The sequence below is a fragment of the Myodes glareolus genome, chromosome 10 (assembly GCF_982192425.1).
Source record: "Myodes glareolus chromosome 10, mMyoGla1.1, whole genome shotgun sequence".
NCBI lineage: Eukaryota > Metazoa > Chordata > Mammalia > Rodentia > Cricetidae > Myodes > Myodes glareolus.
In genome coordinates this window covers 78,012,815-78,156,993 of record NC_142035.1, presented here as the reverse complement: position 1 = coordinate 78,156,993, position 144,179 = coordinate 78,012,815, and the positions used below count along the sequence as shown (strand labels likewise).

At 37.1% G+C, this 144,179-nt stretch overlaps 1 long non-coding RNA gene across 1 annotated transcript; it reads right to left on the bottom strand.

Moving 5' to 3' along the window:
* Window positions 1-81,716: 81,716 nt before the first annotated feature.
* LOC125406524 (uncharacterized) lies at window positions 81,717-109,597 on the bottom strand. Its single transcript, XR_007233937.3, has 3 exons — window positions 109,446-109,597; window positions 83,546-83,654; window positions 81,717-81,878 (listed from the first exon to the last, which is right to left on the bottom strand). It is a non-coding gene; the product is annotated as an uncharacterized LOC125406524 (long non-coding RNA).
* Window positions 109,598-144,179: the final 34,582 nt, after the last annotated feature.

Here is a 144,179-nt window from a genome sequence, read left to right as displayed (position 1 = left end):
ATTTACTTTCATGATGAATTGTGAGACATCATCTAAAAATAAAATATAAAATGTTAATACTTTGATATAGAAATTGATGTTTTTCTCTACCTAAGATGCTCCCAGAGTGTAATTCCAAGTGACTTGTCTAAACTTTCTTCATTGTTTTCTGTTCTTTATAATCCACATCATATGTTCTTTCAAGGATTTACTGAGTTCATTTGGATAACCAATAAATGATCTCATCCCTGTGAGAGGTTAATTCTATTTCTTCTAGAAGCCATTAGTTACAAGCAATCCATTGTCTAGTAGAGATCTCCCCAATTCCATGTTAGCATGTTTATTGAAATTTATGTTGTTCTGATACTGTTAATTTCTGAGAGAGACAAGCTTTTGCAGTTTTACCAGAATTCTGGCCAGTAAGACTTTTCTAGTCTCCTTTCCGCAGTATTCTCTGCTTTATAACTGTGATGTAGATTTACTATCTATGGCTGGGTTCCTCATAATCTATAGACCTGCATTTGTCCAGTTGTAATTTTCTATGATAATCTCCATTTTATGTAAAAAAAAAAAGCTTCTTTCTTTGATGATGGGCAGTAGCTAAATTTATCTGAGGGTATAAGATTTATAGCACAGCAAGAAACTATGTTGGTCTAGCATGTTTGTATTTATATATACTTACACATACATGTATATTTAGGTGGATAGATACATAGATAGATGGTAGATAAAATAATAATAAAACTTGAGAGAGGAAAGGGTCTTGGGAGGGATTTGAGGGAGGGTAACTTGGAGGAACTAGAAGGAGGAAATGGAGGAGGAAAATAGATGTGATTTTATTTCAATTAAAACATTAAAATGATAAAAAATTAAAATACATATGACTTTACAAAAAAGACATTTACTTTAAATACTTTTGTCCTGATAACATCTTGTTCTAGGTAACATTGGTTTTGATGTTTTTGTTCACACTTGTATTCGTAAAGCCTCTAACCTAGGCATCTTCTTTCTCCTCCAATGGCACAGGTGGTGCTATCTTTCAATGACATTAACATTTTATTGATCATCATCACAAATTAGCAATTATTTATGCACATATTCTTGGTTACCTTATTAATTAGTATATAATTAGCATGCCACTGCAACATACAGTAGGTACCAAATTACAATATTAGCTAAATGCATATATATATATATATATATATATATATATATATATATATATATATTTGTGACAAGAATTTTAGATTTTCTTAAGCCACTTTTATAAACTCATTACATGTGAATATACATAGTGCTTTGGTGGTAGGAGACATCCTTTTTTCTTTTTCAAAATTTTTCTTCCCTCATACAACATATCCCAACCACAGTTTCTCCTCATTTCATTCTTCCCTGTTTGCCCTACCTCCCCTCTCTCCCAAAGCCATTCTTCCTCCATTTCCCTTCAGGAATGGGCATACATTTCTTAATTAATAAATAAACAATTATGTAAAAACAGTAATGTATGATCAATTTCTCTAAAATGTCACACATTATCACCTAATCACTAATTGGAGAGCATTGTGATTGAGGGCTTTGGGCAGTGAATAAATCATTAGGATAATAAAAAATAGGATCAATGTCGTCATAAAAGAGGCACCTGTGAGCTTTCTCTTCTCTTCCACTAAATGAAATTTCAGCGTTAGGAATGATATTTATGAAGTAGGAAACAGATCCTCCTCAGTGTCTAAACCTGGTTATATGTTATTTTAGATTTTCTAATCTTTAGAATTATGAGAAATAATTTCTGTTATACATAAGATCTTCAGAATATTATAACTTGTTACAGCATCCTAAGAATAATAGCATAAAGCACAGTAAGAACTAAGAATTTTGCTGTAAAATTATAGAAAATATAAAAAAGATGTCAAAACTTTAGTCATAGCAGAGAGGGCAATGAGTAGACTGAGGTTTTCCTATAAGAAAAGAGAAAGATTAGTTAATACTAAACTGTAGGTTATTCAGCTGGTTGAACTCAAAGTTTGACCTTCATTCCAATTGTTATTGGCAAATATTAAAAGTTTGTGATTAGGATAGATAACATTGTCAGAACTGTTCTTTGGTTAACCTGAGCTGTGGCTCAGAGAGGATACTGAATTAAAGATAACAGGTCATTATCGAGAGAATTGTATATACATGAATTATAAAACACATTAATGTTTGAACAAACATTACATAATTTTAGAAACACGCTGGGTGATGAAAAATGTTAATACACAGTCAGCTCCCGCCCCAAAATATCCATAATCTTAACTGAGTGGGGAGACTGAAATGAAATATATAGATGGAGAAGGACAAACAATTCAAAATGTAATACAAATAATGGACTAAATAGATGTTGTTGTGAGTGAAGCATTTCAGAAAAGGAGAGATCTTCATAAAAGAAATGGTGCTTAAATTTGCCACTTAAGTAGACAAGTATACCATAGGCAAAAACATAAAATTATGAATGAATATAGCATATTCTTAGGACAGTAATCACAAAGAATAACTGATAAATCCCTGAAAGGATTAAAGAAAGGTAGATAAACAAGTGATGTACTAAAGACCAAATGGGATGGTCATAAATTCATTCAGTTATCTACTTAAAGACAGACACTGAAGGGCAAGGAACTGGATTGCTTGTTAAAGTTCTTAAAATCCAAACCTAAAGACCTGAGTTTGGCTCCTTAGAAATCACATCAAAGTCAAGCAGTACAGCTATGCAGTTGTAATCTTGGTGTACTGCCTGAAGTTGAGAGGCAGAAATCAAGGGAATCACCAAATTTTGGGCAACTAGTGTAGCATATGCAGCAGTGGACATCAAGAGAGATTCTCTCAAACAAGGTAGAAGGTACAGACCAATACCTGAAGTTAGCCTCTGACCTTGAGACAGACATGCTTTGTGGTATAGGAATGTACTTGCACTCACATACACAAACACAAAAACAGACATGTAGACAGGAATAGACATAAAATAATTGTCAATAAGATTGGCATTGCTCTAATATTTCCAGATATGGATTTGCTTTGTAAAAAATGGTGTTCTTGTAAAATAGATCTTATCCCCATTCTGAGGTGCTTCAGTTGAGACTTATAAACCTTAGATCAGGAAACAGGAATTTTGCCAGCAAATTTACTCCACAAGGGGCTGAAAGGGACCTGAGTTATAATAGCCACTATGTAAGTCTAAACCCCTTGACCCAAAGGTATTCACTCTCACTCTCCATGCCACATCTGAAATCCATCATTGCCTTGAATTAGTGAGTAGCCAAAGAACCACCATTGTCTTTACAGGTCATACCAACTATCCTATTTCTAAGTTGCCGTCATCCTATGTTCCAGGTCTTTCTTGATGTTACTCCTTTTATTGCATCCTGTAAACAAAGTCTTACTTTGTAAAAGAAAAAAAAAAGTTGTTTCTAATGCTGGGTCTATAAATGAAGCCATGAGCCAGTGCTTTGCAATTCAGATGAACTCATCAGAAGGCAATACTGACATTTTATCTTCACCTCTCCTGTGGAGGGTAACTCAGACTCCACAGGGTCGAAATCTAAGCTGAGTCACACTAGAAACATCCAGTTAGCTGACTGCATTGTGGTGGCTTCAGAGGAAATAGTGTTCTCTTACAGTTATCTGCAGAAAGCCATTAAGAGGCGTAAATGAGATTTAAATTAACTAGACACATCTTAGCGCTTATATTCATAAAGACCTTCAAGCTCCAAGGGTCCAGAATTATAATAGCCAGTATTAAGCTATGAAGACAGATAGTAAGTTATATATAAAATATTCTCCTTAAAAATCTTCTCTCTTCCCTCTCTTTCTCATTCTCTTCCCTGTGATGCCCATTTACACAGTAACACATTCACACACAGAACTCAAATTTAAGCGCTGCTGGTTTGACTTCAAAACATATGCCCTGGAGAAAGGTATTGTTTTAATTAATAGAATTGACTTCAGCCAGGTCAGAAATAACAACTATATAATCTTAAGTAAAAGACAACTAGGACTCTAATAGCCACAGTAATGGGATGTTGAATATTATCAAAAGAACACACACAAATGAAATAGAAATTGTTGTCTTACTCAATTAATACATGCCAATATAAAGAAAATTCTTCTCACTAAAGTATTTACTCAATTAATTGAATCTTCATGAGATATTTGCTTGACGAGGTGCTAAAGTTACACAACTGAATGAGCTCAGAAAAAGTACAGAGATTGAAATGTAAGTGAGGGTACAATAGTCACAAATGTTAACTTTGCAAATCACTCTATATCCCTGTTTTATAACCTGTACAATTTAGTAATAACTATAGCATTACATGCATTTTGAGTGATAATTAATATAAAGCCCAGTAGTCCAGTATTTTATACAGAATTCATTCAATAAATGCTAACTCTGTTACCCCTGCTGGTAGCTGATTTGATTGAAAACATTGAGAAAAAGTCTCTGAGACTCAAATTCAAATAAAAGTGGTAGGTTGAAAGTAACCATAGGAAAAGAGAGAAAAGAGCCTCAAGTGAACCGAATAAGGAAGGCGTTTTCTAAGCATTAGTCTCCAGGTAACTGCTATTCACTCTCACTGGGGAAATACAAAAGACAAATTAAGTTGTACCTGAGACTCATTCTGGATAAAGTCAAGGATATTAAGTCTGACACTTCAGACTTGTCACAAAAAAAAAGCATTCTAGATTTCTCTTGTGTCAAAAAGAAATCATCTCAAGTCAGAGTCACAGGTATTCACAATAAATTACCTTCAATGGTTAAGGTGGCACAAGACAAAGGGATATACAAGGGTCAAAAATGTACTAAAAAATATAGACTCAATCAAAAAAGAGAATTACAGACGAGTCTCACTTAGGAACACAGATGCAAAGTATTCAATATAAAATACTGGCAAACCAAAATCAAGAACACATAAAAAAATCTTATTAATCTAGTTGGCTTCATCAACAAGATACAGGGACGGTCCAACATACAAAAATCTATCAATGTAAACCACATATATATATAAATAAACGGAAAGAAAAAGCATATGGCTATCTCATCAATGCTGAAAGAGCAATCAAAAAGTCCAACATCCATTTATGATAAAGGTCTTGGGGAGATCAGGGATACATGGAACATATTTAAACATAATAAAAGCAATATACAGTAAGCCAACAGGCAACATCAAATTAAATAGCGAGAAACTCAAAGCGATTCCACTAAAATGAGGAACAAAACAAGACTTCCACTCTCTTCATATTATTTCAACATAGTTGTTGAAACTTTGGCTTGAGCAAAAAGGCAGCAAAAGGAGATCAAGAAGATTCAAATTGGAAAGGAAGAAGTCAAACTTTTGCTATTTGCAGATAATATGATACTATACATAAGTGACCCAAAAACTCTGCCAGGGAGCTCCTACAGCTGATAAATACCTTCAGTAATGTGGCAGGACACACGACTAATTGAAAAAAACAAAATCAGTAGCCCTCCTATATACAAATGATTAAGAAGCTGAAAAGAAATCATAGAGACATAACCCTTTACAATAGCCACAAATATCTTAAGGTAACACTAACCGAAGAAGTGAAAGACCTATTCTACAAAAACTTTAAGTCTTTGAAGAAATAAATTGAAGAAGATAAGAGAAAATGGAAAGTTCTCCCATGCTCTTGGATAGGTAGGATCAACATGATAAAAATTTCAATCCTACCAAAACAATGTATAGATTCAATGCAATCCCCATCAAAATCCCAAAACAATTCTTCATAGACCTTGAACGAACAATAATCAGCTCGGAGAAACAAAAAAACCCAGGATAGCTAAAACAATCCTGTACAATAAAGGAACGTTCAGAGACATCAAGCTCTATTGTAGAGCTACAGTAATGAAACCAGCTTGGTATAGATATAAAAAGAGACAGGAGTACCGTGGAATCAAATAGAAGACCCAGGTATTAATCCACACACTTATGAAAACCTGATTTTTGACAAACAATATAAAATTATACAATGAGAAAAAAGAAAGTATCTTCAACAAATGGTGCTGGCATAACTGGATGTCCACATGTAAAAGAATGAGCATAGATCCGTATCTATCACTATACACAATATTCAAGTCCAAATGGATCAAAAACTTCAACATGAAACTAACCACATTGAACCTGATAGAAGAGAAAATGGGAGGTGGCCTTCAATACATGGGCACAGGAGATTATTTCCTAAATATAAAACTAGTATCATGGATATTGAGAACAATAATAAATAAATGGGACTTCCTGAAACTGAGAAGCTTCTGTAAAGCAATGGACACAGTCAATAAGACAAAAAGGCAACCTACTGACTGGGAGAAGATCTTCACCAACCCTGCAACAGACAAAGGTCTGATCTCCAAAATATATAAAGAACTTAAGAAATTAGACATCAAAATTCCAAATAATCCAATTTAAAAGAGGAGTACAGAACTAAACAGAAAATTCTTAACAGAAGACTCTAAATGGCCAAAAGACACTTAAGGAAATGTTCAACATCCTTAGCCATGAAGGAAACACAAATCAAAATGACTTTGAGGTATCACCTTACACTGGTCAGAATGGCTAAGGTAATAAACAACAGTGATAGCTTATGCTGGAGAGGATGAGGAGTAAGGGGAACACTCCTCCATTGCTGGTGGGAATGCAAACTTCTACAAACACTCTGGAAATCAGTAAGGTAGTTTCTCAGAAAATTGGCAATCCACTTACCTCAGAACCCAGCAATATCATTCTTGGGCATATACCCAAAGGATGTTCAATCATACTACAAGAACATTTGTTCAACTATGTTTATAACAGCATTACTTGTAACAACCAGAACCTAGAAACAACCTAGATGCCCCTCAATGGAAGAACAGATAAAGAAAGTGTGGCACATTTACACATTGGAGTACTACTCAACGGTAAAAACAATGACATCTTGAAATTTGCATGGAAATTGATGGAACTAGAAAAAAAAAACATCCTGACTAAGGTAACCCAGACCCATACATGGTATGTATGTACTCATTAGTCGATACTAGCTGTAAAGCAAAAGATATTGATCCTATAGTTCATAAACTTGGATAAGCTAAGTAATAAGGTGAACCCTAAGAAAAACATGCATATATTCACCTAAAAGGGGGAAATAGACAAGATCATCTGACAAAATTGGGAGCATGAAGATGGGGGAATAAAGGAAAGAGAAGTGGAGAAGGGGAAGGGCAAGGAGAACTTGAGGGAAAGGGATAGTTGAAATGGAGGAAGAACAGAGATGAGAGCAAGGAAAGAGAGATTTTTTTATTAAAGGAGCCATTATGGGGCTAGCAAGAAACCTGGCACTAGAGAAATTCCCAGGAATCCACAAGGGTGACCCCAGCTAAGACCCTAAGCAATAGAGGAGAGGGTGCCTGAACTGGCCTTGCCCTGTAGTCAGATTGATGAATATCTTAAATATCACCATAGAACCTTCATCCAGCAACTGATGGACACAGAAGCAGATACCGGCAGTGCAGCACTCACTGGGCTGAGCTCTTAAAGTCTAGTTGAGGAGTCGGAGGAGTGAGAATATGAGCAAAGATGTCAAGACCATGATTGTGCCACCCACTGAAACAGTTTACCTGACCTAATGGGAGCTCACCAGCTCCAGCCAAAGAATGAACCAGCATAGGACCAAACTAGGCCCTCTGAATGCGGGTGACAGTCGCGTGGCTGGGGTAGACTGCAAGGCCACTGGCAGTGAGACCAGGATTTATGCCTACTGTTTATACTGGCTTTTTGGGGACCTATCCTCTTTGGATGAACACCTTGCTCAGCCTAGATGGAGTAGAGAGGGCCAAATCTTCCCCCAAAGCAATGTGCCTTATCCTTTCTGAGGAGTGGATATGCGGGGCGGTGACAGGAGGTGGAAGGAAAGGGAGGAGGGAAGAGATTGGAAACTGGGATTGGTGTGTAAAATGAAAAAAGATAGTTTGTTTTCTTTTTTAAAAAATAAAATAATATAACTTAAAAACAAATAGATAGAAAATATACTTTTAAATGGCAAATTTGTCAAGAATATACAAAAATTCAACCTACATTCTTTGGATATGACTTGTCATTTCCTTGTGAAGAGAAAACAAGGAAACCCTGCTCTCTGACTTCTTCAAACCTCCAGGAACAAGTTGCACATGTACTAAGGGTTTTGATACATTTTAGGACACAGTATTTGTTTTCTGCTTACTGTGACATCAGCACTGTGATGAGTGCTGCAGTTATATTGTTGATATATTTTATTTGATCTTCATTATTTTCTTATTTTTTATATTTTAATGGAGGAAGAATATGGATAAAAGAAATTAAAAATCTCACATACTGTAGATGCAGTTCAAAATACACATACCGGTTACTCCTGTGCCACCTCCTCCATAACTCACATACTGCTGCAGAACTTCCATCTCTATTTTGATGTGTAATCCCAAATTCACAAAGTCTTTGTCTTCATTTCTGGATAGCACATGTCTTCAAATTAAACCCATCTTAGCAGAATTCTTATTTCCAACCACAGTTTTTTTTTTAAATCAGGCTCAAGTTCTACACACTGCTCTGCTCAATTCATCCAGTCCAAAACTCTGATGGATTTTGTATAGATCTTTTAGCTGATCCTTGTCTCATGCTAACAAAAACATGCATTGGTTTTAATGAAGAGTCTTATGACTGTTTTTAGAAGTGCACATACTACTGTAGATATATGAACTATGAGAAAACAAGAGCCGAGAATAATAGATAGCATGCTAAAGTAGTGCTGTGTACAGAAGGGAGATGACAAGGTTGAAAACCCTCAAAGGTCCTTCTGCAATCCCAGCATGTAGGGCCATTTCAGAGTCTCCATAAGTCTATTCTATTTGCATATCAAATTTAAAGATCCCCATAGAAATACAGCTGAAGCAAACTCTTTTCTGCAAGGAGTAGCAGGAAGTTAGGTAATTCGTTCCTGGGTTTAGGCATGTCTAAAATTGCTCCACTTCTTAACAGAGTTCTAAAATTACCCACATTTTCCAGTTTCAGGCCCTGGTGCTGGAAAAAAGACATTGTTGAAAATTTTGTGATATTTCAATAACTAACAATATAATATATGATTAATAAAAATCCATTTAAGCCTTAAATATACTGGAATACACGAGCAATGACTTAGCTCTTAAATAGGAACAATGCAGTCACAATTGGTTAATGACAAAGTACTAACCTGGTGAAGAAAGTGTGTGAGTGTGTGTGTTTGTGGGTGATTGTCCATTCATGATGCTAATTTTTTGTTGCTTTGTTCTTAGTTAAGAATTCTTCCTACATAAAATCATTCAGCATTTGTGTTAGCCATTTACTGTACCATGACCAGGCACAGTAAAGAATGAAACATTAAGAGTTACGTCATAGGAAAAGGGTTTCCTGGAGAAGTTCAAAGAATACATGGGAATTGTCCAAGACAGCATGTTTTCACATCAATTTGGAAGTTGTGAAATTTGAGATATCACTTGAACTCACATGCATCTGCTTGACCACAGTGAAGATCTGAAGTTGTACATTTATTCTCATATCCTGTAACCATGATTGTATGGCTTCCGTGAGTAGTAATAATATGACCCAATAGGTAGATCCATTCAACACCTGAAGTGTTGACAGAGGTAGAAGGCAGTTCTTACTTTTCTCAATATTAGGAATCAAATACATTCACTGAAATAATTCAAATTCCAGACCAGCCTCTTGCCCCTTGTTGCTTTATATTATCTCTATTCTTTCCACACAGATGCATGAGGTGCTCATGGCTGTAGCCACTAAGCCCTGCTGCAAAGATTCAACAGTGAAGACAGTTGCATTCATATTCCCTGCCTGGGGAGCATGCCACATGTTATTTCCTTTTCAAACTGTAGAAATTATAACATACAAAGTAAAAACCTAAGAGTCAACATAGCACATATATTCTACCTAATAACAAAATTAATGGAGAAACATTCTAGTGTATTGACTTCAAATACTTTTAGGAAACTAAAAGGCTTGCACATTGCTCTGCTCCATACACTTTTATCTTTGGTTCTAAAAGAGATCATTATCCTGAAGTAGTATTCCTATGCTCCTGTCTTTGTAAATATATTTATACCCACAATAAAGACAGTAGTTTTGTCTAATTTTGATCCACTTTTACTCTGCTTTAAAAGGGATGAATTAAATTATCACTGGACAGTATTCTTTTTTATCACTTAACCTTTTATTTTTGTGTCTATGCTAATTTGGATGTTATTTGCATTTTACTTTTTACACATTCACATTGTATACTAGCCTATATGTTTAATAGAACAATGAAACTTATTCACATAAGGATATATATATATATATATTACTTGTTATTTGTAATTTTATATTCCACATGTTGCATTTGTTGCATATTTTCTTTTTTTTGAGGTAGGAGTTTTCTCAATAGGTAGAGGGTGATAGATAATAGAATAGGTAGATAGATAGAAGATAGATAGACCAACCGATAGGATAGATAGGTAGGTAGGTAGATGGATGGATGGATGGATTTGATTGGTAGAAATTATCTAGCATCAATAACACAATTTTCTCAAATATTTGCAATAAGTGCCTACTATCAACTTAAGGGCTAGAATTAGAATTTAAGTCTTGAATATACCTATAAAATCTCCAGCTAACCTGTGTTAACTGTGTTATCACACCTATCTATAGATCTGTGCTTTACAAAGTTAATTGTTATATTCAAAATAATACATCATTCATAGCTGTCACATCACAGTGCTAGTTTTGTAGGTATTAAGGTTTTATAGTCAATAAAGCAGAAGTATATAAAAATGAGCAGCATTTTTACTTTTTTATTTATTTTTATTTATTCTTTGTGTCTTTCACATCATACACCTCAATCCCATTTATTTCCCTTTCCCTTCATATCTGCCCTTTGCCCTTGCAACCACCCTCCAAAAATAAATAAAATATACTTTAAAAAACCAAGGAAGAAGAGAAAAAATCAATCTCATCATGGAAACTATAGTGTAACACAATAAGTCATGCAGCAAATCCTTTCATTCACATATTTTTATTTGCACATGGTCTGGTTCAAAGTCTCTGGTTTCTGCCACACTGCATATGCTTCGCCCTCACTGGGACTTTTGTTGGATATCCTGTTGTTGCCTTGGGTTGTGTAGATCCTGCAGCTTTGGGTCTGCAAGTGCAGACCCTTCACGTGCACCCGCAGATCACAAATGAGGTGGATGTCAGAGTGGATCAACTCATAAACCTGGTTCTGGTCCCTGGTAGTGGCAGGGGTTGTCAGCCCGCCAGCTTTTTCTTGTCTTCACCGCCAGGGTGTGCTCTCCACCATTTGCACTGGCTACTTCACCCCTTGCAGCCATGAGCAAAGGACGGGGGGGGGGGGGCCAGTCCTGCCTTCACACCTACACCATCAGGGCCCTACTCTACTGTGTTGCCCAGCCAAGGTGTATGGGCCACTCTCCTTAGTGCTGCAGCTGATGAGGGGCCGGGACAGCTCTCCTACTCAAAACTCAGGGTCAGCTCTCCTACCCGCCAGTGGTGGTGGGGGCATCTCCCCTCCCCCAATACCATATGACAGATAAGGGGCAGGCCAGATCTCCCACTCTCACCCTGTCGGGATGATTGACACACTTCTGTCAGTAGGGCCAGCTCTACTGTGCTGCTCAGGTGAGGTGCAGGGCCCACTTTCCTGAGTGCTGCAGCTGATAAGAGGGATAGTCAGCTCCCTTGTCCACTACAAGTGATAGGGGGAAAAGGGGCATCTTTCCCTCGCCCTCACCACCACATGGCAGACGAGCAGGGTGTGGCCAGTTCTCCCACTCTTACACCCTCGTGGCCAGCTCACTTACACCTCTGCTGATGTGGTCAGTTCTACTGTGCTGCCAGATGCATAGCATCATTAATAGAATGCCTTAACCCCATTCAAATCCAGAGGAGGAAGACTTCCAAGGGCTGCTGTTATTTACATTTAGATATTAATATGGAGACTGTGACTTTATCAATCCTATGTGGAATGACACTTAGATTGACAGCTGGCCGAAATAATTCTGTCAGTGCCTACCCTAAGCAGGCACAGTTTAGTATCAGCATCTGCCCTCCTGTCGGTTCACTGGAGATGTGAATTCATTTCTTCCTAAAGCACTGCTCAGATGAGCTGCATTAGCAAACTGAAGTAATGAGACAGGGACAGACCTAGAAGAAACAGTTCTGCTTTTCTCACACTCTACTTCCTCGTTGTATGATCCGCCTCCTCTCTTCTTCAGCCTCATATGTACTGTCAATCATTTTATATTATTTCAGTATTTGCTTGCTCAGCTCACTAATCATTTTTCCAGGACCATTATTTTGCTTGTGGTATTCTCTCAATCCATAACTTTCCTTTGCCTTTTATTAGGCTAAGTCCCACTCTTCTTTTAGTTTTAATGTAAAACAGCCAAACTAGGTTAGGAGCCTACCTTACAGAATTTCAAGCCATCCTACATTTGCTAACAGTACTTACCAATTTTAAGTAAATAGTTTAATGGGTTGCTTTGGTTGATGCATTTGTCTGCTGAGCAACACTGAGCTGTGCTTGCCTCTTGCCTATCCTATCCGGTACCTTGGGAGTACAGCCGAGACTCAATTAATTCCCAGTGAAACATTGAAAAAGTACAACCCCCCAAAATGTCAGTCCAAAACTATATTGAAAAATTCTGACAATCAACATTCACAGGTACCACATAATGTAGTTGTACTTGTAATTTCCATAAAGTGGTACACTCGATCATCACTCCCACACTTTCCTGCTACTCTTCTTGGGATGGATCATTCAGTGATGCAGAGGACGCCTTTGCTTTCAAATAAAAGTGGGTTTATTTTCTTACTTTCCAAAACATTTTCAAAATCAAAAGGTGACAACGACAAGTTAATGTGTCAAACCACTTCCAGACTGTGTTTTGTTCCATGCTATTTCTAGTTTGCAGCCTTTGTGCTTTTTTCTTCACCGCTACCATCCAGCTGTTGTCACAAAAATAACATGATTTCTCTTGGCTGTATTGTTTGTCTGCTTTTTACTCTCTCCAAGCAGACATTTAAAGTTGTGCTTGCTCAGCTTAGAAACACAAATACCTGTGTATATGTACATATAGGTGTTCCTCCTCATCCATGTGGACCATCCCACTGGATGCCAAAGTGTACTGGTACTCAAGGCACTAATAGAAAATGTCTTACGTGCAATATTTGTATGTAAACATACATTTTCTTTCATATATTTTAAGCAATCAATACATTACTTAAAACACCTAGTAAATGTCACACTGTGTAAATAGTTGCTAAACTGTGTTGCCTGGGTAGTTATAACAAGAAAAAAATCCGTACATATTCAGTATATTAATACATAATTTCAGTCAACAGTTTTTGAATCCTTAGGCGTGGAATCATGGATATATATATATATATATATATATATATATATATATATATATATATATATATATGCTGGAGAGTTTCTGTTTAAATATAAGATGTGTGTGTGTGAGAGAGAGGGGGAGAGTTATGATTGCACATTTCAAGTGCATACAAAACAGAGATTTTTATAGGTTGCCAGTATTACTACCACTAGTTGAAAATCTCCTCGCCAAGGCCTGCAGAACTCTGCACAATTGACTTTCTTTACTTAGAAGGGGAATACCGTGCTCAAACAAAAGACTGAGAAGTGTGTGCAACTGATTGCCTGCTCTGTGAGTTGATAATGAGGCCAATATTGATCGAATTCTCAATATATCGGAATCACCTGAAGGCTTAGTTGAAAGAGACTGCTGTTTCCATACCCAGAATTTCTCATTTGTTATCTTTGGGGGAGCTTAAAAATCTACATCTATTCTAGGTTCTCAGGAGATGCTAATTTCACTGGTCAAACAGCACACTTTGAATATGACTTCATTACAGTTTAAAGATGCTATGAGAATAAATTTTAAAAGAGTCTTTTGATCTCAAAACATCTTTTCAATAGCAGAAGTGACCACTAAACTACTTTGTGAAATGAGCAAAATTCTGGCAATGCCTCACTGAGGACTCAGGAAAGCATGGGACCCTGTTCTGCCCAGTGGATGCCTTTTATTGGTTAAATATGGCTGGTTTTCCTAACTTTATATAAGTCTTTCAAGCAAGACAAATATCTTTTCATTTCTGAGCCTCTGTTTCTCAGATACTTAAAGGATCTGCTGGCTGACTGGTTGCAAACGTCCAGGAAATAATGTGGAAAAGACATTAACACATCACCCTATATTTTTGCAGATAAAAATAAATCTTAATTATTTTCTCTATTTGAAAATTCACATGAAAATATTTAGGACAAATGTTTCACATTTTCTTTTTCTTAGATAATATTCCAAAAACGGTTCTTCAGAATGGTAGTCAATTCAGCAGGCAGGAAAGAAAAGATGCCTGCAAACTATTTATTAATCTTTCTTATATTCTATTATGGAAATAAATCCAGTTTTCCAGGGACATGGAGAAGGAAGAAAGGGAACTCTCCCTTGGATGTTTGTGTCAGCATCATCTTAATGCAAGAAAGGTGCTTAGTCCAAGGGACACTTCTGGACAGCAGAAATGGTGCCTGTGGTTATCAGCACTGACTGACAGGAGGTCTGCACCAACGTTCCCAGCTATTGTCTTTGCAGTCTCATCAAAAATAAACAGAAGAGTGTAATAAACAGAATATCAACTTCTATATTGTATGCTGAAGGTATTTGTCCAGATAATGGCCCATTCTTCTAGGTATTTTCTATACAGGAGCTTTTCTGTTTAATTATATAGTCTAGTCAGAAGGAAAGGATCCAGCATGGAACTGTGAAGAAATATGTTGCTTCATTTTATTATTGTTATTATTTTAAAATTCTAGAATTTTAGATGAAATCAGCCCTAAGAATACATTTGTAACCCTCTCTCAAAAAAAAAACAAAAAAAGAATACCTTGGTTTCATTTGTTAAGTTTTTGCTAGCATCAATAAGACAAGGAATTTTTAATTTTTAAAGTAAACTTCATCCAAAATTATATAAGGTAGAAGCTGAGCTATTATATTTTGAGTTTAAAATAATATGAAAGTTGAATTAGAAGTTTTATTGGACTTTACCCAGTACCCTGTTTTTCCAGAATGTTTTATTTATTTCCAAATTGGCATATCTATCTTCTTACAAACTGAGAATTTTAAGTTAATGTCACAGAGAAACTAAATTTGGCTGAGGAGAGAAACTATTCAATCAAATCAGAAAGAAAATTAAATAGCTAAGGTGCTCAAAACAAAAAGTTGAAATAGAAAACAATGGAAAGTATTTACTAAGAATTCAAGACCCATTTAATGTGGGAAGTGATAAGTCAAACTGGATCCATTAATTCATATCTCTACACAAGTATTTAACTCTTGGATGTGTGTCATTTAAAAGAAGGTCTTTAGAAAACATGTTCCACAGAATATGTGACCTATAATTTTCTCTCTTTTCCTAACTCCACAAAATCTTAAGTATAATTAAGTTAAACTAAATAAGAGGGAAAATAAGACACATGTAGGTAGCTGCCACATAGTTTCTCAATTACTTCAGAGCAAATTATATTGATTTACATTAAATACAAGGTAACCATGCAAAATCCAGCTAAGATAAACTTAAAATTACATATCTCCACACTTTTTGAAACAGTAAGTAGATATTTCAATATCCTAATTTCCTGAGAAACTTTTAAAAGAAAATGTAAATAGAGTTTTTCAAAGTAAATGGGATTGGAGGAATTTTTAAAAAGAGAGAAAATGGGAGCTTCACTAATAACAAGGACCAGATAGTGACATCAAATCCATCACCTTGAATTATAACCTCAATGGGAGAGAAGTCCAGAGAAAATAGAAAGTTAAAATCTTATCTTAGATTCTCCCTGGTTCTGAGAATAGGCATGTATATTCTTAATCAATATTCAATAAGTAGAAATAAAGTAAATTGCCCTTTTCTCTTATGTAGAGCCTTGGACAAGGTCATTTCTTGCTTTACAATCATGGTCATTTTGACACTCTTTTCTTTAGTAGCTCAATTTATCAAACATTCTAATAGTCTTTAAAACTATTTGATGGTACATATTTAAGCAATGATATAAAATGAGATGTTCTTATTCTTAATTACTGTTCTTAACCATCATTTTGACTATGGCTCAGCTGTTCTCCTCAACAATAATATCTCAGGATACAATCTTAGAAAAATATCATACAGCTTTAATGAACACGACCAAGTCTGAAAAATAGAACGTATTTGATGATTAGTTTCATGGTCACAATAAAGCTTTTCTTAAATCTCCATACTAAAATACATGATCTCGTAGCCAACTGAACCAGTTTCCAACCCTTTAAATGAGAAAAAAAATGTATTAAAATTGAGAGCCTTGAGCTACTATTATAGTCGAATCGCATTTCCATAATCTCAAGCTGCCATGCATTTCTTTTTCTGCATAGGGGAGAAATTCAGAAGGGATCACTAATATATGAAGGAGTCGTATAAGGTAATAACTACAATTCTCTCTAAAGGTCATCTATAAATGAGGAACTATAATGCCATTAATACTGCTTGTTACTGTGTGGATAGGCATTTTTTAGTAGAAAGGCAGCCTCAGGTGTTAGTTTTCTCTTCTAGCACACACACACACACACACACACACAGGCACACACACACACACACACATGCACATGTACAGACACATACACACTCAAACACATACACAAAGCAGATTACATCTGACAAAGCATTAATCTTGAGATATACCGTACCTTTCAATGAAGTTTGTAAAAGGAAAAACCTTCCAAATGAGGAAAAAATATTCTATTACAAGTTCACAGAAGTTTCTCTCATTTCTTTTTCTTGTTCTCTGATTATCCAATTTCTGGATAATTTTGTTATGTTTTTCTGCTATTAAAAGTATAGCTCTAAACATGAACTTAACAAAGAGAACATCAATAAGCATGTGAATGTGCAAAAAGGAAAGAGCACTGGGCCTCAAACCTACACAGAGAACTACAGGCAAATAAGGAGTGTTCAGAGTGGGAGAACTAGTCTTCTCTACGGAAGAGCATACTCCAGTTGGTTACCCAATAATAAATGGTCAGATCTGAAAGCACACATACAATTAACATTACATACATTGCGTAGGTTATGTATTTAGGAAGGTGTGCTCATGCAATATATATATATATATATGCGCAGTACATATATGCAATATATATTATGCAATATGTATGCAATATATATATGCAATATATATGCAGTCAATAGCAATAACAACTAACAAAAATGAGACCATAATTATGAAGGAGACAGAGTGTATGAGAGGGTTTGGAAGGAGGAAAAGGAAGGTAGAGATAGATGATGTGATTATACTATTATAACTTCAAAAATAAAAGGGGAAACATACATTAAATAATATTTAATATTAATACTAGTCAAGAAATAAGGATATAATATTTAAAAGGTAAGTAAATAAATAAAAGCTACAGAAAGTCTAACATTTTTAATTTACCAGGCTAAGGTTACATTATTTCAAATTTTCATAGGGTGTTTGAATTAGCACATGTTAATTATGTCAAACAATTAAATAGTTCTGTGAATATTTTATATTAACTATTTGTGTTACTGATGGAGAGTAAATCTTCAAATACTTTTAATCCTACTTAGTAAGAAAGGATACTAAACTTATTGCTTTTATTGACTAAGAGCTATAATATATATGTCCTGTTTTTCTCTCATTTCTAAGTCTATGTACATCCTAAATGACTTGTGTGGAGTGTTTTTAGCTAAAAGGAATTTATAGCATTCTTAATGCTAAGTGTGCACTAAACAATTTATAGATATTGATCTTACTAATAAGGATAACAAGCCGTCTATCACTCCTTTCTTTTTCCAGTTGAGAAGCCTAAAAGTCAAAAAATTGAATCTAACATCCAAGTTCACAGAAGGTTGTGAAGAAGCAGAATTATGAATCTAAGAATATCAATTAATCAGATCTGTGTTACTATTCATAAGAAGGACATTAGTTTATGAACATGTGAGATCACTTCTGTAACAGAAAAGTGTAAGTTCAACTTCAAGTAGACAGGGCTGGTATGTGAAGAGACTGAGTTTTGACCCATGATTTAGGTCACACCCATATACTTTGTATTGGTGTAAAACAAAAGACCATTTAAAACAGCGAAAGAGGGGTTTCACTCTGTAGGTAAATGACTTGGGCAGGATACTTTATTTTTATTTGTGGGGTGCTCAACCTTAAAATCCCAAAAGCAAAACAGCCAGTCACTGGCTCTTACTTCGACCTCAGTCTGAAATGACTATCCTGCCACCTGGAATCTGAGAAGAAGGCTTCATCTGAGACTGTCTCACCCCAACTCATATTCCTCTCTAGGGCTGGGATCAAAGGCATGCACCACTGGGATTAAAAGCATGCATCACCCGATTTCTATGTCAATTATAGTGATTACTGGGATTAAAGGTGTATGTTATTGTGGCTACTGGGATGAAAGGTATATATTCCATATCTGGTGTGTAAGATTGATAAGTGGGACTTCTTTACTCACAGATCTTCAGGCAGTGTTTGTTAAAATATATTTGAAATGCTACTACCTTTACCATTTTTGTCTAAAGAAAATAAGAAGGCTATAACTATTATAAGAAAATTATATTTAATAATTATAATGACTATATATAATACATAGAAATAAACACATCAACAATGTATAGTCTGTTTACATTTGACAAATTCAGAGAAATATATCATATCTATTCTATCTTAGTGAATACAAAATCTTATGCCTAATTTACTTTCTATCATAGCTTGGTTTCTGTGTCTGGTAAACTATAAATATAGCTATCTAATCTTCAACTCCCTCAGAAACCCAGGAAGGAAATAATATTAACTGAGTAAGCAGGAAGTACAAGGAAGCAACTTCCAAAAACATGTGAGTAATGACAGAAACAGTTGGCTGCCTGGACAGTCACCCAAAGTTCATCTCAACATTTGGGAATCCATCTTCAGTCTACAGGCCTAGCATATTCAACAGACTTTCCTGTGAAGCAGGATATTTTGTGTCCTACTTGTCTAATCGAGACAGCATAATGTTAGCAGTTGAAGTATGGTCATTTCCTTGCCCAGCCGCTAACTTTTGTCACAAGGAAAGTAATTATCTTCTTGATGCCCATTATCTTCTCTGAAGTAGATTAGTGCTACAAGGAGCAAACATTTTTCACTGTCGTAAAAAAGAAGAACCTAAGTTATTAAAACGTCTTTAAGGCCATATTCTGTAGATCTCTGAAGTGGTGGAAGATGACCTATCTATCTAAATTATATCTTTGCTTGTCCTTGGAAACATAGCCTGCTCCAGCGCTTAGGGGACTGGAGAGGTGAGTCAGCACCCACAAGCCCGGACATCCAGATGCCCCACTCTCTGGAACCTTAACAGTGGGACAGAATCCAGGGGCCCCTTTCCAACTCTCTAGGCTTTTCTGGTCAGCCAGCAGGGATTGTTCCTGCTGCTGGGATTTCCCCCACTTACCCTGCCCCCAAACCCACCTTTTTGACTGTGAAGCCCTTGGAACCCTACAACAGAGCTTGCTCCAATAATGAAGGGACCTAAGAGAGAGAAGACCAAGAAAACTCCCAAGTAATCAGACAACCACAGCAAAGATGCCAAGATACCAAGATGCCAAGACACTGATGACCTCATTTGAAGGAAAAGATGGGTAGGTGCCAATGCAAGAATTTACTCAACATCCTATAAAGTGAGATGGTAACACCAGAATCCAGTGGACACACAACAGGAAGACTTGATCATTCTAACCCAAAAGAAGTAGAAGAAAACGACTTTAAATATAACTTTATGAAAATGATGGAGACCTTTAAAGAGAAAGTGAAAACTCCCTTATAGAAATGGAAGAGAAGACAAACAAAAAGTTAGAAAAATTAATAAATCCCTCAAAGATACCCCCCAAAAAGCAATAAAACAGGTGAAAGAAACAGTTCAAGATTTGAAACCTAAATGGAGGTAATAAAGAAAACACAAACTGAGGGAAGGCTGGATATGGAAAATCTGGGTAAATGAATAAGAACTACAGAGACAAGTATAAACAACAAGTATAAACAAGAGATAGAAGAAAGAATCTCAGGTGCTGAAGATACTATAGAGGAAAAAGACTCATTGGTCAAAGAAAACATTAAATTCAATAAATTCTTAACACAAAACACTCAGGAAATCTGGGTAAGATATTTTTAAAGTTTGTGAATGGGAGCAGTGTACAGTCAACTAACTGGAACACTTTACTTATTATATACTGTCTCATAGTGTCTCATTGTATAAATTAATACATCACATCCTTCACATTGATGGACATGACTGAAGAGTGGATTGGAGGAACTATAGACTAACAACTTACCTGTGACATTGGGAAGCCTTAGATATGGCAAGCTAGATAGAGCACTATTAATTTTACGATGATACTTTTGGTGTGGGAGGTCCTTCTGTCTATGTGCTCTTCTTATTGGTTAATTAATGAAAAACTTCTTTGAGCCTAAGGCAAGGAAGAACAGAACTAGGCGGGGAAAGCTAAGCTGTATGCTGGGAGAAAAAAGGGCAGAGCCAGAGAGACATCATGGAGCCACCACCAGAGTCAGGCGTGCTGAAACTTTGCCAATAAGCCACTGCAACATGGTGATACACAGATTCATGGAGATGAGTTATACTAATATGTAAGAGTTAGTCTAATAAGAAGATAGAGCTAATGGGCCAAGCAGTAATTTAAATAATATCATTTCTGTATGATTATTTCAGGTGTAAGCTAGCTGGGTGGCCAGCAATCAACAAGCGGCCAGCTGCCACATACTTTGTGATTTAAAAGGGTTCATTTTAAATTTTATAATTCTTACAAAATAAAAAACTATTCACATTAAAGTTGAAGAATTATTTGAAAGTCACAGACTATTACTAAGTATTCTTCCATACATATGTGAAAGCAAGTGATTTTATTTTCTAAACATGAATGTGCTATTTATTATATTATGACATTTAGTACACATTATGTTATTATAAGTGTCTATGACATGTCAGTCAATAAAAAACATATATAATGATAACCTTTGAGACTATATTTACTATTGAAATTAAAATTGTAGGCACCTGGTGTGTGTAAGCACTCTGTAATAGTTATTAAATAAAAACATTGTCCAATCATATATACATCAGAATATATCCCCATAGTTTTGATATTAATTGTACTAAAATAACATATTTACATACTTTATTTTGAATAGACAGTTTATTATTAAAAATAATTCTCTATATTTTTCATATTATTAAATCTTCAAATTATTTAAGTAGTAGGAAGGCTGCTTGCTTGTTCCTGACTGCCCAGACCCAAAATAATCACTCAGAAACTATATCATTTGAATCACTACTTGGCCAATTAATTAAGTGTATTGCTAGGCAGTTCCTACGTCTAGTATTAACCCATTTCCATTATTTCATATTTTACCATGATACTTGTGGACTACCAGTAAGGTTCCAACTGGCAGCTTATGTCTTTCCCCTCTGGCTGCTGCATGGCATCCCCTGATTTCATCATCTTTCTTCCAGCATTCAGTTTAGTTTTCCCTGCCTACATCTATTCTGTCCTGTGCAGTCCCAAGAGAGTTTATTAATCAATGGTATTCACAGCATACAAATGGGATTCCAACATCATATTTTATTATATGAAATATTTCATTCATATGTGAAAGGTATAATTTATGAATCCCCTATGTTTTCCAAATATTGCATCTTTAATACCATGAACACTAATTATATGTTATAAACATATAATGTCATAAAGAGATAAAAGTCTTGTGAACTCAGTTTCTTGCAAACAAGGAACTGTTATTAAAATGTGATTTGTGTTCCTACCAGTTGTAGCAGATAGGAGTGGGTTTCCTTCTGATTAGTCATCATAGCTTGCTGGCGTTATTTAATGAATTTTCTAATTTTTCATATCATTTTTACTGCTTATTTAGGAATTTCAAACAATGTATTCAGTCCCACCTGCTTCCTATTCCTTCCAGGTTTGCCTCCCCACCCTTGTGTCCTCCCACATATACTGAGAGCCTAGGTCAGCCCCATGCAACTCCCTGCTTGTTGGTTCAGTCTCAACTAACATGCTTGTGAGTCCAGGTTAGTTGATTTTGTGAGTTTTCTTGTAGTGTCAGCTTACACTGATGAGACCTTTACTCATGTAACTTTTCTTATAACCCTCAGAGTATAAATTGTCTAATGTTCTAAATAAAGTTGTGTATTGCATCAGACTTTAGTCTACCTCATTTATCAACTCAGTTCTCCCTGATCTTACCGCCTCTGGAGTAGTGACAGCACAGTAACAGTAACAAGACAAAAACTCAAGAACTATCTAAGACATATTATCTGGTGAAAAACTCACAGACACCACAAATGACTGTAAAGACTAATAAGAATAGTGTGTCTTCTCCATTTCCGCATGACTTTCTAATGTTTAGTAACTTGCACTCACTGGCAGCTCTAGTCATCTCTCAGTATTCTGTGTGCTTCCTCTGCTTTTATGTGAATACAGTAATTTCTTGCTCCCCTCTTCCTCCTATTCATTAAGAAATTTAAATACAGTTGTCTATATTCCCTAGGAACTGGTTCTATGCTTTATTAGCCTGTACACAAGTGTTAAATTCAGATGTTACAACATGCCCTGCACTGTCATGCCTGATTTAGAAAACTATTAATATTTAAACTGGAGTACTTCTGTGCTAATTGAGGCTATGGTGATCTATAACTTTTAATAATTAACATTGCGGTAGGCACTCAAATGCCTTAGTGTTCAAATTAAGAAAGAAGATAAAGTAGTGTAGGCTAAATAAGTTGGCCAACAGTTACAAGAGATGTGAGGTTTAATGGAATCCTGAAACTGAGTAGCTTACAGAGGGCTGTGTTAATCAGTGGAAGGGCAGACACTAGGGTATTTTCAAAAGTACATTCTTATAGATCTACTTTGTTCTCTTTGGGACTAGAAAGTGTTACTTACACAGAGTAAAGTCAAAGGATGGTAAAGATTTTAGAAAAATTGGGAGGAGTAATCAGTCATGTGACAACGTGTGTTGACTAACTATAATGAATCATAATGGCATTCTTTGTAGTTTTTGTTTCATAAATCACAGAGATGATGTCATTTGTGTAGCACAGAGATTGAAGTGATGGAAATATATGTGGGTGGATGTGATTGTCTTGAAGTTTCTATTTGCTCAATATCTCCCTGCTTATTCTTAAAACATACAGACATGTTATCTTGATTCTTAGGTATGGGGTAGCTTATGTGGAAGCTTGAGACCAAAGTGTGTTGTACAATCTAAGGTTGGTGCTGCTTTGTATGATTAGTAGAAAACCTTCTTTTAAGACTCATAGCCTATCTATGTAGCTTGTCATACAATGTTATAGTAACATATGGAAATGTTCATTGTAGATACCGATATATTGTATTATTTGTTAAATTATTCTCAAAATGTGCATGCAAAAAATGTGTTCACATTAGCAACATTATGGGCTCATGGAGCTTAATTAACAGAATAAAATATCATCACCTATTTTATCAAATATGCTTTATTCTTAAAGTCTATTTCTGCACCAGGGAGAGTTTCAGAATAAAAAATGAGTGGGAATTTCCAGTATCATCTTAACTCCTTATTTTACATACACGGAAAAAAAATCAATGAAGTTTCATAAAAAATTACTATTTGTTTTTTTCTAGTTCTGTGCTCTAGACAAGATACAAATGGACTCATTGGTAATTTCATGTGAACATTAAAATATAATTCAGTCATCTTTCTGGAATTTTAGCAAGCTATATTGATCCAAAGATTTTAGCCAAAGTCACTATGACTTCACTTCTATATCTTTATCAATGTATATATGGATGAAAGTGAAATTATTCAGTTATTTATGCAACAAACAAAATCTAACACAGGTCAATAAAATTCTGCTAGTTTCTGTTTCTATGATTAATACCTTAGATGCAACTGAAAATGATCAAACTATATTCCAATACACTAGGGTGTCTTCCTTCAGGAAGTAGTAGAGCAGGAAGATGCTTAGTGGGAGATGCCATGGGATTAATGTTGACAATCAGCTTGGCAGGATCTAACATAACCTAAGAGACAAACCTCCCGGCATATCTGTATTGGCTCTCTTAACACTGCTCTCAGGGACTGTGTGTTAAAGTTACTAGAGATGGAAAGATCTGCCTTAACTGTGTGTTTCACCATTCCATAGGCTGGAGTCCTAGACTAAATTAAAAGGAAATAACAATCTGAAAATCAGCATTCATAACACTCTACTTAATGACTGGATACAAAGGAGGAAGTAGTCTCCTGTCCTACCACCAAGCATTCCTTGCCATGTTCAAATGTATCACTTCAAACTGTAAGCCCAAATCAACCGTTTCTCCCCTAAATTGTTTTTTTTTTTCATAGAACTCTGTCACAACAAAAGATAAGGAACAAATATGGACCTTCATCTGAAATAGCTCACCTATATTCCGTGTGAACTTCTGTCCTTCAATAGTCTAGACAGAACTAGACTCACAATGAAGGAAGAGAGTTAAAGAGTAGAATAGAAATATATAAATTTTCTTGTGACACAGAAACCTAAATATCACAATGACAGTTCCATGACAGTTCTTTAAACAAATAAGTTATAAAACTTTCCATAACAGCTGAAGTATAGTAATTCCATAACTTGATGGAAGGAGATTCAAATAAGATACTAACTCATTGGATCCAGCAAGGAGAAAATTGGGATCCTTGCAATAATCATCCATTTAGAGGGAAATCAGGCAAATATAATTCTTCTCCATTTATAAAATTGGAACTACCTGGATCAGAAAACTAAAGTTAGTGCTTCCAGGATATCTTTGATTAAATGTTCTAAAAATTAGAAAATTTACAGCAATATCCTTAAGTATCCAAAATTCTTTTGAAGGGAAATACACCTAGGTAAATATTTTGATAACAGTACTCTTTAGAAATATTCATGGCTAGATCTCTCCCTCCTCCTCTACTAGGGCTCATTGGTGCTGTAATGGTCATATGGGTTTGGAGGTTTGGGACTATCCACCAGAATATAAGTCTACCAATGGGCCACAGAAAGAACCCTTTCCCTTTCTTGTCAGCCACCAACTACCAATAGCTCCTTAGTAATTTGAGTCTGGAAATTATTTTCCCCATATATGCAGGAATTTGGCCTGACTTTATCTTGTATGGTTCTTGTGCATATAGGCACAACTAGTGTGAGTAGAATATATTTTAAGACAGAGACACACATTGGAGCACTGGACTGAGCTCCCAAGGTCCAAATGAGGAGCAGAAGGAGGGAGAACAAGAGCAGGGAAGTCAGGACCACGAGGGGTGCGTCCACCCACTTAGACGGTGGGATTGATCTAATGGGAGCTCACCAAGGCCAGCTGTACTGGGAGTGATGGAGCATGTGATCAACCTGGACACTCTGAATGTGGCTGGCAATGAAGGCTGACTGAGAAGCCAGGGACAATGGCGTTGGGATTTTATTCTACTGCATGGACTAACTTTGTGGGAGCCTGGTTTGTTTGGATGCTCACCTTTATAGACCTGGATGGAGGGGGGGGAGGACCTTGGACTTCCCACGGGGCAGGGAACCCTGACTGCTCTTAGGACTAGACAGGGAGGGAAAGGTGGGGAAGAGAAGAGAAAAGGGAGGCAGGGAGGAGGTAAAAATTTTTAATAAATAAATAAATAATAAATTAAAAAAGAAAGAAATCCTTCCAAAAAGAAAAATAATTAAAAAAGACATCTTGTAATAATACATTTAAAAATATCATCAACTAAATACTTGATAGGTTCATATAAAAACCAATAACAAAACAAAACAAAAGTCAACTCAATAACAAATGAATTCATAAAGCCATAAAAAGAGAAAAGAAATATTAGTGGCTAGAAAAACTTGAAAACAACAACATAAACAGTGAGGAAATGAAAGTATCTGAGGCAAATTCTTCTACCATCTTTATGCAGCCCTTTTGTTACAATGTTTAATATTTTCCATCATTTTTATAGGTACTGGGCACCTTAGGCATCTGCCATTAGCGATTTTTCATCTTAGTATTATCAAACTATCAGTCTTGTTATTAAATATTGTGCAAGTTCTGGCAGCAATCAACCCAAATCACCTATGTCAGACTTCTCTCCTGCACAGCAGATTTTGAGCAACTTCCTACTGTTCCTTTCAGTTACCAATCACACTTATCATGCCTTAAACCAATCCTCAGAATAATTTGTACTAAAAAAAAGAATAAGACCGTTTTGTAAGTTCATTTTTCCTGGAAAATAATGATATAACAATATATCCAATGTTCAGGTAAAAATAAATTGTTTTCTAACTCTTCAAATCATCGCTAACTTCTACATTTATTATTCCATTTCCAAAATATACATAAAGTCTGAACATGGTGAACTAATACCAGGATTAGTCCAAGTAAGAAATTTTAATAATTTGTTTTGTTAGTATATAAGATGCTGTTGTGTTATTTCCATAAGATATGAATGTATGTATTTAAAACTCCGACCCACAATGTTTGAGTGGAAGCTTCACTCCAGCCCCTAGCACCCACATACCCAAAGATTCTGGAATATTTGGGTGGAGGCTCCACCTAAGCCTCCTCCCCCTCTGGAGTTGCCTCAATTCATATGCCACCTGGGAAAAACCCTGTCAAACGATAACCCCTCCCCAGAGATAGTCGAGACCAGACCCCCAAGAACAAACATGGTTTTCCCATCTTCCTTTCCTGTTTCCTCTCTGGAGGGCTGGACAGCCATCTAGGAGTGTTGGTATCCACTAAACCTGGGCGTTTTCTAATCTAGTTTGATTTGGTCTGATTCAGATTATTGCATTGGCAGAGAGGTTTATTGGGGTACAGAAACTTTCCACACATATTATAGGAAACACATGAGGTTATCTCCCCCCCCCCACATATTTATTATTACCGCAGATCTCTTTGACCCTCATAGTCTGTCCTCACGGAGTAGAAATAACATTTTATAAAGTGTCAAATACAGATCACTTCACACCATATACTTTATTAGAAGCACCATTATACTGAAATTAAAATTAAACTCCTGACTTACTATACTATAACTGTTTCGTCTAACCTAAGCCTTGCCTTCTTCTCCCTGCATATGAACTCTTCTTTTTGATGCTGCACCCGGACATGTATACTAGCTATTCCTCACACTTAGAATATTCTGTGTCTTAAATTTTGCATATTGTTTTTCATTCATTTTAGTTACAACTCTTTTTAAATTAATTTTACATACCAACCACAGTTCCCCCTCCCTCCCTTCCTCCCTTCCTCTTGCTACTTCCTACTTTCCCCCCAACCCATTCCCTATCCACTCTTCCTCAGAAATGGTAAATCCTCACATGGGGAGCAAAAAATCTTGGCACATTTATGTTGAGGCAGTACAAGGGATATCTTGATAAAGGGAATCATTATAGAGTTAGGCAGAAACCTTGTGCTAGGGAAATTTCCAGAAATCCAAAAATATGACCCCAACTAAGATTTCTTGTTAGACACTTCAATGCTAAATCTCTACAATATTACCTTCCTGTGCATTCCCAATAGCAGTAAAAATTGCATGAAATTATTGCTTATTTTCTTTCTTTTCTTTTGACATTGTTCATAACTCCTCTCAAAGGCAATTCTTTTTTTTAAATTAATTTATTTATTTACTAAAATTTTCCACCTCCTCCCATCATCCCATTTCCCTCCCACTGCCTCCACTCCCTCTCCCCCTCCTTCTCCAGTCCTAAGAGCAGTCGGGGTTCCCTGCTTTATGGAAAGTCCAAGGGCCCCCCCTCCCATCCAGGTCTAGGAAGGTGAGCATTCAAACAGACTAGGTTACCACAAAGCCAGTACATGCAGTAGAATCAGAACCCAGTGCTACTGTCCTTGGCTTCTCAGTCAACCTTCATTGACAGCCACATTCAGAGAGTATGGTTTGATCACATGCTCCATCAGTCCCAGTCCAGCTGGCCTAGGTGAGCTCCCATTAGATCAGTCCCGCCATCTCAGTGGGTGTACGCACCCATCGCATTCTCAAAGACAATTCTTCATAAACATTTGCTAATTTTCATGAACATCTATTTACTCAAACATCTATGGCAGACCTTATTAACCATTTCTGTCAACATGGAATTAAATATACCAGAGGTTGTTTTATTCTGTCATTTTGTTTTGTTTTACAGAACACTTCAGAAAATGTTGGCTCTCAAAACTCTATTTCCTTGGGCTCTGAGTAACTTTATAATGAACTCAAAGAATTTATATCTAATCACTGAATAAAAGCACTGAATTCTAGCTATATTTATATGGTCCAAATTCCCTTTACAAAAATTGTCTTCAAACATCTATTATTTTCAACAATCATCAGGATATTTGGTCTAGGGTGGGTTCCCTGCCTAAACAACAGAATGCTAATGAATGGATTAATGGCTTGATGGCTCAAAGTATTGGAGTGATTAACACTTAAAGAAGTCTTTTGTTGCCGCCTTCTTACACCTTTCGTATTGGGGTATAAAAGTGTATAAGAATTAAATGCAGGGATTTTCAGTATTCACTGAAATACCCTTCCAATACTATCCTATGTTTCTGTTTTATTATTTTCACTTGGATCTTCATCCTCTTTACTATTTTTCTGCTCCCCACATCCCTACCCTGGTAAGTGACATTTTTGTCAAAACTGTTCTCCCTTAAGGAACAGGGAGGTCTCCAGGATGGTAGTTAACCAGATGTCTCTCTACCCACACCTCCTACTGAACGTGATCCCACCAGCTCCCAACTTTCCCCTCCCCTAGTTGCCTCACACCTGTAGGAAGTAGTAAGACTTGAGCCAGCACCTCTATACCCAAAGAATCTGAGGTGTCTGGGTAGAAACCTCACCCCAGACCCTGTCATCCATATATCCAAAGAGTCTGTAATGTTTGAGTTAAAGTCTTATCCCAGTCCCTGGCATCCATATACACAAAGTGGTTGTAATGATCGGGTTAAGGTTTCACCCCAACCCCAGGCATCCATATATCCAGAGTCTGAAATGTTCAGGTGGAAGTTTAATCCCAATCCCCCTCACCTGGGAGTTGGCACATTCAAGACTCCACCCCTGAGAAAGCCCACCAAACGAAGACCCTTCTCCAAAGTTACTTAAGATCACTCCCAAAGAGTATTTACAGTGCCCCCCAGAAAATAAACACATTGTTTTCTGGTCTTTTTCCCCCATCTCCTCTTTTGGGGGGGGGGGGGTTGAAAAGCCACCCAGTAGCATTGGTATCTATTAAATCCGGACTTTTTCTAATTTGGTTTGATTTGATCTGATTTGGATTATTATGTCAGCAGAGAGGCTTACTGAGTTGCAGAAACTTTTCAGAAACAAGGACCTCTTCTTCAACAAAGGAAACAGATATTTTTTTCTATATGAGAAAGAGAAGAAACTTGGTTTAGCATCATAACCTAGTTAAAGAAAACAGAATTACCCCCACTTTCTTTAACAATTAAAAACCTGGAGAAACATATTAACCATCTATATTATCACTCACTGGCTTTAGTAATGAATGATGGGTGCCAACCTTGGCACCTGAAAGAACAGGAATCAGCAGGCTCTGGCATTACCTCCAGTGATTTGTGTTCTGAGGGAAGATTCCAGGCTGTGGGTCAGGAAGAGAAAATGTGGCAGTGTTCTTATGAAAGAACACAAAAATTATTGTTTATGGAAGGAGAGTTGATTATATTTCATGGAGATAGTTCTAGAAAAGAGAGAACTTTTCTGATAACTCTGAAGATACTCTTATGGGTAGTCATAAAATTATCTGAAGCAGAAAACAGAGCATTCATAAGGAAGGAGAAGGCAAGAACCTTCCAGACTTCACACAAGGTAACAGTCCCTTCTTACAGGGATGGTGGAGTCATCGGAGCATCTTTTGTTTTAAGGCATTTGAATAAACATACTTTAGAAATCCAGGCAAGATGCATAAAAAGTCATCTACAGGCACATATTAAACGAATCTGGCAAAACCCAAGTAATTTGCTTGTTTGTCAGAACAAAGCTCAACTACTGAATGGGGAAAAATGCAAAGTACCATTTAAAGCTGTAAAATTGGGTCAGTGATATGGCTCACTGGGTACAGGTATAAGTTGCTACTCCCAATGACCTGAGTTCCATCCCCAGGTCCCACGTGGTGGAAAGAGATTCAACTCCTTCAGATTCTTTGCTGATCTGCATATGTTAACAATGGCACGTGTGCACACCTCCCCAGTAGATACACACTAAATAACTAAATAAACAAATGTAATGAAAGAATGTAGAAGTTATAGTTTACAGCCTCCAATTTAAAAAGTTTGAAGCTGGGAGAAAAGTGGAACATTTATTGTGAGTCATATCGGGACAAACGTTAGTGAACAGGCAGATCAAAATGACAGGTAATGTGTTATTAGAAAAGGACTCTAAACGACAATTATAACTGTGTGCCATCTGTTCTAGAATGTAGATGAGGATATAAATGTTCTGCTGAAATGAAATATACCTAAAATAGGCCTCGTTGCAGTATCTATAGATAAAAAATACAATATGTGAATTTAAGGCATACTGGATGAGATAGAAAATGGGTTAAAACTGCCAAAAGAAAAATCCTGAGCTCAAGAATGCAGCAATAACATTACTCAAAATAAAACATAGAGAGAAGATGAAAGTTTGAAACTATAAGAGTGGCTTAGATCACAACACTGACTAACATATATGCTAAGGAACAGAAAATAAAATAATTTATAAAATGCTCACAAATATTGGATTTCTATCAGAAGATTGCCAATAATAAAAATGAGCTTTGTATTCTGATTTCCAAGTAAATAAATAAATATTCATCATGAAAATTTTGTAAGGTGACATTGATTATAGAGAAGAGGGAGAGAAAATTTATTTTGGGAATAATGGGGCAAATACAGGAAAATAATAGTTATAACACTTGATTTTATTTTCTAGTTCCTAATGCTGTGCCATAATTATAGGATTTTATAGAACAAAACCTCATTAAAAAAAAATCTTGGTTTTATGTTTCTAATTAAAAGCTGTGAGATAAAGGACAAGAAAGATAGCTAAAACCGAAAAGTTTGATGGAGGAATCTCAGGTCATACTTAGTGGAATGTTTTTTTCTTGTGGTTTCTATTTGCTTTATAGCAATCATCTGAATATTTTTGGTTATGGTTTCAATTTTAAGTGTGCATCCTCAGCATCATGATTTAAAGCACAACCTCTGGGTTACAAGGTGTTTTACAGATGGTTATAGCCCAGATGTTCTGCCTTCTACTCTACAGCCATGTACAGAAATCACCAGTACGAAATCCACCACCAAGAACCAAGCAGTTCTGCCTGTTTTCTCTGCTATCATGGACTGTGACCCCTGAAGCCATGAGTCACGATCAGTCTCTCCTCCCTGGAGGTATTTTGATAGGTGTTTTGTCACAGCAATGAAAAAAATAAACAACACATTATAAATTGAACATTTATGTAAAACCACCTTTGACCCCAGCACCAATGAATAGAAATAAAACCTCAAGATGAATTGTACACCTTAGTTCAAATCCTGACAAACCTATAGCACTTTTAGAAAAGAGAACATTGTTACGATTGTGGAACAGGGAAGGATTATTCAAAGAGAATATAAGAAGTATAAAATATTTTGAACAAAGAATTGACCAAAATAATGTATTTATACAGAGATGCTGTTGACAGTTTGAGAAATGAAAACTAAACGTTTATATGGAAACACATTCTTCTGATAGAGGATACATATTCAGAATAAATATTCTTTGACAATCGTTTTAAAACTGTGAATAAGATTTAACAAGTAATTTATACCTTAATAAGTGAAATTCAGCTTAAAAATACTATGGGGGAGAGCTTAAGAAAAGACAACACCAAATGAGAAATGCTGCATAAGCAAAACAATATCTGCTATGGAAAGGAATCACAGGCATCTGGGACAGTTAAAGTGTAATGTGCCTCCTGGTAGAAGAACACTGGCAAAAAACTTGAAATTATATTTGCAAATAGAATATAATAAAATAAACTGTTTTCCTTAGAATCCAGAAGAAACACAGATATTAAAATACATTCCTTTATAATAATCTATATGGAAACTCTTCCCATCATAGCCTTACTTTGACAACACATCAAATGTAGTAAACTCTAAAAGAGATAAACTACCTTTTATGTATTTTAATATTCAATATCAATATTATAAAGGAATTTGGTTCCTGCAGTTTACAGGTAGAACTTTGGACAAGGACAAACATTTATAATGTTTTCATTGACATAGACACACTGAAGAGCTGTTCAGACTGACAAGCAAATTAAACATGTGCTCTCTGACCATGGAGGCAATACAGTTCCTGATTTGACACACCCAAATTCTCAGAAAATCAAAAAAATGATCTATTATAGCACTGTATTTATCAATGAAGAGGAAGAAGTCTATTTCTTCCTCGAGACAAGATATAAGGAAGGTAAGGGAAATGCACTGAGTAGTCATAACGTGGAGTAGAGTGGCGTTCACATAGTAGAATGAGTAAATGGTAAACATAGGTGCTGAGTGAAAAGAATGGGAAACAGAATGGCATCTATAACAAAATGACTGTCCTGAAATTTATGCATGATAAAACATCAAAACACTTTGCTTTGATGAATGCAATACAATACAATGCGTTATGTATGGTGAATACAGTACAATATATTGAACCTCAAAAATGAGACTGACAGAAGAGAAACAAAACTGACTAGAGTGTTAAATATTGATAACTGTAAGAAAAAACAGGAAAGGGGTTTTACAAAGTTAATTAACCTGAAGTGAGGAGTTTATTAATTTAATGCTGCCCACCTGATGTTCAAATAAAAGACAAAGAAAAAAGAAACAAAAATAGTACTGGGACAAAACATATCAGGGTGGTGGAAAATGTAACCATTATGCAATCATCCAATAGATACAATTGTGGACATGCTTTTCTTCTTGCTCTTCTTTTTTTAGCATCCCTTTGCCAATAGGCTCAGATGGGTAGCAGTGAAATGAAGTGTCTATGAAAGTAAAGCACCACGTTGCAAAAATAAACCACTATCTTACTCCCCCTTTAACATCTGGGCTGGTGTCATAATATAAAAAGAAAGAAGATTCTTTCATTTGTATAGAACAAGCCTGTATAAAAGTCCCCAATTTATCATTGAGAAGGGAAATACAGTCCTTTAACTCTTTCATCTCAGTTTAAAAAGTACATAAATAGTAGGCAGCAGTCAAGTGCTTCCCCTATATGCAGTAGGCAAGTAGACTTGATTATTAATCAAGTCAAGGGCCCAGTATTCTGTTTCGTGAGAATCTATTTTGTTCCTCCTTTGTACACTAGCCAAATGTACCAGATGTGGAACAGGTGGAGTTATGTGACTTAAACATCTAAAAAATAAAAATTTTGTTCATTTATGTCATGATACCCTGTGACATCTGCTAATGATAATAGGCATGCAGTTAGAAGACAAGAGCAAATCTATTCAAACAAGTTCGTTGATGAGGTAAAATATAACTTCCACACTTGAGCCTATTTGGGAGTGGAAAATAACCCTACCCAAGTATGCATTCCACTAATTATTTTGCATGATTCTAAGATTCAGCTGGTAAGCTACTGCAAACCTTAAAACATGCCTAGTGAGGACCATGCAAGCCATAGAGAAGGTATCCATGACTGAGGGGACCCACTGCAGGTTTAAGAAAATATCCTCTAAGATTTCTCTCCTCAAGAATGATCTGGAGTGATACGAGAAGCTTGCTACAATGACCTAGACAAGGAATTCAAAACTGTCACTATCTGCCAGGCTGTGCCTGAAAAGTGTTCATATAAGAAGAAATGAAACTTTTGTCTGAAGGAGGCTAAAACCCCAGCAGAGTTTGCCAAGGCAATGGTTTGGTTTTAGAACCTAAATGAAAACCTGCTCAAAGAAGTAAGTCAGGACTTACATCAGATGATGGACCACCTAGACTTATGTCAGAACACAATAAACTTACTGTATGTAACCAAAGAAAGAAAGTCCTCTCAACCAACTCTGTTGACAGAGATTTCTGTCCCGCCCAGTCCCGCAGCCCTTCAGTCCCAAAGAAACACAAAGAGGTCTGCATTAATTATAAACTGGCTGATCTATTGGCTCAGGCTTCTTATGAACTCTTATAACTTACATTAACACATAATTCTTGTCCATGTTATCCACGTGGCTTGGTACCTTTATATCAGCAAGGCAGTCTCATCTTGCTACCTCTGTGTTTGGGTGACAACTGCCAACTGAATCTTTCCTCTTCCCAGAATTCTCCTATTCTGGTCACCCCACCTAAACGACCTGCCTGGCTACTGGCCAATCAGCATTTTATTAAACGAGTACAACTGACAAACCTTTATAGGGTACAAGACCATTGCACTTAACCCCCCCCCCCCATTTTTATCAAAGCAAGAACTCTGAATGGAATCTCCTTTGTTTAGGTTTTTTTTCCTGACCATTATCCATAACAACTTGTAAAGTAACCAATATTCTAAACAAAGGCAATCATCCAAAATTCATATTTTGGGAATGAGGACATAGTTTTCTAGGCTGCTTCCTGCTAATTGAGGACACTGATAATCTTATGGGAACCGAAAGACAATTTAGAATTATAGTCAAGTCCTGATTAGAATATTCTGTGAAGCTTGATCATCTCAACCAGCAATCTTGAGGCTGTTCTGGATGCAGAACTCAGGCATCTGAGTTCTTAGGGGACCTTCCTTATCAAACCTGATTTTTCTTAACCCAGAATTGTAACATGAGGGGGGCTGCTTGTTTGTGTTTCTGTCCTGCCCACTCCCCCCCCCCCAGCTGTTTAGTCCCAGAGAAAAATCACACAAGAGATCTCTATAAGTTATAAAGCTGATTGGCCCTTTAGGTCAGGCTACTTATTAGCTAACTCTCACATCTTGATTAATCCATTTTTCTGATCTATGTTAGTCATGTGGCTCAGTACCTTTTTCAGTGGGGCATCTTACATCCTGCTGCTTCGGTGGTCTGGGCAGGAGTGGGAGGAATCAACTTCCTCCTCCCCAGAATTCTCCTGCTCTCCTTGCATCATTTTCACTTCCTGTCTGGTTTTCCCGCCTACACCTCCTGCCTGGCCAATCAGCATTTATTTAAAACATGATTGACAGAATACAGACAATTCTCCCGCACCACTTCCCCCTCTTTAAAAAAAAAAACAAAAAAAAAACAAAGGAAAATATCCATAGTCCATTTTTGGCTACTTCCAGCTGGTTGGGGGCACTGATAATCTTATGGGGACCTAAAGAAAATTTAGGGTTATAATCAAGTCCTGACTGAAGTATCCTGTGAGTCATGATCATCTCAGACAGCAGTCTTGAACCTGTTCTGGATGAAGAACTCAGACATCTGGGCCATCTGTTCCTACCCGAGATTGCTCAGGTGGTCTCCCTTGGTCAAAAATTATTTTTCTTAACTCTGAATAAATTCACAGCCTCTCATTTTCTGTGGAAACAAAAGCAAAATCTCTTCTCCAAAGTAACATACCTTTTTCAAAATACCTATCTTGGATTAATTCTGCAGCATTTATAAGCAAATATCTTTTAGCATCTGTTGCTCCTTCCTCAGCATTTAAACAATTCAAAGAGAGCATAATAGCATACAGTATCAAGATTCTCTGTGTATTTTCCATCTTTACTTGGCTTTATTTTAACCTCTATTTCTTTTATTTTTACTTTTAACTTTTGGCTTTTTAGACAGGTTCTCTGCATATCTTTGTCCTGGAACTCCCTCTGTAGACCAGGCTATCCTTGAACTCCCAGAGATCCGTCTGTCTCTGCCTCCCCAGTGCTGGGATTAAAGGTGTGTTCCACCACACCCAACTACTCTCTTTCTTTCTTTTTTATTTTAAGGCTTTAAACCTTTTTTTCCAAGCCTGCATATACTTTTAACACACTGTAAACCATTTAGAGGTTTTCTTATTCTCTGAATCTCTCCTTACTGTATATCTCTCTTTTTCTGACCACATGAGTCTTTAATTTGCTAAGGAATATGGAGAAGACAACAAAAGCGCTTAAGGCGTTTCAAGGTCCTTGCCAGGAAGCAAGCTGCAACAGTGTTTCCATAGTCAGAACGGCCTGCTTGAAAGAGTCAGAGTTTTCCCTGGCCGGATGGCCCAGAAAGCCGGCATTTTAAAACAGTGCAGCCTTTTTCCTGCTACGGCTGAAAACTGAATTGCTTTAGTCTAGTCTTTCCCAAACTTTCTCAGGCTTCTTGTGGATGCAGCTATCCACGTGGGCGCCATTCTGTAACATGAAGGGCCAGCTTGTTGATTATACAGCCTCTCATTTCCTGTGGAAACAAAAGCAAAACTTCTTCTTCAAAGTAACATATCTTTTGAGTTAAATTTTGAAGTCAAGCCATTTTCAAAATATATACATTGGATTAATCCAGCAGCATTTATAATCAAATGTCTTTTAGCAACTGTTGCTCCTTCCTCAGACATCAAACAATTCAAAGACAATACAAAAACATACAGTATCCAGATTTTCCATGTATTTTTCATCTTTACTTGGCTTTTTTTAACTCTATTTCTTTCATTTTTATTTTTAATCTTTGATTTTTTTTGAGCCAAGGTTTCTCTGTGTATCTTTGGCTTTCCTGTCAATCACTCTGTAGACCAGGCTGTCCTTGAACTCACAGAGATCTGCCTGTCTCTACCTTCTAAATGCTGAGATTAAAGGTGTATACCCAGCTTCTCTCTCTCTTTCTTTGTTTTTTTAAGAACTTTTTTAAGATCTTTTTTTCTTTTCTCTCCTAAGCCTACATAAATTTTTAAACATACTCTAAACAGTTCAGAGATTTTTTTCATCTTTGAATCTATCTTTATACCCCTTTTTCTGAACACAAGAGTCTTTAATTTGCTAAGTGATATGGCTAGGACTAAAGCTGTGGCTTTGATGACAGGATCCGCCTCATTCCTCAGCTTTCCAGGAGTCTAGCTTCATGGCAGAGGGACTTGCTGGAGCCATGTTTATTGCCACGACCCTATGGAGTTTCAATGTCCATGCTGCCACCAAGAAACAAGTTGTCTGCTATTCATAAACACCATTTAGGTGTTTGTTGGTGGGTCCTCTTAAAGCCGCTGAATGGTTTGTGCAGCTAACGCTGAGTCAAGAAGTCTCTCCTAAATGAGATGTGCTTGCCTCTAGCAAACAGAGCCCACCTGAGAAAATGCTGCTACCAAGACGCCATACTTAACTCTGTTCTTTTTGTTTCTAAAATTACTTCCCCCAAGCTCTTTCAGGTTTTATGTGGACGTGGCATCATTTATTGACAGAGATTTCTGTCCCACCAAATTCTGCAGCAGTTCAGTGCCAAAGAAACATACAAAGTCTACATTAATTATAAACTGGTTGGCCTATTAGCTTAGGCTTTTTTAAAACTGTTATAACTTACATTAACCTGTAATTCATGTTAGCCACATGGCCTGGTAGCTTTTATTACCAAGGCATTCTCATCTCGCTTCCTCTGTGTCTGGGTGACGACTGCAAACTGAATCTTTCCTCGTCTCAGAATTCTCCTATTCTGACACCTAACACTTCCTGCTTGGTGCTGTGGGAGCTCCTTCAACCATGTGAGCATGGTTTCTTAAAGGCTATTGGCTGAAGGAGTTACTACAGCACAGCCGCAAAGATTCATGTCTGTCTTCCTTGTGTGGAGTTCCTTTATTATTGTGTCTTTACTTTGCTGGAAGTGTCGAGTAAATAATGAAAGTATAACCAAATGAGTGTTTTGTAGGCAGAGGCTGTGCATTTTAGCTTTGCTGCGATAGTGCTTTCTGTTTGCAGCTCACTGCTTATACATCTCACATTTCCCAACAGTGTGGGGTCAACACAGCTTATAAATCTGACTGAAACTCGCCTTGTTTCTAGCTAATCTGAGCCCGCTCCCCTTTAATTCTATTTATGGAACAGCCTAAGACCCAGGAATGAACTAGAAACCCAGGCCTTTTTTTAATCTCATTAGTGTGCCATGATTGTTCACTTTCTTTGCGTTTTGACCAGATACATTTTTTACACAAACTACAAGAAAACGAAGGGAAACGAAAGGAAATTTTTTTTCAAACTGAGAGCACAATCTTGAAAATTAAATGGTTAAATTATATAATTATACTAAAATTAAAAGTATAACTTGTAAAGTTCACAACTAAGATACTACAAAATCACTAAATTCTGAGAAAATATTTGTGTTGAGATTGAATTTTATTCTAAATTAATTGTATTCTAAATGGGTACAATATTAAAACTGAGAATATACACTATCTGAAAACGTTTTAACTTGGAATTTTATTTCTAAGGGAGATGCTTAGAATGAAATGTAGAAAAATATGTATAGAAAATGAGTACTTATATTTCTCCATGTCAAACGAAATAGAGACTCCACCCACATAATCCAATTTGGTCTCATTTTATAGGACCTAATGGCATTTACAGAAAAACACTTTCTCAAGAAAACATGTTGCAAATGAAATTAAAGTTCCAATATCAAGATATTAGTAATATAATATACCTTTTCAGATGAAGAGAATCAATGCAATTTAATTACTTTGTAAGAAATTAATTTATCAAAACAGATACTAACATTGTATTATTAAAGCCAACATTGTCACAGAGATAAACTTTTATGACATTTAACAAGCATCTTTGTTGGTTATTATTTTAATTCTAGCATCATTACTAAGAGCTTCATATATGCTTTAGTAAATATTAGCATGTTTACTATTAATTAATTATTATTATTATTAATTTAATTATTAAAAGTGACTTGCTATATAAACAAACTCCTAGGATTTTTGAAACTATAAATATAATACAACAAATTTTAGTCACTCTATATCTATATACAAAATTATAATGATTTCCAGTAACGCCTTTTAGTTTCAAAAGCGTCTTTCTTTGGGACAGGAAATAACACAGTCTCCTAAATATAAAGAGATTATCGTTAACAATTATTCAGGTCTAAACAGTCCTGGTTCCCCCTAAAGTGCCAAAAAAGGTATAAGTCTCAAAAGGCAGCAAATTAGACACAACTGAAAAAATGACCCATGTGAGGTCCCCAGGCTTCCAAACTGTGGGGCTGGCGATCAAAAGGCTCAGAGGAGTTTTGTTTTCAGTTGGGTAATTTTTTTTTCTTGAGTTGCAACAAGACACAGCAAGGGGAACGTGCTCAAAGTTCAGTTGTAATAGTGGCTCTAGTCAACTTAGCAGGGGGTGACTACTCTTCCGCAGTCTCTAACTCCTACTCTAATGACTCACCCATCTGCTTCTTACCCGCAAGCTTCCAAGCTGCACTGCAAGAGTTCTAGGAACTCAATTATGTCAGTTAAACCAAACTTCAGGACCCGGGAACCTTCGTAGCAGGACAGATGTTTTCTGCATTGGTCAGTCCTACAAAATTCAGGCAGAACTTTCATGTTTCTGTCTGCATACTGCACCAAATTAATGGGGCCTTGTCATTTAAATTGTGTTCATTATGGCCTTCCCCCATTGAAAACTTCCCAAAGTCAGATCTCCTGTGGAGCAGAGAAATTGTAATGAGCTGGAGCCTGCCAATGTTAGGGCAATAATGATTTCAAGGTCAGAGCCTGGCAGAATGCTGAAGGAGAAATGACTGGCAAATATCAAAGATGCAGAAAAAGAAAGTGTATTCCAAGGGTTTGTTGAAATTGTGCCACCACTAGAATTTATTTAAGTAGGTTTAAGAGAGTGAAAATAGCAAGGCTGTGGGTAAGTGCCGCTTTGTGGGAGTCTCGTGGCAAAGTAAACTCCAGTGATTGTGTAGCTAATCTGAGAGGGAGAATGCCGAGCAAGAAGTGGGGTGTGGCGGAGTGAGCAAAGGGAAAAGAACAAATATTGGTCTTTCCTTGCTATTTCCTCAGTTAGAGTCTTTTACCAAATCCACATCTCACTAAGTATTTACTGAGGAAAACCTCTTGACTTTAATTCACAGCCCAAAGGAGAAGCAGCTAATAACACACAGCCCCTCCCTTCACCAAGGTTCCGCTTTCCATGGTCTCAGTCACCTGGGGCAATTGGCATCTATAAATGTGAAGAGTAATCTGAGCTCTATAGATACAGAAAAATGAAATTTATTTGTTTTGTTGCAGTATGTTATACCTTTGCATCTTATTAGTTATTAAACTCCTAATTAGTCAATTACTTTGTTGCTATGCTCTTGCTGTGTCTGCCTTATAGATTCAATTTCATTAGAGGCATATTTATAGAATATAACATATACAGATGGACAGTATCTGAGGTTTCAGGCTCCCACTGAGGGTCCTGGAACACAGAGGGATTCTGCATACAACAATTTTCACCTTTATATTTCTAAAAGTTTTGTGGATTCCAAATGTTATCTGAGGTGCTAAGGACAGAGTGAGGAATAACATAAAGTCTTTCCTATTCTGGGGTCTAAATTATAGCAGACACTAGGCAACTTTCTAAAACAAAGAACAACAGATGCTCTTTTGAAAGGGTGAAACTGAAGGGAGAAGCTGTATGGTAGGCTGTGGCATGAGAGTTTCTGGAATAAGTCATTGCAAAGCCCATGTCACCAACGTGCCGAGGAGCAGCCAGAGAATAAGGCACCATCTTTCCAGGAGAGAGGAAATCAGAAGCAAGAGGAACTAAAAAAAGGAAGTGCTTCACCAGGTGTAAAACCATCTCAAAACACAGAAATCAGGTTATTTCTCCCTGGCTGAAATTTTATGGTGCAAAAAACAATGTCTATGAAAGTGTTTATCCAGGCACCCATACTGGGAACAAATCGGTATTTTCAACTTCCCCATGCTTGCAATCTACTCCTGTAGTCCCCATATACACATCAACTGCTAGTTCAGCTATAACCTTTAAGAAGATCTGTCTTCCCAGCATCCCAATAGTTGGTCAGGCAGGGTTTCTTCTCATCTAGAAATTCAGCTCCTGAAAAGCCAGTGTATAACATGCCACCCACTAGTGTTTCTGTCTTTGAATAAACTTTTTTAAGTCTTGCCAGCACAATCCTGATTTCCTTGATTTCATCCCACTTTCCACTTATCTCTGATCTTCAAGGTTATCTACCATCATTTATCCATCCCTCTATAACATACATATTACCTGCATGCATGCACATATTACCTTCCATGCATGCACACACTACCTGAACACATGTAGATATTATCTGCATGAATGTACACACTACCCACCATCCATGTACATATTACCTGTTATGTATGCAGACATAGCCCTTGCATGCACCAAATTTCTATCAGGAAATGACCTCTGCTGTAATATCAAAATATACATATGAAAGATGTATTGCGTTTTACCTAAACCCCATAAAACATTAAATTCCTGGTTCATTAGCTAATAATAGCGTGGCTTTGACTATATCAAAGGACACCCATATGCACTAGTAATGGAACCAGTATTTATCCCTAGTATATGAATTGGTTTCTTGGAGCCCATTTCTTATGGAGGGATACATTTCTCAGCCTAGATACAGGGTGGAGGGTCTTGTTTCTGCCTCAAGTGATATAACAGATTTTGTTGACTTTCCATGGGAGGCCTCACATTCTCTGAGAGTAGATGGGGGCTGGGGTGTAGAGAAGGTGAGGGAAGGAGAGGGAACTTGGTTTGGTATGTAAAATAAGATCATTTGGAAAATGAAAAAAGATGTATTGTGACAGCAGCCTTATAGACATAGCCTAAAGTCCATGAATTGATCTTTTTCTGATGACGTTTCCCAGCATTTTAATCAATGAAATCAGTTATCTTGTGGAAAAGCTACTTGTGATTATTTTGCTTTGAAATGTTCAAAACTCAAAGACGATTTCCATGAGATTCTTATTCTTACCAATTACATGAACCCATTCCTCATGATAACAAGCACTTACTGAAGATGTGGCGTGATTGGTTATGAGCAGTATGTGCGTGCCTTTGATTAGTAGATAGTCTCACACCTCACCACTGTTCACCACCTTACACTGGCTCAATATACTGTCATTTCTAAAGTTTGCTTCCAAATCCTATCAAAGGAATGTGGATACTCAGGTCCTGTACCTGATTACAGATATGACATTTTTATTTCATATTTCAGTGACTTCTGTGTCAAAAGAAAATAGATAGCAATCTTCTAGAAGACACAGTGCTCAGCAATTAAAATTGAAGCTAGAAGATATGAACTTGGGAACTTTTTTTTCTAGACAGAGAAACATGGACTAGCTGACAAGTTTACTCAGAGAACAATGCGTTGGATTTCCAAAAGTACAGACCTCAAATTTTCACAGTAGCTGTGAAAGAGCACAGCATCATCTTGAGCGAAATTATTAATACATACATCAAGTAGTTCTTCCTCCTGCTTCAACCCCAGGGCATCTTCCCATTAACCTTTCATTCAGACAGAAGACTCTCCTTGCTGGAAGCTTAACCAGTTTTTAATCTATGGCAAGAAACTGCTCCTTTGTCCACAATTATTTATTTTCATAATAGCTCATTATGAGAGACCTTATCAAAAGCAGAACAAAAAGAAGGAGAAAAAAGAGAAAAATTATTCTCAAAACTTATCTGCAATTATGTTACCCTTATGTTATTCCTTATACTCTGAAATAAAGTTGAGCTGATTCACACACACACAAAAAAAAATTCAGGCTTCTGAACTAAATATGTAGTTTGACCTTATTAGACAGTGCTCAGTTTGAGGAATATAATGTTGGCTGTTCAAATGATAATTCTTATGTTTCTTAATTAAACTTCCTGGTGATGGTAAAGAGATGGGATAAAGAGTCTTGGCCAGCAATGACTGACATTTCTTTCCGAAATAAGTGATTGTACCAATAAGGCAGTAAGTAAAGTAGCTCTCAAACATTTCTACCTAACCAATTTCTTCCCTAGCCCTGTAGAATCATCGCCCAAAAGAAAAAAACATCACTAAGTTACTTTAAGTTGATATGAGTGTCTGAAGTTTTCTACCAGCCTTTTTGTAAATTATATTTGCAGTAAAGCATCACTTAGTTCACTTCCATTGAAAATTCTTCTCTTCAAGTAAATTTGGCTAAATAGAATAAGCTTAAATTATTATTGTCAGTTGACAATAACCAATACACTTATTAGTTACCTTCCTGTTAATCATCCCCTTCCTCAAATTAAAGATCTATTTGGAAAGTCAACTCACTATTCTGTCTTTTGCTTTCATTCCTTGATTTATTTATGTAAATAATTTTCTTCATATGTAATGATGAACTGTGGTTTCTGTTTGTTGGTAAGCTTATAATTGACAGAGAGAATTGAGATTCTCTCTGTAAAGAGCAAAAGTATTAGAAAGAAATTTGAGTATATTTAACAGATTTACATCTCAAGAAAAGATGCAATGAAATAATTTTAACTGTTCCTTGGAATGTGACTCTTTGAAAACACATTAGTGGTAAAAACCTGATATATAAAAATTTAGGATCAGCTATAGCTCGTAATGATTCCCAGAAGTGATCTGGGAATTGTTTTTCTGAAAATTCAGATTAAACAGTATCAATAAATGTCTTGTTAAAACCATGGAGCATCTCTGAATGCAAAAAGTCAGCTGCCTTTTTGCTCACACCACCCATCTAAGCAAGCAATGCCAGATCCTCCCAAAGGAATGTACTTAAGCTGACATCAGAAGATCTCTGAGCAAAGTTACAGTTATCCTCAGCTCCTACATTTGGCCAAAATGACAACTTCTGAAATGCATTGGTTGTACTGAATGTCACTGTGCACACTAGAAATGTAAATATATCAGGTGGAACAAAGCAATAAAATTACTGTAACTTTTCTGATATTTCTAACATGTAAAGGTAAAAATAACTTACAAAACAATTCCAGAGCATAATAATAATAATATAATGGAACCCCAAAATTCCAAAGCAGTTAGCACTCTGACTTACCAATAATTTCAGAAGTCTGTTTTACAGAACAAACCTAAAATATTCAGTGAAGTTTGCATTAGAAACAAAATCTTTTATGCTGAATGGAGAGCAATGCATGTTCAGTCTCCTATCTTACAAAGCAATGAAATGGGCAGTGAAAGTCTTTATTCTTAAACCTCGTCATTCCTTTTTCCTCTGTCTCCCTCTTTCTCATTTTATAACATGTTTCTATAAAACAACACATCTATACACCCTTTATGTGCATCTTTCATGTCTTTTGGCACATTAATCAGTCCTGCTCTGTGCTTTGGTTTTGTTGTTTGTTTGTTTGTTTTTGTTTTCCCATTTTGCCATGGTCTCCTCAGCCAGGATCCTTTTTAAGTCACAATGTTCCTAGAACTGAATTCTTCATAGTGTGCTGCCTCTTTGCTATTTCTGTTGGTGGGGAGCCATGAAACTTAGCCATCAGTAGTCAAATCTTAGTTTTAAATTTATTGATTACACTCACAGTTCATTTCATCTTTAATCAGTCAATTGACTACTTATTTTCCCTTCAGCTTCATAATATGTTTAAATATATCTATCATTCTATCATTTTCTCCCTTACTGTTGAGATATATCCAAATATTTTCTGAAATATTATAATAACCACTGTCAGGATCTTTCTTATTTTCCCTCTTTTCTCTTAACGGTACAGCGGTGTCTCCCAGATCTTTGCATGGATTATACTTTTAAGACATATATGTTAACTCAAATTCTCTGTCCTCTTCAAATAAGAATGACCGAAGCTTCATCATCACAAAGACCGCTGGGATATGGGGGAATAGATCAAACAGAACTCAACAAATTATATGAGGACAAATCCCTTCATCACACCTCCTACAAGAATATAAGGCAACAAAATAACGCTGGACAGCAAGACAATCTAGAGCATTGGTACATTGATGGGCAGCACTGACTGCTGAAGAAGAGCTGCCTCATCAATCTTAGAAAAAAAATGTTGAAAGGATCACTCTAGGAAAACAATACAGTACACTGTGGGGTGGCTCTTTATCTCCCTGGAAAAGGACTTTCCTCCATCCAACTGCTCCTTTGCTGTTCCAATGACATGGCATGAGTTAACCATAACAAATGAACAAACAAAAGTCAAGTAACTGCATGGTCATGAAGATTATCAGCATCAATGAGTTAAGTGTTGAATGGGTAGCAATTGTGGAGCACTTAACAGTGTTGGATATGAGATGTATATATATTGACAGTATGCATGATGAATCCTGAACAAATACCATTCTTACCAACATTTTATTCAAAGAAAACGAAGGCATGGCAAAGTCAAATACTTTGTGCAGTTTTGCAACAGAACAGACTTCAAACCCATAAAGCCCAGCTCCAGAGAGAATCCTTTGGACAAAGGACAACAAAAACAAAACCAAAGAGAAGAAAACAAACAAACAAAAATTGCAGTTCATTGATAATGGCTTCACAAATATTTTAGTGAGTTATTAAATTAATTATGTAGTTTGCTACCTACAGACTACAAAAGACCTCTGACCCTATGCATGCAAAGATTCTACATCTGATGTATATACAGAGCCACCCGACTATGAGCCAAAGTATTTAGGGAAAATACATATCTGTACTGAAAATGCACAGACATGTTTTGTGTCATTATTTTTAAAACAATTCAATTTATGTAGCATTTACTTAGTTTAGATACTGTAAGTATTCTGGACGTGATTTGAAATATATGGGAAGATGAGTAGGTCACATGAAAACATATTTATATGTAATATAAGGTACATGAGCATCTGAAGGTTTTGTTATTTATGAATGTGCTTGGAACAAATGTCCTGTGCATCATAAATGGCATCTTGTATGAAAGTCAACTGATAGAAAAGGCTCAGCAACTCTCTTCAGATGCAGAAGCACTGGATTTCAAATAATTATTTCAATGAGTTTTGTTTTGTTATTTAATTTAAAGCTATGCAGCCTACCATGGCCACCAGTTAGAAATCGCCATTCAAACTTTATGTTGCACACAACATGAACTCAGATCCTTTCAGCGTGTGTGATTCAGTTGTTCAAAACACCCCTTAATACTTAACCCAGATGAAAACTCTTTAGCAAATGTCATGGATGTATAGGATCTCAAAGTCCCTAGCCAAACATTTTAGCCAATTCAAAGTTATTCTTTTGATAGAAGCCACCAAAGCAGCACTAAATGGCAATTGAATGGCCTTCTGTTAATATCAGAACATAAGTCAAGTTTCTGAAGTTTTGGGTATGACCAACCTTTTGACCTACACATCACTCATCCACTCATGTGGATGAGAACACATGCCAGCATAAAATACCTGCACTGCCATAATCATGAGAGGATCCAGTCAAGAATCCATGACCGCTAAGCACTTTCAAAGAGCTCGTTTGCCATACCTGGTTTTAAATTTTAGACCTCAAGTACATATTAACTGCTCTTTCTTCTCTGTTCTGCCAGACTCATGACTATTCTGAACTGGCTAATGGGATAACACCTTTCTCTGTCTTCATGTTCAACAGTTACTTACTTCCCCTAATTTTTTTTTTAAAAATTATGAGTTAAAGTCTGCTTTAATGAATTTGCTTTTCTTTATAGAAATCTCAAAAAAATATTCATTTAATCACATTTCCATCTTACTAATCTGTTTTCAAAGAGCTCATGCTGTACAGGAATCCATATGTATTACTTATGCATTTCTTAGCTAGGGATACATGTATATGATCCAAAAATTGATGAAGTGAAGTAGTATACTGAGTGACTGGGTATGTAGCTCTTCTGGGGGAATGCGTGTCTAGCATTAGTGAAGAAAACCCTGCATTCAGTCTTCAACATACTATAAAATAGGCGTGGTGGCAAATGGCCTGTAATTCCAGCACTCAGCACATAAACACAGGAAGATAGGAAGTCCAGCATTAGTCTCAAATATTTAGGAAGTTCAAGCCCAAGGTGAGCTGTATGACACCTTTCTCAAAATAAAATAATATAAAATAAAAGAGCACATTGTGTGTCTCTCAGTGTCTGAGAAAGTACATGTGACTAAAGTTTAATTTGCTTTGTTATCTTTCACGGAACTATATTCAATGTGCTGACAAGAGCTTATGTGTCATCTAAAGACTCTGATAGGGAAATGATCTCTTTAGAGTTTGCTTGCATCATCATTTTAGAGGATTTGGTTCCTTAAGAGTGTTGGACTGAGTGCCTCAATTGCTTGATGAACACTGGTTTCAATCTTCCCTCAAGCTTTTGCCAAAAGAAACACCCAGCACAATTTTCTTCATCAAAGCAGCAACAGGAAGCAAGTGACCACCAAGATCATAGTCACAGTTTGAGAAGTTTAATTGCAGAGGAAATCTAGTTGGCTAGAAACAAATCAAGCTAACTCAATGGGAGTTCATATTAGTCTTGCTACAACTTGCTGAATGAATTCTAATATGTCTCAACAGGTCTTTTCCTTTTAACTTCCAGTAGAAACTATTAGATCTAAGTTAAAACCTCACCTTACCTAAATATCCTAATGTATTAGTTCTTTAAAACTATTTCTCTAATAATATCCATTTGTCTTCTGCTTTTAACACACCACAAATGCTAAGAAATTCAAATGTATTTTCAAACAGCACCGAAAAAGCAGCAAATGGTGAATGTACTACTTACCGTAAATACTATTACATAAAGGGGATGAGACACAAAGTCAATAAAGTGCTCAAAAAACTACACACACAAGTAAGAACTTAGTGATCAGGTAAATGCAAATCAAAACAACTTTGAGATTCCATCTTACACCTGTCAGAATAGCTAAAATCAAAAACACCAATGATAGCCTATGATGGAGAGGATGTGGAGTAAGGGGAACACTCATCCATTGTTGGTGGGAATGCAAACTAGTGAGACCACTTTTGAAAACAGAGTGGTAGTTTCTCAGGAAACTGGGAGTCAACCTACCTCAGGACCCAGTAATTCCACTCTTGGGAATATACCCAAGAGATGTCCAATCATACTACAAAAGTATTTGTTCAACTATGTTCATAGCAGCATTATTTGCAATAGCCAGAACCTGGAAACAACCTAGGTGCCCCTCAATAGAAGAATGGATAAAGAAGGTGTGGAACATATACACTTTAGAGTTTTACTCAGCGGTAAAAAAAAAACAATGACATCTTGAATTTTGCATGCAAATGGATGGAAATAGAAAACACTTTACTGAGTGAGATAACCCAGACCCCAAAAAATGAATATGGTATGTACTCACTCATAAGTGAATTCTAGCCATAAATAAAGGATATTGAGCCTATAATTTGTGATCCTAAAGAAGCTAAATACGAAGGTGAACCCAAAGAAAATGATATAGTTATCCTCCTGGATATTGGAAGTAGACAAGAGTGCCATGCAAAACTTGGGTGCACAGGGGTGGGAGTGAGGTGGGCATAAGGGAAGATGGGGAGAGAGAAGGGAGAAGGGGAGGTTTGGGGAGAGCTTGGGGGAATCGGATGTTTGGGATGGAGGTAGGGTGGATATAGGAGCAGGGAAGTAAATATCTTAATTAACGGAGCCATTTTAAGGTTGGCAAGAGACTTGACTATAGAGGGGTTCCCAAGTCCAAGGAGATGTCGCCAGCTTGTTCCTTGGGCAGCGGAGGAAAGGGTCCCTGAACTGGCCTTGTCCAATAGTCACACTGATGAATATCTTGCATATCACCATAGAACCTTCATCCAGCAATGGATGGAGATAGAGACAGAAACCCAAACTGGAGCACTGGACTGAGCTCCAAAGGTCCAAATGAGGAGCAGAAAGAGGGAAAACATGAGTGAGGAAGTCAGAACTTCGAGGGGTACATCCACCCACTGAGATGGTGTGACTGATCTAATGGGAGATCACCAAGGCCAGCTGGACTGGAACTGATGGAGCATGTGATCAAACCAGACTCTCTGAATGTGACTGTCAGTGAGGGTTGACTGAGAAACTAAGGCCAGTGGCACTGGGTTTTGATTCTACTGTATGTACTGAGTTTCTGGGAGCCTGCTTTCTTTGGAAGCTCACCTTCCTAGACCTGGATGGAGAGGGGAGGACCTTGGACTTCCCACAGGGCAAGGAATCCTGACTGCCCTTAGGGACTGGAAAGGGAGGGGGACGGGGGTTAGTGGGAGTGGGAGGAAAATGGGAGGTGAGGCAGAAGTGGAAATTTTTAAGGAAGAAAGAAAGAAAGAAAGAAAGAAAGAAAGAAAGAAAGAAAGAAAGAAAGAAAGAAAGAGAAAATTGTATACCTCTGTTATCTCTTGTCTTCAACCAGAAATAACTGCCCTTACCATTCCCAAACTCTCAGGACTCACAAAAAAAAATAATAAAAGCTTAAAAATTTTGTGTGCTAAATGTCATGCAAAGATAAAGTATGATAATGACATTGAAGAGAAAAGGATAACCTAATTGATGGCATGTAACCGTAACTACCATACAAATCTTTTCCCAGTGTCATAATATAATTTTTGAAGTCATCTATGAGTTAGGTCAATGAGTCTGCCATATCATTGTAATTTTGATTACAATGTAATTGTTTCTAGAGTAATTCACCATTTGTGTCTTATACCTTGTGTTTCATGTTGAATTTCATGCAGAACTTAAAATATCCATTTAGCAATGAAGACACTTAATTTAAAGCTTGTACCACTTCCATTGCTATCTAACAGCCATAAACAACTTTAATGATAATGTCAGCAATATTTGAAATATTTGAAGGATCATCTGGTTTGCCTCAGCAACATTCGGAATTAAAAAGGAAAGTATTTACACTTTGGTCATCAGGTGTTTCTAAGTCCTTGCATTCAAGTCAAGCCATAACCTGCCAAAATGAAAAATATGTCAGCGCCTTTCAATAGACAACAAATACTTTCTGACATTTCTTGGGATTGAACAAAACTTTGGTTGCCATGGATGCCACTCATACAGCTCAAGTTGTTCGTCACCACAGCAACAAGGCAAAAAAAAAATCCATTTTCTAGCTGCTGGCCTTTTACTACAGATCATAAAGAGAAACCAATAAACACAGCCTTGGTGCATGGTTGTCCTCACAAGTAGCCCCCTGGCCTAGCCAGTCTTTCTAGAACTAGGTAGTAATCTTTAACGACAGTGATACCAGACAGAAAGACCAAGGAGGTTGTGGTGAAAACAATATTTCAAGTCATTTATTTAAATAGGCCATAGCATTATCTATTACAAATTAGGTTTTAAATTCACCTTTTGATTAACTGTTGTGTATTTATGGAAAATACTCAGTAAACTTCTGCGTGGTCCTTCCCATCCGAACTCGAAGATTACTTTAGCTGATCTCAAGTTGGCCCTAAACTCAGAAAATAAAATTAAGTTGGTCTGGCAGACCCCGTAAAATAAATTAACCCTTATGAAATAGGAAAGTGTCATGAATTTAATGAGCTGGTTGAGAACAATAACTAAGAATCTGTCTTATGGAGTATGTGTGTGTGTGTGTGTGTGTGTGTGTGTTTGTGTGTGTTTCTTTGGTTTGAATTTTTGATTTCCAAAACTCAATGCAACAATGTTGGATATGTAGAAAATAAAATTTGATTTGTTTAGTTCTACAAAATAGACAATGGCTTATATTTGATTATTATATGTATATAGTTTAAAAAAATACTTAATAATCCCAGGACTGAGAAGGCAAGGCCAGTCTTGTATGCAGATTAGTTCCAGGACAGTCAAGCCTATACAAATAAACCCTGTCTCAAAAACAAAACAAAAATATGTGTAATAAATATTACAATGGACAGAGTAATTAAATGAAATTTGAAATATCTGAGCATGGAGGCACAGATGTAGGTCTACATAGTGAGCTCCAGGCCAGCCTTGTTCTCTACCGCTTGCCTTAGGAAAAACAAAAAGTAGAAGTAACTAGGAAATGTGGACTGTTTCAAAGAATGGGCAGAAATCATTAAACACCTTATATTAGTCATTGTATGTTGGGGAAATATGTTAGAATTGCATAAATTAGTAAAACACTACAGAAAAAGATTATAATTTCACAATTCACAAAAGCTATCAATCACATCAAGTGAGTTTCAAATTTAATAGTGGAAATTTCTCTTCAAAAATAATGCACTGTGCTCACTATGTTAATTTAATGTATCTGTAATTGATTATTAGGCTGTGAAATCTCTCAGTAGTTTGGCTTCATGTTTTTTGACTCAATTTTCTTCTACTATTTGATTTCTACTGTCAATTGAAAATATTCCCTTTTTCCCCATAGGCACAGATATGTTAAGACCTGCCACTGGAAAGTCCACTTATGATGTTCCATTTCCCCCTTCTTGAGCTTTTGTGAACACAAATTAGCCATTGTAAATGAATTATTTGGCTTTGATGTGACTTCCAAATTCTTCCTGATAAAGTAAATATCTTCATCCTTCATTTTACTTCAGGTGCCACTGAGTGCTAAGTTTGTGAAAAAGTCAACTCTCAACATCAAGAGAATATCTGTTACTATTGAATTTAAAACCAATTAAAGGCACAGGTGAATAAAGAAAGAACTATAACATAGGTCCGGAGGAATACTAGGAATTCAGTGGAAATTCCATTGTAAAGAATGACTCAGCTAAAGTTTCACAGGCACTCTAACAGTAGAAACTTAATCTTGAAGATATGTTCTGACTATCAACAGACTCAAAACTTCAAAATACATTACTAAAATGATAACTCCTCCCCATGAATATTCATGTCTTTCTATGTATAGTTGCTCATAGCCATAATCTAGAATTCAGGAAGAAGAGGCAGGAGGATCATCACAAATTTGATGCTAACTTGGTCATCATATTTAGTTTCATGCCACCCAGGCACTTTTACAGAGTGAAAACCTTTCTCTAAAGCAAAACCAAAACCCACAGATAATCATGTCCAAACATGCTGGAATCTGTCTATGTCCTTTTAAATTAGATACTACACTAATACTGGACCAGTAATTTGCTGTCTTTCTTGGCAATATGTTGTTGGCTAGTGGAGGAAACTCAAACCTACCTATTTGTCTTCTATATTCTTACAACATACTATCTGATTCCTGGTCACATCATATGCAGAATTATTAACTGAAGACATGAGGGTGTGGCAATAGATCTCAGAGCTATTCAGTATGTTTGACTGAAATACTGTAGAGACACTCCCTGTCCCTCATCCCAGTCCCTAGCTACCACTGTCTCCCCTGCTTCTATAGATTGTGTTTTTTAGATTCCTCTTATCACTCCAATTTTTTCATTGCTCGTCCTTTGTCTGGCCTGTTTTACCCTTAGAACCATGCTGTTGCATATGCCAGGATTTTTCAATTTTCAAGGCAGAAAATTTTGTTCATTTCTTACTTGTATTTTTCATAATCAAAATGCAGTGGCATGTGTCCTGACGAAAGGTCACATGATTCCTTGTTGTCTCTCTGTCAAGACAAGTTATATGGATTTGTCAACCTCAACTCTGCTAAAATAGCCATTCAGAGAGTATATAAAATCAAAGTGGTTCCCTAGAAAATCTGGACTATACCAGCTCCAGCTTCTCAGTTTCCCCATGGGTACCAGCTGGAGCACAAAGAAATTATTTCTGTCAAATGTCACCTAGAACTTAGATTACTTATGGTAAAATTAATTTGACTTAGAGTCAAATTAACACTGCCAATTTTTATGTTTTTTAAAAATCAATTTTATTTAGTTTCGTTTTGGATAATTTCATACATAACAATTGTACTCATATAATGTCCATCACCATGCCTTCCAGCACCTCTCATTCCCTCACTAACCGAGAAATCTTTGACTTCTTCGTCTTTAATTATTACACATACATACATAAACACACACACACACACACAGAGAGAGAGAGAGAGAGAGAGAGAGAGAGAGAGACAGAGATAGAGACAGAGACAGAGACAGAGACAGAGATTAGAGAGAGAGAACTTGACTGAATGCATTTAATGTTGTTCACATGTTTGTGCTTTTAAGATCTAGCTCCTGGGACTGGATATTCTATCCAAGGTCTCATTCCTGAAGAAAATTGATTCTCCATCTGTCAGCAGCAATTGGTTGATTGTAGCTCTTCATCCATTGTCTTGTAAAATTTCGCAAATCCACATTCAAAATTATGTTCAATTAATTTAGTAAATTTAGAGACTTATGCAGCTGTTGACAGTGGTTTCTTCCCCCCCTGGTCCCACAGACATTCAGTCACAAAGAAACACACAGAGGCTTACATTAATTATAAACTGGTTGGCCTATTAGCTCAGGCTTCTTATTAACTAACTCTTACATCTTAAATTAACCCATAATTCTTGTTCATGTTAGCCATGTGGGAGCAGGAGGGGAAGAAACTCTACAATATCTTTCTATTCCCAACTCTAGGAAATCATTGATATATCTTATATCTGCAGACTTTTACAGATGATAGACATTTAAAATAAATGGAGTCATCAATCAAAATCCTGTCTTTTGATTTGGTCTTCTATCATTTAGCTGAATGTTTTTGAGATCAAGTCATAAGGTGGTATGTATCAGCACTTTATTTTCTGTTTTTGTGCAGTCTTCCCCCATCCTATTGCTCTATTTAGCTCATCCTTCCATCAGTTCTTGGACATTTAGATTGTTTCTCCTCATTGGCTATTATGAAGCTTCCATGTCAATATTGGATATATACTTTCATTTCTCTTGGGTATATATCTAGGTTAGGGACTGCTGGGCTGTGTGGTAAGAAATACTAAACATGTCTCCCACTTAGAAGAAGTTTCTAACCTCTACGTTTCTAACTTAGGAGGTACTCAAGCATTGTACCATCCTACTGTTTAATTTTCTCTGTATTTTTGACATCATTAATATTTTAAATTTGTATTTGTGAATATCATCATTTTGTCAAAATATTACAATAACTTGTCATGGAAATGTATACTACAATGACAAAATTTTTAAAAATTTGTCACCTTTCTCTGAAGTATAACTTTCATAAACCATGAAAATTTGTCTCCATTATTGGCAACTAAACAACATACCTAAAACTTTGCACTTTAAAAATTCCATCAATATGCAAGGATTGAATTTTCAGAGAAATAAAATTGGGTTTAAGCTATTATTAATGTTTATATATAGTTATTAATACTAAAATATAAGTCAGTTTCTCAATGATATTACATAATCTTCAAGTTGACCTATTTCTTAAAATTCACAGTGGCAAATAGGTCTTAGTACATTATATTAGGACATCTTTAAATTATCAAGTGAATAATGATTTTAAGTGTGCATGTATAAGCCCATATGTGCAGATTCTATTTCCATTAGTGATTCTTAAAATGTGTTGAAAAAGTGCTCATTGTGAGAAAGGAAGACACGCTATCATGTCTACTGATAAAAAAAATGCACAGTGGATAAGTACTGTTCACCTTTGGTGTGTTTGTTATTACTCTGCAAAGGGAGTAAGAAAGTAAAGCGTAGAGAAATCTTGGGAAATTTCAGTCACTGATCCTTGCTAGTAGTTCAGTGAGCATCCTCAGATAGAGTTTTAGGGGATAGCCTGCATTCAGGAGCATTTCAATCTGTGCACCTGGGAACCCCAGGAGTGTAGTTCAAGAGCACTCATAGCAGATTGAAAAATAGAACAACCTGGAAATCCAGATGCACATAAAAGTCAGTAAAATAAAATATTTCCAAAATGTCCAAGTTCTGGTAGAATCACATACTGATAAAGTAAGAAAATGGTTGATGATGGTACTTGTACATTTACTGAAAAAAAGAAAAGAAAAGTCTGTCCATCTTTAAATTCAAAGGCAGGAAGAAGAAAATACAAGCCAGGGTAAAGAAATAAAAAATTAAAATGTGAACCTCTCATATCTCACTCTAAGATTACCAAAAGTTTGGGTTGATAAATTTAAAGCAAAAGAATTAGAGGCATAAAAATGGATTCACTTCAACTTTGAATCGTAAGATAAAGCAATACATACTATTCAATAGATAATTATCTATTATGTTCTTTATGGTTTTTATATTTTCAAGGTAACATTATTAATACATATTGGCAAAAACTTTATTATTACAATTTTCAGTCCCAGTTTGCAAAAAAAAATTATTCAACATTTGCACAGTCCACACAACCTAGTCTGAGAGGATCACTAGTCTACTTGCCATGACAAGTAAAATATTTCTTGATGTGGCCCTTAAAACAGTAACTCACTGGACAAGACCTTAGAGACCTAGAAATGTGTTTAGGAGCTTGCCAGACTTACTTTGGGCTTGCCAATAAACAGACTGCAGAGGGACTAACCTTTCATAATAGAACCACAGTGTCTGGGAGAATCTTATCAAAATGTGAACGTAAGAGACTATTGGGATCCTGAAATGGAACAAAATAAGATTGTTATAAAAAGTTATATAAAAAAAACCTGTTGTTTGCTCAGCAATTCTATGCCTGTCCTTATCCTAAGTTTCATTTGGTTAAAACACTGCAGCTGTGTTGGATTCTTTATTTTTACAAAGACTCAGAAGTGTATGAATTTGTTACCTTATTAATGCCTATGTTCCCTTTTGAGATTATATTATAATTATACCATTTCTCCTCATTTTCCTTTCTCCGAACTCTCCCATTAACTCCTCCATGCTCTCCTTAAAATTTATGGTCTCTATTATCACTAACTATTATTGCATGCATAAATGTATATGTATATACATATATATTCCTAAATGTAACCTGGTCAGTAGACATAAAATACTCCTTTATTTTCTGGACTGACTATTTGGCACCTGATAACAAATTAATGTGCACTTCCCAGAGGAAGACCACTTTTCCTGCTCCCAGAGTTCCTCAGTTGCTAACAGTACTTTTTGTAGGATTGAGGCAACAGTACAAGTTTTCCTGTCTACTTTGGCATGCCCATAGGCATATCCTTGTTCAGCTCACATGTGAGCACTCATGTTGGGGAGACTTTATGAATTTCCATTCTGAAATCATTAGGAGACAAAAATCTCATATCAAACTCCCTGATCCTCCTGGTCTTAAAATTTCTCTGCCCCCATTTTCACAATGTTCCCTGAGCCTTATGTGTGGGAATTTTTTGTTTGTTTGTTTGAGACAGGGTTTCTCTGTAGCTTTGAAGCCTGTCTTGGAACACACTCTGTAGACCAGGTTGGCCTTGAATTCACATCGATTTTTCCTGCCTCTGCCTCCAGAGTGCTTGGATTAAAGGTGTGTGCTACTATTACCAGGCAGGGCAGGAAATAATTTAAATAAGTACCCAAAGGACTGGGCTCCAGAAGTCTACATTCTCATTGGCTGTTGTTTGTCTCTATGGTCTTTGTTAGTCACAAAGAGAACTTTCCTCGATGAGAGGTTAAAACAAACGTATCTGTGGACATGAGGACAAATGTCTTAGATCATTAGTAGGGATGGTGCTGGCTCAGTAAATTAGAGGCTGTAGATTCTCCTCCAATAATCGTAATTTCACTAGCCCTGTGTAGTTAATTAGGTTTCCAGTATCAGACACAGTATCCTTCTTATTGGGTGAATCCTAAGTCCATTTAGAAAAGTTTTGAATACTTATATTCTTAACCACTGGCCAGCACAAAACATGGTAAAACAGTAATTTAAAAAATTAAAACCTAGGACAGATTGATTCAATTTTCATGGACGTGTAAGCAAGCAGGAAGGCTCAGAAAACCATTTTAAGAATAGAATGTGCTCACTGCCATGGCTTACTGAGAAAGGACAGGTCCTGACTGAAATGAATATGTAATGGCGGATTTTAGAAGTTTAATCTCAAAAGGTGAATGGAGTTATACAGAGGAAAAATAAAGGCAGAAACAAATGATCAGTTAGACTAAATGAGAGAACAATATTAGTGTTTATTGTGTCCACTGTATTCTGGCACATATCCTATACCTATTGTTGGCAATCCTCACTAGGAACATTGGAAGTCCCTATCTCCCTCAGTCCGATTGATGAGAAGTGGAAAATGATATCCAAATGACTGATTATGGAGCCGCTCTCAGAATCAGTAAATGAGAGAAAGTAAGAGGTAGTTGTGAATGAAGTCAGCTTGGGAATGATGTCAGGCAAAGCTCCATCAGAAGATTACTTCAGCTTGACCTACTGGAAAAATCTTTATCATCAGCCTCAGCAGAAAGAAAGGAGCCAGCTGGCCTCCCATATCTCCTCACAAGTACAGTGATCCAGAGGAGAGGTCGGTAAAACTGAGAGAAAACAGAACTCGCTGAACAGAAACTTTGAACTTGTTCATGTGTGTTTAGTTCCCGAGCTCAATGTACTCCCAATGCTCTCTGGTCCCCTTCAAGTCTCTTCAAGTCGCAAACATTCCCACTACTCCCCATGAATGACTAAAAATAAAAATGATATCAGATTCCATACTGACAAGAGCCCTTACAGTCCCCATGCTTATTGCTTAGCTCTATGTGTGCCGGTCTTTGCTAAGATCAGCAGTTTCCATCATCCAAAACACCAGGACTATGTTATACAAACCAGAGCATCCTGAAGTTCTAGTTGGCTGCACAGTGTTGTGCAATGAGTTATTCCTGCACAGATGGTCTCAGACTTCATACACCTTAAAGGATTACCCAGAAAAGAGTACATGAGAAAGTAACAAGTTAGAGATAAGATCTGTAAAGTCTAGTATTTCAGACTAAAAAACACATGCCATTTTGGAAAAAGGTAGCTTCATTTTCAGATATTTTTGCTGTTTTAAATGTGCAGTTTGTTCCTGTCCAAATAAACTCAAATCCTGTAACATGAACAAGTTTCTCTGTCCTCTCACAAAAGAAATGGTTTGAAGCTATGTAGGTTATTTTGCTTCTGCATTTCCTGTGGTTACATCTCAATTTGCATCCTTTATCTTTAGGCAACATGGACACATCTTCTGTTCATTTATTTATGTCTTCATAAATGTAAAACCCAAGGTCCTATTTATCTAGTCATTGAAAGTCTATAAAATAGTAATGTGAAATGTAAAATATTCAGTGATTCCAAAGAGAAGGAAATTCGAAGCTTGTCCTTATTTCCATAAGTCCATTCATCAATGACAATAAATATTATCAGCTTGATAATCATACATAAATAAGGATTGAATTTCTAATGAGGGATTAAACTAAAATTACTTCAAGAGCAGACATATCCAAGCGAATATTTCATAAAACCTTGACTTACATCGCAATTTTGCTTGTCATTTTCTTCATCAAAGAAGATTTACATGTCCTATGATAGCACTAACCTTTTCAAAGAACAGCAAGTACACTTCATATAGTTAAGTAATTATGAATTATGGCTCTGAAGTTATGGTATCTAAAACATCTGAGAAAATGTGTAAAAATAAGATAACTCAAATGACAGGAGAAAGTGACTTTATTTAATTCTCAACCCCTTACAAGAACTCAGTAATTTTGCAATATCTGAGACATTTAGCTGAGTAATTCTAATTTTATTTTGATAAAGGCACAATTATAGGTACATTGAATTACCAAAACACACTTGTACTTCATTCTGTAGGAAGGAATCTATACCCCACCACCACCACACACAAGGTTAATGGTTTGGTTGCTTTCATTAACCTTTAATCTAGTCACTCAAGTGACTAGCTCCAGAGTAATATAAGAATTGGTGTCTGCAAACCTTCTCCTGGTTACAAAAAGGATAAGGAAACAAGAAAATTATTAATAACTTAAACCTCAAAGACAAGACTAACCACCTGACCAGAAGGGTAGGGCTAAACCTTCGGATGTGTGACTGCCTTAACCTGTCTCCCTAAAGAATCTGCTAGTTAAACATGACATAGAAGATACATGTTTCATAGAATAATCCACAATTTTGTTAGAGTGCTGGTCTCCGAATATACTAGAGCTTAAAGATTCACTTCCTGGTTTGTTTGTTTGTTTTTTTTTTGTCTATATGATAAGAAACAAGACCACTCACATTTAACTTACTAGATCATAAAAGAGACTATAAGGTATTTAGTACAAAGGCATTTACCTGAATACCTACTAGATGCTAAGAATAAAATGGTTCATTGGTAATGTTGCTTAAGAGTTTAGAAGGAAGTGCACACTTCTCCATGGTGATTCTCACTCATTAAATTGTTTAACAAAAATTCATCAGATATTGTATCTGACACTAAAACAGCTGAGAAGCAGATTGTAAAAGTTATTGAATCATGTGAGCAGAAATGAGAAGGTGGAAAGGGAGGAAAAGTGAAGGAAAGTGAGATACAGTGATAAAAACTCTTTATTGGAGGTTCTTTAGGCACACAAGGATGATTACCACTCAACAATTCAACACCTGTACTGAGGAAAGAGATAGAACCCAGTTTCTTAGCCATTTGACTCAGTTGGGAAAGCATGTGTAAATAAACAGAAACACAAAAATATAACTATGGTATTGAATAACATTAGAAAATGTGCAAAATTGAATAATAACTATAGTAGGAAGAGATTTTATTCTATTCTGTAGTCTTGATATTCTTGTAGTTTCATTCTGGCTGGAGGTTGCCACATGACCAAACATCAGTATGTCTCAGTTCATGATTCTGTGCTTTTGAGGAATCCATTTCATGTGGAACTGGCAACCATTGTAAGTATTTAATATGCACCTTCTTATATAAGTTGGTATGCATGGTGTAGTGAGATTTTTCATTTGTTTGTTTTCAGTACTTAGGATCAAAATGGACCTTGTTTATACTAGACAAGGGTTCTTTCTTTGAGTTATATCTCTTACTTCATCTGCAACTTTAAAAAAGGATCACAAATGTACTATTGTAGAGTTGTTTATGAAAGAAAAGCAAAAGAATATTGATTTGAGAAATCTACAAAGATAAAAGATGAATAAAAATATCCATTAACCTCAAAAAGTATTCCCAAAACATCCCCTGTATTCACACTTGGTAGTTAGTACTATAATTCATTACATTATTAAGATTTTTAAACAACTATACCTCCTTATTAAGTTTATAACAAATATTAATTGTGTAATAATAAGTTAAAGAGCTTGAGTAAGCTACAGAGCCAGAAAGCATCAGAGCTAAGAAAAGCTCTTAAAGACAGCTAGAGATTTTTATGAAGTATAATTCAGAACAGTAAAAGAATTGATTTAATATAGGAGTTGATATGGCAGAAATGGTTTTAGTAGTCATCTTCCCTTTGCCTGAAATACAAAGGTTTATGCTGATATCTTATTTGTACAAATAAAGCAGGATTGAAGATCATAGGGTGGAGCTGGCCACTAGCTAACCATAGAGGTCTAGAGGTCTGTACAGACAGACAGGGAGCGATATGACAGGACGGGGAGAGAAAGTGATAAGGTATAAGGCAACAGGAACTCAGTTTTTTTATAGCTTGGAAATTTAGAGGTACAGTTGCAGGTGGTTTTGCTTCTTCCTCTCTCTGATCTCTCAGCATTTTCCCCAATATATGACTCCAGACTTTTATAATTAAGACCTATTTGAACTTGTACAACAAAGGCTGCATGGCGTGGCAACATCATTATGTGTAGGAAGACAACTTAAATTCTGACAGTATGAATTCCCTCAGATATCCTGTTTATCAGGTAGCAATAACTGCTATTCCCAGATTGTGAATTAGCAAGAAGAACAAACCTGCCAGAAAGTAAAGCCTATCTTGGCAGTTACCACGTCTATCTTCATCATGGTTGTGTCCTCATTTGAGAATAAAGACTGAGGCATCACATAAAAATTCTTCCACACATGTAAGAGATCCATAAACTGAAGGAAACATTTCAAACATTATGTGAAAAAATAGGTGAAAATTATTCTAGCAAATAGCAGTATAACAGAATGCCAAGTACCCATTATTAGAATAACTTATATTTCACATTCATCTCATAGTGTATTTTCCCACACTCTGCACCGAATTAAAAACTTGAAAATGGAGCATGTGACATAAATTAGATAGACACCGTGATGTCTCAAAAGAAATAAGTGTAAAACCCCTAGCATTAATGTATATATCACATACATTACATATATGTATACTGTGTAAAGAGGGGGGGTCTCTGGAATCACTACACTTTTTAAATAGATAATTTCTGCAAAGTGATTAAGGAAAAAAATAACTTGACAAGCATTACTGAGGTTCAGCCTTGAAAGGGGCATAAGGATTATCAAATACAGAATGCCCAAATTGAGTTACATGAGAGAACTGAGTAAGGTGCCCTTTTCCACGAAGAAGTGACAAAAATCAGATTGTACAAAGGACAATACAAAGATAAACATTTTCTTGGGCGAGCTCTGTTTGCTGAAAGCAAACAGAGGCATGATTCTTTTATGAGAAGGTTTCCTGACTCAGCAGTAGCAGTAAAAACCACATGGTTTCCTGGGATGTGCTGCCAGCATGAAGTCTGGCTCTTTCAGGAGGCCTAGCATTTAAATGGGGTTTGTGAGCAGAGTGCTACAACTTGCTTAATGGAAACATAGAACCACTGTGTGCCTGAAAATGGAGTTGTGAACATTTCTCGCACTAAACAGACCTCTGGCCTGCCATGTTGTACTAGGCAGAGTCAAAAGGCAAAGCAGCCTTAGAAGCACTTAGCATTTTAAGAAACACTCCTGGATAAAAAAGAATTACAGATACACAATAGGACAGATTCAGACATAAATGAACTCTAAATGAGTCACAGTGTTTTAAAAAAAATGTACATAGGCTTGGGAGAAAGAAGAAAAAGAGTAAAGAGACAAATGTAATAGAAAAGAGTACAGACAATCATAGATCAAAGGAGTAAGGATAATAAAATAAACATTAAAAAGTAATAGAGTAAAGAATAATAATAAGCCATGTAAAGATGGAAAATACACAGAAAGTCTGGATTATGTATATTATTGTGTTTTCTTTAAATTTTTTACTGTGAAGGGGCTAAGTACAGAGAGACATTTCATTGTATGGGTGGCTAAGATAAACCAACATAATGGTATCTTGACTTCAGAATTTGGTCTAAGGATATGTGCTTGGGAATAGAGGTTCTTCTTCTTCTTCTTCTTCCTCTTCTTCCTCTTCTTCTTCTTCTTCTTCTTCTTCTTCTTATTCTTCTTCTTCTTCTTCTTCTTCTTCTTCTTCTTGGCTTTTTTTTTTTTTTACAAAAGATGAGAACCTCTGGAATCCTTTCAGACTAATGTGGTTTGATGGACCAAGACTACAGAAAGGTCTCCATGAAAACCCTCCAAAAGAAAATACTTTGACCAACAAACGGCAAAAAGCAGATTGGAGAGAACTATGAGCATATTTCCAAATATTGTTTGTAAATGTTTCTTTACATTTAAAGAGAGATATACTATGGACATTTGCATTAATGTGGATCTTGTTTTATTGATACAAATTTAAGGTCAATTTTGGTATACTGTGTATATGTATTTCTGGTCTTGGTTAAGGTATTGTATTTGTCTAGCTAATTTAAAATGTAATGTATAATTGAGAAATATAGGTTAATAGATAATTATGTATAACAGTGAATCTTGTAGTCATGTTAGTTATATTTTCTAGATGTATAGAAATGAATTTCAGATGAATAGATATTCTTCAAATCTTTCAAAGACTACAGAATATGGTATTTAATATGTTTAAGAACTTAGGACTTTTCATGACAATGAGACATGTCTGCTTCTGGCACTTCAAGAGGAAGACAGACATCGAAAAGTCTCCTTACAACATTGCTTGGCTTTTGGGCAAGAAACTGCTCTTGCCTGAACTGCTTGATGGTGTGCTGTGTGAACTAGACATGCAGAACCCACAGAGAAATGACTAAAGTTCATTTACCTAAAGGTATGACAGTCCTTCCGAACTACTGCTCTATGAGAGAATCTGCCAGACATTCTGCAGGAGAGAGAAGAAAGCAACTGATGGACTTTGCCATTACAAGCAAAACAAATCTTCAAATTTTCTGCTTCATAAAAAAGTCTGATGAATACTATGGGCCTGTAGGCTGAAGATAGATGCTCCAAAGATACAGAAGAACTTTGGGTGACTGTCCAGGCAGTGAGATATCTCTGTCAATTCTAGAGTTTTGGAAGTTGCTTACAATGCACTTCCTGTTTACTTAGGTAATGGTATATCCTTTGATGGAGTTGAAGAATACATAGTTATAGCTTTCCTTAGTTATAATAAAAGATAAAATAGATATAAATACTGTAACTATAATTCTTGCTTGATAATTGTTTTGTTATATATAATTTTACTATGTTAAAGTTAAATGTTTCCTTTTTATTTAAACAGAAAAAGGGGGTGATTTGTGATTCTCCTCTGTATGCTGTGATTACCCTTGATTAATAAAGAATCTGCTTTGGACCTATAGCAAGGCAGAACTTAGATAGGTGGGGAAAACTCAACTGAATGCTGGGAGAAAGGAAGACAGAGTCAGGGAGAATATATGGAGTCACTGCCAGAGACAGACATGGTGAAACCTTGCCAGTAGGCCATGAGCCTTGTGGTAAAATATAAAATAATGGAGATGGGTTAATTCTAGATGTAAAAGCTAGCAAGCAATACGCTTAAGTATTGACCAAGCAGTGATTTAATTAATACAGTCTCTGTGTGGTTATTTTGGGCATCTAGGCAGTCAGGAAATGAACAAGCAAGGGTGGCCATGAATGCACTAGCAGCCTCTTACTACAGCAATATTTTTTTAACCAAACCCATGTTAGCCATCCTGCCACAAAACCTACCAGAAATGTCTAAAAATGGCATCCTGGATCTAGAGATTTAAAAAAATAATAATACCATGGAACCTTGTCCTTCCAGTGATAGTTATTAGCAATAATGTTGTGTAGAACAGGACTTCGAGTGCAAGCATGATGCTATTATCTTCATTCAACAGAACACTGAAGTATGGAAAAGATATACAAAGCTTCTGTAAAAAAAATACAATAACAATGAGCCCTTTCTAGAAACTTGCTTCCCTATTACCACTTTCAACTCTCATGTTTTGTCTTGCCTTTGACATAGTAACAAAGTGTGTTATTTTTCCAAAAATACATAATCTGAACATTGAAATGAAAATAGCAGAGCTAGTTGGCAAGTAGGTCAAGCAGAGTCCTAACAGTGACTACACACAGCAGATAAAACATAAAGATAACAGAAACTTTCCCTTGTTCCTCATACTAACACCGCAATATACTGGAGAGGTATACTGGATTATACTGACTCAGTTCAAATCTTACCCAGCTATGCTAGGATATCCTTTTAACTAAAGCTATTAAAAGTAATGCTACCTAACAAGTAAATAAAATGGCAGAAAGAACTTTAAATAAACACAACAAAAATATACCAGGCTTTTCACAGAGGGTGCCACTACAATCATATGCTCTTCTCTATAAAACAGTTCAGAGATCCAAAATACTGAAAGAATCATATTAGTTTGTCATGATTCCTTAAATAACATACAGGCCTATTGGCACACCAGCATCAGAATAAACCTTACTAACCAGATCAAACTCAGACACTTAATTATCTGCCCACCTTACAATTAATTAATAAATTAAGATCACATACTATAGCACCAATGATGGCTTTGAAAATGATGGATTTGTTAAGTCATGAAGATACCTATAATGTTCATCTATCAGTTGCTCTGAAATCACACAAAATGAGACAAGAAGAGAAAGAAACGTGCGTGCTCTCCTACTTTCTTCACTGATGAGCATTTGAGGGATATTAAAGCCTTGAAACCTTCATTAGTCTTTACATGGAAATAATGTGCTGACTTGGTATTTCATTTCCAAGCTGTGAGGCTTTATTAACAGTAACTCTGATCCCAGCAGCAAGGGCATCTATGTGACTGACACCATAGTAATAAAGTACTGCCCTTTCAGCTTGTCGACTCTTCTTGCTAAAGGCAGCTTGAGGAGATCCCTTGACAGTGATTCATGGCTTGAAACTCAGAACCATCTGCTCTCTTGGAGAGTTCCTCATCAAGGTGAAGGGGGGAGTGGGTGCAGCTGTATTCTTTTTCCTTCTAAACTCTATCCAAATGCATTCAACGCATCAAACACAAAATAACTTGGCATCCTGGCATCACTAGGAATAGGGCACACATTACCTCCATATGTTCTTGTTTCAATGGACTATTTCCACAGTCTCCATCTCATTGGATGCCATTTCTTCCCTCACTTCACTACGGGAAGTGCCAATTTTCCTCAGTCTATAAACTTCCTAATACCCTTTCCATCCCACACAGTTAAAAGTTATTTGTCCATCTATTTTTTTATTGGCAAGTACTTCTACTGTGGACAGAAATTCAGGGTTCAGCTGAATTTCATCATGTCAAATTACATATTGTATATTTAAGTACATAAAGACAGCATAATGTAGCTGTTCACCCTTAAAGTGACAGAGCTAGTTAGTCATATAATTAGAACTGTATACTTGCCTCCCAATGTCGTACTCAGTACGTGCTGCCCTACTCATGTGTTTTCAGCTTCTCAGCTACAGTACTCAGACAGCTGACAGCTTAATCAGGAATTGTTCGGGTTCATTTATCACCTAACTAACGACAAGGAATATGTCACATGCACCAAACGTTTAGACTTTTTGTTGACATAATTGAGAAGAAATGTATTCAATTCTAGGAGACACTTTTCCCTTTTTAAACAGAAATTAAAAACATTTTAATTTAAAGATTTATTAAGACTTTTAACAACATATTTTATTGTTTTGTGGTTGAATCTCTAAAGTCAAAGGTAAAAATAGTTTATATATCTTTACTTTGTACTCCAATGTGCTTTCAAGTAAATTACAAGAAAATCTAGTAGATTAGAGTACATTACACTGGCAAATCTATGGTTATGTACAAATGCCAAGCGAAACAACAGAAGAGTCAATGCTGGAATTGAACAGGACTTTGGGTATGAAGAAACTGCTGACAGGAAAACAGAAGATGAAGATGCTCAGAAAACCCATTTGGGGTCCAATTCTGATGAACTCCACGTAAGTTAATCCTGGGATAGGACCAAATGTCTGAAGTATTCGTGGTAAGCAAAAGGTTGCCACCTTCTAAAATCAAAATAAAGGGCAGAAATTAATTTGACTCAAAGAGGTATGCTGTCACTCCTACCAACTTTTTATGCCACCTAGCGAAGATCAGGAGCAATGTGTAGACCAAATCATGAAAAGTTAGATGGACATTATGTACTGAATGAAAACTCACATTGGTATGGACAAAGGAAGGAATGGTGAGGTTCCAGTCTTCCTTGAAGGGAGAGTATTCATACTCTTCAGTGGTATAGCCACTCAAAGTTGTTCATGCTCTAGGAAATAATTTTCCACTCATGCTCAAGCAAATAACCCTTCTTTTGCTCAGGCAGCCTGGAGAGAAAAAAATGGATTTCAACTGAAGAGAGATGAGAATGAAATAAAGAAATAGGAATGTAAACAACTAATATACAGAAGCAAATAGCAGAATATGTCATAATGAAACACATCACTATGCATAATTAACATATAATAACAAAACTTTAAAAAGTTTGAAAACACAGAGGACAACACAAAATGAGTTGTCATGAATAGACTGAACCACAAAAATAAGGTTAAAAGAAGAAACAATAACCAAGTAGTTCACTCTCCCTAAAATGGGGAAATAGATTTTTGAGGGGGATGATAGAGACAAAAGTCAAACTTAAGAGTGTTTCAGATACAATGAAAGACAGAAAACTTGGAGAAGCATGAGGGAAACTTTTCCAAGATCTTTGTTCTAAACATAAGGAAAGAATGAGGGTAGGAGGGGCAGGGCTGTTGTTTTGGGCTAAGCTCTTTTCTGTTTTAGAAAGTTGAAAATTGTCATCAACAGAGAATAAGATTGGGATAGGAAACACTAAAATCTCTGGGAGGCAAGAAACGAAACAAAGCTGTTGGCTTAACAGATTAATGAATGATGGAATAAGAATACAATGGCAGCTGGGCAGTGGTGGCACATGCCTTTAAACCCAGCACTAGTGAGGCAGAGGCAGGTGGACCTCTGTGAGTTCAAGGCCCACATGGTCTACAGAGTGAGTTCCAGGACAGGCTCCAAAGCTACACAGAGAAACCCTGTCTCAAATAAACAGAAACAAACAAAGAAACAACAAAAACAATCCAAGAAACCCCACAAAAACAAACAAACAAAAAATCAAATAAAGAGGACAGAAAGAAAAGAAATACAATGGCATTAATTGCCAATATCTTTTGTAGGAAACCTGATTTTAAAAATTATACTAGAAATTCATAAAACTTAGAAGGGACTCTAAGTTCAGCACCAACAAGCACAAGGATGAATTTTGAAACATAGATTGTGGAGTAGATATACGTGCACACATGCTCACAGAGGAAGCATTCACAATCGAAATGGTAGCAGCAACCCAAATGTTTACCAGTGGAGAAATGGATTAAAAGTGTGGTGTACATACACTATGAAATAGTCTTCAACTGCAGAAAGTATTGACAAATTAATGCTACTACTTATCGTTAGGCTAAGTTAAAAACTACACACAGATTGCTTGTTTCTCTTAATCAAAATCTGCTGCTCGATGGAGACTTTGACCCATGGCTGCTAGGAAGGATCATACTGGGGGATGGGAAATTCAAGGCCAGTTTTGGGTAGCTAGATAAAAGCCTACCTCAAAGAAAAATGTATTTTTAATTGTTTCTATTGAACTACACATTTTCTCCACTCCACTCCTTTCTTCCCTTCTCCCCTTCTATTCTATCCTGTGACCCTCACACTTCCAATTTACTCAGGAGATCTTGTCTTTTTCACTTTCCTATGTAGATGCATGCATGTATCTCTTAGGGTCCTCTTTGTTTTCTAGTTTATCTGGGGGATGTGGCCTGTCGGCTTGTTTTTCTTTGCTTTCTGTCTAAAGGCCACTTATGAGTGAATACATAATATATTTGTCTTTCTAGGTCTGGGATATCTCACTCAATATGGCTTTTTTTCTAGATTTATTCATTTCCCTGCAAGTTTCAAGATGTTATGAATTTTTACTGTTGTATAGTACTCCATTGTGTAAATACAGCACATTTTCTTTATTCCTTCTTCTTTTGAGAGGCATCTAGGTTGTTTCCAGGTTCTGGCTATTACAAATAATATGGTTATGATCATAGTTGAGCAAATATCCTCTGTCTCTCTACGGACATTCTTCTAAGTTTCATTAGTATGTCTTTCTAAAGATTGTATGTTATCAATCAAATTTTGGTATTTGACATTAACATCAAAGCACATTTTTAAGGATAAAACATTAATTACCAAACTGATGATGATTTTAATCAACATTATATCAATTCCAGCTAAGTTGATTATCCCTTCGTTTAATTTTTCCGTTTTTCAAACCATCCAATGTGGAACCATACGGAGACCTAACTCCCAGCATGGTGACATTCCGCCATCCTTCATGAGGACTTTCTAAAAAAAAAAAACAAAACAAAAACAAAAACAAAAACAAAAAACAATCTCTCTCTTAAGAATTCCCAGATGACTTTCTAGATCTGCTTATGATGACCATGTAATAAGAAACTGGCTGGGTTTAAGACCCTGTAGCTTTTACTGCTGCTACCTCTGCCACATACTCTCAGTCCCCAACTACATATGGGCAATTGCAGCTGTTCTCATCTAGGCTGTGCACTGCTCACATTTTCTGCCCAGCTATGTGATGCATCACAGTAAAAGCCTGAGCAGGTGTCAAGGCAGCCAACCTGATGCAGCAGCAGCTCATGAAGGGGTTCAGTGGAAGACCACAACCCACAGGGTGGGAAGTGAGCCACCTGAAAAGTGGACCCGGAAGAAGCCTGTATGGTGGAAAGTTGAAGGCATAGACGTTGCCTGAATGACAGAGCCAGCTGAGAGTGGGGGCTAACCCTGGTTGCTTCTGGGCCCCAGCCCTCTGTGGCATTTGGTGCCTGGGGCAGGGAGCAGCTGGAAGCTGCTATAGAGAGGTTGCAGTAGGAAAAACCCAGATTGCATGGACCGCCTGGGGGATGGGAGGGAAAGCCAGTCATGGTTGTGACCTTGTAATCTCATGCCCCGCATTGGACACCAGATGAAGAGTTTATCTAATTAATCTTTATCAATAAAGATTAATTAATCTTTATCAGTAAGAACCTAATTAATCACAGAAACAGCAGAGAAAATAACCAGTGGCTTCTCTCTCTTCTTTCTGGATCAAAAATGATCTTTTCTAAGATCTTTCTAAGCCCCTTGCGACTACTTCCTGTGTCTTCTATATGTTGTGGCTAATAATTTTTGTCACCTAGTAGCTAGCTTTGCCCTCTTATTCAAAGTAAACTTTATTGATAGTCCACATAGTGTCAGAGTGTCAATCCAAACATCCCACAACAGCCTTACACACATACACACAAGATGAAGAAGGAGGAGAAAAAGGGGGAGAGGGAGGAGAAGGGAGAGAGGATGGGCAGAGAAGAAGAGGGGGAGAGGGAGAAGGAATAGGAAAAGGAATGAGAAAGAGGAGTAGGAGAAGGAGGAGGAGGAGGAGGAGGAGGAGGAGGAGGAGAAGAAGTAGAAGAAGAAGAAGAAGAAGAAGAAGAAGAAGAAGAAGAAGAAGAAGAAGAAGAAGAAGAAGAAGAAGAAGAAGAAGAAGAAGAAGAAAACTAAAAAATAAAAGTAAGCAACGTAGAAAATGTGCACTATTACCATCAAGTGAAAGTTAGGGTGATACAACAGATTTCAGGACAAGGAGTATTTTTAAGTAATTGACATGCATCATAAAATGATCAACAGATTGATTCTGTAAGAAGGCATCACTACTCTCTTTGTATAGTGAATCAAAATGTATAAAGAACTGATACAGTAGTCATAAAGTGACGAAGAGACATAGATAGTGCCACTATTACTCTACGGTTTCTTGTGTAACTGTCTTCAAGGTTTTTTACTCGCATAAAGTCAGCAAGGATATAGTTGAACTGAAGTGTAATGTATATCACTTTGATTTTTTGGACATTTGTAGAATAATTTATTTTAAAAGAAGAGAACACACAGTCTTTTCAGGTTCCCATGGAATATTCCACCAAGATGTAGATCATTCTGGACAATAAAACATGCCTTACCAATTATAAACAATATAGATCATTATAAAATTATAAAATACTCATTACATGAGTATTGGCCAAAGTCATTAAGACTGACACTTTTTAATTAAAATTCAATAACATCACTTTCCCCTTCCCTTTCCTCTCTATAACCCATCTAATTCCCCCTCTATCAAACTCCTCCCATGTCCCCATTCAAACTGCTTGGCTCTTTTTCTTTTTTTCATTATATTAACTACAGACTAAAAGCCCACTCAGCAGGAGAGAAATCGTGGCATATACTAGAAACTGCCTACTCTCTGGGATTGCTGAGGTCATGGATTTTAGAGAAGAACCAAATATCACTATCTTACTAAAGCTACATAATTCCTAACTGCAATCTAAAATTAAACCTAATATTTACCTTTCATCCCTCGCTGAAAAAGCTTCATTTCACAGCAGAGAGCTTTTCAGAAAGTCACAACAGGGATCAGCACAGCGACACCTTTGAGATTCTGAATTGACATGAAGAGTGCCGGCACCAGAGGGGAAGTGGGGCAGGACAAACAACCACTCACTGAGCAACTACTGGCATTTAATGGCTGCTGGGAGAGGAAGACTTACTTTTCTTTTTTTTATTGATTTTTATTGAGCTCTACATTTTTCTCTGCTCCCCTCCCTGCCTCTCCTCTTTCCCTTCAATCCTCCCCCAAGGTCCCCAGACTCCCAATTTACTAAGAAGATCTTGTTTTTTTCTCTGTCCCATCTAAACTAACCTATATAAGTCTCTCTTAGTGTCCTCACTGTTGTCTAAGTTTTCTGGGGTTGTGGTTTGTAGGCTAGTTTTCTTGGCTTTATGTTTAAAAACCACCTATGAGTGAGTACATGTGATAACTGTCTTTAGGTGTCTGGGTTACCTCACTCAAAATTATGTTTTCTAGCTCCACCATTTTCCTGCAAAATTCAAGATATCGTTATTTTTTTTCTGCTGTGTAACACTCCATTGTGTAAATGTACACATTTTTCTTATCCATTCTTCAGTCAAGGAGCATTTAGGTTGTTCCCAAGTTCTGGCTATGACAAGCATGATGCTATGAACATAATTGAGCACAGGATCTTGTGGCATGATTGAACATTCTCTGGATGTATGCCCAAAAGTGGTATTACTAGGTCTTGATGAAAATCGTTTCCTAATTTTCTGAGAAATTGCCACACTGACACCCAAAGGGGCTGTATCAGCTTGCATTCCACCAGCAATGCAGTAGTGTTCCCGTTTCTCCCCAACCTCTCCAGCATATTTTTTATCAGTGTTTTTTATCTTGGCCATTTTTACAGAATGTAATCCCTGATAAGTCTACAATGTAGCAGGGAATGCCCCACTTCTAAGCTTCTAAGGCTACCTGAGCAACATTAACTAGAGTGATGGGGAAAGGAAAAGGAGAAATCTCACAGTTTGATGGAAAGATTTGGGAAACAAAGAGGGTGGTTACAAATATGTTCAAGGTACACTGTGTAAAATGTAATTCTCAAAATGAAATTCTCAAGAAACTAACAAAGATATTGTTGAAAAATAAAGGTTTATACCAGTTTAATTTTTGACAGTATAAAAAACATAGATCCACTCATACTTATACTATTTCTATGGTTATGATATAACACTTTTAAAAATTGTTTATCTATATGTACCAACTTCTTAATTTTACGATGGTCTAAAAGTTTTTAATTGGTAAGGTATACCTTAACTTTTTGAAATTGTTTATTTTAAATATAGTTAATTAATATATGTGGGCATAGACTCATATGTGATTTCTCCTTATATGGAAGTAATGTACAATGATTAAATTAGGGAAACTGATACATTAAAATCCTAGGACACCTATTGCTTTCTTGTGTTGGAAAGTTGCAAAATTCTATGTATGAGCTGTTTCAAAATCACTGTTGATGTTGCCACCACGTTTACCCAGTATACGACAGACAGTGTTTATAACTTCACTTCTGAAAGTACATGGCAAAGTTATCCAAAAGTTGAGGACTTGTACACCAATTTATTTCACATTGTCATCTACATAGGAAAATGTGAGTCTATTCAATAAGAAATTAGGAAGTTATATTCTAATATTCTTTTATTTGGAATACAGTGCAACGCAAATAATATTTGGTGGAAATGCTAAGGACCTAGAAAAGCAATCAGGATATAATTAAAAATGAAAGTGCTTGTTAAGTGCATCTGCATCTGTGGATGCAAAGGTCCTAAATTGTTTACTCTGAGCTTTAATAAAGACTACTTTATGAAGTGCAAGAAGTAATTTGTTTTCTTATTTATAATTTTTATGTTTTCTATAACTAGTAGGTATTATGATGAGTGTATCCAATAAGTGGATGTCAGAGGAAATCATAAAGTAATAAATGAGTCAATATGATCGGACAATTTAATAAGCAATTCACTCTGTAAAAACCATAGAAGTTTAAGAACAGATGAGGTGTAGTGTATATCAAGGTTTCAGGACAGCTTGTAGCCAGTGTTGTTTCAACTGACACTATACATAGTCCCAGTCCTTTGAGAGTCTGAAAATTTTTTCACACAATATGAGGGTATCAGTCATGCGGCCAAATCTAATTTGTTTGTCATACACACTGTTTTCATGATTGTAGACTTTTAAAAATTTAAATCCATCTTTTTTCAATAATTCTGAAGAAGCTTTCAGGTTACCATTAACGGCTATGCATTAGCTGTTTAATACTTAATGTCATTGTATTGATTAATATGTGCCAAGCTGATGAATTACCCAACCTACATATCCTTTATTTATGAATAGATATGAATAATAAATCATTGGTAATAAAAACACCATGTGAATTTCTACCTGACTTCTCTTCTCGTTTGCTAACATGGAGAGGGAAAGGATATACATACAATGATAGAGCACATGGACTAACAGAGGACTCAGTGACTTCTGTTTGCTACAGGACTGGACAGGTAGTCAGATGCCGTGAAGGTTAAAGTGTTAGAGTGTGGGGTCCTGCGTAACATGTGCAAGGAGACTTTGAAAATGCAATTAAGGATCTATTTTTTCTAAACAATTTATTTATTTATTCTTTTCATTTTACATATCAACTCTACTTCCCACTCCCTCCCCTTCTTTGCCCCCCATCCCCTTCCCACCCTCCATCCACTTCTCAGAGTGGGTAAGGCCTCCCTTGGGGAATCAACAAAGTCTAGCATACCAAGTTGAGGCAGGACCAGGCCGTTCTCCCATGTATCAAGACTGAGCAAGGCATTCACCATAGGGCATTGGTTCCAAAAAGCCATGCACCCAGGATAAGTCCTGATCCCACTGCCAAGAACTCCCCAACAGACTAAACCACATAACTCTCACCCACATTCAAAGAGTCTAGTTTGGTCCCATGTAGGTTCCTCAGCAGTCAGTCCATAGTCCTTGGATTTCCTTAGTGTCTGTTGTAATGTCTCCCCTTTTCATTTCTGATTTTGTTAATTTGGACATTCTCTCTCTGCCTTTTGGTTAGTTTAGATAAATGCTTGTCTATCTTGTCGATTTTCTCACAGAACCAACTCTTTGTTTCATTGATTCTTTGTATTGTTTTCTTTTTTCTATTTTATTGTTTCAGCCCTCATTTTGATTATTTCCTCTCATTTACTCCTTTTGGGTGAGTCTGCTACTTTTTCTCCTAGAGCTTTCAAGTGTGCTGAGAGGTGAGACCATCCCGGATTACCTGTGTGAACCATAGATATAATCAAAGATACTTAGGAAGGCATGGTGGAGAGAGACCTCACTGTGGAAATAGTGGGTAATCTGATATCTGTGAAGTGGGCCTTGCTGCATATTTAGGAGGTAAGGAAATAACTTTAGGCAAAGTTACTCTTTATATTTAAGATTTCTGTGTGTTTATAAAGGAAAATGCCTTAGACGAATTGAGTGTTGATATTCTAGCGTTTCTTAATGGAATTCCTAGAATATCAGGTATGTACTCTTAGCCTCATCATAAGTACAACCTTCTCTAATCTTTTATCTATCAAAGAAATCCACATCAGAGTGATGGCTGAGTCGTGCTGTACTAAATCCACTGAGATACATAGAATCCATTTCCACTGTACAAAAATACTTGTGTCACATTCTATAACTTAAAAACAAAAGCAGGAATTTTAATAATAAACAGAGAGAGAGAAAGAGAGAGAGTAAAGAGACACAAAATGAGACAGAGACAAAGAAGAGAGACAGAGACAAAGAATGAGACAGAAATAGACACAGAGAAACATACAAAAATTGAGACAGATATATGAAGACAAAAAGAGATCAGGCAGTTCTTCGACAGAAAGAAAAGTAAACAACCCTACAATAAAGTTGAATGATGAACAGCCTATGTCTATGAATCAGTTAGATAATGTATCATCTGTTTTCCTAGTTATAAACACTGAAATTTATAGCTTGTAACTATTTACCGTACTAAAAGAATGTGAATTGAGAGTAGTAAAATTCTAAGAATCAAAATATAATGTGGTTTTGTTATTCTGTATTTCATTCTTTTTAAAACATTTTTATTACTAAATATACTAATACGTATTCCCTCCAATGTTACACTCAACCAGCTTCCTCTCCTTCCTTTTCCCCTAGTCTCTCTGTCAACTCATCACCTTTCTACTCCAGACCCACATAAAGGAATCTTTATTTGTTTATTCATTCACTCACTTATTTAGTTATTTATTTTGCTTTTCCGAGACAGGGTTTCTCTGTAGTTTTGGATCCTGTCCAAGAGTTAACTTTTGTAGACAAGGCTGTCCTTGAACTCACAGACATCCACCTATCTCTGCCTCCCAAGTGCTGGGATTAAAGGACTGCACCACCTCTAGACAAAAAGACTCTTAAGGAAAAGTAGTAAAATAATACAGAAAATTCCCAGTCCCCTATATCCTTCACTAACTTCCTCTAAAGCTAACCATTATTGAACCTAAAAAGTTATTGTTGGAAAAATACTATTTGTAAAACAGATGTCAATAGTTTTTCCACTGATGTGGGTTTGTTTGTTTGTTTTTGCTATTTTTGTTCTAGATTCCATCTAAGGTATACACTGCATTTTTTTCTGTTTCTTGTGTGTTTCCAATCTGTTTAGTGTAAGAGCGATGCTGCAGGACTGGTGGAATATCTGAACTGTCACTTAACCCCAAGACTGAAGAACTGAGTTCAGTGTCTGGGATTCACAGAAAAGAAGGGAATTGTCTTCTGACCAGCTGATTTGCACAGTCTGATCTTGGCCACAAAGAGTTTTAGAAACTAAAAGAAGAATGGTGCAATGTATGCCAATTAAAACAAACAACATAGCGGGGGAGATCAGATGAAACTCCTAAAATGTAATCTTTCTGTAATGTATTATTTTTGCTACTAAGGACACAAGATTGAGTAGCTGTCTCTCTATGTCAGATGAGGGGTGACACTGGACAACATAAAGACTTGATCATTTAAAAACATTTGCTCTCTGTGGAATATTAGAAAAATTACTTAACCTCCCATTATTTCCATTATTTCATTTATAAAACTGGAGCCAATAGTATGTGGCTCTCAGCATTATTACAAGAATAAAACATGATGGTTGAGCCCAGTGTTTAGAATGTTGTTAGCACTTTTAGTAGAGCTTTACTTTAAAACCAGTGGAGACATCTAGCAGTGTTTGGAAATGTCTAGATTACTATAACTTTTAGGAATGTTCCTGATGTCTATTGAATAGCTGTAAATGTCCACTAAGTCAAGATTCAGAAACTTTGTTCTCAAAGACAAGACCAGTTTTTTGTTTGTTTTGTTTTGTTTTTTCCATCCAGGTCACTAAAGTGTGAATAAACTAGAATTCACTGGTACAAAGGCATACGTTATAAAGTACAATAAAATCAAACACTAAGTAACCAAAGATTTCTTTTTCTATTTAAGATGAAATGGAGTCAGGCAGTGGTGGTGAATGCTTTTAATCCCACCATTTGGAAGGCAGAGGCAGGCAGATCTCTATGAGTTTGAGGTCAAACTGATATACAAAGCAAGTTCTAGGACAGGTACCAAAGCTACACAGAGAAACCCTGTTTCAAAAAAACTAAATAAATAAATGCATAAGTAAATAAAAAATGAAGTAGAGATTAGAAAATAGAAGATAAAATTATACAATGCTCTCTCTGGAAATTAATGAATTAAAAGTAATCACTTTGCCAGCTTTTTTTTTCTTTTCCATCCCTAAATTTATGTATTCCAGACCATTAGGGCTTCCTTCAGTTCCTGAGGCATATAAAATGTCTGCTTTCTCTCTCACCTAGCGACAGAGCTGGGGCAGAGGCAGACACACCCACCTACATTTCCATTTAAGAAACATACGACGCTATTGAAGTCTTTTCTGGGGCTGTATCTTCAGAAACCTGACCTGTTTGGAGCTCAATTCAGATTTCCCCTCGTTAAAAAACCACATCCTTTTCAGCCTTCTGAAAAGAAATGAACAAACGAAGAGATTCTGTAATGAGAACTGAAAAGACCATTTTCGCAGACTTAACAAAAGCAGGAGATGAAATATTTTCCATTATTATTTTGGCATAAAGGAATATCAGTGGAATTTGATCACAAAGAGAGCTATTTACCACGTTCTCACCAGGGAATCTTGCAGCTGCACAAACACGACAGCCAAGATTAAACCTAAGAAACAAAGGTAGAAGTATGATGGTGGGTACCTTAAAATGACTGGAATGTGAGAAGAAGCTAAACTGGCAGCCATATAACATCTCCAAACATGTTGGTGGGAGTTGGTGGGAAGGGGTTTAGAAAATAAACCCAACCTTATTATCAATAGTAATAAGTATAGGCGCAACTAATAGGCTAATAGTGTGAAGGATTTCAGGATTGAGGATGTGCCATTGCAGATCTATGCTTTGTACATCTTAATTTATTAAATTTAACTCATTTGGTTCCTTAATAATCATCATACCTACCTTTCAATCATGAGGAAATGTAGGCACAACATGTCAGAATTTATAAATGATGGGCCCAGGAAGTCAACACAACAATACACATATTAATTAATTAAAGCCTATTTTCAGTCAAAACTAGTCTATTGTTATTGTATTTATTTAAGTTAGTAGTAGCAGAAAAAATGTGCTAATCCCATTTATGGGATTATTTCTTCATAAAAATAAATCATTTCTTCATAACACACTCAGCTTTCTGTTAATAAGCATTTTTGCATCCTTACTATGTGCAGGGTACTCAGTGGGAACCCTGAAAGAAGCAGTAATAAATCCAGTACAGATTGCAGCAAAACGTAAAATAGGATGAGATATTATAAAGAATAAAAGTATGTCATGCTTCTAAGAAATTGAAATGAGAGATATATCCTTTAGAGATGTGTCCATTGTACTCAGAACTGGGCATGATTCATGTAGGCAGTAAAGGGTGGACAAAGGCACAAAAAAACTACATGAACAACCAATGTATTCGACTGGCAGGGCCTCTCTATATAGCTGAGATTTACAGGAAGATAAAAATTAGGGCACTGCCAAGTAGAGAGAAGGAATTTTGTAAACTTACAAATTTATCATCTCCTGGATATAAAATTTAAAAATTATTTGTCTATATATAATGATGAAAGATATTTCTTTAAGAAAATTCAATTAGTAAAATAAGTTGTATGTAAGCCAAAACCAAGTACAGAAGATGTAGATACTAAGTGGGTCAATGACTGTCACCTTAGCAATTTACTCATACCATGTTCATTAACCACAAACAACCAGAGGGTGTGGGTGTAAGAGTAATCAGAAAGCTTTATCTTTATATTCGTGTATGATATTGTCAAAGAACAAATTTATTTTTTTCGTTCTTTAAGATATGTGTGTGTGTGCGTGCGTGCGTGTGTGTGTGTGTGTGTGTGTGTGTGTGTGTGTGTCTGAGGGACTAGTTTGGACCTATGCTGGATCCTTACCTGTCCGGCTGGAGTTGGTGCACTCCCATTAGTTCAGGTAAGCTGTTTCAGTGGGTGTCCCCATCATGGTCTTGCTCATATTCTCATTCCTCCCACTCTTTAACTGGACTTTGGGAACTCAATCTAGTGCTCCGATGTGGGTCTCTCCCTCTGTTTCCAACAATTGCTGAATGAAGGCTCTATGGTGACATTTAAGATATTCATCTGTTTGACTACAGAGCAAAGCCAATTCAGACTCCATCTCCTCTACTACTTAGGGTCTTAGCTGGGGTCATCTTTGTGGATTTCTTGGATTTTCTTTAGTGCCAGGTTTCTTGCTAGCCCCGTAATGGCTCCCTCAATCAAAATATCTTTTTCCTTGCTCTCATCTCTGTCCTTCCTCTATCTCATCTATCCCATTTACTCAAGTTCTCCTCACCTCTCCCTTTCTCCCCTTTGGTTTCCCTTCCATCCTCTCTTCTTCCTCCACCCCTGTGTTCCCAATTTTGGCCGGCACTCTTGTCTATTTCCATTTTCCACATGGACTTATGTATGTTTTTCTTAGGGTCCACCTTGTTACTTAGCTTCTCTAGGACCATGCACTATAGGATCAATATCCTTTGCTTTATAGCTAGTATCCACTTATGGGTGAGTACAAACCTTGTTCATCTTTCTGGGTCTGGGTTACCTCACTTAGGGTGGTTTTTTCCAGTTCCATTCATTTGCATGAAAATTTCAAGATGGCATTGTTTTCTTACTGCTGTGTAGGACTCTAATGTGTAAATGTGCCACATGTTCGTCATCCACGCTTCGACTGAGAGGCATCTAGTTTGTTTCTGGGTTCTAGCTATTACAAACAATGCTGCTATGAACATAGTTGAACAAATGTGCTTATATGACTTTTGTATGACAGTATGGCAGACTGTAGGGCCACTGGCAGTGGCACCAGGTTTTATCCCTACTGTTTGTACTGGCATTTTGGGAATATACTCTTTGTATGGTTACCTTGCTCAGCCTAGATATAGCAGGGAGAGTCTTGGACCATCCCCAAAGCAAGGTGCTTACCCTCTCTGAGCAATGATGCGGGGTAGGCTGATGGGGCAGGTAGAGGGAATGGGAAGAGGAGAGGGAGTAGAAACTAGGATTGGTATATAAAATGAGAAAAGATAGTTTGTTTCTTTTTTAAAAGGATATATAGATCTTACACACACACACATATGTTTCTCTGTATATATATGTTCATTCATGGAGTGCATGTAGAGGACAAAAGAGGGCATCAGATCTTCCTGCAGCTAGAGTTACAAAGGATTGTTAATAGTTCTGTGTCTGCTGGAAACCAAACTTCAGTCTTCTGTAGGAGTAACAAATGCTCTTCACCATTGAGTTATCCTTCCAGTTCTGAAAGAACAAATTTATTCAGTAAGCAAACCAAGAGCAGACAAACAAAGCCTACAAACACTTTCCTTGTTCTGTTGTCATTATTCATTTTTAAAGAGACTCTTCTGTTTGTATCTTTAAGTAAAATGTTGTCATAAAACTTTCTGAAGACATAAGGGGAGCTGATACAGGCAAAGCTCTGACTGTCAAAGTCCTGCTGACTAACCCAGTTGCAGAGGTGCTTTTGCATCTCAACCATACCAGGTTGATGGTCGACTTTGCGCTGTCATTTGTCTCAGCATGGAAAAAGGAATGGTCTTTACTTTTCTCCTAGAGGACGAAAGAGATTGACCATCCTCTTTACTGAATACAGACACAACAAGGTCAAACAGTCAATGTAGCACTTGAAACTTAAACAGCATGTGACACTGTCAAACTCAGAGTCCTCCATCTTCACACAGCATTTGATGAAACCCAGGCAATAATGATGATAATAATAATAAAGTATTGTGTACACTTTCATAGCAAATACTCTAAGTGCACATTCACTGAGATCATGCCCTTGTAATATGACTTTAACTCCTCTTCCGATGGCTACTAGTTTCTTAATGCCCAAGTCTTAAGAACAAATGGTGCAGTCACACATTAGCCAATTGATAACTGCTTTATAAATCACATCAAAATAAATAGAATTTGTGACTGAAATTAAGAAGCCCCAGCAAGATTCTTGTGTAAATAAAACTATTGCTCCTTGGTATATTAAAATGGTATTTATCAAACACAAAAGAAGAATGAACACAAATGGCATGAAAAAGCAAGCAGCTCTTTTAGGTCAAAACGATGGCAGGTAATAAAAAGATTTATCACATGATGAAAATGAAAATTAAATTCCCGTTAAAATATTTATGTAGAAGTGGCTGAAGCATTCAGCTGAGAGATAAATCAGAGGGGCCTTTGGCTTTTCGCAGGCATAACTCCTCTATTCCACTGCTGCAAATTTAGATCTTACAAGATGCTAATGGCACTGCCATTCCCAGGGCAGTCTCTGCAGACTCCTTTTGCTCAGCAGGTGGTAAGAATTTGCATCCATATTTCAAATATACTTCTCTCTCATTACTGGCTTCTTATTTCTTCGTGATTTATATCTCTATAAAATTCCAGCTAGTGCAGTGGGAATGGGATTTCAAAAAGGCAAATTCTGCATAATGTGGACGTTTATCATTTCCTTCCTTCGTTACTTTTTTTTTCCTTCACCATCTCCAAGGAGACAGGAAGAATGACAGGAAGCAGTTTAAAGTGATGGGGAAAGGTGTACTTTTCTTAAAATAATGTCATCTGAAAGCTTTCAACATTAGGACTAACTGCTCTAAATGACACTTTCAAACAAGTGGCAATATCGTTGGTGCCGTTGTCGACATTCGGCTAAACTGTGATCTTTAAATAATGTGTGTACCTTTAGAAAGTGATTCACTGGGTAACTATTAATTTGTAAAAGTCTTAATCATTTAAAATTCAGAAAGTCCTTTTTGTAATAAGTCTGAACATAACGAATCTATTTAATATTCATGCAGATGTCACAAGCAATTTCGGAGTTGTTACACTATAATTCCGTGCTACTTAATAGATATTAGGGGAGCAGCAGTTGTGTCACTGTAGATAAGGCTCTTTCACAGTCTCCATGTCAAATGCACCTCTCACTGGTTTTTAGAATTTAGTTAAAGTGAAATTACACGCTTGTGATACCTGACAGGCTCAGGGATTTAGAGGCATTTTCCAGGGGCAAGAAGGAGCAAGCTCTACAGGAATAAAAGGCAGCAGAGAGGTGTGGAGGCAAAGGAGCTTCATATGGCTGCGATTAAGCTTAGATGTGCACATTTTTAATTTGTATGGTAAATTAAAGAATTTAAATGCATGCAATTTAAAATCCTTCCAGATTTTCTCTTTTTAGTATTCCATTCCAGGAGAGAAATTTTTAAATTTCGTGAAAGTTTGCAGGCCATATGTTTGCATACCATGTACCAGAGTGTCTATCTCACTTTCAAAATCCATTCAGACTCTACAGAAATTTCTCAGTTAAATTAAAAGCTTTTGCTATTTAACTCAAATTATAATTGTTACATTTAATGAACTATGTCATGATGAGGTACTGAGAAGATATTTTATTAGACATAACAAAAATTGAGACCAAAAAGTCTATAAACAGAACATTTTGGCTCATATAATTAATATATTCACAAAACAGATTTAGTCTGGGAACTCCATAATATCACCCTTAACCAATGTCTCTTTTTTTCTCCCACTTTCCACGATGTCAGATTCCAGATAGGGTGGCTTCCATCATTCACCATCTTCAATAGTTAGTTATATTTCATGCAGAAAACCAGTCTGCCTCTGAAAAATTGTGTCAGAGAGGTCATGACAACAAATCCATGGGAGTCCTATGGTGACAGGAAATTCATACCTTAAGATGGTCAACAGCACGCAAATTGGACACTGGGCACTTTTAATTCACAACTTTCTTTCCTCCCCACGACAATATTATATTCTGAATATATTCTGCTCATAGTCTGAACGTATACAGAAGTTGAAAAATGTTTTGAATATGTCTGCGTTCTGAAGAGCATAGAGGAAGTCTTATAACACAACTTATTGAGGATACAGATGTCCTAGTTAGCCCTAATGTTCAGTTTGAGACAACCTAGCATCTTCTGAGAGAAAAGCCATGATTGAGGAATTTCCCAGATTAGACTAGCCAGTAAGCATGTGTCTCAGTTGGGATTGTCTTAATTGTGAACTGCTCTAAGATAAGGAGGGCTCCGTCCACTGTGGGTGGCGCCATTCCCAAGGCAGATAGTCCTGAACTGTGTAAGAAGGCTATCTTATTATGAGCCTGAAGATAAACTAGCAAATATAATTTCTCCATGGTTTCTACTTGAAGTTAGTGTCTGGTTTTTTCCATGAATTCTTTCATAGTACTATAGCTTAAAAATTAAAATGATTCATCTTAAGCTGATTTTGGTCACAGCAATAGAAAAGAAACTCATACACCAGATGGATATTATTTATCCAGATTCTATGACTTAGCCATCTTGTTTATCATAATCTGATCATCTTTCTCCTGCAAGAAAATTTATCATTGTGTAGATAAATTAAGAAGACTAATGAAGAATACATGTGACTCACTCTCTATCTACATGGAACTAGATATCCAGGTTTAGGAATGCGTAGGTTTTCCTAACTTTCTTTTTGTTTCTCTTTAATTTTTGATTTTGTTTTTATTTTTTCTAAATGAGAGGAATTTTATCTAATTCAAAGAGGTAATCTTTAAGACTTCTCTTCTCAGGTACTTGTGCTAATGCTGTGAAGGCTGTCTCTTTACAAGTATAGATTCATTGGGGACAGAAATTCTTGTAATTTTTTTTCTGTTTTTCCCCTAGTTCTTTGGAGAATATCTGCAATAAGATAGATGCTGTGGTTTGCTTAACTACTCCTCAGAGGTTCATGTGATCAGGAATTTGCCCTCAGCTTGTAGCACAGGATGGAGGCAGTAGACCTTTTCAGAGTTGGAGCTCAGTGATATCTTCTGACTAACCAGAACATGCTTTAATAAGGCCTTTGAAGAAAACCCTGCCTTCCATTCCTCTCTTGTTTCCTGACTGACTCCAACCACTCTCAGCATGATACTTTGCTCCATGATCATCAACAACACAGGAGTGGAGCCAGATAGACCTGAGTTATGTTAGGTAAGTGCCTGTAGCAAACCTGAAATTTTTGAAAAATGTCTCAACTAAATTTCATCACCTCAACCAAGCTTATAATTAATGCAAGATTGTTTTAAATAATGTTGTTTTTCTTCAAATAATAACCCTTTGATTAAAAAAACAGAATTTTCAGTACTTCTGGTGTTTAAAGATGTCATGAATAATAATCATTTTGCACTAACAAAGATATATAAGCTTGCACAGGCATATAACCCAATTAAATTCAAGTGACAAACTCTTTCTTGTTGTAGGGTCCCACGTCAAAATGCTTTTGAATAGTCAAAAGCAAATACTCACGCTAATATCAAGTCAATATGCAAGCAAAAATGGAAAACTTCCACTTCTTAGAATCTTCCATGTGGTCTATTAGCTGATCATTAGTTCTCCTCCTGAAAATAATTACCACCTAGAATTTATGAAAATTAGTTTTTCTCATAATTGTAATCCTGCACACATATCTCTAAAACAATACAGTCCATGTTTTGGCCTTAATTTAAAAACATACATTTTTCATATTTACACTGATCTACTTTACTGTACTGTAGATACCTTACCAGGTCAAGCACACACACACAGGCAAACAGATATACAACACACTGTGTATATAAATCTACAACTTGCTCATTTTCAGCACATATATGTACTAATTGTGTGACTTACTGACTTTTTTAAAACTTATTTTACAGAAGATGGATATTCAGATTTACTTTTATTTTCCCAAATTGGGTATATTTTTGTTCTTGTCATTTGGTTTTGGTTTTGTTACAGGGTGTGGCATCAGAATCACAGAGATTCCATTGATTCAGCTTCTTAATTGCAGAGATCAAAGATGTATACCACCATACACAGTCAAAACTGAGGATATTATACATCATAATTATCTGAGCATTCTCATATGTCTAATGATGCAAATTCATATAACATTATTTAAGGAACATATGATTGGTGGAATTGCTAAATTATAATATACCTCTCCAATCTAGGTAGAAATTATATATTAGTTTCTTCATGGAGCAGATACTATGTTAAAATTTACATGTACTGTCTACAGAGTGCTCAAAACTATGGAAAGTCTCAGAAAGAGCACAAGATAAGGGCTGTCCATTCACACACCTCCGTATGGCTACTAGGGAAGTAAATTATTCAGTCTAGAATAGGGATCTGTTTTATGGCATTAAATATTTACTACAAAATGTAGTACCAACTGACTTTCCAAAGTGGCTGTTCATTCGAGCCTTTCAAGGATATCTCAAAGGATATCAAAGGGAGGACACATCTTCAGCTTTCTTTCAGCCTTGTGATGTTCCCTTAGACAGGAGGAATAGAGACAGTCATTCAAAATTCTGTTCTCAACTTTTTTTTTATCTAAATGAGATCTTTAGAAAAAAAGACATATTGGGGGAGGGGTAGCAAGCAGAAGGGTCTCTATCAACAGGGATGTTTAAAGAGTCAATGAAGGAGATATCAGGTACAGTTTCAAGGAGTAGAAACCTGTTTACCGCTATCCAAGGAGAAACCACTGTGAAAGAAGTGATTCTGTATATATTTTCTACCCACTCCCAGCATGGTTTATTTTTCCCCGTGACACCTTCACTCAGGTGTGTGAGTTTGCAGCCCTGATACAGACATCTCAACAACTTTTAGCATTTCATCTCTTGAGATGTTTCTGTACACATTTTAACCAATTTCTCCCCAAAAATTGTTTAGGGGCTATAAATCTTACAGAATAATAAAGTGAGCAGGATGTGGAGTTCTGGAAAAGAGGTCTAATTTCAACAGGCTTTACAAGAACTGAGTTGTGGAAGTAATGAAAGAAGTTTCCATTATGCCCTTAGCTTAGTTGCCTCAGAAATGTTGGATTTTCATATTATAGCCTAATTACTACTTTATGCCAAAAAATACTATTTACCCCTTGTTATGACAAAGAAAATTATTCAATTGAATTTTGGTTACAAGTGAAAACTTCCAAAAGTTCTATTTTTCAAGAATCATCGAGTTTGATATTTTTAAATAAATATGTCAGGCCAGAAACATACCAAGTAATCTGTTAATTAAAAGATTACCATACCCCTGACACTCTCACAGTCTGTCTATGAGGTTTAGAGGAAGCTGGTATTTTTTTCCTCGTTTCATTCCTCAAATAAAAAGAGAACAAATGAGTTCATATGGATGGTCTGGGGTTAGAGAGCAAGGCAGTGGTGAACCCCAAGTCTATTAATTCCAGGCAGAGTGCATGGAGGTTTGCTAGGAGGATATGCTCGCTCGGTGACCACTGAAGGGACAAAAAGTCAGCTAGTTGCTACAGAGTTTCCTCAGGGTGAGACTCACTGACCTGCATCGGATTGATTGAGCCCTCTGCATTGCTGAGCTTCATAAGGACAGCTCACTAGAAAATTAAACCTTGGCTTGTGGTTTCTGCTTCAACTCTACGCAGAGTTGTGAACTAGATCAGAAAAGTATAACATGTCCAAACACAATAAAAGTGAGCAATACAATTATTTTATCATTCACATTTTGTTTAATTTACACAACCAAGAAGTGGACTTAGACATGATGGACTTAATGATTTATGAAAATGCCTGCAATCTACATTCACATAACCCTGGGAGCTTTACAATCTTCAAACTTGAGCTACTCGCATTCTCAGAAATAAACTAGATGCTATGTCATTAGTTGCAGAATAGCGACTATGCACAATTGTATTTTAAACAGCCTTACCCATATGGAGGATATAAAAAAAGAACAGGCATTCACTCCAACTTACCTGTCATTCTGCTCCTCAGAAGGAAACGTTTTAATCAAGGCAGAGTATTTAATCCAGGCACTGACTATGAGATGTCATTCTTACATGTACTCATGACATAAAGCTGAGATGGTTTGATACTCACCTCCCAATTTCGTGTATACGTTCGTGATTTTACCCTTCATGGAATGCAATCCATGCTCAAAGAGTTATTGAAGCCATTCCCTTTTCTTTTCACACCCACATTAATCCATGAGCATATATCTTGTACATACTATTTGAAATATATATCCAGAGAAGTTCCCCTTGCCCTACACTTATATGTTATCTGAATCATCATAGTAGCCTCTCAAATTCTATTCAATTGATTGTCTTTCCCCACCCAATGTAGTAACCAAGTCATCATGGTATGAAATAAAACATCAATCCTTTCACTCAAATTTTCACACCTCACTAAAAAGCACATACAAGGAGTAGAAGACACTGTATGATTTCCCCCTGAAATACATGTGGTGGGTTTTTTTATATAGAGAGGAATGACCCCCCAGATGTTCATATATTTGGATGCCTGATCATTAAGGAGTAGTGCTACTTGAGAGATATTAGGATGTATGGCCTTGAAGGAAGCATGTCACTGGAGGTTGACTTCGAGGTTTCAAAAGCTTAAGCCAGGCTCAATGTCTCCCCCGGCTGTCTGCTCAGATCCTTTTGAAGTACCATGTTTGCCTGCATGCACTCATGTGTAGTAGAAAGGCTGCTTGTTGGTTCCGTCCACTTAGTTCCGAAATAATCACACAAGAATTGTATTAATTAAATCACTGCTTGGCTCATTAGCTCTAGCTTCATATTGGTTAACTCTTACATCTTAATTTAACCCATCTCCATTAATCTGTGCATCAATCACCATGAGGTCGTGGCCTACCAGCAAAATTTCAGCATGTCTATCTCTGGTGGTGACTCCATGACTTCTCTCTGATGCCACACTTCTTTTTCCCAGAATTCATGAGTTTTCCCTGCCTATCTCTTTCTGCCTTTCTCTGCTATGGGCTCAAAGGTATTCACAGCATACAGAGGGGAATACCACATCAGCTGTGCTTCCTGCCATGATATAATAGACTAAACCTCTGAATTGTAAACCAGCCCCAATTAAGTATCTACCTTTATGACAGTTGCTATGCTCATACTATCTCTTCACAGCAATAGAAACCTTAATCCTTGCCGTCACTGCTCTATCTTTACCTCCTGTTCATTATTCATCTACTCCACTTCTAATCTCCGAAGCCTCACTTTTCTTATTATTTCATTTTTTTATTTTTATTTTATTTTCATTTTTTTTATTAAAATTTTTCACCTCCTCCCCTCCTCCCACTTCCATCCCCCTTCCCTCCCCTCACTCTCCCTCCCCCTCCTTCTCCAGGCCAAAGAGCAGTCAGGGTTCCTTATCCAATGGGAAGTCCAAGGTCCTCCCCACTCCTCCAGGTCCAGGAAGGTGAGCATCCAAACAGACAAGGCTCCCACAAAGCCCGTCCATGCAGTAGAATCAAAGCCCAGCACCACTGTCCTTGGCTTCTCAGTCAGCCTCCACCGTCAGCCACATTCAGAGAGTCCGATTTGATCACATGCTCCATCAGTCCCATTCCAATTGTCCTTGGTGATCTCCCATTAGATCTGTCCCACCGTCCCAGTGGGTGAACATACCCCTCACGGTCCTGACTTCCTTGCTCATGTACTCCCTCCTTCTGCTCCTCATTAGGACCTTGGGAGCTCAGTTCAGTGCTCCAATGTGGGTCTCTGTCTCTATCTCCATCCATTACCAGAGGAAGGTTCTATGATAATATGAAAGATATTCGTCAGTGTGGCTATAGGACAAGGCCAGTTCAGTCACCCTTTCTTTTGCTGCTCAAGGAACAAGCTGTGGACATCTCCTTAGACACCTGGAAACCCTTCTAGAGTCAACCTCTTGCCAACCCTAAAATGACTCCCTTAATTAAGATATATACTTCCCTGCTCCCACATCCACCCCTCCTTCATCCCAACCATCCCATCCCCTCAAACTTTCCCCATCCTCCCCTTCTCACTTCTCTCCCCCATCTCCCCTTATCCCCACTTCACCCCCACTCCTGTGCTCTCAACCCCTGCCTGGCAATTTTGTCACCTTCCAATATCCAGGAGGATAACTATATGTTTTCTTTAGGTTCTCCTTCTTATTTAGCATCTCTAGGATCACGAATTATAGGCTCAATGTCCTTTATTTATGGCTAAAATCCACTTATGAGTGAGTACATACCATATTCCTCTTTTTGGGTCTGTGTTACCTCACTCAGTAAAGTGTTTTCTATTTCCATCCATTTGCATGCAAAATTCAGATGTCACTGTTTTTTATCGCTGAGTAGAACTCTAAAGTGTATATGTGCCACACCTTCTTTATCCATTCTTCTATTGAGGGGCACCTAGGTTCTTTCAAGGTTCTGGCTATTACAAATAGTGCTGCTATGAACATAGTTGAACAAATGCTTCACTTTTCATCCCAGAACACAACAGTCAAGCACCTACCTCAGCTCCTACTCTTCCTGTCTTTCCTCCATGATTGCCTTGTGCCAGTTGACAGCATGGTTAGCATTGGCCAGGACTGAGTTCATAAAAATGCCTTCCTTCGCTGCTGTGAGTGAAAATCTACACCTGGGATAAGTCGCCACCCTGCCATGCCTCATCATCTTTCTCCTTAATGTGCTTCTCATCTAAAAACATTTGTATGCAACTATTTGATAATTTTCCTTCACGAGAATGTAAATCATGACTGGTACTTTATTTTTTCACCATTTTAATGTCTAGAAGAAACATTTGATTTTGGAATTAATTAAAAATTAAAACAACACAAATATTGTATATTTTTATTGGAAAATTATTTCATCTATATATCTCTTGGACAAGGGTTTTCAATCTGTGGGTCACAACTCCTTTGTGGGGGTCAAATAACCCTTTCACAGGGGTTGCCTAAGACTATTGAAAACATGGATATTTATGTTACAATTCATTAACAGTAGCAAAATTAACAGTTATGAAATAGCAACAAAAATAATTTCACGGCTGGGTGTCATCATAACATGAGGAATTGAATTAAAGCATTAGGAAGGTTGAGAACCACTGGTCTAGGAGATTGAGTTAGAACATTTCAGATCTACATAATCCCTCTTGTGGGTAAGCCGATTTAATTTATTTTTATAAGTGTTTAATCTTTTTCTGTTCTTTTTAAAACTTGGTGTATTTGCTTGGTGTGTGCAAATGTATATGTGTATGGTGTGTGTATACACGTTTATATATTTATATATGTCATAACCCATATGTTTGCGTGTGTTCATGTCTGTATATGTGGATGTGCATGTGCCACAGTGCATGTGTGAAAGTCAATGACAGCTTCAAATGCTGCTTTTCATCCTTCACCTTGTCTGAGGCAGAGTCTCTTGCAGCTTGTCACTCCATGCAACAGGCTAGCTGGCCGGTGAAGTCTGAGAGATTCTCCTGTCTCTGCCTCCCATTTTGTTGTGGGAGTATTGGGATTAAAAAACATATAACTTTGCCTGGCTTTGTAGGGGTCCCAGGGACCCAAACTCCGATCTTTATGTTTATGCAGCAAATGCTTTCTCTGTTGAGCAATCTCCTCAAACAACCATTTCTCTCTTAGTGTTTTCCTCTCATATTTTGTTAATAAAAATAATGAGCATATTTTTAAATATTTCATCAATTTCCATCATTAAAATTGTATATTCCATTTCACTTGTATTTAAGAAGTAAAGAGATAAGTATGTCTCAGTGTGCTGGGTGTGATGTTAATGACTGGAGTGAGAAAATGGAAGTGCAGCTTTAGAGCCTCTGACATAAACCAGAATGTTCTTATCCCAGAATCTCACCGAAACTGTGAGAATAGGTGTCTGGTAATACTCTATACCAATTTCATTGTGAAAATGGATTGTTACAAGCTTTATTGATGACTAGTGGTTAAGAATATTAAAAGATGTATAACATGAACCACAAGCCACCAAAGATAAATAAAAGAAAACAGCCTGAAAACTCATGAAAGGATGAAAACTTGTCAATAATTCATAGAAATACGTGGGTCCGGCGAAGGTGCAAAGGGAGGCACAGGAGCACAGGAGTAAGTGGTTATTAAGGAACTCAAAGGAAGCTCACAAAAACAAATCGATATTTTTAAAAGGAACAACAAGTTTTACGTATGATAAGAATATTGTAAAGGCTTTACATTTCTAGCACAAAGATATTAACAATGGAAGGAGAGACTCGGCAGTTAAGGGCACTTTTTGTTCTTGCAGAGGATCCAGGTTTATTACTCAGCACCTACACCGTGTCCCACAACCATCTGTAACTCCATTATAGCTCTGCATCCTTCCTTCCAAAGTCACTGACACACATGGTATACAGATTATCAAACAATTAAAAACGTACATATACACAAAATAAAATTAAATAAATCTTTTAAGCTAAAGACTATGTTAGCAAAAAATTCATTTGCATACTTACCTTTGTTATCTTGCGGTTATATTATGCTTGTGTCTATAAATGTCCCAAACTATTCATAAAATGGTATGAAATACTTTAATGCAATGTATTTTCACTTCGTTTGTGCTAAGTATTAAAGATGAGGCTCAGTCTACATGTGGAGAACCAAGTGTCCTAATTTCTTATTACACTAAGGAAGTATGTTTATTCAGCAGGCAACAGTAAATAGTTAAAATCTATTAAAATCATTAAGAGTAAAAACTATTTCATTGTCACCTTTCACAAACGTGTATAGAATACTTCAATCATGGTTTTCCTCTCTTGTCCGTCCTTTCTCCTCCATTGATCTCTCTCTTTTCCTAATAGGTCCTTCCAAAACAGTGGGCTTTTACTTAAACGTGTGACAATAAGATTATTGTGGAAAGTTCACGGGCTAGCAGACAATCCAGCACTCAGAGAGACCAGACTTCTAGATGATGTGACTGAAAGTCTCCTTAACGGTGATTCAACACTTACCACCACCAACAACAATAAAAAACTTGTATGCAAGATGTTATTTGTTGTACTTTTTCCTTAGCTCTCCAAATGGAGGTCAGGGCCAGAAGGGCAAAGAGGGAGACCTCCTGGGAGAGGTTTAAAGAACCCGAAACCTGGCATCAGCCTACTCTCCTATGTCTAGGCTTGTTTCTAGAGAAAGGTTTCTTAGCTTGACCAATTTTCCTGAGTGCGTGAGAGAAAATAATTCATATGAGTACTTTAAAGAATACATATTGCCTTTGAAGACACAACAAGCTCACAGGAAACGATAATAAGCAATAAGACCTTTGGCTTTTGGCTGCATTTCTTTTGCATTTTAAAACATGGCATTGATCACAGACTTTACTCCAACCCTGAAATGTCAACATCAGAGATACATTCTATATATGTTTTTCTGGGCTATGGGTTAAATAAATAATAGGTTCTCTTTTCTCCCTTGCCCCAGGGGACAAATGTTTAATCCCCATGTGGGATTATTTCACTCTTTGACATATTTCGCTCATTGACCGGGCATGCTCAGAACTAAGTACAGTTCATATCTCACATATTCAAAAGAAGCAAAGTAATAAATATGGCCCAGCATGTAATACAGAGCTTACATTATCCTGGAGTTGAGGATGAGAAATTTCTGGATGCTTGTCACAACCTTTTATTAATAGGAAAACAAGGTGTGATTTTCCAGAACTCATTCACTGCTTTTAGGAAGAACTCTAATCATAAGGACTAAAATTTCTTCATCTCTGAAATGAGGTTAACAACATTAGATGAGTAATCAGTGATCATTTTTAATTTATCACACTTCAGTAATTTCCCAAAATGATCAAAGGCAGGAGATGGAAGGACTTCATCACTTAAATACTTTGTATTAATCCTGATTAAGATATCTTGTTAACCTACAAGGTCTAGAAGTGTTCACTGCATGAAGAAGTTCTTGGGATATTTTCATCTACCTAATCACACCATTATGAAGAACACTGTGTAACACACCATGAGGAATTGCCCCTAGCCCACTGTGTGCAGGGCAGGTTGGAGGAAGGCAAGTACTGGGCACAGGAACTGTGTTTTCTTGGTAAAGGAAAGAAAGTTTGTGTTCAGTTATTCATACCAAGTGGAATGACGTGATGACTCTTCTTTATTATTGCCAGCATAATGGAACTTAGAATCACTGTGGAAACAAACCTCAGAGCTTGTCTGCGAAGGAGTCTCTGGGTGAGGATAACTGACTGGGAAGATCCACCATTCCACAGGCTCAGGTCCTCATAAACGCAAAATGAGTTAAGCATACACATTTGGACACATGGTGTCTCGTGCTTTTACTGCCGTGATAGACAGAATTCTCCGTGAGACTAAAGAAATCCTTTCTTCCCTAAGGAGCGTTAGTAGGAAATTTTGTCACAGCAATAGGAAAAGTAACTAACAACAACAACAAAAGGTATGTTACAGCACTTAGCCAATCCAAGTTGCAATTAAATCAGGACATCCAGACATTAGCATAGATTCACACATGGTTTCAATGATGCAGATATCCATCAGTGCATTACTTAGGCAACCAAACACCATCTCCTGTGATTTTGAATGGTTATAATGAAATCAGGACAACCACACAGCAGTCTAGATTCATAGCACAGACTCAGTAGCTTGACCATGCAGGCAAAGCAGGTGACTGCAGACTAGACCCACAGCTGGCAGGGGCACTCTCTACTTTCTATCTTAATTGGAGTTTTCCCCACTTCACAAGTTCAAGGAGGACTTATTTTAAAGATTCCACTAGACTGGTATTGGCTCCAGTCATCTTTTTATATTAAAGAATGCAGAATTGCTTTCTGCCTCACAAAACCAAGGAGTTTTAGAAAACACTAGACACTTAATAGAAGACAAACACTGGGTTACCTTCTATGTCTTGAGAGATTTAAAACTGCAGCCCTCAATAAGGAAAGCACTCACCACACATAAATCTTTAAATTGAAGCCAACAAAAATTAAGACCAAATCAATGCAAGGGGGCAGGACATGGGTGGAATGAAAGCGCAATGGGAATAATGGCAAAGCAAGGGTTTGGAAGTGGAGGGAGTATGAAGAAGGACAACAAACAATGAATATCTTTGAAAGTGCCATATGAAAATTTCAAACAGCAGAAGCTTGCTAAAATATATGTGTACATTAAAAAAATTAGATAGAATTACCCTGTAACAGATGGAGAATGCTTATCCCTGACACCATGAGTTAGGATATGAAACGCCCACTTCCATATATGGGGCTAATTCTTTTTAAGTTGTTGGTCTATAGCAGTGATTATCAACTGTCCTAAAGCTGTTCTTTATGTTGTGGTTTCCCCAACCATAAATTAATAATACCGAAATTGTGAGAGGAAATTGGCATTGGGGAAAAATTGAAGGGAAGAAACTGTTGTTCAAAACACACTATCTGCATTTATGAAATTAACAATAAAAAGTCGTTAACTATTTTATTTTTAAAATTGTATGTGTAGGTGTGTGTGTCCAAGTGTATGTATATACAAACATGCAAATGGTACTAATGGAGGCTAGAAGATGCTGATTGCCCTGTTACTGCAGTTACTGGTGACTGTGTGCTGTCCACTGTAAGTGCTAGTACTGGATCCAGGACCTCTGCAAAAGCATCAAGCCCTCCTAGCTTCTGAGTCATCTCTTTCAGCAACCCCTCACCAATCAAACTTTTGCTTCTTAATCACAGTCTCTACATTTTAAGTGCTGAGTGGCCATGTGCAGCCACCCTACTGGGTGAATAAAGAATAAAGATAGCCTTGCCTTCACTGAAAGATGCTCTATCAGAAGACCATGCTCTGATGTGTGCACAGCATATGGTAGAAAACAAGAGCAACAAGAAATCCTCGTAGGAAAATAAATGCCTTTTAAGAATGGTGGTCACTATTCCTAAATTACTATGCTAAGCATATCTACTATAAATGGGTAGCAATCTGCTTCAGTACCTGACTGGTGACAACGGTCAATCAGTGTGTGTGGAAACAATAGCTGTGTTGTCATAGCCCTTCCTTAGCTATGAAGTCAAAAGAACCTGCTATCTCTGCTGCATCCGAACTGTTGGTCATGAACTTTTACCTCCATGGGGATCTTGCGAGGCATCCAGGAAACAGATCAATACCACTTAGAATTCTCTGACTGAAACTATCCTGAAATGGAATGACAAATAGGAAGGTTTTGAAAACCCTGATAATCTAAGGTCACCATTTATATAATGTGTGTCACAGCAGTTCAAAACTGTTCGTTTAGTTTTAATAGGTTAAGAGTTTGATTTTTAAAAAAAGAAAGTAAATTAGAAAAAGAAAATCTATCTTTAACCAGTGCAGACAGATAGTATTTTCTTTTAAAGATAGAAACCAATACCTTCTCAAGATAGTTTGCTTTGTTACCCAGACTCCTTTACTGTCCCAATTAAAGCCAGTTCTCTACAGTGTGAAATGCCTTGGGGAGAGATGTAACTTGGTGGAAAGCAGAGAAAACCACTGCCATCCTACATCTGGTTTCCAGAAGTCTAAGCCCTTAGGGAAAAAAAGACAGCTCAGGAGGCAGACACAAATGATTTGGAAGAAATATTAGTGGTGAGAGCAAAGCCTACAATCACTCTTTTGCCCACCCTCCAAAATGTAACTTTCTGAACAAGAGAGAGGAAATACGGAAAGAATGAAACTACATTGCTAAGAAAATCGCCCCTGGAGGTTTTCATAAGGCTCTGAGCATTAGCCTGCACGGTGCTGTTCCTGTAGGCGAAGTGTCGGTGCTTTCAAGAGGAAATATGCCACCAGAGAAGGGTGCATGATGGGTAGTTTTGTCTTGGAGCAAAGGAATTGCACCAGAATTGATCCTGTGAGGCTCATTCAACCTAGGGGTAGAAGAGGGAGCTGTGGAAATGGAAGGGGTAAAGCTCCCAGGAATCAACGTTATTCACCTCTGTATTCAGTTGTGCTTTGCCTTGATTGACAGTAGGCAAAGGCAGACAGGATGAAGAATGCATCGAAGGACGCTTCACACAGATGAATCCCCAGTAGAGAAAATATCATTGCCCTTGGGGCAGAGACTCTCCAGCACAGCACAGCCCATGCTGGGTGTCACTTTCCAGGGAATGATTTAGGAAAACATCCTGTGCTGAAATCTGGAAATAACAGATATTTTATAGCTGCTGGAGACATTGACCGCTTCCATTTTCTCAGCAGCAAGGAAAAACATGTGCTTAGGCAGGAACAGTGGGACCTGCCATGGGTCATGCTCCAAAGAAAAACTTACTCTCGTTGCTGACCTGTGATGTAGAATTTACACACAAGCAGGCATAGCATGCACTGAGAGAACTAGTCAGCTGAAGGAAGAAACACCATAGTGCTGAAACCGTGTCCTTGGAACATCTCGGACTGATTCTATGGGGAGGTCGTAACAGGGACTGGGAGGCGAGGAAGACTGGTGTGTTATCTATCCCTTCAGAGTTCACAAGCTTTCTTCAGTAACTATTCATTGCCTTAATAATGCAAAATGAACTCTTCTTGAAAACTATTTGTAACCTTAACAGTTTTGGAATTAAGTCATTAATTAAGCACAACTTAACTAGGTCTGATGATTAAATTTTAATTTTTGAATAATGATGTATTTATTATCAAGGTCGTATAGTATTAATAACATTTAATTCATTCACTCATTTATTCAGCAATAATTCTCTCTTGCTTATTCTTTTACTTGATCATTTTTTGAAGAAATTTTTACAACAGAGGTCACCCAACTGCAGAGTCCAAGGTCCCAATTTAGACACCCCTGTTTTGTATGGCTTAGTAGAAAATAATTTTTAAATTTTCAAATAATGTAGGATAAAGACAAGAATGTTCTACACCCTGAAAGTTAGATGACATTCACATTGTCTCACAGATCAGTTTCCCCATTCTTAAAAGAAAGCATCTGGTCCAAAACAGATATTTTACTGTTTGACCTTCATGACTTACGTTTTCAAGAACATAAAAACAGGAAAGGCAGAAGAAAATACAGCAAATGATAAATTTAGGACATTGTCCTGTTTATAATAGTGACTACCCCCATAGCCACCTCACATGAGAAACAAAATATTCTGTCTTTGCTTCTAAAAACAACTTTTAAAACCATCTACTCATAAAATGGCATAACTCAAATACCTTCAGATCATTTATGTACAATAAATAAATAACTCAAACCAAACCTATAAGCCGAGGCAACATTGATAGTGTATTAATGCCGCCCTATACCACAACCAAATATACATTCACTTTAGAACCTGAAATATCTAGAAACAAGACCAGGCCAGATGTTTTTCAAGAAAATCCCACCAGGCAATTTGAACAATGGTGGGGAATTTCGCAAGGATTCCACTGGTCTAATAAAATAAGAAAAGGTTTTTATTCATATGTTCATAAGCTAATAAGAGAACAAAATTTTGACTATTCTTGTAGTTTTCTGATTGCATTTTCTGTCAGACTGCCTTGCAGCAATTATTTTTATAATTCAAAATGACAAAATTTCATACAAACCGGCATTTGATAGGCTGGCAGTGCATCCAAGCTTATATAGCTAAGTTTATGAGATGTGTATGGAAATGTTCTTTTAGGCCAAATACTTAACCATACAGGTCTAATATGAAGCATACTAGCAGGGATCCCTAGGTAACTAATTAAATTTATTTTTATTAAGTACATGAGTGCTTTCCAATTATTGTGACTTTTTCTTTAGTATGAGAAATTGACCCCAGGAGCTAGTACTTACTGACAAGCAGTTTATCTGCTTCCACAGCCCAAATTACTGTGATCTTGCTAAACTTCTTTCAGTAATATTTTACAGTTTCCAAAATTTACATTTTGCATTGCTTTGGATAAGATTGTTACAGGTGTTTGGTCTTTATAATGCCACTGCAAATGGAATTTCTTATTTTCATTTTACGTTAGCTCCTTGCAAATGAATTAAAACTGATTCTTACATATAAAAAGACATGTTAATAGAAGGTGAAATAGTTTGGAAGAGGAGAGAATTGAGTTATCAGGAGTGAAGAAGGACCTTGAAGATGTAGTATATAATATCATATATATTATATATAATATATCATCCACCAACAAAGACACAGTGATTTCTTTCTTTGCCATTTGTTTCCTTTCTCTCCTATTGGCTTATTCCTCTAGCTAAGATTTTCTCTACCTTGTCCTCAAGCCCTGGTATTCTATCCTTCACTCTATTCTTGAGGCTTCCCACTGAGGATTATTTAGCTCACTGAAATGTTCTTTTCCAGTATAGTTTCAGTTTTTCTACAGTACTTCTAATACTTCCTTCAATTCCATTTCCCTATAGTGAATTGATACCCTTAATTCATTCAGCTGGTTATATTTTACAGGAGTTTTACCAGAGGGTTATTAACATCCTCTTTGATTTGTCCTCCTTGAGATATTGGAACACATTTAAAGTTATTCCTTTGAATTTTTGTTAAATTTCATCTAAGTTAGTCTCACTGGTGGCAATCACTATGGGAGTGTTGTTTTGGGAGGGGATATATTATATTGGCTTTTCATGTTGCTTTGTTGATTCCTTGTAAACCTGGTGAGAGGAACAGTTCTTCCATTGGTTGGCATTACCTCTGCTTTACTCATCTTGACTCAAGCCAGTATTACTTAAATTCTAGTCTACATAGACTCTATGTGAATTCATGGATATGATAGATGAAGATGATCTCAGCTCTGTTTGAGGGGAAAGCATATCCTCTGTCCTCATAAACCATCTGCAATAAAGCATTGTGTTATACCAAGGGCAGCCATTTAGCAAATTCCCTGAGCTCAAGAGTCAAAGTTTGCAAGATCTATCACACTTGAAACTCTCACAACCTCTAACTTCATGAGCAGGAGCAGACACAGAGATAAGAGTGTCTTGTGTGTGCAACGGAATGGCCACATCCTCTCCTGGGGAGTGTGTGTAACTACAGAGGTATATACTGTGGTGTTGTGGAACAATCCTAGTACCTTGTAAATATGTACTACTATAGATGGTTAATAAAGAGCTGACTGTCCAATAGTTGGAGAAGTTGAGGTTAGGTGGGATCTGTAGACAAAAAAAAAAACAGAGCATGAAGAAGAGGTGAGGCATCTCAAAAGTCACACAGAAATGTGGAGAGGAGTAAAATGAAAAAGGTATCGGCACGTGGCAGGGCGAAGAAGAGAAATACAGGGTAATTTAAAATGTAAGTGATAATAACAAGTCTGAGCTATCGGCTAAACATTTGTAATTAAAAATAAGCCACTGTGTGATTGATATTTGGGAACTGGCTGATGGGATCAAAAAGTCAACCTATACTCAGGCCAAAGGAGAGGGTTAGGATTCTTGGTTATACCAGCTGGGGCCATGGGCTTCCTGAAGTCAGTGAATGTTCTGAATGGAAAATGTGTGGGAAGGACCCAGTGACCTTTCACCTTTCTGACCTAGGTGCTGGTAGGTTGGTAGAAGTATAGTGTATGGGGAAAGGTACAGGGACCTCTCATCTGTGTGAACTAGGTGTTGTCAGAGAAGAGGATATGTGTAGGCCTTTCTTAATTTTGCACTGGACTCTAATAACTACATCAATAGTCCTGAATTCTTACTGGTGGTTTTTGTGAGAAATTAATGGAGTTTATTAATACATTTGGTGACTTTTATTATTTGTTCTTCTGCCCTGAGGCCTCTTCTTATCTAACTTGATCTGGACCTCCAGAGGCATATAAATTGAAGATGTGATAAAAAGCAAAACTTCAGAAAGTATTAAACATAGTTCTACATTTTTCTTCAATATTTTATTACAAATATTTCTAGACATACTTAAATGCTCTTTGAAATGATTCTTTAATGAATATATAAAACTACACATGATAGAAGAACATACTACTATAATGCAAATATTTCCCAAAAGCTGGATCTTTCATTTATTATACCTTCCTGCTATAGATGTAACTGTACTTATTTTTGCATCTCTCTTTGGTTTTTAAAAGTTAAGTTCCTACAAGCTAAATCATAAAGATAAATAATATGAAATTTTGATGACAGTGGCTATGCATTTTCAAATGTTAAAAAAAAAGAGCTCCAACAATTTATACTTCTATTTATTGGGGATCAGCTTTATCAACTTTCATAAATAGTTAGCTGTTGATGAGCAAAAATGAAATCCTCCGTGTGTGTGTGTGTGTGTGTGTATGTGTATGTGTGTGTGTTGAGCCTAGTTGTCAAACTCTAGCAGTGTTCCTAAAAGTTCAGTTACCTGATTTTTTTTTAAATCAGTTTCTGTTGATACCAGAAGTTGAGCTTTAGGCTAATCTGGATGGCAGATGAGAATTACAACCACTTACCACCAACCCAACTTTTTATGTGGGGGTTATGGATTAAACTCAGGTACTGAAGTGTGTAAGGCAGGTACTTTACAAACTGAACCATCTTTTCAGACAGCCCAAAATAGAACAGATTGTTCAACATAGACTTTGAACAACCTTGAAACTAAACTTTTTCCTGTGTATATTGCCATGCAAATTTCTCTTTTTCTGAACCATCATTTTATATGATTTGTGCTTTCCTGTGAAGAAAGTTGCATACACTTTCTTGTAACTAGTTTTATATGTGAAAAATGAAATGCTTGTTTGAGGCTGTCACTTTAGCAATCATGTTAGGTGCTGAAGCATATGATAGATAAAGTGGTGATTTATTCTTAGAGGAAGCAGAATTGTTTTCCGATCAGTCCTTTATAAAGCTTCGTTTTTGTTCCCTATCTTACCTGGGAAAATAAAGCTAACACAAACATGTCCCAAGCAGCCAAGAAATACCCTTTGTGAGGGACTTGCTTGACAGCAGATCGGTTGCCTCTCTCAGTTCACCACCTTTATCTTCACCTGGAATCTTTGTTTTCCAATCATATTAAAAAAATATTCAATAAATTCCAAAGGACTCAACTCTACTTAAAAATCTAACTAAGAGCATGGAGAGATGGCTTAGGAATAGAGAATACTTGCTGCTCTTTCAGAGGGAACAGGTTTCATCCCAGCACCCACATGGCTATTCTCAGTTGTCTGTAACTCCATCTCCAGGGATCTGACTTGTTGCAGCTACTCTTATCATCGGGCACACAGGTGGTGCATAGACAAATATTCATTCAAAACACTCATACACATAAATGAAAATAATTTTTAAGAACTCCAACTCATAAGACTTGTACTTAAATCAGGAAAATTCTACATGCTCTTTGATTCAAAGTGCCCATTTTTTAAAAGTGACTGAATAAGAAAGGGAATGTGATGGATCACTGAAGAAAAAAACACACAAATATCTCAAAGGCCCAGCATCCAGTACCACATATTGTACATACATACAATAGGAGATATTTGAAATTTTCGCTAGAATAAAAATTAATGACAACTTCTGAAGGCTAATGATTCTGATTAATAACATGGCCTCTATACTTGGGTGGGAAATGAGACTATTACTGATGCATGCAACAAAATCTGATCTCAGAAAAAAATAAGCTTGTTTTGTTCAGTCGTTTTAAAACAATGATGGTTTGAACTGGCAACTGATTCCTCCCTAAAAATATACCTCTGGAACTGTGCTCCACAAGTCTGCCTTTTGATTGCTTGTAGTTTTCTGTAGAGATCTCTGTCTGTTCCAAAGTGATATTTCCTGGGTAAAGGGCAAGACTGCACTTACCAGTGTGTATAAGAACAAATATCTACAGGCTGTAATTAGAGATTATGTTGCTTAATAAATCAGTGCCTGCAGGTTGTTCTTCAAGATTCATGACATCACTAGCATTGAGTACTAAGCTTTGCAGTACCAAGCATAGTTTTCCTTTTGTTGAGCAGATTGTAAATTCGATTAGAGATCTGTTGCTTACCACCAAAGTGTGTGTACCACTATAGCACTGTCAGAGTTATCATGTCATCTTGGTCATTAATGTGGTTCATAGGCCTCATAGCTGCATAAGAAGGCTCGTTTTCTCCCTCCCTTGGAAGCTTGTATGGCACCTTCTGGTACCACAAAAAAAGCTAGTCCTCAGGGAGGAGTCATCCATGTCAGTTCCATCCCAGGAGTCCCCAGGCCTCTTTCTGAAGAACATGGTATCTTCAGCAATAAGGACCTCCTTTCACCTATAGTGGGCAACCAAGGACAACAGCAATAAACTGTACATTTTGGGAGTCTTTTGGAAAGTCCTAGATAACAACATAAAAAAGGGCTTCTAGTATATGCTATTGCAGTTTTTGTTAAGTGGTCTTTGACTCTTGGGGAAACACTGTCAATCAAGATAAGAAAAGTTCATTAAAACTCTATATCTATATGTCTATATTTATACATGGAATTATGTGTATTATTTGGTTTTAAAAGTAAATAGTTAATAGTCTGATTCCTTGTGATTTTTTCTTATTGCTCTTTTATCCAATTCCTTCTTTCTTTTGTATTTACCTCCTCCAACCCTCTCTAAAGAGCCCCCTTTCCCATTTCTCTATCAGGTCACTCCTACTCTTCAATCTTGTTTATTCTTCTCCCACCAACTTCAATATTTATCTCCTGCTCCCTAAACAGGGTCCTTTTCACATTTCCTTAATCATATCACTTTTACATTGCTATTCCCCTCTCCATAACAATACTTATGGACTAAGACAATTGTAGAAGAGGGGTAAGAAAGGTATAACAGTCATAGGACCAGTGAACTTGATGTAAGATTGTGTCTACTAGTAATATCAGAAACTGCAACCATAAATTCTAACTAACAAGACTGTCCAAATGTGAGCTGAACAGAGATGGCACTAATAGATGTGCCAAAGTGAATGGAGAAAAGCTCAGTAGGCCTCAACCCAGACATAAATCACAATAGGCATCTGTGGAAATCTGGGAGCGGAAGTGGTTTTCCCCAGGGAAAAGCACATGAATGGGTTGCCAGTGCCAAATATTTAGCTTTTAAGACAAACATGCAAGCATTCCTTGCATGTAGCAAGGAATAGCGATTAGTAAAAAAGTGTTCATGAATTTGAAGGAAGACAAAAAAGGGAGAAATGTTGCAAATTATAGTATATCTTCAATTTTTTTAAGAAAAAAAGTTATTTTGGGATGGCATGGCTTTTTTAATGTCAAATGAAAGCAACATCAATGTCAAAATCAAACTCTTTAGGGATCCACTCAACACAGAAGGAAGATCATGGACAAAGACAAAGTTGTTTTCCAAGTACCAGTCCAGTGGCTCATCAAGGGCCTAGAAATACCTGGTATTTGAAAATTGCAAGGTCCAAATCACTTCAGATGTATTACAATTCACATAAATAGTCAAGTAACTTATATTTCAAATCATCCAATTATTCAAGGAAAAATAGACATGTTTTACCCAGGAAATATTTTTAGTTACATAAAAATTTATATTTTTGTCATCAGGGCTTTTGATCTAGGCCATTTTTACAGGTGTAAGTTGGAATCTCAGAGTTGTTTTGGTTTGCATTTCTCTGATGACTGAGGATGTTTAACATTTCCTTACTGTCTTTTCATTTTAGATTCCTCTGTTGAGAGTTCTCTGTTTAGGTTTGTACCCCATTTTTTTCTATTGAGTTATTTGTTCTTTTGATGACCAATTTCTTGAGTTCTTTGTATATTTTGGAGATCAGACCTCTGTCTGATGTGTGAATATCTTTTCCCATTCTGTAGGCTGTCATTTTGTTTTGTTGACCGTGTCCTTTGTTTTATAGAAGCTTCTCAGTTTCAGGAAGTCCCATTTATTAATTGCTTCTCTCAGTGTCTGTGCTACTGGGGCTATATTTAGAAAGTACATTTACACAATGGAGTACTACACAGCAGAAAAAAATAATGGCATCTTGAAATTTGCAGGCAAGTGGATGGAGCTAGAAAACATCATATTGAGTGAGGTAACCCAGACCCAGAAAGGCAATTACCATATGTACTAACTCATAAGTGGTTTTTAAACAAAAAGCAAAGAAAACCAGCCTGCAAATCACAATCGCAGAGAACCCAGAAATCAATGAGGACCCCAAGAGAGACATACATGGTTATAATCTACATGGAATGTAGAAAAAGACAAGATCTCCTGAGTAAACTGGGAGCATGCGGACCATGGAAGAGGGCTGAAGGGGAGGGGAGAGGAAGGAAGAGGATCAGAGAAAAATGAGTAGCTCAATAAAACCAATTTTGAAAAAGAAAAAGAACCTTTACAATAGAATTCATATTTTAAGCTGAATGCATAAAATGATATTTTGGGGTTAATGTTATTTTTTTAAATATAAAGTAGAACATGCCAGAAGGCAGATAACAATGACTTTTTTTTCCTAATTGTTATTGGTCTAGCCACAGCACTACGGAAAGCATTCATAGAAACCTAGTAACTCCAGCACCATGTACTTCAGAGACAGGAACCACACAGTAGCAGTATTTAGAAGTCATCAGTGATCTTACCAATTATATGGTGCAATTTCTTCACATAATGTGCAAGAAAAGAAAATATAGTGACCCACACATACTTAAATGACTATGCATGATCCTAAACTAACTAAGAATAATATCTCATGCTCTAAATCAGAGGTTCTCAATCTGTAGGTCTCAACCCATTTGGGAGTCAAATGACCCTTTCACGGGGTTCACATATCAGATATCCTGCATATCATATATTTACAATGTTATTCATGACAGTAAAAATATAGGTATGAAGTATCAACAAAAACTATTTTATGGTTGGGGGTCACCCAACATGAGGAACTGTAAAAAAGGCCATAGAATTGGGGAGATTGAGAACTAATGCTTTAAAGAAAAATTAAAATATGTGTAAAAATGTTTAAAACATGTTGAGAGAAACACACAAAGCTTTATTCCTAGTACTTTCTGAATTTTTAAAGTTTATCACTACTTCCATCTACATGTAAAAGAAAATGAAATAAACTTGTTTCTCCTAATAATATGCTCAGTTTCTCCTTGTTTTTCTCTTCTCCTCAGTTTCTGTCTTGTATTCCCCAGAGGCACTAGTAAGTCTATAGTAATCTTCATTGTCAAGATCTTAATAGAGTAATTCTAATGTTAAGTTAAAAAAAAGTGTAGATACATAGAATAACATTAACAAAATAAGTAATAACATAATAACAGTAAGCATATTTAGAAAGACTTATAAAATAATTTAATATTCTTTAGTGATATTTCATAATTTATAACCAGAAAATGCCAATTGCATATTAAACAATGGCATAGTGGAAGAAAGACTTATCCATTAGAAGAAAATAGAGTTCCCTACACCATTAAGTAATATATTACTATTCTAATACATTAAATATAGTATATTATAGACACATATTCATTTTACAAAATTAACTATAAAAAGAACTGGTTTTAAGGGAGGGCGGCAGGTGGAAAAATCTGCTTCAGAAGCAATACAGTCACTTTTTTTCAATTTAATGTTCCCAAGTCCCACCAGCATAAACATAGTTTGGAGACAGGCTGTGTAAGTTTGTTAAAGCCAGTGTCTTCCTTTCTCAGTCACAGCCCTATTTAAGAGGTACATGATAAACTTACTCTACAAGATTCTACAAGATTTCTACAAGGGAAGCCACGGAATTATTTACAATTCCAAATCACATATTCATAAGAAAGTCATTAATTTCAGATTTTTACCTGAGCATTACTCACCAATATGTTTATGAGATACTTTAAAAATGAGCACTGTTTGGAATGTATAAATAATCGGCTCATACCTCAGAGGTATCTTTCTTTAACCTGTATGTTGTGGAAGAAATAGAGGTGATTTCTGTGGGTCTTTACTGTCAGTCTTCTCCTGTTTTTGTCCATCGATTTTAATGTTCAAAATGATTAATTTTAATTTTGCTTCTGCCTCAAGGTTTTGCTACAGAAGATCAATAATTTTAAATTAAGACCATCAATTGTAGTGAGGCTATCACCCTATCAGTGTTTTTGTCTTGCTTTGGACACCACTGCTTAAAATGAAATTATTTCAATGTCTTAATTTTTACACCTAGGACCTCATGTCAGCAAGTCAGCTTATCAACTTCAGAAATCTATGCAAATAATTTGAATGTGCAGTGTAAATACCTTGCCTTTTGTCCCTTTGTTTCTTTGTTTGTTTTAACCTTAATTTTGTGATTTTTTTTTCTGGTGCTGGTGACTTGCAATTGTTAGGCAGACACTCTACCCCGAGCTCAAACCTCAGTCTCTGCAAATTAGATACATTTTCTTCCTATTTCGCTTCCTAGTCGCAACTTTAGAAATGTAAACACTATCTACCCAAATACTTTCGTTTCCTTCAGCAGCACATACCTCAGTTTATTTGAGTCTCATATTTCCAATTTCCAGTTATGAAATAAGAGGAATGAAAGTTGCCACCAGATTTATGTACAAAATAAATAACAAGAATGTGCTTACAGCAGTGCCCCACTCTGTGAATTGTGGATAGATATATCATTCCTCCTTCTCTTCTCTTATTGGAAAGATTGTCTTCTTTCAGTTACACAGATGAAAATCGCAATGTCTCCCTTACTTTCTATTTTACTTTTATTCTCTGGACCTTACACGAAATGCATAGCAGTGTACAAAAAAGGAAGAAAGAACACCTTCCCTCCCCAGATATGTCACACATAAACAACACCCACAACATGGAATGGGCTGTGTCATCCACTTCAAAGTTCTACACCTTTAATTTCACCTCATTTACTCAACATTATAACAGTGCTCACTCTGTCACAAAGAAGAAAATATTATGGCGTGGGACTTAGTCTCTGTACTTTGAAAGCAGTTTTCCTTTATGCTGTTCTGCAGAGACTATGCCCTAAATTTCTGCCTTGACTTAGTCAGCGCTTAGTTCATGAGCTCTCAACACCTCATCTCCCTTACATGATGAAAACTAAACCCGAAAGACCACTCCTTATATTCAATAGAGCAGCCATGTATCTCCTATACACTGTAAAATCTGGTTCAATTTGCACTTATGCTGAGTTAGCCACTTGTAAAAGTAATTTGGGTCCTTTCTTTGGAACTTCCAGGTGGAGTTACCTCATCTAAAAGACCACACAAATCACATTTCTTTTTCAGAACTCCTAAAGAACATTTCTCTTATTCTCCCCCCCGTCCCCAACTTCAATTTTCCCTGCTGCTCCAAAGGATTCTAATTTTTCCAAGTAGTGTTATGGAATTTAAGAAAAATGCAACTTGTGTGTATGGGAATGAGTGCGTTCCTGTGACCTGCTCTCTGAATTAGAGGTATTTAAGGAAGTTTCCCACGCAAAAAACAACAGAGAAGCCAGTGGCCATTCTTAAACTACCTCAGATAAACTAACCCATTCATTCTGATTTTCAGGTTATGGCCACAGCCAACATTTGAAGAAAGGTTATTTTGATGGTGGTGGTTTATTTTTGTTTTGTTTTCGTTTTCGATTTTGATTATTTGTTGGTTTTTTTTTAGGGTTTTTACTTGCTTTCTTTCTTTAGTGGTGGTGTTTTGGTTTGGGTTTTTGCGGGGGGGGGTGAAATTTGTTATTGTTTTGTTTCGCTTTGTTTGGTCACTTATGCTTGGTTTTATTCTACATCTTTGAGTTATCTAGTCTCTGGTTCTTGACCACCCAATCAGTGCCATTTATGCATGCCTTCTTATGAAGTAAGTCTGATGTCAAATCAGACACTGGTTGGCTAGTCCCACAGGCTCTGTGCCACCACTGCCCCAGCCTATTCTGCAGCCAGTACCGTAGGTCTAAGGTTTCATAGCTGGATCAGTGTTTATGTTTCTCTCTTAGTAGCCTGCAGAGCACCTTTCTGAACCAAAGACATTAGAATGTAGGGGTGAAGCCTTCATTTAGACTCCAGTTCTACTTCTTCATGTTCAATGCATTGTGAGTGTTTGGTCTCAGCACTGGGGCCATGCTGTCACTTTTCTGGGAACAACCTTTTGTCTTACTATCAGCTTAAGTTGTTTAGGGATTTCCATGGGATCTGATCAGCATAGCCAACAACTCAATTGAACGCAGCCCAGATGTGCCACTGGAAGCCTTGCCCAGCTACAATGGGCAGTTGAGACTCATTACTTATGCTGGATCTTACCATTCCATAAATCTCAGCTAATTCTCAACTCATAGAAATGTCTTATTTATAAGTTTGTGGGTTAATATCTGGGTCTTCTATTCGATTCCATAGGTCGACTTCTCTGTTCTTATGCCAATACCAAGCTGTTTTCAATACTGTAGCTCTATAATAGAGTTTGAAGTCAGGGATGGTAATGCCTCCAGAAGTTCTTTTATTGTATAAGATTGTTTTGGCTATCCTGGGTTTTTTGTTTTGCCATATAAACTTGATTATTGTTCTCTCAAGGTCTGTGAAGAAGTTTGATGGGATTTTGATGGGGATTGCATTGAATCTATAGATTGCTTTTGGTAGAATTGCCATTTTTACTATGTTGATTCTCCCAATCCAAGAGCAGGGGAGGTCTTTCCATTTTCTGGTATCCTCCTCAATTTCTTTCTTCAACGACTTAAAGTTTTTGTCAAATAGGTCTTTCACTTCCTTGGTTAGAGTAACCCCAAGATATTTTATGCTATTTGTGGCTATCATGAAAGGTGATGCTTCTCTGATTTCCCTCTCTGCTTCTTTATCCTTTGTGTATAGGAAGGCCACTGATTTTTTGGAGTTGATCTTGTATCCTGCCACGTTACTAAAGGTGTTTATCAGCTGTAGGAGTTCTTTGGTAGAGTTTTTGGGGTCGCTTATGTACACTATCATATCGTCAGCAAATAACGAAAGTTTAACTTCATCCTTTCCAATTCGAATCCCCGTGATCTCCTTATGTTGTCTTATTGCTATTGCTAGAACTTCAAGCACTATATTGAAGAGGTATGGAGAGAGTTGAGCCCCCCGAGGTCCGGAGGGGGAGCGGAAGGAGGAGGAACATGAAAGACGAAATCAGTACTGCGAGGGATGCTATCACCCACTGATACAAGGGAACGGATCTGATGAGAATTTACCAGGGCCAGTCGGACTGGGACTGAACGAGGACGTGATCTAGCCAGATTCTCGGAATTTGGCCGGATTCTCTGACTGTGGCTGGCCCGGGGTCTTTCTGAAAAGCCATTGACTATGACACTGGGACCTGTTTCCTCTGCATATGCTGGATTTTGGGGATCCAGTCTGTTTGGACGCTCGCCTTCCTGGACTTGGAGGGAGGGGGAGGGAGCTGGAGCTTCCCACAGGGCAGGAAACCCTGACTGCCCTGGGGGACGGAGGGGAAGGAGGGGGGGAGTGGGGGGAGTGGGAGGGTGTTGGGAGGGGGGGCGGAAATGGAAACTTTTATAATTTAATAAAATTTACTAAAAAAAAAAGAAATGTCTTATTTAATACATATCACAGGCTTAGGAGGGGAGATCTATTCCATTGTGAATGTTCACAAGGATACTCCATATATGTTTTAAGAGAAGTATTCAGAAACAGCACCTATATTCACAGGACCTGTGGAAGGTAAAACAAAGTACCACTTTTACATGATCCCAGGCCTGTTGAGTTGTCTGAGATTCCTTGGGAATGGAATGCTCCTGAAGATTGTGGTTAACACTCTGCTGTAGAAAACTGGGAACAGCAGCGTCCATAGTCGCTTTTGTGAGTCAAGTTGCTGAATTCTTACAAAATTTCCATCCGCAACACCTAGGCTACTTATTGTGCGACCCTGTCAGACAATGAAAAAAAGGTCCTGGGAAAAGAAGCTGACATTAATAGAACAGATTATCACAATCTGTTGACTCATGATTTTAAAATCTCCTAAGGTCACTCATTACTAGTCAATCACATATACACATATATTCAAATAGCTTCATTCCTTTGCCTAATTTTCATTGTCAGCAATTTTCCAGACATGGTTCTTGCAAGTTCCTGACCATTCAGCCAAACCATTGCCCAGAGTTAATGATAGGCACAAATGTTACATCTGGCTATTTATTCTTTCCAAAGAATGAATTATCCAAGTGAAATGCTTGAATTTTGGCCTCTGCATTTTAAAGATATCATAAAATGAAACTATAGACTTATAACTATCCCTTTCCTACATTGTCTCTATGGTATAGACCCACACATGAACCAGGCCTAAATTTTGTCTTCATTGTCCAACAAGCAATTGAAAATTCCCTCTAACAATAAAAGTGTGAGTTGGAAAGCAAAATGATGTAACAAGAGTAGGAGTTATGGTATCTGACCTACTTCTCACATAACTTAATTATACTTCTCATATAAAGTATTTCAATTTTTGGAGTTCTGCTTGAGCTGTATCTCACATGTAACAATTCCATTTGTTAAAGGAGAGCTATTGCACACACCAGATGCTGAAATGTGAGGCAGACACCTCCAATGCATAATGAACATCTTGAGTCACATACCTGCTTGGTAGGTGATCAGGTGTTACATAATTAATTCATTGCAACAGTTAGATCTTCCTAAGCTTTAGCTCTGTAGAACAATCTTCTTCTGCAGGACGATAAGGCAGTTAATCAATCTTGCACCTTCTTCCTCAACCGTCCCCCAAAGGGGATGTGATGGGAACTGATAGCATCAAATCAGTACTCATAAATAGAGTGCACTTATTAGATACAGATATGGCAGGGACCAGGAATTAGCAGCACTTCCAAAGAATTGTGTATGTATATACCATATTAGACTGCAAAGCCAAAGAAGTAATCAAAATAGTATAACTCAATTCCCATGGTGCTGGCTATTTGATAATGTCCCTGGTAAAGTAAAAGATGGGCAACTAATCTAATATAATTATGTGGTATTCTTGGAATGTTGAACAGAATCATAACCTGAATCACTAAAACAGAAAGAACTCTTTCACTTTCCATGTTTATAGACTTTAATTCCTGGACTGAAGGGGAAGCAGTTTCTGCCTGAGGAAGGACACTTTTTTTTTTTAACTGACCAAAGGAACATACAGACCAGGAAAATCCAAGATGACACATACTGAATTTCCCATAGTACAAAATGGTCCATATGGATTTATATTTTGATATTCATTCTGTTTCATTGATACTATTATTCATATTAAAATAACTGCAGGGATTATTGGAAGCTAAAAGGCCAAGAATCCATGATAGTCCATTAAAATGGCCTGAATTGTTTTATGATGATAGGAAGCATGGAGGGGTAAAGGTGCATTCAGCTTGACTTTGTTGAGAACTCATTAGGAACTGAAGGTGAAATGGAAAGAGTTGAAGGTGAATTCAAAGGGGTGGTGATGTTCAGCAGACTGAAGCTGGATACCGAAAGAGAGAAATGATATCAGCTAGTCAGTTTATGCTACCCCACTGGATAATGCCACAAAAGACACCTGGCTAAAGCTGAAGAAAATACCCTATCACACGGACAAGTTCCTCCTCAACTACTGGATTGCTCCTTCTACTGCCAATTTCCCTCTCCTCTTCCCTAATCCATTTGTGTCTCTTTTAGAACCTTGAACATGTTCTCCTCCCTGCTCCTCTTCTTCCATCCCCAAATGTGAGTGACAATTGTCTGGCATGGGACGCTTGTGGGGTCACTAGCAGTGAAACCAGTATTTAACCCTAGTGCATGACCTGGCTCTTTGGAGTCCATTCGCAATGGAGGGATACCTTTGTTCGGCCTAGATACCGGACCTGGGGGAACCTTGATCCTCCCTCAAGTGATGCAAAAGACTTTGTTGACCCTCCCATGGAGAGTGGATGGGGGGTGGAGTGTGGAGAAGGTAGGGGAGTGGGAGGACAGGAGGGAGAAGGAACTAGGATTAGTATGTAAAAATAAGATTGTTTTAAAAATAAAATAAAACCTTCAACAACTCCAACCTTATTCTCAACTGGTAGCCTTGCTCTCTAGCTGTGAAAATGAACAAGAGAAGGACAGCCACAGCGCCACCAGAGAGAAGTCAACTAACTGCCTCTGGTGCAAGTAATGAGTGTTTTCTCATTCTCAGCCTCCTCCTCTTGATTTCCTTCTCTCCCCACCCTATTTGTTTTAGAATGCCAAAGGATTTAATATTTTGTCTTTTCCATTTTTTTTCTTCAGACTTTTCTCTACTTTATTTTTTCTGGGTAACACCTGTCTTAAGGTCCTTGAGTCATCTTAATGTGTCAATTTATTTTCATTGGCTGAGTCAGAGTCTCTTGGCTCTGGTTCTAAAATGGCAGAATTGTCTGCCTCGTACTTTCTCACCTGAAACTCTCATCACCTGAGCCATCATTATTTCTGGCCTGAATCACTGTCAGAGACTCCCAACTTGACACCCTTCTTTTCTTCTGTCCTGAGGGGGTACTTTTCCAAGTAGCCCAGGGGATCCTATTAGAGCAGAAATCAGGCAAGGCTTACTCTTTGTTTAGAATGTTAGTATGACTCATGGCTTCATCCTGAGGGGGGAAAGTTGATGCAATATCCTCAGACACTAACTATGATATTAAAGGTCTACACTCGGCTGTTACTAACTTGTCATTTTACCCCCACACCTTCTTAGCTTTGCTCAACCACACAAAGTGTTCTCTTACAGGTAGATACCTGAATTGTGTTTTCTCTGAACCTGGGTACTGTTACTCCAGGTATTTGCACAGATTTTTTTTCTCAACATCTTCAAATCTTAGTTCACATTTGTCTTTCTCACTGGGACCCTCTCTGATTTCTTCACATAAATCACATTTTGGCTGCTCACTGCTCCCAAGCTCTTCCATGCTTATTATTGTGCTTTTCATAGCATGAACTCCATCTTCTCATGTATCACTTTATGTTTTGTTTGTGTTCTGGAGTTTAAACTGTTTGAGAGCAGCAATCTTAATCTGTCCTGTTCACTGTCAGATCCTTAATACCAAAAAAAGGCTTTCTGTGCGCTGATCCCTATATAGATTTTGCCCAATTTTAACATGAATGACACAGTAATGTCATTCTTGATTTCTCCCTCTCTTCCAACAAACCCTTCCCTTCTTTAGACAATTTTCGAATTCACATATGCTCTGCTGATATATTTGATTTGATTACTTAATGATCTGACCTTCCTTCCACACTGTACACACCACAGAGCAAAATCTGCATCCCAACTCTACTCCACAGTGAAGAGTCTGACACTGAGACTCTGTTCTTCTCTGCTTTTAGTATTGTATATTAATTGCTCACTGCATGTTTTTTCTATGACTTTTCCTTACACATATATAATGTGTCTTAGTCACATTTCTCCCTGTGTTACTCTTTCCTATCTCTAGATTACTTCCCCCATTTCTATACATTTAGTTCCCCTTTGTGAGAACTCTGTCATTGAGTCAAACCACATTTTTAAAGAAAATATTTTTTTCTTAGTAATTTTATAGAACTCATTAGAAAGCTGGCAAACTAAGAACAGAAAACTATAAAAAATCTATATCCTCACTTTCAAAAACATCTTATTTTAGTACATACCCTTCAACTGTTTTCCACTGAATTTGGAGTTACTTGCGTGAAAGACTTTAGATTATGTTGAACATGTATCTATACCAAGTTCCATGACAGGGTCCATAGGTATAGGTCCATCTATCTCGACTAAGAGTCAGAGGGTTGGAACTTACTTCTATTCCTTCCAGTTTATTGCCTGCTTCTACTTCAACCAAAGGTCCCACCTTGATTTAGATCAGGTAGTTCTGATCATTAAAAATTATTATCAACAGGTGAGGCTAATTTCCAGACCTGGTATTTCAAATATTAAGAAGTAGATCTGTCTGATGTGGGGTTGGTGAAAATCTTTTCCCATTCTGTAGGCTGCCATTTTGTCTTGTTGACTGTGTCTTTTGCCTTACAGAAGCTTCTCAGTTTCAGGAGGTCCTGTTTATCAGTTGTTCCTCTCAGTGTCTGTGCTACTGAGGTTATATTTAGAAACTGATTTCCTGTGCTAATGCATTCAAGTGTACTTCCCACTTTCTCTTCTGAACTTTGAGGTTCAGTGTGCTTGGCTTTATCTTGATGTTTTTGATCCATTTCGACTTGAGTTTTGCGCATGTTGATAGATGTGGGTCTATTTTCACTCTTTTATATATTGATATCCAGTTATGCCAGCACCATTTGTTGAATATGCTTTTTTTTCCATTTTATGTTTTTTGGTTCTTTGCCAAAAATCAGGTGTTAATAGGTGTGTGGTATAGGTGTAGGTATATCTGGGTCTTTGATTCAGTGGAAGTTTAATTTCCAAAATTTATAAAGAACTCAAGAAACTGGTCATCAAAATGACAAATAATCCAGTAAAAAAATTATGGGGTACAGACCTAAACAGAGAACTCTCAACAGAGGAATCTAAAATAGCTGAAAGGCACTTAAGGAAATGCTCAACACCCTTAGCCATCAGAAAAATGAAAATCAAAACAACTCTGAGATTTCATCTCACATCTGTAAGAATGGCCAAGTTCAAAAACACTGATGATGACTTATGTTGTAGAGGGTGTGGGGTAAAGGGAACACTCTACATTATGGTGGGAGTGCAAGCTGGTAGAGCCCATTTGGATATCAGTAAGGCAATTTCTCAAAAAATTAGGAAACAACCTTCTTCAAGACCCAGTGATACCACTTTTTGGTATATATCCAAAGGATGCTCAATCGTACCACAAGGACATGTACTCAAGTATGTTCATAGCAGCAATGTTTGTCATAGCCAGAACCTGAAAACAACCTAAATTCCCCTAGACTTAGGAATGGATAAGGAAAATGTGGTACATTTGCACAATGGAGTACTACAGAGCAGAAAATAATAGTGACATCTTGAAATTCGCATGAAAATGGATGGATCTAAAAAACATCATACTGAGTGAGGTAACTCAGAGCCAGAAAGGCAAACATCATATATACTCACTCAAAAGTGGCTTTTAGATATAAAACAAAGAAAACCAGCTTATAATTCACAACTCCAGAGAACCTAGACAACAATGAGGACCTAAGAGAGACATACATGGATCTAATCTACATGGGAAATAGAAAAAGACAAGATCTCCTGAGTAAATAAGGAGCATGGGAACCATGGGAGAGGGTAGAAGCGGGGGGGGGGGGGGGAGGAAGGAAAGGTAGCAGAGAAAAATGTATAGCTCAACAATCAATTTAAAAAATAGAAAAGAAAAGTAGATCTGTTTATACCTCAGACAAAAGTCTAAGAATCCAACTAGGTTCCTACTCCCTTAGAGAGATAACTATGGATTTCACCCAGGGAGTGGTTTCCCTACAGAATGTTTTGATCTAAGGTGTGAGAGTTACTTGTCTTGTTCTGGCAACAGAATTTTTAACGAAGAATGTAGCTAGCAACCATTTAACTGGTCTGTTCATTTCCTTGTATCATGTTAATGCAGTTTTTATCTTACTCCTACCTTTTGGGGTCAGGGTATTTTAAGCAAATTAAAATTAAACATGTGCAATTGCAGTATTCACTGGAACACTCCCTCCCGATACTATCCTATGTTTCTGTTTCATTATTTTTACTCTTGCCTTCATTCTCTTTATTTATTTTTCTAATCCCCAAGCCCCTACCCTGGTAAGTGGTATCTTTGTCAAAGCTGGTCTCCACCAGTTCCATATCCTGCTTTCGTTCTCCCTGTAAGCATGAATGTGGACATTTAATATTATTTAATGTTTTTATTACATTCTTATTGATTGCGTGTCTGTATGTGTCACAGTATGTGAGCAAGTCAAAGGACAATTCGCAGGAGTTAGTTCTTCACATCCACAGTGTGCATCCCAAGGATCTAACTCGTGAGCAAGCACCTTTTCCAGCAAGACATCTTGCCAGCCCCGCCTAACATTATCTTTAATCAAATGTGTTCTAGTGAGACAGGATGCTTGTTCACTACTACAGTTGAGTCTTTTGTTCTGCATCTTTTGGACAGAATGGCTTTTAAAGGGCTGTGTTCAAGTAATCTTGACTATGATACACTAACCTAGGGAGTTGCCAAATTTTCCAGTTAATTTAATAGATGGCAAGATCCCCAGTCACACAGCATGAGGATATGGATTCAATTTGATATCAAATGAACCGAAGAAGAAGGTGCCCCCTTCTCTCAAACAAATAGAAATTCTAGTTCAAAGCTATGGAAGCTATTTTTCAGATGTTTCTGTTTCTTTTAGTAAATTTCCATCAGCCATCTACGAAGACTTCAAATATTTACAAGGGCAGAGGTTGTTTTACGTGTTAAGAAAATATACTTCTTCCTTGGGCCATTTTAATTCCTCTGCCAGGACTTTCTGTGCCAGGCGGAATATGACTTGTAACCTTTCCTCCTTGACACCTGGGTCAGATGTGTAACAGATTCAGACTCCTGGGGTAACTGTGAACTGAAGTTCCTGCGAAATACTGCTGACACACATCAGTGCCCGAGGCTGCTGCATCCACAGGCTTGGCCCAAGATTGAGCTCATGGCATTTCTATTTTCTTCTTTGTTATCTTAAGTTCTGTCTGACTGATTCTGCCACAGGAAGTTCAAACTGAAGTACAGATTTGGAATTGTACTGAGGTCCATTTATTCCCATAGAAATGTGCAAAAACTGTGTACATGATTTCACAACAATTTACTTAAAATCAATTCTTCAAATTAGCTAATACAATGAAAAATTTAATGACTGAATGAAAGCATGCATATTGGATTTTCTACTAAACTACAAGGCTTTTTTCACATGTTAAACATGGTAAAAGTTATTTCCTCTAAATGAAACATGTATGATCTTTCATTCTCACCACTTTGTAGCTGTAAATTCTTATTTGTGCCTAGAATTTCAAGAAAGCAAACCACAGTTTCAGAATGTGACACAGTATTCAAAAGTGCAAAAAGCACTGGATGGCAGATAATAAAGACTGACTTATTATCATTTCCTTTTTTATGAATACCAGTATAGTCATATTAGCTAAAACTTACTTCATACTATTTACTATAGTGTGTATGTAATCTGTAAGTACTTTTAAAAATGAGACAATTTCATTGCCTTAATAGGCAGTTTAAGTATTATTTTATACATCTCAATCTTAAAAAAAAAAGAAACCTATCTAAACCACACTGCCTAAAATCCTCACCCCTCCTACCTACATAACCTTCCCCTAATTTGTAGCTATCTTTTTGGTTCCACCTTTTTTGTAGTTATGAAAATGAATGTTACTTGTCCTTTTCATTTCTTTCAATTAACTTTATGTTATATAAGCAAAGCTTTAAAATGGGATACCAATGCTTTACTCCGGTAATTTTGTTTTCCTTCTAGAACTTGAAACTTGTCCGTTTGCTCTCTTCCTGCTTCCATAGTTTCTGATGAAAAGTCCATATTGTTGGAAGATTTTCCAATGGCTTTTAAAACCTTTTTTCTTTCTCTTTTGACTTTGAGCTCTGGTCCTCAGAGTACCAACATTATGTAGGTGTAGTGGTTTGAAGGAAAATGGCCCCGCAAAAGAGTCTCACGATTAGGTGTTATGGTTTTCTTGGAGCAGACACAGCCTTATAGGAGGAAGTGTGTCATTGTGGAGGCAGACTTTAAGGTCTTATATATTCTCAAGCCACGCCCCATGTCTCAGTCCATTTCCTGTTGCCTGTGTATCAAGATGTATAACAATCAGCTCCTTCTCCAGCACCACGTCTGTGTGCATGCCACTAATTTCCACAAAGATTACAATAAACTAAACCTCTAAAAATGTAAGCCACCCTAATTAAATGTTTTTCCTTTATAAGGGTTGCCATGGTCATGGTGTCTTTTCACAGCAATAGAAACTCTAAGACAGCTAGTTTTTAACTGTGTTCTGCTCTTTCCCTGGAGCCCTGCCATGGTGGCACAGTGTAGAGAAAGCATGTTCCACAGTCTACAATGGAAGGCACAAACTTTTAGTAGCTTGGTACCTACAATGTTGGTCCTTTAAAATCCTTTTTAATAGAATAACGTTCTTTGACCACTGTGTGACAACACAAGAAGGCTGGGAGACGACTGAAGAAAAAGCAGGTGTCTGCGACCAGGGTATGATTATGCGTTGGCGAAGTTTGTCTATGAAGACTGAGTCTTTGTCGTGGAAAACAGCATGAGATTTTTTTTTTTTTTGGAGTCCTTGCTCTCTAGGCCATCTTTTGCTAAAACATCGAAGAGACCATTTTGAAACCTTTACCGTAAACTTGTATGTGGGCGTGTGTCAGGGGGTGCTCCTCGAGGCAGAATCCATTGTGTGTGCTTCCTAGTGCTTTGTCTCATAAGTTTTTGCCCTCATGACAGGACCTGTTCCCCCTCAGCAGATCATCAGACTTACCGTTTACACGCGTGCAATAGCTGTGCTGCTGGTCAACAGGTAGCAGGGGAGCTTTCACTTCATTTCTGATATGACTTGCCACCCAGTTTCCTCAGGAATTGAAGAAATCTATCATGTTTAAAATTTGTCTGCATTTTCTTCTGGAGAAAGATGAGCACAATTTCTTCCAGGTGTCTTAAATAGCAGTACTAAAATGAGAAATCTCTACCTTAATCTTAAAAAGCACATATTTAAAATATTTGATTCAATGGGATTTGTGCAATGAGCTACCAGGTAATAAAATGTTGCATTTCATTTTTGCTACATTCAACAACACTTTGAGATTCTGAAAATGCTCCTGTATGTATCATAAGGGGCCAGTGATGTAATTCAGTGGAAAATAACACTTACTGCCACATCTGATTATCTCAATTCAATCCCTAGAACACCCCCATGAGGGAAGGAGAGAACCCACTTCTGCAAGTGGTCATCCGATGTCCATATGCAGCACTGTAGCATGTGAACACCCTCTTGATACACAATATGTAAGTAAATGTAATTTTAAATGTTTAAAGTAATATACCACAAATAAACTAAGTGTTCAGAAAGCATAACATCTAAATCACCAGCAGTCTTACAGTCATTAGCAAAGGCAGAGTTTTTTTTGCCTTTATAAAATCATATAAATAAATCACTCGTTTTTTGCTAAATATTGATCATCATATAGGTCTGTGTTCTTTCCCTGATAGACGAGTGTAGATGAAAGTTTCTATCTCAACCAGTCCCATATCCATTCAGAGGCTGATGTTAATTATAAACTGCTTGACCTACTGCTCAGGCTTATGACTAAGTAGCTCTTACAACTTAAATAAACTCATAATTCTTATCTATGTTTAGCCACATGGCTTGACATGTTTTCTCAGCATGGAATCTTGTTTTCTCTATATCTGGCTGGAAACTGTGTCTCTGCCTTTCTTCTGCCCAGAATTCTCCTAGTCTTGTTGCCCGGCCTATACTTCCTGCTGCTGTACTGGCCATTCAGTGTTTAATTAAATCAATACAAATGATAAATCTTTGAAGTGTACAAGATCATTTTACCCACAGCAGATGAGCTCACTCATTGCATAGAAACTATAATACTACTTCTTCTTAAGGGATCCTCAATGTGCCTGGTCCATCAAAACCTTCCCACTAAAAATACATCTATGGAATGTTTCCTGATTACTCTTCATTGCTGTTGAAAAGCAATTAACTAGAAAATCTGGTTATCTGGAACTGTCCTAATTTTAGCTATACACAGTTTTCATTCAGAACATAAGTTATGATTGATATGGTATTGCATGGCAGGAATCCTGGAGGCAGCAGGATTAGGAGTTCAAGTTCATTTTTGGCTGTCGAGCAGCTTAAAAGCCAGCATATAGGTGGGTAATGCCCTACTCTATCTGACACAATATTCTGCATGGGAGTTCATGGCATAATAGAATTGACAAGAACTAGTAAAGCTGTGTTCACTGAAAAATAACACAAATATTAATGGTCTTCAACAGTACATTACCTTAAGCTGCTTTTGCAACCTGTATCGTGTGTCTCATTTAAAAGATTCCTGTTGAAATGGGCACCACATCTCAACATAGTTCCAGTAAAATCATCGTATATTTATTGGGTAGTACATGGGCATCCCTGCTTGTTCTACAATGTCATAACCTGGTTCCATTACTTACTATTTCATCTTTGACTCTTTACCAAACAAGGAACAAGCTCATAAATATTTTATAGAAGCTTTTTCAAAGTTCGACGTGCCTACTCATTGAAGTATTATGTCCCTCCATCGTTTCTATTGACAGGGTCCCGTAGCCAGTACTAGGTTTTATAACATTTAAGTATTATGTTACACCCCCCTGACAGTGTTCAACTCTAAGTAATAACAAATGTGCCGCTCTGTGTCAACAGATCTGAAGTTGAAAAATAACAACATAGCACTGAGAAAATAGGGACTGTGCAAAATACCTTGGAAAGCACAGGTCACTGGCTTTTCCACTGCACCCAAGCTGAACAAACCCCTCTCAAATTAAAAACCGACAAAGAAAACATTGTCAACCCACCTCTTCTAACCAAAAGAAATTAGTGCCAGATGGGCCTCCCTTAAAAACGAATTCCCCTCCCAATATCTAGTTGCTAACAATGACTGTGAAAAGTGTCACTGAAGGAATGATCTTGTGTAATCTATTTCCACTTATTGCACAAGAAAACATTTGTAGGAAGCAAAAAGCCACAAGGGAATATGGCTTTCGTCTCTTCTTAATAGAGTTTCCAATATGGAATGGGAAGGAATTTAACATTAGTATTATAAGTTTAGATCAATAAATTCATTAATTCTGTCATTTTCAAATAATATCCCTCAGTCCCTGTGGCATGGGATTTTAATATTGCATATTAAAATTTTTAGCATTCAATTATTAGTGACTTCTCTAGTTTATGATACTGATAAGAGTTGTTTCTCTTAGCTGTCACATATGATTTCAGTTTACTAGTTACCCCGTGTTATTCTTATAGACTGTCTTATAAATATTACTAAAAGCAAAACAATAATGCACCTATCTTAACAGGCAGTGCAATGTACAAGCCTAGTAGAGAAGAAAATTAATCTGGGTAAGAACTTATATAGTAAAGTGAATATTGAAAGCCTAAGATAGATTAGTCACTCTAAAATTTAAAGAACATGATGAATATATAGTCTCCACTCAAAAGCAAAACAAGCCTCAGTCCCCATCTTAGCTCCCTGCTGTTCTTTCTGCTCCTATGAAAATTGCATCATCTGCTCTCTTGCAAAATTGCTAAGATGAAGTCCTTCCTGATAGTTCTTTCGGTCTCTCCTATGGGTTTAATTGGGGTTTTAAGATATTCGTTCTACCTTCATAATTTTTCAATTATAATAGTCCTATATTATTTTTATCTCACCAGTCTTCCTTTAATTATTGAAATAGCTTTCAGATTGTAGAATATTTAAGTAAAATGGCATTCAAGATCTTCCAATATGCATTTTGATGTATTTCTTTGAAAACAGAAGTCATTAAAATTAACCTAATTTCCAACTCATAGGTGGTAAAATTAAAACTTGAAATATTCATATGACTTTGTATTTAATTTTCTTTAAACTAGTGTAATAACTAGTATTTGAGATAAATACAGATTATTGTAGTTATTCTCTGGGTTACACTAAGATGTCACTACTTCTCAAACTTATTCCATTGTTACCCCCTTCTCTATAGCTTTCTCACAGTGTTCTATGTAATAGTACTTGTAATATCATAATGCCAACTTCCCATTTTCACCTGGACAGAAATAACTAGCCTTAAAGTTTCTCTCAAAGGCAGTCAGGATAGTTCAGCTGGTAAAAGCACCTGTTGCCAAACCTGATGACTTGAGTCCCATGTGTGGAAGAAAGAGACAGTTAACACCCCAAATTCTTCTCTAACCTCCACATATGTGCTGTGATACGCACTTGCCTGTACACACACACACACATAAATATTTTTAAAAATTCATTCAAAAACCATCTCAGACATGATACTTTTCATGATTTACCTAGCTGAGAAACAACTTTTTGAACGAGTTTAGCAGTTTCCCTTATCAATCTGACAAGACGTTTATTCCAAAGTAGAATGAGGCTGTTTCATATCTCTTCTCTATCTCATTATGACGGTGTATAACTAATCTCACTCCAAGGTTCCTCATAAGCAATGAAGCATTATGAAGCATACAAATCCAATTTCAAGGCTTAAACACTCCAAGTCACTTTAGACTGAGCCACTAAGGTTTAAAATAGTTGTCAGCACCATCTTCATCCTGATTACTTTGAACTATTTAATTTAAATTTTTGATAATTTATACATAAGTGTATACATCATTTCCATCCTTTCCTCTCCCCTCTCTAACTTTTCAGTGAATAAGAAGTGCTCAGATACATGAAAAAGAAGGGTGAATCAGGAGAGAGTGCCAAAGGAAGGCAGGAACAGCTTGTGAACACTGACTGTCTGTCAATCTACCAAGTCTGGGCTACTCTTACTCTGTGAAATGCAACACGAAGCATACTTACCTTTCTTTTCTGCTGCTATAATTGGCACTTTCTGCAGAGCCCACAAATCTAACTGCAACAATCTTAAAATGACTGGTGCACTTGCTCTTTATTTAAGACAATGAGTGATTGTAACTTATGGTCATGGAGACAAATGTGAAAAACTCTTCATTTACCAAAATCCATGAATATAAGCATAGATTTGAATTTCACATTTCAGAGACGAAGCCGGACCTGGAGCATCACAAATGCAAGGTCTATGTACTAATTTGTTTACTTGGTTTGTCCCATTTCTTGAAATAATCAGGTGTGAGAGAAAAAAAAAACTATTTTCTGTTTCAAAGAAACTGCAGAGAAAAAGTGTTGTGTAGCATGCAGTGAACTAAGCCTTAAGTTTTAGAATACATAGCATAAATTAATTCATTGGCAGTGATAAGTCTCAAAAATATGATAGGATCTACCTGCAAAAAAGAGACAGGTCTGAAGGGTGTCCAGTTACTGAGAACTATACTGTGAAGAAATTCTTAATTATAAGAGCTTTAGATAGAGGAAGATAGGTAGATAGAGAGAGAGAGAGAGAGAGAGAGAGAGAGAAAGAGAGAGAGAGAGAGATAGACAGACAGACACACAGATAGATGAGGGAGAGTCTGAAGCTAGCTCATATACCATAAGATATATGGAGAGATAGAAAGTTATGGATAAGAGCAGGTGCACAGCGTAACACAGGATGAACGACCTTGCCATTTTGCTGATGTGAAATAGTGATGATGTTCTGACTTAGTTGGTTCAAAAGATTAAGTTTACAATGAAATGTTTATCTGCATGCAGATTCTTTGCATAGAGGACTTATTCAAAGGTCTAGCAGGTGCCACTTAAAACCTTCTTAAGATGCCATGAAGAACAAGATGTTTCTATTCCTCACCACAAGTGTTCTCATTATGTTTTTCCTAGGAACCATTGAAGGTCTCACAAAGCAGAGAAATTTGACATAAAACACCAGATCATCCATACTAATACTGACATTAGCATGTGGAACAAATAGGATGTTTTTGGTACTACAGAAGCTTGTGATATTATTTTTGGTGCCCAGACTTGAAATGTGTTTGAATTGACATTGATTAACCTTTACCTTTCCTAGTCATGTTTATATGATGTTCTCTTTGTAAAGGAATACAAGGCTTGAATTTGCACATTATATCTCTTTGGTATTCACGGAACATGATTCAGATATTAGCCAGTAAATTAATTACTCATTCCACCTTTTCTGTATATTTGTAAAACAGCAAAAACCAAACAAGAAAAAGAATCACCTCTTTGTGATGTTTCTGTACATGACTGGAAATCAAAACCTGGATCGGGAAGAGCTATTGAGGTATAAATGTGTAATATCTACTTGTTTTCTATTACTTAGGGTCAGTAGCAATAAAAATTCGACTTTTGTAGCAAGGTTGCATTTTATGTATCTGAAGTTTTAAAATTTGAAACATTTTAATTTATCAGGGCAATAAGTGTCAAATCTGAAAACTGAGAAAAGAGTCAATTATTCATTTGAGGAAATAAAAAAATGTATTTTTTAAAAGGTTACTCATTAGATAGTTCTCTTCATTATTTGTTGGTTAAGTACAACTTAGAGATTTTCCTGAAGAAGACAGAGTTATGATTTTGAGGCCATAATATCCAATCTAGTAGATTTTTATAATCAATGTGATTTACAAATAAATTCAAAGTCTCCCTCCTTAGAGAAGTGCCTTGTCAGATGAAAAAAAATTCTTCAAAGATTTCAATTCACCGGTGTAGTTTTGTGCAAACTCACACAAACACTGCTCTAATCTTAATTAATTTTTAATATAAAACAAAATAAAATTCTCGCTGTGCCAAGACATAGATCAAATCTAGAAATTAAGATTTCAATCAGGGAGCAAGCAAAACAGGCACCTCTGATAGAAATGTAAAACGTAAAAGAGTTGGGCATATTCAGACTGAAAGAGACTGAAGGAGACTGAAAATAAGCTGTTAACAGCTATATCTGGTTCTTCCTCGAAAGAATGATAGTCCTGAAGTTACAAGGTCAGAAAACCCTCTGTGAGAATAGAGCAGTCTCCAGGCCTGCTGATTCACACATGTGAAGCTCAGCGAGAAAATCAGTGACATCTGCAATGTCAGAACAACTGCATGTACTATTGCATGCACAGTTCTCGGCCTGGACTAAAAGTGCTGTAAATGAGCATATATAAGGCTCTGGAAAGCACCAGTGCTATGTGATTGAATTCCATTGATGAGGTAGAATGACTGAATTACATTTTTAATTTTCATTTTACAAGATTCACTGTAAATAGAAAAAATCAGCTAACAGCCCAGTCTTCCTAGAAGGATGTAGCCATCAGCTTCTCACGGGTTGGTAATTGTAATAATAACCTAATCATCAATATTTTGTTTTAACATGTGTGATCTAGATTTATAATTGTGAACATGTAAGACAGTATCTGTTTCTATTGTTTTTGGCTATGTTTTTCTTTGACAATTTTATACATGTGTATAATTTATTCAAATTACTCTCTCTCTCTCTCTCTCTCTCTCTCTCTCTCACACACACACACACACTCTTTCTCTTATTGTCCTCCTATACCTATCCACCTCTCTTCCTTATCCATCACAACTTTGGTTTTTCTTTGTGACCAGCTTGGTTGAAGCAGAGTTGTCTCTGTGGGCACTAGATTGAATACTCGATTGGGGCCTTCTGGAGTCACCAAGGGATACACAACTGAAAACAATAGCTCCATGATTTCCTGAGTCTGTCAATAACAAATATTTCAGTAATGAGGTACTACAAATCAAATATCTTCTACTTATATAGTTTCTTATTATTATCCTCTTCAATATTAAAAAATTTCAATCTTTGAAAACACTAGAAGCTATACTTCCAGTAAGTCCAAGGTCTATTATATAATTATCTGGAACTCACAAATACATAATACAATCAATGGCATAAACAACAAAGGGATTTTTATAATAACAAGTTCCATTTCAAATCTAATGCTGACATTAAACTAGATCCTTCACTCTCATTAGACGTGAATTTAAATAAGGTACAAAGAAGAACCTGCATGCTTTATTCCATTCTTACTAAGCTTTATAAAATGAGGAGAGAGTAGAGCATAACAGTTCAATATTCGCTGTCTCCTGTTTTGAAGAAAATGATGTGCATGAAAATCAAGAAAATCCAGTCCCCAAAAAGTTTTACAGTTGCACCACTCCAATCCTGAAATACATAAAGCAATTGAATTCTAAAATGACATTTTATATTGCCAGTCATGTCGAATTTGAGACCAGAAAAATGAGAAGGCAGAGGTCAGACATTGTATATCTCTCTGACAGAAGAGACATGCTCTCAGGAGCAGTGTGTGTCAATCAAGAGGCGAGGGGCCTTAGGAACACACTGCTGATGGGGCTGTTTTCGGGTCTACCCGCTATTATTGTTCACAATTCACTCTGTTGGGTTGCTTTGGGGAAACTGCTTTCTCCTTCATGGAGCTCACCTTATTCAGATGTTGCCTTCCACTGAGATTTTGCTGCTGTTGTTCGTCAAACCAGCGTTTCACTCATAATAAACACTCCCTCTGCCTTTGAGTTACTTCTTCAATCACTCCACCAAGTTTTAGTGATGACAATTCTTAATAGGCTATGTGCCTGTGTTCTTCCTCACACCTATCCTGAGAAAGAAGTCCTAACATCTGGAATGCTGAACTGAAAAAGATGATGTGCTTTGTTAAATGCCCTGAGTGACTAAAGGTAATCTGCAAGACTTGGTATTTATTTATGAGTGATCCCAAATGGAAGGTAAAACCTAACCAGCAAAGCACTCTTGAAAGAAACTGGTGGTATTTTTAGATGCCTTCAGTATGTGGGTGTGGATATGTGCACACGCACTCATGCGCTTGCATGTGTACATGAGGTCAGGAGTCAGTCTCCTATGTCATTTCTCAGGTGCCATCTTCCTTTTATAAATACCTGTAAATTAACATATAATAATGTCATTTTCCCTCCATTCTCTTTCCTTCCTCCAATTTTTGATATTCTATTTTCCAGTCCCTCCTAAACTCTTGGACTCTCTTCCTTCCTAATTGGAGAGAGAGAGGGAAAGAAAGAGAGAGAGACAGACAGACAGAGACACAGAGACAGAGAGAGAAAATTTGCTAAGGATGTTCAGTGTTGCATGTACTTGATTGCAGGGTCATCTTGCTATCAGTTATAAGGCTCATCCATGCGGAGACTAAGATTCCATGTTCAATATCCCTTAGTTGTCTGTAGTTTTTTGTCTAGGGGTGAGCCCTACGATAGCCTCCCTTACTGCTGATTTTTTTCATGTATTCTTTGGTAGCCATAGTTTTGAGGTATCATGGAAAAGGCTTCCCTGCCATTTATAAAAAACAGGATCTCACAGTTTTTCTGGAACTGTCTCTTACAATCTTTCTACCCCTTTTCCACAATGTTCACTAGGAATTCTGCTGAAGAGATATTCATTGGGGCTTGGAATCCCATGATCACTTGTTCTCTGCATTTGACCAGTTGTGAGTATCTGTAATGATCTCTGTCTATTGCAAAAGAAGCTTCTTTGGTGAGGGTTGGAAACTATTCTCATCTGCGGACATAAGAATAACTACATGGAACAAAATTAGGAATTGTACAGTTTTAGGAAAATGATGGCAATCAGTTTCTCTCTAAGATCTCTGACCTCACTAGAGCTGGCTAGATTTCCAGGACAAAGCATGATATTCCTCTCAGTGGCTGAGCCTTAAGTCTGATTAGCCAGTTGCTGACTGTCACCACGGTGGGAGTGCCACTATTGAGCCTTTTAGATTACAGTACCATGCTGGTCATTGCTGTGGTTCATAGACGCATAGGTGGTTAGTACTACTGTCTGCAGCCTTCCCTTGGAAATATTTTCCACTTCTATAAAAGCTAGTCTTCAGGAGGAGGCTTTCAAGTTAGAGCTGCTTGAATCCTCTGTGTCCTCTCTCCGGAGTCCATGTAGTTCTCAGCAAAAAGAACTCACCTTCAACCTCTGGAAGGCAACTTACAGCAATGACAATAGTTTATAGTTTTGGAAGTCTTTTTGCCTCTTCTGAACAACTCAAATGAGGGTTTCCTGTGACTAGTACAGAGGATTTTTTATTACATAGCCTATGACTATTGGGGGAGCATTATCAGCCCAAGAGGTTTAACTCCATTTAAAATATTTATACTTATTTCACTTGTTACCATTCTCCTTCCTTTCCTGAGGCAACATCATTCGTGGGCTTGGAGCTCACCTAGTCAATCATATTGGCTACCCAGAGAGTCCTGGATAAGCATCCATCGAAACCTCGACAGTTCTGGGATTATAAGCATGTCCTGGATTTTTTAATATATCCCTTGTGGATAGAAATCAGGTACCCATGATTGTGTGGCAAATATTTTTACTGAGCTATTTTCAGAGTCCACTTTCATGTTTAGTTAAGGAAACCTAATACAGTACTAGCAGTCTTGTTTCTAGTTAACACGGTTTGTGAGTGCTGATCAATACATCATGACAAGGAAAAATGAGAAAGAGGGTTGTTTTAGGGAAGGAAGAAACAAAACTTTAATTTCCCTTGGGGCATAATTTGTCTACATAAACATCCCAAAACACAAGTTATTAATCAAGCTCACTCCATGTTAATAAGATTGATAAATATAAATTCAGTGCACACACCATTTAAAATGTATAATCTTGGAATACCACACACAGAAGCACAAAACCCTTAATATGTCTTATATAACTAAATATATTTAAGAGATTAGATAGATAGATAGATAGATAGATAGATAGATAGATAGATAGAGATAGACAGATAGATAATCAGTGGTGAATTGGTTCCAGAAAACTGTAGGATACCAAAATCTACTGATGTTTAAGTGCCCGCTCTAAAGTGAAACATTTGCAAATATCCTACATATAATTTTTACGTTTTTATTTAATTTTTTTTTTTTTAGTAAATTTTATTAAATTATAAAAGTTTCCATTTCCGCCCCCCCTCCCAACACCCTCCCACTCCCCCCACTCCCCCCCTCCTTCCCCTCCGTCCCCCAGGGCAGTCAGGGTTTCCTGCCCTGTGGGAAGCTGCAGCTCCCTCCCCCTCCCTCCAGGTCCAGGAAGGCGAGTGTCCAAACAGACTGGATCCCCAAAATCCAGCATATGCAGAGGAATTTTTTACCATTTTTATTGAGTTATATATTTTTCTCCACTCCTCCCCCTTCTTTTCTCCTCCCCATTTACCCAATTCCATGGTCCCCATGCTCCCAATTGACTCAGGAGATCTTGTCTTTTTCTACTTCCCATGTAGATTAGATCCATGTATGTCTTTCTCAAGGTCCTCACTGTTGTCTAGGTTCTCTGGGATTGTGAATTGTAGGCTGGTTTCCTTTGCTTTATGTCTAAAAGCCACTTATAAGTGGGTTCATATGATAGTTGTCTTTCTGGGTCTGGGTTACCTCACTCAATATGATGTTTTCTAGATCCATCCATTTTCCCGCAAATTTCAAGATGTCATTACTTTTTTCTGCTGTGTAGTACTCAATTGTGTATATATACCACATTTTCCTTATACATTCTTTGGTTAAAGGGCATTTAGGTTGTTTCTGGGTTCTGGCTATGACAAATAATGCTGCTATGAACATAGTTGATCTCATGTCCTTATAGTATGATTGAGTATCCTTTGGTATATAACAAAAAGTGATATTGTAGGTTGTTTCCTAATTTGAGGAGAAATTGCCATTCTGGTATTCAAAGGAGTTGTACCAATTTACACTCCCACCAACAATGGAGGAGTGTTCCATTACCCCACTTTCTCTCCAATATTAGTTGTCATCAGTGTTTTTTATCTTGGCCATTGTTACAGGTGTAAGTTGAAATTTCACTGTTGTTTTGATTTGCATTTCCCTGATGGCTAAGGATGTTGAACATTTCCTTAATTGTCTTTTAGCCATTTCAGATTCCTCGGTTGAGAATGCTCTGTTTAGGTCTGTACCCCATTCTTTAATTGGATTATTTGTTATTTTGATGACCAATTTCTTTAGTTCTTTGTATATTTTAGAATACAGTCCTCTCTCTGATGTGATATTTAGTGAAGATCTTTTCTCATTCTATAGGCTGCCGTTTTGTCTTGTTGATTGTGCCCTTTGCTTTCAGAACCTTCTCAGTTTTAGGAGGTCCAAGTTATTGTTTTTCTCAGTGTTTGTGCTACTGGGGTTATGTTTAGAAAGTGGTCTCCTGTGCCAATATGTTCAAGTGTACTTCCCATTTTCTCTTTTATGAGGTTCAGTGTGGTGGGTTTTATGCTAAGGTCTTTAATCCATTTGTACTTTTGTTTTGCACATGACAATAGATATGGATATATTTTCATTCTTCTACGTGTTGATATCCAGTTATGCCAGCGCCATTTATTGAATATGCTTTCTTCTTTCCATTTTATAATTTTTCTTTTTTGTCAAATCAGGTGTTTGTAGGTATGTGGATTGATATCTGAGTCTTCGATTCAGTTCCATTGGTCCTCTTGTCTGTTTTTATGCCAACACCAGGCTGTTTTCACAGCTATAGTTCTGTAGTAGAGTTTGAAGTCAGGGATGGTAACGCCTCCTCCACATGTTCCTTTATTGTACAGGATTGTTTTGGCTGTCCTAAGTTTTTTTGCTTTTTCATATAAAGTTGAATATTGTTCTTTTGAGGTCTGTAAAGAATTTGGCTGGGATTTGGATAGGCATTGCATTGACTCTGTAGATTGCTTTTGGTAAGATTGCCGTTTTTACTATGTTAGCATGGGAAATCTTTCCATTTTCTGGTGTCTTCTTTAATTTATTTCTTCAACGATTTAAATTTCTTATCATAAAGGTCTTCCACTTGTTTGTTTAGAGCTACTCCAAAATATTTTATGTTATTTGTGGCTATTCTGAAAGGTGATGTTTCTTTGATTTCTTTCTCAGCTCATATATTATAAATCACTTATACAATACTTATGACAACAAATAAAATGTAAGTGCTAGGGAAATACTTGCTGTACTTCATTGTTTAGGGCACAGTTCAAGGACAAATGTATATCCCTATTCATACTTTTCCTAAGTATTTTTAAAAATTTATTTTATTTATGTGTGTATGTGAGTGTGGGTGTGTTACTGTGTGCATGACCAAGAGTGTGAGTGTGAGAGTTGGTGTGAGGGGGTGTTAATGTGTGAGTGAGTGTATGAATATGAGAGGAGATGAGAGTGTTTGTGTTTATTTGCATTTGTGTGTGCGCCACACATGTGCCAGAGAAAGCGTCAGATAATGACATAATTACAGGCAGGAATGATTGCTGAATAAAGGTTCTTGAAATTGAACTCAGGTTTTCTAGAATAGAAAGGTTTTTATGACCTTAACAAACAACCCAATGCCCTTTTTCTGAATATCATTATCTATAGTTGTTTTGCTCCACATATTCAGAACTCGCAAGTAACAGGGATCACCTACATATTCATCTGTATGTGTAAACATAACACATTATTGGAAGTTATCTTTATGAAAGGCATTAAATACAATATAAGTAATCAAAAACATGAACTATGTACATTAGACTAAAGAGAAGTGTTATCACAAAGACACATTGATTATTGATTAATTACTCTCCAAAAATATTTTAAAAGAATTAATTCAAAATGTCCACATGATTGTCCACAGAAATGACGCAGGATTCTAAAGATTTTAGAAGTAAATTATCAACTGCAGTTGAAAAAGTCTAAAGGCAAATCAATGTAGAAAGTTTTCTTTTGCCTTCAGAAGTTACCATGAAGTTAAGATGTTTGCATTAGAACATGAGAATCTGAGTCCAATTCCTAGCATTCACGTGAAATCCAGACATGGTGGCACACATCTGTAATCCCAGTGCTTCAGGGATGGGAGACAGGATGATCTTCAGGCTTGATGGACAGCCATTGTAGCTGAAATAGTGAACTCCCAGTTCAGGAAAAAGACATGTCTCAAAAATAAGACAGAAACAATGACGACCAACACTGACTTCTAGCTCTATATACACATGCACACCCATACATTCATGTGCTACACACACACACACACACACACACACACACACACACACACACACACACAATCATTGCTCCCTGTCACACATTACAATGAAAAATAAATCTTGCATAAATTAACTTAATTTAAAGTAAACTTAAACTTTTTTAAATTTTGGAGATTATTTAAACTGAGATAGAAAAAAGAATTCTTTAACAAACAAAGGTTAGAATTTGCACTGAAAATAATTGATAAGTTTAAAAATATTCAATGTTTTGAAAGGACACTATGCAACACCTATAAAAGCAAAGTCAAAGAGAAGTTTATAGTGTGAATACGAAAATGGTCTCAGGTATACATTGAAACTTCTATAAAATTCCTATAAAACAAAGATAGATTAGGATGAAAAGGGATATATACTACTAAAGAAAGGAAAAGAAAGAAAAAATAAAGCTGAAATTGGCAATCCACCCATTGGTGTTCTCTCTGATAAATGAAACAGGAGAAATAAAAAGATGCCTAAAATCCTCACATGTTCCTATGACAATGGCAGAAGTAAATGTCTGATTACAAAAGTGGTGGAGGATAGCTATGGTAGAGGACACCTGTAATCACAGTACTTGGGAAACTGAGGCAAAGAGATTGATGCAAGCATAAGGCCAGTCTGTCCTACACAGAAAGTACATACCAGGGGCAGCTGTAGAGGGAGCCATTGCCTTGAGTAGTGGTAGAAAGCCGCTGCCCTTGCTCAGCTCATGTATAGACAGTCATGTTGGTGGGACATTATGGGTGTAGCTTCTGACGTTCCTCAGCGACACAGACATACAGCAAACTCCCTGATTCTCCAGATCTTACAATATTTTTATTTACTTGTTTAGTCTTCTCTTATACAATACATCCCAGCTTCAGCCTCCCTTCCTTCCTCTCCTCCAACCACTCCTCCATGTCTCCTTTCACCAGATCCTCTCCTGCTCCATTTCTTTTCAGTAAAGAGCAGGCCTCCTGGTGATGTCAACTGAAGTCAACATAACAAGATACAAAACGAGACTAGGCATATACCTTCCTATCAAACCTGGACAAGGCAGCCCAGTGGGAGGAATTAGGTCGCGTGAACAGGCAAGAGGAGAGTCAGAAACACCTCGCTCTCGGTGTCATGAGTTCAACAAAATCCCCAAGCTAAAGAACCACAGCATGTATGCAGAGGACCTTGTACAGACCCATGCAGGCTCCATGGTTGCTTGTGAGTCCTGCTTCATTGATTCAGTGGATAGTGTTCTCCTGGGGTCCTCGACCCCTCTGGCTCCTACAATTCATCCTCTTCCTTTTCTTCAAAGTTCCCAGAGCTATGTCTAATGTTTAGCTGCAGGTGTCTGCATCTTATCTTTCTTCCCCTCTTCTGCAATGCTCCTTGAGCCTTCAGTGTCGGAACTGTTTTCTAAATGTGAGTGCTTTTTTTAGGGTAAGGTTCTGGAAGCAGAATTGCTAGATCACAAATACAGTCTTATAGTTTACTAACTATTTCCAAATTGATTTTAAATTATATAACAGAAATGTATGTAAGTCTGTGTCTCTGAGGAACGTCAGAAGGTACACTCATAGTGTTTCACCAACATGACTGTCTAAACATGAACTGAACAAGGACAGCAGCAATAGACAAGCCAAAGTAAGTGGGGAGGAAACCATGAGTCCCCAACCCTACTCAAAGAACCAGAAGCAACTAAGGAATGCTGGGAGTGGGAGAGAGTCTTTCCCAGGGAAGAGGACAACAATTAGTAACACAATGTCAAATACCAACCCTGATTATAAGATATAGGTAACATTATACAGACTGAGCAGGTTGTACTTTGTAATACATATGCATATATATATGTATATATATATCAAACTCCCTTATCCTCCATATATTAGAATCTTTTAAAATGTATTTTATTCATAAATATACATATGTTTGTATCTATGTATACATATATATGCATATAACAACAATTAATGAGGCATGAGGCCATGAATTTGAAAGAAGAAGGAAGAATGTGTGGGAAAGTTTGGAGGAAAGAAATGGAAGGAGGAAAAATGTAATTATATTCGAGTGTTAAAAATAAGAGAAATAATCAAAAATAGAAAAGATTGATGAGGAATACTAGAAAAATAAATGCATTCACACATTTAAAAAGGATGAGCACAGAAATGATAAATATAGGACTCTCTGTAATTATAAAAAGTGAAGAAATGATCATCTGCAATAAGATTTATTTATTTATTCAGTGACATCAATGGTGAAAAGAAATGAGCTATATTTCCATGAATAACCATAATATTCTTTACAAATATAAAGTACATTACAAACCCCATTTCAAATGGAACTTTCAGAAAAATATAACATCCATGGCATTTACATCTCCAACTACATGATATGTTTTTATGGACAGCTTTCACATCAGACATTCCTACAAGTCTAAGAAAAATATTTGTGTAAACATTCTAGAACTTTTCTGGAAGTTCAGAAAACTCAGAAAGACAGAAAACATGAAGAAAATGGCCAGGGACAATAAAGAGGAAACACAAAGGGAAATAACAAGTAGCTTACAGATTCTGCAAGTAAGACAAATTTGAAGTTATGAAAAACAACCACAATAATCAGTGTGAGCAGTGAGATCCAGAGGAGCAGGGTTGATTGCCAGTTGGTCCTGGAGATGCCTACAAACCTAGCCCCTGCCCCATCTCATTGTCTATTCCTCAGCAACCAACACCCATGCAATTAAAATGCTTAACTCTCCCTGATTGCAGGCTCCTTCTGATACTTGAGATGGCATGGTGGCGCTGCGAAATTACTTAAGTTTTAAATAGAACAGAAGTTTGGGTTCTGTTTTGTTTATTATTCGAATTTAGATCTTTCTCACAGATTGAGGTTTTTTGGAATCAGATGGTGAAAATGTGTGAAGTGTAGAATATTTAAAAGAAGTTGACACCTGGAGAGGCAAAGAAGAGGAAGTTGGGCTGGAAAACAAGGAAACACTGCTAGGTGACTGGTCTCTAGCACCCTGCAGGCAGACTACTCTTATCTACTCACTGGATGCCGGGCACCTGGCAAAGATCTGGGAACAAAGCTTTGGAAAGCAGGCTCAGGAAACCTTCACGGAGCTGACAGAGACTCTGCTCACCTCATCCCAGCAAAGCGGGAAATCCATCCCTTCTTGAAGAAGTCCTGGAGGGCGCATGTCAGGCTGCACATCCATCTTAGTTCTACTAAGAAAGAATTTCAGACTCCCGTCTAAAAAATACTTAGCAATATGTGCCTTCTCTTTGTTATCCTGATGTTGCCCTGTGTTGTGGAAACCCTGTAGCTTTGGCTCTGCAAGACTGGCCCCTTCACATGTTCCAGGAAACTACAGCCAGTGTAAGTATTGAGGTGGGCCAACCCATAATTCTGGTTCTGAGCCTGGGGAGTTGCAGGATTGGTCTGATCAGTCCAATCTGTGCTCTCCCTTTTCCTCACCACCAGGGTGTGCTCTCTGCACTGCCCTAGCTAGTTCACCCCTTGCAGCCATGAGCCGGGTACAGGGCCCGCTTTTTAGACCTCATCTCCCATACCTACACCCTCAGAGCCAGCTCTCCTGTCCTGCCCAGGTCTGGCACAAGGGCCGCTCTCCCCAAAGCCACAACAGAATGAATGGGATATAGATGTATGATGTGAAAGACACAAAGAACAAATAAAAAGAAAGTTAAAAAGTGACAACAAAAATAATAGCAATAACGTGTGCCTCAGTTTCGTTTATTAAATATGTCATCCAGGCAAGATGAATTGAGTCCTTCAGTCTTCAAATGGATTTGGTCTCTGCTTTGTAAAATAGGAAAACCATGTTACTAAACTTTGAACACTACCATTTGAAAAAAAAAAGGAAAAAAATTCATCATTCCTCACCTTTAAAGTTAATAAAGTTAAGGGACTGGGAAGTCATCTTCAGACTTAATTAGTCATAGCGGCTGGCACTTGTTGAGCTCTTCCTACACCAGAACACTGTGCTAAACTAATTATATCTCCTCATTTCATGCTTACAGCCCTGCTATACTTACTGTCTTATTGTCATTCCACAGACACAGTGTGAGATTCACAGTGAAGAGACCACTGGCAAAGGTCTACTATGTATGTCTAATGCTTTAAAGATATATCACTTGTACATAGGCACTCCTGACTCCACAGCCTGCAAACGGAAGTCAGCTAAACCTAGTGAAGGTTTTCTTTCTAATTAGCAGGATGTTTTCATGAAGATGTCTAGGATATTTTTAAAGACTTCCACAAAACTGCAGTTTCAAATGATAACTAAAATCCACATTTGAAAATCATCATGTTTCACTAGCTCCCCTCTCTTAGCTATTTTCTGTGTATTTGAGGTAAACTTCTATGACAAGCAAACAATTTCTATATACTGCCTTTTGAAAAATCTCATCCACTACCAATAGAACTCATAAAGTGAGGTTGGATTGTAAGTTCACCCATATGCAGATAATTGGTTCTGCAGATTTACATTAAAATCCTTGCTGCTAAACTAAAAATGCAAACCTCTCTCGGCATCAGCTCCAATTGTTGACAGAAAATATGGTTATCCTCTCTTGATCTCCTTCTAGACTCCTCTGACCTGACCTCTGCTTCGTCCTTACTGCTGCAGTGTCTGGTTGAATGTATTCCTTCTACTCAGAGATGTTAGCTCCTAGTAGTCCTGCTGACAGCCACCACAGTTGGCTCTGCTCTGATGGACTGGTCCAGGGTAGATTCAAATTCAGGTTGAAACAATCGTACTCAGTACGGGTCCTCTAGTTCTATAATTGGAAAAGAAATGATCACATAGACTGGCAGATATTTACAATTGAGTCATTTTTAATGGGATCATTTTAGGAGGAAGTTCCAAAAATTCATACTATGAAGACAGAAAAATAACTTGTTTTTTGTATCTTTTGTGAAACCTCATCTCTATCTTTCCTATATTACTTAATACATTTGAAAAATCATTTATTAATTCTTTTCATGCTTCATTTCTCCTCAAGGGCAATTACATGTATTAAAATATTTTATTTACATTGTATTGCTCAATCATTCAAACTAGATCAGCAGGTTGGAACACTGGGTAGCTTTGCCTCATTACAAATGTGAGTAAACTAAGACCAGACTGTTAGTCAGCTTCACATACAAGAGGTAGCAGTCACAATAAAAATCCATCATCAATCATCTGCAGCTTGAAAGTAGACTGTCCTTTCAGATGGCCAGGTTTAACATCTCCTGACATGACTGGCACCAAAGAGGCCTCAGCAAGACTCATTAATCAGCTTTTGTTTGTTTGTCTGAGTTTTTGTTTGCTTGTTGAGTCCTCTAAGCATTCTTGCAAAGCCAATCATTATGCTTTATCGATGAACATTCTATTATCAGTTCATAGCCATCTCCTCTCTAGTTTTTGCTGTACCAACATGTAGTCTCACTCATCACTCCTTTTTAAAAATTTCTTTTATTCTTTCATATATTACATCCCAAATGAAGTTTCCCCTCCCTCCTCTCCTCCCAGTCCCTCCCACTACCTCCTCTACCCCAGCCCATTTCCTCATTGTTTCCCTTCAGAAAAGGGCAGACCTCCCAGGGATATTAATCAAACCAGGCATATAAAGTTGTAATATGACTAGGCACCTCCCCTCATATTAAGGCGGCGCAAAGCAACCCAGTAGGAGGAAAGGTGTCCCTAAGTCAGGCAAAGGTGTCAGAGAAAGTCTGCCTATATGTTATGATTGTGTAGCTTGGTCTTCTTGTGAGACTCACCCATCACTCTTTCCTTCAAAGACTTTTACCTTTTATGACCATCTCTGGAGAAACACACTGTAGATAGAATAGAGAGAATGGGCTGTCCTAATTATCACCACAACTTCTTCAACTCTGGGATTGTGAGAGAAGACCAAAGCTTGCATGCTGAATAAGGACAAGAGGAGAAGGAATGATTGATCATCCTAAAAAATCTCACTGATGAGGTTAGAATACATCAATACAAGAACAGTGAAAAATCACAGAAGGGCTTTAGACTTGCAACCTCCATAACCTAGCTACTTCAGCTTTAATTGTGATCCCATGATAGACTCTGTTAGAATCAAATGGAAGCAGTACCGGACATAGAGTATACATTTAATAAGTGTTATATGTTATCATAATGGCGATTTTTATGTTGTGATTTGTTTTTAAATCTCATCTCACACAGAGCTGAGGACGAAGTTCCAATTCAATGAAGTACAGAACAAATTATAAACTCAGTCACCCATGCAAATTGGTGATGGTGGAAAGCAGCAAACAAAACAGCAGTATGAATGCCAAGAAAACAAGCACTGCTCAAAGACACAGAAGGTTCCATCAGATTAGCAGACTTCCTCAGACTACAAGTACATGAGAGCAAGACACGGAACCAGAAATGATTTACTGCTGAAACTGGCACAGCAGGCACTTTTTAATTAGGAGAATTAGGAGGTGCTTAAAGCTGACTTCGTGAGAAGAGTTTAATTACTGTCTTTGAAACTACAACCCATAAGTCAAGAAGAGGCAGTTCAGCACAAATGTAGCCTTCAGTTTGGGTCTAATCCTGAGTTAGGTTGAGTTAAGCCATTATAATACAAGGCTAATCCTTGAATGTGTTCCAAACTTTCTCATCACCACATCGTCTTGGATGAATCCCAGGAGAATGCACTTCAGGACTGCTGGCTACCTGCATCACCTCCCTTGTCAGCTGATCATTTTTCCTTCCATGTACTCAGAGAACAGAACAAGAGAGCACACTGAGAGCCAAGAAGCAGCATCCAGCCTTTGGCAGCTCTTCCTGGAACCACAATAAAATGATCCAAGCATTAGCCAGAATGCTTAGTTGAGAAAGAGCTGGCCCACTCACATGGATTGATGCATCAGAAGGAAATGATTGGTACAATCTATTTCCTATCTTCAATTTACTTTTTTACACTTATTCCTTTAGTATGTGTTTATGTGCATATGTGCACGCGTGCGCGCACACACACACACACACACACACACACACACACACATATATGTGTGGAGATAAGAGGACAAATTTTGGAGCTGGCTCTCTCCTTCCACCATGTGGTTTGAAAGGATCAAACTCAGCTCATTAGTCATGGGAATGGATTCTGTAATCTATTTTTAAGACTATGTCTATTTTTTTTATTAGTTTTTCCCACTTCCCCAGCTCCTCCCTACCTCACCATCACACTCTTTTTGCCTTTCTTTATAAAAGAAATAAGAAAGCAAACAAAAGAAAAGAAAGAAAGAAAGAAAGAGAGAGAGAGAAAGAGAGAAAGAAAGAAAGAGAGTGGGTGAGTGGGAGGAAGGGAGGGAGGAAGGGAGGAAGGAAGGAAGGAAGAAAGGAAGGAAGGAAGGAAGGACACAGAGAGAGACAAACACAAACAAAACCCACAAAAACACTTTAGTCAGAAACCATAATATACAAGCAAAACCCAGTAAGGAAGAAAAAAAGCCCAAACAAAGCAATATGAGACAAAACAAGTACAAAAATACCCTTGGGTTGATTTTGTACTTGCCATCTATTCTTATTTTGAGGAGTTTGTTGATTTCGTTTTCTTTTCTCTTTAAAATGACAGTGTTCTAACTGGAATAGAACGCGCAGGTGGCAAATAAGTATTCTATCCAAAGTATCTACTTAGTAACCGAAGATTGGCCCAGCTATATCTTTTGAGAATTTCCAGATAATTCTAATATCCAGTGATATTTATTACCACAGAATAGATAGTTTTCATATGATTGTCTTGGTTGCAGATACAGAGAGCTTTTTAACACAGGAACATGCAAGTGACATTATTAAAGGAGATATTTATTTATCAATTTGCAAAAACCTAGAGAGTAAAGATTTGTGCAAAGAGCTATAAAGATTCCTCTGCAGGTTAAAGACACTTGCCACCCAAGCCTGATGACCAAAGATCAATCCCCAAGAACCACATAGGTGAGAGAAAAACCCAACTCTACAAATTTCCCTGATCTACACAGAAGCACTGAGTACTCCTACACACCCCAAGACCCTACACACACACACACACACACACACACACACACACACACACACATACACCACCACCACCAACAACAACAACAACAACTAAATGCAAAAAAACAAGTTTTCAAAAGTTGTATAGACTTTGTTGACTGCCCAAGGGAGGTCTTATCCCCTTTGAGAATGGATGGGGGATGGGATGGGATGGGATGGGGTGAGCTAGGGACAGAAGAAGCCAGAAGGAGGAACTAGGGCTGGTATATAAAATGAAAAAAAAAACTTTTAACAAAATACAAACAAAAATGTCATATAGGAAGAGTCGGCATATACTAAGCAGGGCACAGTGGTTAGTTAGGAAGTTGCAATGCTTGCCCAGTGCTGTCAGGGCTTTTAATTTTTAATTATTTTTATTAATCAAAATTTTTATTTTACATACTGACCACAGTATCCCTCTCCCTCCTTTCCTTCCACTCTATCCCTCCTCCTGCCTCCTTATTATCTACCCCTATCCACTTCCCCATCTCCATTCAGAAAGGGGCAGGCCTCCATGGATATCAACAAAGCTGACACTCCTATCTGAGGTAGAACCAAGTTTCTCCCTTATATCAAGACTGAATGAGGCAAAACAGGATGGGGAATAGATTCAAAAAAACAGTTCAAGGTCCATAGACAGATACTAATCCCACTGCTGGGACACGGACAAACAGACCAAGCTACACAAATGTCATCCACATGCGGAGGGCCTAGGTCTGTCCCACGCATGCTCACAAGCTGTCAATCCAGAATCCCTGAGCTCCCACAAGCTAAGGTCACTGTCTGTGTTGTTGCTTCTGCTGTCATTCATTTAATTTTTAAAGAACTTCTGAAATGTCTGGTTTATGTTTCAAAAAGATATGTTAGGTTTTATGGGTCAGATGATCTATCCATGGTCTGACTAGACATTATCAGTGCAAATCACCTAGTAAATGGATACCTTCTCTGGACATGTTGGCACTAATTTTTATTTTATATTATATATTTATTTGGTACATCTGCGTGTTTTCGTCTTTGTGCCCATGCTACAGCACATGTGTGGAGATCAGAGAAACACTTGCAGGAGCCAGTTATCTCTTTTAACCATGTGGGTCTCAGACATGGAACTTAGGTCACTGGGCCCAGTGACAGGTGTTTTTCCCTGCTGAGCCATCTCTCAGCAATGGAGGAGCCAACTCACCAAATGAGTTATATATATATATATATATTTATATATATATATATAACTATATATATACATATATATAACTATATATATATATATATATATATATATATATATATATATATCCATTGTAAGAAGCCAGAAAAGCAGCGTTTAAAGTTTGGTGTGGTGCATTTCTTAAACCAGAAAACTAGATTTAGGTAAATGAAATTATAGAGCATTATTAACTCATTAATTTTCTCCACAATAAGATAGTCTTTACTCTTAGATTGCAACTTTCCAGTCCCTGGGGCAATCAAGCAATGGCTGTAAAAAGGACAGCTTAGATGAGGTCTGATGACCTCCCATGGCCCAGCTGCCCTGACATTCTATTAGGTAGAACTTGTGATGTCTAGGACCACTGCTCTTCTTATATGAATGTCTTCCAAGACCATGAGGGATTACTCTTCCAATCAGGAAACTTGTGGGAGAGCAGATTAGAAGTAAGAAACTTCCTAGAATATGTTCTGACACATTCAGAGGACATTTTCAATGTCACAGGCTTCCCATTTCATCACATACAAACATTTTCTTTACATTACTTTTAAATTGTGGCAAATTCCTACATAAAAAAAAAAAACAAGCGAGTCCTCTTTTCAATGGGGAGTGTCTGTTTCTATACCAGACCTTCCCACTGGGTGCACTGGAAGGAAGAAAAATAGTCCTGACCAGTCTGCCTGCTACCAGACCAGGTCGGGGTAGAATTGTGGTTTTCCTGCAAATAGAAAGATGACCACAAACTCTCTAATAATAAGAATGATCCCCAGAGTCCACAAGGATTACAGAGTCTGCGAGGTTCCAGAAAGAAAATACAGCTTGCCAAGGAAATCTAGAGCTCTGAGGATAAAATCATAATTAAACTTGTAATAGCACTAATGACTCAGTGCTTCTGTGCATTATCTTATTTAATCTTTGCTCTGACTCTTGAAAGAGAGCATTATCATCTCATTTTTGAACATCAGTAAATGAAGCATAGTGAGACCCTAATGTGAGGGCAGTTTAGAGGCAAAGACTGTGACCTAACTCTTATAGTTATCACTAAGAAGGATATTTTTCCCTACAAGGAACATCTTTTGTAGGCATTAAATTAAGTCGGTTATTTTTGGCATATAGAAAACTTTCAACTGCCAAAAAATATAAATTTGAAATTTTACTGTTGCTTAAGTCTTGGCCTTTGTCGCCTTGTTTCAGATTCTGTCAGAATCATTTCACTACATGGAAATACACCACTTGCTCCACTGGCTCGATCTGAGTATCTTTAACCCAATCAGTGAACCAGACATGTGGCTCTTTAGAGGGGATTTACTGATTCTATTTACTTATTGGATTTTGATGAATGTCTTGATCTGTGACCTGAAAATTGCCTGATCCTCAAGAAGACCATACCTGACTGTACCTGATCATGAGACAATGGCCTAACACTGAAATACATGTTCTTATACTCTGTGAGACAGATATGCTGTTCTACTGTGCTGTGATAAACGTGTTGACGTGAGTTTCTGACCCTGTGGCTTAATAGCTTGGGACTATCTGGTTTAGGAAGATTTACTGAGGCTGCTTCTATTGTGCTTGTTTGTATAAATATATTAGAAGGGCATCCTATGGCTGACTTCTGGCAAATTTTAAAGATCGAGAGGGAACAAGGTCTCTGAAGACCAACTGGGACCTAAGCTCACAACCGCCTTATCATCACTTTGATTGCACTCCATTGACCAAATGAGTCACAAGGCCAATTTTTACCCACAAAGGAATATATTACACCACAAATTCATTATTGAAGTTGTACATTCAGAAGTCAAACATTATTAGCAAATGGAAAAAGAAGATTTTTTTTACAGACTAGTAGAAAGCATTTAAAATACTTTCTATTTTTATTAGTATATGTCTTGGTCTATTGCTGTGAAGAGACACCATGACTACAGGGACCCTTACAAAAAGGAAGTATTTAATAGTAGCTTGCTTATAGTTTCAGAGTTTTAGTCCGGTTTGATCACATGCTTGTTCAGTCCCAGTCCAGATGACCTTGGTGAGGTCCCCTAAGATCAGTCACACTATTTCAGTGGGTGGACGCACCCCTCACAGTCCTGACTTCCTTGCTCATCTACTCCCTACTTCTGCTCTTCAAATGGACCATGGGAGCTCAGTCCAGTGCTCCAATGTGGGTCTCTGTCTCTATCTCCATCCATCGCCGAATGAAGATTCTCCGGTGATACTCAAGATATTCATCAGTGTGGCTATGGGATAAGAACAGTTCAGGCACCCTCTCCTCTACTGCCCAAGGACATAGCTGGGGACATCCCCTTGGACACCTTGGAACCCCTCTAGAGCCAAGTTCTTTGCCAACCCTAAAATGGCTCCCTTAATTAAGATTTCTTCTTCCCTGCTCCCATATCCTCCCTTCCTCCATCTCAACCATCCCATTCCCCCAAACTCTCCCCAATCCTCCCCTTCTCCTTTCTCTCTTCCCCCATCCATTCCCCTCCACCCTACCCCCACCCCCATGCTCCCAACTTTTGCCTGGCAATTTTGTGTGCTTCCAATTTCCAGGAGGATCTATACATGTTTTTCTTTGGGTTTGCCTTATTGTTTAGCTTTTCTAGGATCATGAACAATATGCCAATGTCCATTGTTTATGACTAGAATCCACTAATGAGTGAGTATGTACCATATTCATCTTTTGGGGTCTGGGTTATCTCACTCAGTATAGTGTTTTCTATTTCTATTCATTTGCATGCAAAACTCAAGATGTCATTGATTTATACTGCTGAGTAGAACTCTAATGTGTATATGTGACACATTTTCTTAATCCATTCTTCTATTGAGGGGAACCTAGGTTGTTTCCAGGTTCTGGCTATTACTAATAGTGCTACTATGAACATTGTTGAATAAATGCTTTTATACTATGATTGGGTATCACTTGGGTATATTCACAAGAGTGGAATTTCTGAATCCTGAGGTACTTTGACTCCCAGTTTCCTGAGAAAATGCCACACTGATTTCCAAAGTGGTTGCACAACTTTGCATTCCCATCTAAAATGGACGAGTGTTCCCCTTATTCCATATCCTCTCCAGCATAGGTTATCATTGGTGTTTTTGATTTTAGCTATTCTGACAAGTGTAAGATGGTATCTCAAAGTTGTTTTGATTTGCATTTCCCTGTTTGCTAAGGAAGTTGAATATGACGTTAAGTATCTTTTGGTCACTGGAACATCTGGAATTCTCTGTTCAGTTCAGTACCCCATTTTTTAAATTAGGTTATTCAGAATTTTAATGTCTAGTTTCTTGAGTTCTTCATTTATTTTGGAGATCAGACGTTTGTCTGATGAGGAGTTGGTGAAGATCTTCTCCCATTCAGTAGGTTTCCTTTTTGTCTTAATGACTGTGTCCTTTGCTTTACAGAATCTTCTCAGTTTTAGGAGGTCCCATTTATTCATTGTTGGTCTTATTGTCTGTGCCACTGGGGTTAAAAGTAGGAAGTGGTCTCCTGTGCCTATGTGTTGCAGACTACTTTCCACTTTTTCTTCTATCAGGTTCAATGTGGACAGATTTATATTGAGGTCTTTAATCCATTTGGACTTGAGTTTTATGCATGATAATACATATGGATCTATTTTCATTCTTCTACAGGTTGACATCCATTTAGGTCAGCACCATTTGTTAAAGATGCTTTCTTCCATTGTATAATTTTAGCTCCTTTGTCAAAAATCAGGTGTTCATAGGTTTGTGGATTAATATCTGGGTCTTTGATTTGATTCCATTGTTCAACATCTCTGTTTTTGTGCCAATACCAAGCTGTTTTCATTTCTGTAGCTCTGTAATGGAGTTTGAAGTCAGGGGTGATAATGCCTCCAGAAGTACTTTTATTATATAGGATTATTTTGGCTATCTTGGGTTTTTTGTTTTTCCATATAAAGTTGATTATTTTTCTCTCAAGGTCTGTGAAGAATTTTGTTGGGATTTTAATGGGGATTGCATTGAATCTATAGATTGCCTTTGGTAGAATTGCCATTTTTACTATGTTGATCCTACCCATCCAAGAGCATAGGAGATCTTTCCATTTTCTGGTATCCTCTTCAATTTCTTTCTTCAAAGACTTAAAATTCTTGTGAAATAGATCTTTCACTTCCTTGGTTAGTGTTACTTCAAGATACTTTATGCTATTTGTGGCTATTGTGAAAAGTGATTCTTCTCTGATTTCCCTCTCTGCTTCTTTATTCTTTGTGTATAGGAGGGCTACTGATTTTTTGAGTTGATCTTGTATCCTGCCATATCACTGAAGGTATTTATCAGCTGTAGGAGTTCTTTGGTAGAGTTTTTGGGGTCACTTATGCATACTATCATATTATCTGAAAATAATGAAAGTTTGACTTCTTTCTTTCCAATTCAAAGATCTTCTTGGTCTTCTTATGTTGTCTTATTACTATTGCTAGAACTTCAAGCACTATATTGAAGAGGTTTGGAGAGAGTTGACAGCCTTGTCTTGT